The 125974-nt window shown below is 61.8% G+C and overlaps 9 protein-coding genes across 25 annotated transcripts in view; 5 read left to right on the top strand and 4 right to left on the bottom strand.

The window, feature by feature from the left end:
- The first annotated feature begins 6249 nt into the window (after positions 1-6249).
- ANO9 (anoctamin 9) lies at positions 6250-25308 on the top strand. Of its 4 annotated transcripts, none has more exons than XM_080816710.1 (24): positions 6250-6415; positions 14970-15050; positions 15140-15265; positions 15470-15615; positions 16793-16839; positions 16963-17021; positions 17102-17175; positions 17353-17487; positions 17713-17809; positions 17961-18021; positions 18131-18213; positions 18297-18401; positions 18484-18579; positions 18731-18767; positions 18981-19092; positions 21938-21995; positions 22107-22204; positions 22339-22478; positions 22616-22768; positions 23520-23667; positions 24221-24322; positions 24396-24489; positions 24634-24746; positions 24846-25308. In XM_080816710.1, exons 1-24 carry the CDS (start codon positions 6332-6334, stop codon positions 24871-24873), a joined length of 2277 nt encoding a protein of 758 aa, XP_080672836.1. In that variant the 5' UTR covers positions 6250-6331; the 3' UTR covers positions 24874-25308. The 4 variants fall into 4 exon arrangements, with proteins under 4 accessions (XP_080672836.1, XP_080672835.1, XP_080672837.1 ...); XM_080816709.1 differs by having other exon boundaries at positions 18484-18645; XM_080816711.1 differs by lacking the exon at positions 15140-15265 and having other exon boundaries at positions 18484-18645.
- A 426-nt stretch (positions 25309-25734) lies between these two features.
- Positions 25735-34681, top strand: SIGIRR (single Ig and TIR domain containing). 6 transcript variants are annotated; one of them, XM_080817531.1, is made up of 10 exons: positions 25735-25846; positions 30169-30335; positions 31238-31436; positions 31843-31976; positions 32096-32236; positions 32625-32768; positions 33343-33445; positions 33511-33661; positions 33858-34047; positions 34357-34681. In XM_080817531.1, exons 2-10 carry the CDS (start codon positions 30329-30331, stop codon positions 34518-34520), a joined length of 1233 nt encoding a protein of 410 aa, XP_080673657.1. In that variant the 5' UTR covers positions 25735-25846; positions 30169-30328; the 3' UTR covers positions 34521-34681. The 6 variants fall into 6 exon arrangements, with proteins under 6 accessions (XP_080673657.1, XP_080673659.1, XP_080673656.1 ...); XM_080817533.1 differs by having other exon boundaries at positions 25821-25846; positions 30172-30335; XM_080817530.1 differs by lacking the exon at positions 25735-25846 and adding an exon at positions 28192-28372.
- Positions 34682-35473: 792 nt separating this feature from the next.
- On the bottom strand, positions 35474-44136 carry PKP3 (plakophilin 3; the record flags this gene model as incomplete). Of its 3 annotated transcripts, XM_080817096.1 has the most annotated exons (14): positions 35476-35827; positions 36102-36189; positions 36266-36458; positions 36672-36825; positions 37299-37484; positions 37560-37730; positions 37800-37917; positions 38334-38508; positions 38783-38987; positions 39238-39361; positions 39461-40086; positions 40219-40298; positions 42385-42580; positions 44056-44136. In XM_080817096.1, the coding sequence occupies 14 exons, from the start codon at positions 44134-44136 to the stop codon at positions 35792-35794; spliced, it is 2433 nt and encodes an 810-aa protein (XP_080673222.1). In that variant the 3' UTR covers positions 35476-35791. The 3 variants fall into 3 exon arrangements, with proteins under 3 accessions (XP_080673221.1, XP_080673222.1, XP_080673220.1); XM_080817095.1 differs by lacking the exon at positions 44056-44136 and having other exon boundaries at positions 35474-35827; positions 36266-36415; positions 42385-42718; XM_080817094.1 differs by lacking the exon at positions 44056-44136 and having other exon boundaries at positions 42385-42718.
- Positions 44137-52225: 8089 nt separating this feature from the next.
- On the bottom strand, positions 52226-64800 carry B4GALNT4 (beta-1,4-N-acetyl-galactosaminyltransferase 4). The gene is made up of 20 exons (XM_080816865.1): positions 64635-64800; positions 61536-61639; positions 61070-61165; positions 60887-60982; positions 60714-60804; positions 60532-60632; positions 60286-60353; positions 60020-60098; positions 58770-58836; positions 58492-58626; positions 58310-58419; positions 58131-58231; positions 57938-58038; positions 56951-57869; positions 54403-54692; positions 54102-54255; positions 53929-54001; positions 53671-53824; positions 53203-53329; positions 52226-52682 (listed from the first exon to the last, which is right to left on the bottom strand). Exons 1-20 carry the CDS (start codon positions 64783-64785, stop codon positions 52559-52561), a joined length of 3141 nt encoding a protein of 1046 aa, XP_080672991.1. The 5' UTR covers positions 64786-64800; the 3' UTR covers positions 52226-52558.
- Positions 64801-97167: 32367 nt separating this feature from the next.
- On the top strand, positions 97168-99543 carry LOC308350487 (interferon-induced transmembrane protein 3-like). The gene is made up of 3 exons (XM_080815810.1): positions 97168-97895; positions 98053-98622; positions 99205-99543. Exons 2-3 carry the CDS (start codon positions 98467-98469, stop codon positions 99343-99345), a joined length of 297 nt encoding a protein of 98 aa, XP_080671936.1. The 5' UTR covers positions 97168-97895; positions 98053-98466; the 3' UTR covers positions 99346-99543.
- A 5215-nt stretch (positions 99544-104758) lies between these two features.
- Positions 104759-106848, top strand: LOC308351908 (interferon-induced transmembrane protein 3-like; the record flags this gene model as incomplete). Its single annotated transcript, XM_080817858.1, is given in 4 exon segments — positions 104759-104930; positions 104933-105006; positions 105632-105807; positions 106581-106848. Coding segments are annotated over 4 exon segments (690 nt in total).
- A 2201-nt stretch (positions 106849-109049) lies between these two features.
- Positions 109050-110914, top strand: IFITM5 (interferon induced transmembrane protein 5). The gene is made up of 2 exons (XM_080817581.1): positions 109050-109350; positions 110416-110914. The coding sequence occupies exons 1-2, from the start codon at positions 109159-109161 to the stop codon at positions 110626-110628; spliced, it is 405 nt and encodes a 134-aa protein (XP_080673707.1). The 5' UTR covers positions 109050-109158; the 3' UTR covers positions 110629-110914.
- A 2168-nt stretch (positions 110915-113082) lies between these two features.
- On the bottom strand, positions 113083-119491 carry PGGHG (protein-glucosylgalactosylhydroxylysine glucosidase). Of its 7 annotated transcripts, none has more exons than XR_013967567.1 (15): positions 119197-119491; positions 118608-118891; positions 118074-118284; positions 117563-117998; positions 116568-116687; positions 116248-116379; positions 115920-116031; positions 115607-115679; positions 115381-115517; positions 115110-115243; positions 114891-114986; positions 114581-114678; positions 114289-114456; positions 114137-114179; positions 113083-113831 (listed from the first exon to the last, which is right to left on the bottom strand). XR_013967567.1 is itself a non-coding variant. In XM_080816706.1 (15 exons), the coding sequence occupies exons 2-15, from the start codon at positions 118864-118866 to the stop codon at positions 113765-113767; spliced, it is 2130 nt and encodes a 709-aa protein (XP_080672832.1). In that variant the 5' UTR covers positions 118867-118891; positions 119197-119491; the 3' UTR covers positions 113083-113764. The 7 variants fall into 7 exon arrangements, 3 of the variants coding, with proteins under 3 accessions (XP_080672832.1, XP_080672833.1, XP_080672834.1); XR_013967569.1 differs by having other exon boundaries at positions 113083-113827; positions 114289-114418; XM_080816706.1 differs by having other exon boundaries at positions 114289-114500.
- A 2609-nt stretch (positions 119492-122100) lies between these two features.
- NLRP6 (NLR family pyrin domain containing 6) overlaps positions 122101-125974 on the bottom strand; it is a gene marked incomplete at both ends in the record, with an annotated part of 19667 nt that continues 15793 nt past the window's right edge. Inside the window, 5 exons of the mRNA XM_080817857.1 lie at positions 122101-122239; positions 122694-122861; positions 122963-123133; positions 124272-124364; positions 125180-125974. The exon at positions 125180-125974 is cut by the window's right edge and continues 964 nt beyond it. Of these exons, the coding sequence (XP_080673983.1) occupies positions 122101-122239; positions 122694-122861; positions 122963-123133; positions 124272-124364; positions 125180-125974 (1366 nt within the window). The remainder of the gene's footprint in view (positions 122240-122693; positions 122862-122962; positions 123134-124271; positions 124365-125179) is intronic.

The raw sequence follows: 125974 nt of genomic DNA, 5'->3' as shown, positions 1-125974 counted from the left end.
TTCTCTGAGCAAGCCTGAGTCTGTTCCAGTCAGCAGGCTCAGAAAAGGGTCCTGTAATTGCTTGATGTTGCTTGCAGCCCTCTCGGGAGCTCCCGGGTGCGACCCAAAATCTGCCCCCATTGGCGGAGGGCAGGGATAGACTGAGGAGGCGGCCACTCCAGGTTCGTGGGTGTCCGTTCTAATCATCAAGGGAACGGACATACAAGGCTTGTCCTGGGCAGCAGTGGGACGGCTGGATCCCCACATCCGACTCCAAATCTTAAAAAATGTATGAAGAGGCTGTAACTGGGCTCAGCCCTGTCTACTCTGCACGTGTTCTCAACACCACACCACATCACCTTCTCAAGGCCGTGTCCTTGGAGCAGCCTCTGCTGTTCCACACAAAGGGAACCCACGATCCGAGGATGCAAGAATGGAGTGAGGAGCTTCCAAGTGCTGGGGTCCAGGTCACAGGTCAACTGGGGGTCACATCTCTTTGATGACCTTCCCCAACATCTGGAGATTTCCAGCGAGTGTTCTGGTACTTTGCCCAAACTCAGGCATCTGTTTCTCTAAATCCCTTTCAGGATGCTCTCATTGGGCTGGTTTTATCCAGCGTTTGGCCTGACCCTCACCGACAAGCATATGGACCGATCTACATAAATCTGAGAAATCAGATCAGTAAGTCTGAACGACCGCGTTCCGTTCTTCAGCAAATTCCGGGGGTCCTCAGTCACTTTAGGACACTTGCAGTATGGCTTGAAATTCAGCCTTGGTCGAGGCAACACGAGCAGCCTGGTGTTCACCTGGGCCCCAGCAGAGTGAGCTTCAGAAGTGGCAGGTATGAACAGGTTCAGGAGACGGAGGAGGCGGGTGGGAGAGGTCTGGAGGTAAAGGGAGGCTCAGCGGAGGGTTAGAACGAGCGGTGGGTAGAAGGGAGGTGGGGACTGTGCGGAGGGAAGAGGAAAACGGCTCCAGAGGCGGGGCCTGAGCGCAAGGCCCGTGGGAGACAAAGGAGGTGGGGAGGGCCGGACTCAGAGGCTGCGTGGACTTCTTTCAGTGGTTTGCCTCTTTGGAAAATGCTGTTTCTAAGTTAACGAACCAAAGAGGGGAGCAAACTTTGAACCTTAAAATGTTCGGAAGCCTCAAGGTACCAACTAAAGTAACACAGCTGTCCGATTCAGTTGTGAGAAGAGTGAATTTGGGGAGATGGTGCGTTCCCCATCATGGCCATCGAAGTCGTAAATTACTTTTGGTGGAGTCCGTCCATTGAGTTAAGAATACACGTGAGGAGGGAGCACAGTTTTGAAACCTAGGGCAAGCTGGGGCCCCAGAAGTGTGGGAGTGTGGGGGCAGTGGTGTCCTCGAAGCGTTCGACCCCTGGGACCCCCTTTCCGAGAGGCTTTTCCCTAGAGGGAAGAGAAAACTTTCCAAACAGTCCAGTTCCCGTAGGAGCAGCCTGGCTCTAGGAAGGAGTCAGACCCAAGGTCAAGCGAGGACTGGGAGAAAGGACAATGCCGTCTAAAGGTCTCGAATGAAGCCTGGAGAGCTCAAAACACAGCCCAGGAGAGAGCTCGCCCCGACCCCAGGCTCGGTGAGAAAGCTGAGAGCCCGACTGGGTCTGTGGGGCGCCTGTTCGCTCGCAGTCTCGCAGCCTCTGGGGCAGCGCCTGCATCCCACTTCTGACACCAAGTCATGTTTTCCTTAAAAGCAAAACTGCCTTCAGCAAAATGGACTTATTCGGGAACAGTAGAAAGACGCAGTTTGGGACAAGCTACGACGCAACCACAGACAGTTTCCCAGGACAGAAACGCTCTTTCCAGGAGCGACGGGTAGGGGCGCTTCTGTGAACTAGAAGTCCCAGGGAGGGACCCGGGAGCCGGAAGTGGGGCTTCCCGTCGCTGGGCTCTGCCCTCACTGGCTGGGCTCTGATCATCTCATTGGCTGAGCTATGGCTAACTCCCATTGGCTGGGCTCTGCCCTCATTGGTGGCTCTGATCATCTCATTGGCTGAGCTATGGCTAACTCCCATTGGCTGGGCGGTCCGGAAGGGCGCAGCGGCTGCGGCGCGGAGGTCCGGAGGGCTGCGAGGAGGCCGAGGCGCGCGGGAGGGCGCCCCCTGCCGGCCTCCGCTGCGCGTTGCCTCTACTCCGTCTCACTGGGTGTCCACACCGAGATCTGTTTCCCTGGCTCCCCCCAGGCCCACCCGCCAAGGCCCGGCCAGGCCCGCATCGCTCTGTACCGCCTCCTGAGAGGTACGAGCCTCTCCCGGTCCCGGGAGGCCGCTCTCTGGCTCGAGGACCCGAATAAAGGACACCTCGTGTGACGTTCCTCCGAAAGTGGAGACAGAGCTGCCCGCGACCCAGCAGTCGCCCGCGGGGTGTTCACCCAAAGGTCACAAATGTGGCGAAGGGGCCCGCGCTCCCGAACGTTTCGAGCAGCGACGCCCACAAGAGCCGGACTCCGGGGAGGGCCCGGGTGTCCACCCGCAGACGGACTCCGGGGAGGGCCCGGGTGTCCACCCGCAGACGGACGGACGGAGAAGACGTGGCCCGGGCGCACAGCGCAATAGGGCACGGCCGTCGGGAGGAACGGGGTCCCGCCGTCTGCAGCGCCGCGGGTGGGCTAGAGGGCATCACGCTGAGCGAAGCAGGTCGATCGGAGAAAGACGATGATGGTCCGATCTCCCTGATATGGGAATTTGAGAACCGGACGGGATCGTCGAGGAAGGGAGGGACATGAAACAAGCCGGAGCCAGAGAGCGAGACTCTCAATCTCAGGGAACCAACTGAGGGCTGCTGGGGGCTGGGGGCAGGGACAGGGAGGCTGGGGGTGGACCCTGGGGCAGGCGTGTGCTACGGTGAGTGCTGGGACTGGTGTAAGACGGACGATCCACAGACCTGCACCCCTGAAGCAAACAATCACTCTATGTGGGTAATGATAACAAGGAGACTCGTGCAGAGCGGAGTCAGCAGGCAGAGCACTGGGGCCCGGCCCCAGCTGTCAACCGCCGAGCCGGCAGAAAGAGACACACCTTGTAGGAGGACACTACTTTACAGTCCCTGCAGGAGGAGACGAGATTGCCTCCTAAGCCAGGCAGTAGCCCTCCAAGGGGAAGCCACAGACTTCTGGCTCCCGGTTTGCTCTGGGGGACTCTCATCCACAGCCGCCCCTGACCACCCCCTTCCTCTCTAAGAGTTTTACTCTCCTTAGTTCTGGGGACTTGCCTGTGGCTTTGCTGCAGCTCGTTTGTCCCAGCTTATAATTCTCTGCTCATCCCCAAATAAACTCATTTTGCTGGTAAAAGAGCTCCCAGTCTTGGGGCGCCTGGGTGGCTCAGTGGGTTAGGCCGCTGCCTTCGGCTCAGGTCGTGATCTCGGGGTCCTGGGATTGAGTCCCGCATTGGGCTCTCTGCTCAGCGGGGAGCCTGCTTCCCTCTCTCTCTCTCTATCTGCCTCTCTGTCTGCCTCTCTGCCTACTTGTGGTCTCTCTCTGTCAAGTAAATAAATAAAATCTTAAAAAAAAAAAAAAAGAGCTCCCAGTCTTATTGTTAAGGGTTAACCAGCCTTGCAGGGCCTGGCTACTGCCGTCTACCTGGCCCTGGGCCCACTCCACACCCCAGGCCCTGACACACCAACGTGGGCCTGGGTTGCCAGCTTCACTGTGGCCACTGTCCAGTGCACGTGCAGGTGAGGACAAGTGAGGCAGGAGAGCCCAGCCAGGGTTGGACCTGGGTCTCCATTCTGAAGCCCACAGGAGGCGTGATGAGGTCAGGCTCACCAGGCTGCACTGTGGCTGAGCTAGGACTGTGGTCCGCACCGCACTGGCCGTCAATGACTGACACATTGGGACTCGCTTTGTCCAGGGAAGTGGTGCTGGACCCAAGTGCCTAGAGCAGGCCCGCTCCTGTTCACCCCTTCTGTCCAGCAAGTGCCCCTTAGGCCAGCTCCTCACCCCGCCCTGGGGGCCCAGAACCGTCCTTCAGGGCCTCTCTTCTCCACCCGAGCTGGTGGCACTCAGATTCCCAGCACCGTCCTGCCGCTGTTGCTTCCTGGCTATGGGTGTTTCTCCCAAATTTTGCCAGGAGCCACCCCCTTCCTGTGCGGAGAGGGCCACCGCCTCTCGCGGGCACAGAAGCTAAACAGGACAGGACTGGCCAGGGGCAGGGCCAGATCCCAGGAGCCTGTCCTGGGAGTGGGGGTGGTGTGTGTGTGGAGCTGGGGTCGGGCCCATTACGGGTGGGGCCAGAGTCGAACCGGGCAGGGGCTGGGCCGGATCCCACGGGTGCCCTCTGCCCTGTGCGCCGTCGGCCACATGTTAGCTAACAATAGCCACCAAGCTTTGGCCACATGCCAGTGAGAGCTCCCAGCGCTTTACAAATGTTAACTATTGTGACCTTCACAGCCCCTTGGGTCTATTTTTAATCTCTGGCTGAGAGACTAAGACACTGAGGCACCGACGGTCAGTGACATCCCCCCCTCGGCTCCTTCCCCACGGGAGCCGGGAGCGCCTCTCCCGACAACCCCCGCCCCGCCGTGCTCTGCAGGGAGTTTCCACCTGCGGCTTTGCACCTGGGGCCTGATAGCATGGTCTCGCCTCTGCCAGTCCCCGTCTCGACCACTCCCTCCAGACACACGCGCCACGGCAGGGGATGCTGCAGGGCTTGGGGACATGGTCCATCACCTGGTTCCTGGGACCTGCCCTGCCTGGGGAAGGGTGCAGAGGCTCTGACCTTCCTCAGGCGCAGAGGGGAGTGCCTGGGGTCCCGGGGCACCAGTGGCAGTAGAGGCGGCCAGTTCTGGCCTTCCTCGGGAATAACTTGTCCTGTAAGCGCACCTGAGAGCCACAGATCTGGGCTGACGCTTCCGTGGGTCTGCCCAGCCTCAGGCCCCAAGGCTTCCCTGGCCAGCCTGCAGGACTGGCACTCATGGTGGCCGACAGTGAGGATACGGACAGCCGCGCTTTCTTCAACTGTCCTTGGAGGGACGGCAGAGAACGCTGTGGCTTCCGAAGGGACAATGACCCTTGTTTCTGCTGCGGGGTCTGTCAGGGTGAGTGGAGTCCAGAGAACTCGGCCTCCGCAGTTCTTCCGGGGCCTGTGGAGGGTTAGGGGCCACGGCTCTCTGCTCCTTAAGACAGAAACCAGAAACCAGTGGGAATTTAAGGGCCAGAGGTGTTGGGGGACAGCACTCGGGAGACAGAACTGTCCCTGGGGTGAGGACATCAGGGGCTGGGGTCCCCACACTGAAGCCCTTGTATGACAGGCAAGGGCCAGCATCTGGCTGACCCCAGCGGCACGGGCTCGGCCTGGGAAAGTCTCCCCTGCAGGGTCCTGAGCCCAGGGAGCTCCCGCCCGGGACAGGGGCTGTCAGCCAGAGAGACCGGAGGGGGCGGGGGAGATCTGGGACCAGCCCAGAGAGAACGTGGGACACTGAACTGTCTGTGAGCCTCTGAGAAGCCTCAGTGAGACTTTGAGTGTCTTTGGGCCACATCTGATGTGGGAAACAAAGGCAGAAGGACATGTGGATAAAATTAAACGTCAGCCCACTGACAGGTTCCTGCGACAGGCAGAGCGTGACATTCCTCTGAGATCTCGGGTCTCCCTTAACCAGCGGCAGTCCTCCGGGAACTTCCGTGACCTTGCCTTCTCCCAGCCCCGAGGGTGTAATCACTTGTTCCTCATGACCCAGCGCAGCAGGGAGCGGCACCAGGGCCTCCTGCCCACCGGGCCTGCCCCCGAGCTTCAGTGAGACCACACTTTGCTCCGGAGACGTCTCCAGGATTGGGCTCCAGACCCCACCAGTCTCACCGACATTCCAAAACTGCATCACACCCAGGCCACTGGGCTTGGGAGGGCAGATTCCCAAGCTGAGGACAAGCGGCGGTCCTTCCTGCTTTTCCCGCTTGCAGGGTTTCACCTGGGGCACTCCCGGAGGCTCTGTCGCCCTGCGGCCGGCAGCCCCCCAGTTGGGAGTCTGAGGCCGCCTTGGACGCGGCAGGAACAGGGCCCGCTGCCTGCCGCACTTTGGCCCTGGAGGGAAGGCGACAGATGGGCGGGGTGCTCGGGAGCTCAGAGGAAGAAGGGAAAGGGAGCTGGTGCAGGGTCCACAGGGGAGAGCGGGAGGCCGGCGGAGGCCACGTGGTCTCCCCAGGACAAGGCAGGGCCGGCTCTGCCAGCAGCCGGGGAGGGGACACACTGCGGGCGAGGGGTGGACCCTTGCACTGCGGCGTTTTCAGATGATGCATCCAAGACCAGGGCCAAGAGGACGACAGAGTCTGGGGAAATTAAGTCCATAACGGTAGATTTTAGAATTATCATATAATAAGTTTAATAATTAGGTTCACAAAAGTGATGTGTGTGTGTAGAAAATTTGAAGAAAGGAAACTGAAGGAAGAAAAACGAATCTCTCCACCCACAGCTCACAGCATTAAGCAGGTATGAGCGTAAATATTAAATCCAGTCTTCAGTATTTTAATGCATTTTAACTTGGTCGAGACAACAAAGTGTCTACATGTTTGTGATCTGTGTTGCTTCACCTAACAGCATTGCATAAGCCTTTTCCCGTCTTCTCATCACTTTCATTTTTTAAAGATTTTGTTTATTTGACAGAGAGAGAGAGATCACAAGTAGGCAAAGAAAGAGGGGGGAAGCAGGCTCCTTGCTGAGCCCGACGTGGGGCTCGATCCCAGGACCCTGAGGCCATGACCTGAGCTGAAGGCAGAGGCTTCACCCACGGAGCCCCCCAGGCGCCCCCCGTCTTCTCGCCACTCTTCGAGATCATACTATCTCGCGGGTGCTCAGTCCGTGTATGGACATATCGTGTTTGCTCAGACAGCTCTCTGTTCCTGAGCATCTAAGTGGTTGAGAATTTTTGCCTCAAAGGACATATTTTTACACATTTTCATTATTTTTTTTCCTTAGGATAGTTTATAAAAGTTGAATTAATGGACCAAACCATAAACCATTTTTAGGCTTCTGATTCTTTTTGCTGAATTGCTTTCCCAAAGGGCTGTCCCTGTTTTCTCTCCAGATGGTCCTGGATGGGATCTCCTTATTCTCCTGTGGGGCCAGGCTGGGGACGCTGTCCGTGCTGGCAGGGGCAGCAAGCGTCTGGACATAACTTGACTTCCTTCAGGCCCTCGGAAGTGAGATTGAGAAGCAGTGTTTCTGCGGCAATGCAAACAGGAATGCCGAGCAGAGACGGGGAGACCCCACAGCTCTGGGGACACCTATAGTGGTACCTGGGCCAGGGGAAACCCATTAGTGGGCTGTTTTAACACGATGCCACTGTAGACGCAGACATCCTGAGCCGGTGCAGTTGGAGACCAGGAAACAGGGAGGCCAGGAGCTGGCTGGCAACCTGGACCTTGAGTTCGAATTACTCCAGCTCAAAAGCCCTGGCTGACGGTTTTCTGAACTCGAACAGGCCATCTGAGACCCTTGGGCCTGTGCAGACAGCGGGGCGACCCTAGTGTCCTTCTACCTTCTTCAATAGGAAAAGTGATCCAACTTCCCAGGCTTCCATGAGGGCAGTTGAGGCCACGGGACCACATGCCAGGTGGAGTGCCCTTCCTGCCTCTTCCTGCTGGCTTGGATGGGGGTGTGATGCCTGGAGGTTGAGCAGCCATTTTGAGCCATGTGGTGCGACCAAGTGTTTCAGGTGGCCGAGCAACAAGTCAAGTTAATACGAGTCCTGGACTGGGCCGCCCCAGACTTCATTTATGGGAAAAGCAATATATATGTTGCCAGGTCTGTATATATAGAAGTGAACTTGTTGAAGCCACTACCACCAAGGCTTGCCATGACACCAGCCTTAGTGTATGTGTCCAGATTTGCTCCATCAGAGTCACACAGGTTCTCTGCTGCTCCCTCTCTTGTCTTCGCCACCTCAGTTCAGTCCTGGGCCCTGCTGTTGTCACAGCCTGCCATGGGGTCCCCTAGGCAGCCATGGGGGTGCGGTGGGGCCACATGATCACAGAGCAAATCTGTGCCGCTGCTGGGTCTGAACCACAGGCTTGCATGGGCTGCGGGATGCTGACCCTGACCTGGGGGTGCTCCTTGCCCCCTGTGACATCAGGGGTGCCCCCTCATACTGTTCCGTGTTTCCATATGCCTTGTCCTGTGGAGCCACTGCCCTGTGTCCTCAGCCTCGGAGCAACTGCCAGAGCCTGGGTAGCCCACATTGCTGCGGGGGGCATCCAGAGCCTTCCCTAGCTGCTGCCTAGAGCACAGGGTCCCTGCGGCCCAGGGCCAGCTCCCTCCTCCCCCAGGTGGGGTCCACAAAGCAGCAGCTCAGGGTGGGAGTTTCTTCCTGGGGCCTGTCTCATCCTCAATCCTCCCTGCCCCAATTTCTCCTCTAAGGGAATCAACACTGGACTTGGGGGGGTGGGAGGCAAGGGCCAGATGCTCTGGAGGGGCCCTGGGGCAAGTGTGTCCTGCGGTCTGGAAGAATGAAGGTGAGCAGGGAGCGGGGGATGCTGGGGCGTCCTCGTGTGCCCTGCCCATGCTGCTTGCCCCCAGCAGGGAGAGGCCAGTCTACCCCCATCTTACAGGGGAACCCTTCCCGCAGGTGAGGGCGTTGCCCTCAGGTGTGGGGAGGGGTCCCCACCTGACTCAGTCCCCCGGAAGGCGTTGGAGGTCCCTGGGAGCAGGGAAGGGGTATTCCTTCCAGCCTGGGGTGTGCCTGCAGAAGGTTCACATGGGGCAGGACGAGGAGGAGGGAGGCGGGAGAGAGGAAGGAGGGAGGGGTGAGTCCCAGGCGGAAGTCAAGTAGGACTCTCCCGCCCCCTTGGCCTGGCTGCCACACTCCAGTCCAATGCCAGCCCGTAGCGAGATTCCAGGGCTAGCCAGACTCCGGGGCCAGCATGCAGGTGAGTCCAGCTGTGCGGGGGGGGCGGGGGGTCCACACCTGTGGCCGGGCCACGCCCTCCCCCTCCCCCCGCTCCACACCTGTGGAGCCCTGCCGGGATCACCTGGAAAGTACCTGTGGGGGTTCCCTGCAGCCCGCAAGGCTGTGGGGAGGGTGGCCAGAGCCCAGACAGAGTCCCTGGGCAGGCTGGGGGTTGAAGCAAGACAGAGGACAGCTTTCCTCCTGCCCAGCCAGGGATACTGGGGACCCCAGGCCAGGCCCTCCGTGCCTGTGTGAGGCGGAGATCAGGAGAGCATGAGGAGAGCGTGTGCCTCCCCAGAATTTGCAGCTCTGTCCTGCAAAGGGAAAGGGGGGCTCTCGCCTCCAGGATGGGCTGACTTAGGGTTGGGGAAGGCCCAGGGTAGCCAGCTGAGCCCTCTGATCCCTCAGTCCTCCCCCAGGCAGAGGTTGGGGGCTGACTGGGTGGTTGTTGGGTTCTGATTTGGGGGGCAGAGCAGGAGGCTGTGGACCCCCAGGGAAGGGGGCAAGAAAACATCCTACGAAGACTTCCTTTCTCCCCTCTGCCAAAGAAGAAGCCATCCGGGCTGGGGCCAGTGCCTGGGTGGCCCTGGGAGGAGGCCCGTGCTGAGGTGGAGAGTGAAACCAGCCTCCCACTCGGCTTCCCCAGGGCCCTCCCAGGTGTGGGCCAAGCAGGTGGCCTCTCGCTCTACCTTCGCCCACCGCCTCCTCAGCTTTCCAGACCCAGCCCTGGCACCCGGCTGCTCAGGTTGGCCTATGGCCAGACCTCACTCAGCCTGAGCCCTGTCAGCCCCTTCCTTCCCTGCCAGTCCCAAGCTCAGATAAAGGACAGACTTGGGGGTGCCTGGGGTGGGGGGGCAGCACCTGGTCTGGTTGAGGCAAGGAATCAAAGCTTTGAAAGGGACATGTGCAGGGGCACCTGGGTGACGCAGGAGGTAAGGCATCCGCCTTCAGCTCTGGTCATGAGCGCGTGGTCCTGGGATCGAGCCCCGCACTGGGCTCCATGCTTGGCGGGAAGCCTGCTGCCCTCTGCTCCTCCCCTGCTTGTGATCTCTTGCTCACTCTCTCCTTCCTTCTCTCAAGTAAAAAAAAAAGAAAGAGAAAGAACGGGACAGATGCCGATGTAGGAGCAGACAGCAGGGAGGACTCGGGCCTCCAGCCCCCAGCTGGATCTGAGCGCACCCTTCTCTGCTCCAGTCCCTTCCACGGCTGCCCATGACCCCCGGCGGACTAAGTGCCCCAGCTGCCCCAGCAGTCTCCATGACCGGCTCCTGCCGACCCCCAGCCTCACCTTCGGGCCGCTCTCTTGTTCCTTATGCTTCTGCTAATCTCAAATGCTGAGTGCTGAGTCTCCGGGAGTACTCACTACCGAGTCCTCGAAGGTGCTGAGTCCTGAATTTCTGGGAGGTCCTGAGTACCGGGTCCCGGACACTGACTGCGTGCTGCCCCCCAGGTCCTGTGCAAGCGTATTTTCATCTCCCAGGAATGCTGAGGGAGCACGGGTGGGCTGCTCTGTGTCCACACACTTTGGTGGGGGCGGGAGGGTCCCCCTGCTGGACGAGGAAACTGCAGGGTGCTCATGGGGCCCAGTCAGAGGTCACGATGTGACCTCAGGGTGAGATGAGCCATAGGCAGTGAGGGGAGGCCTCAATGTGCTCTTTTTGCTGCTAGGGTAATGTCACACATGTGTGTTCTGTGTAGACCCCCTGCTCGGGAGCTGGGGGACAGTCATGTCTGCACAGCAGTGTCCTCAGCCCCACTGGGGACGGGGCCACACTGGGAAGGGACGGCAGGACTCCCCCAGCTCTGCCCCTTCATGTTCTGTGCTGTAGGGGAGGGAGTGTCTCCTGGGGCCTGCAGTGTCTCCCGAAGTCCCCTCATCGGGAACTAGTGGGCGAGCCCCCTGGAACTCTGGCCTGCGTTAAGCCCTGGGCTCTGGCCCACTAGGCGTGTGGCCTGCAGGGGGGCGGACTCTGGAGGAACTAGAGGGAGAACACTAGGTCTCCCGTTCTGTGCCCTCATCTGTGCGGGACCTCGCCTGCGGCCTGCACAGGGCAGGCAGGGCTGGGATCTCCAAGGCTAAGTGTGTCGGGACAGCCCCTGCCCCTGCCCTGGGGACCCGGGAGCCTCATGGGTACACACAGCACCCTGGAGGTAGAGCCTCGGGGACAGAGACGCAGGCACCCCAGACTCCTTGCTTCAGGGAGCACTGAGCAGTTGGCTTGGCTGCAGGTGGGGACGAGCCCCCATCTGTGAAGGCGTCTCACCCTAGAGGACAGAAGGACTGAGGGACAGCTTGATCCCGGAGACTGCAGCTGTGGCCACAGTCCACAGAGGGGATCTGTGTGCAGCAGGTGACCTTGGGGGTGGTGAGCCCAGAGTACATGGGGAGCAGATTCTCAGCCCCTGGTCCTGGTCCGGCTGCCGGGAGGGGGTGGCTGGACTGGAGCTGGTTGTCGGGGGGAGGGTGGTGGCTGTGACCTCTGTTCCTGTGGCTGCCTGCCTGTTGCCGAGGGCTGACCAGTATACACAGGGGTCCCTCTGTGCGGTGGCCAAGATCCATGGTCAGTGCCCGTTGCATACCTTCAGTGGCATCACTCTCCACCGTCCGGATCACATGCCAGCCCTTAGAGGAGGTCAAGTCAGCCCTTCCCCAGAGGCTCTGGGTAACTATTCCAAAGGTGTGCGGTGTCTCTGGTGGGGAAAGGGGTGGTCTGGATCAGCAGCTCACCAGGGCCAGTGGCCTCATTTCTGTGACCCAGTTGGCGCCCGCCTCCCCACCACTGCCGGGCCTTGGAGGGGTGCTCTGGGAGAGTCCCTTCTTCCCAGGCTCCCTCCGCCTGCCCGGATCCCTGTGCCTTCCCACCCTGGGCTCCTAGCTCTCTCCCCTGCTCGTCCTGGTCTTCAGCCTCAGGCCCACGCTGATGCTCGGGTCTCTCCTTGCTGTCTCTGCTGGAGGAGCTCAATTCGGGGCTGGGCAGGGAGACAGGGAGGGCCATCTCCAGGCCCGAAGTCAAGCACATGAGGTCTTTCCTGCCCATTGGCGGCACTCACCAATCCCCCAGGATAGCACTTACCAAGCCCCACGGTAGGCAAGCCCCGGGACCGACGCTGGTGACCTGAGCGCTCTCCTTGTGTGCTGTGGGGACAGAGGCACCTCAGCCCAGGCGCCCCCCCCCCCGCCTTGGGGCACAGAGCAGCTGTCTGTATCAGGCCCGTCTTCAGGAGACCCTGGCACCGGGGGGCTTAGAGCCTGCCGTCCCGTGGCCGCATGGGATGCCATTTTCTGTCTTCTGCAATTGGGACAGAGGGAGAGTGGGCAGGCCCAGGTCCCATCCTGGGGCCGGCAGCTGCTGTGCCTATGGGTGTGGCTGGGGAGTTGGACTAGGGTTGCAGGTTTTGAAGCAAATAAAAACCAGATACCCGGGGCGCCCAGGTGGCTCAGTGGGTTAAAGTCTCTGCCTTCGGCTTGGGTCATGGTCCCAGGGTCCTGGGATCGAGCCCCACATCGGGCTCTCTGCTCCGTGGAGAGCCTGCTTTCTCTCTCTCTGCCTGTCTCTCTGCCTACTTGTGATCTCTGTCTGTCAAATAAATTAAAAAAAAATCTTCCCATCTTTGAAAAAAAACAAACAAACCAGATACCCAGTTACATTGAATTTTTACATTAAAAATCTCTTTTTTAGTACAAGTGTGTCCCATGCCGCAGTTGGGACATACTTATACAACAAAGGATTTGCTGTGTATCTGAAATTCAAGTGTGACGGGCAGCCTGCTTCTTAGCTGGCCGCCCTCCAGGCCAGACTGGCTGGAGCAGTCCAGGGAGGCTTCCTGAAGGAGGCAGGCCTTGAGCTCGGTGGAATGTGGTTGTGGAGGGAAAGGGGAGTAGCTGGGCGGTTCAGCGGGGATGAAGGCCTCTCGGGGGGAGCTTGGAGAGGAGACCCAGCCACCAGCTGCTCTGAGCTCCCAAGCCAAGAGAAGGGCTGGGCTCACCCCGGGGCAGGGGTGGTGGGCTGACAGGAGGCCATGGCAGGAGCCCGATGCCCACAGAGGGGCGGGCAGGGCCAGAACTTGCCAGCCTAGGAGGTGTGAAATGGGGTGCTCTGGTGGGCCCGCCCACCAGGGTGTCAGTCACACCCCAGCCCTGGGACTCTGTGGATCCCTGTGCCTCCCGGGAGAGCTGCTGTCTGGGAAGCGAGCCGGGGACCCTCTCATGGGTGCACACGGCGTGCCCAGCGCTGCACTGGGCCACGGGGTGCTTCCTGCAACCAGGCGGGGAGGGGCGGGGAGGCATGCCTGAGGGCACACAGTATGGGCAACCCGGGCTCTGGGCTCTGAAGCCGGTGTCTCCTCTTCAGCCTGTGACCTGACCATCTGCCCTTGTCCCCTACATCCTGCACCGCCACCCCTCAGTGGCTCAGTGCCCCCACAATGGGGCCCGGGGCACTGTGGGTCAGCCTCACAGCCTGCTGTCTGCCTACCTGCCAAGAGTGGGTGACGCCTGAGGCCCCTGACCCCACCCCCGCTTGTGTGGTCGTAGGACAAACATGAAGTGTAGGAAGATAGAGCGAGGCTTTCTTAACCCTCTGCCTCACCCCTCCTCAGGCCACAGCCCCATCCCCCGGGGCTCTGATCAGCACGGAGAGCCCCACACGGCCGCCTGGACTCGGATGGCACCAGCTTTGCCACTGGCGTCCTTGCCCTGGGCCCGGGTCTGTGCAGGATCCTGGACAGCATTTACCTTCACGTCTCCCCAGCCTCCTCCCATCTGTGACGGTCCTTCTGTCCCTCCTTGTTCGCGGCCACCTGACTCTCGAGTCTGAGGCTTTTTCAGCTGAGAAAGGGCTCTGTTTTAGGGAGGGGGCTACATACTACCAGGTCACAGCTATCGGCGGCGGGGGAGGGGGTCACAGCTAAATGATATCACGGAGACCTGGACCTTCACACCTGGGGCGGGGCCCTCGCTGGGCTTCTCTCCCCGCCCACGCGCTCTTCACTGGTGATGAAGTCCACGAGGGCAGGTCTGCAGGGAGGAGGCAAGGAGAGGCGGGACTCATGACACCCGTCAGGGCTGCGGCAGAGAGTTGGACAGTGGCACGGTGGGGAGAGGCTTGGAGGCTGTGTGCACAGCTGGTCCCTTTGCAAGGCTCTGCCCCCGATCTCAGCATCCGTCTGTGCACCTACAGCACTTACTCCTGCGGGAGTCTCCCTGGACTTCCTTTTCCTAAACTCAGACCCATGTCCCGTGGGTCCCCAGGGGCCATGGGTGGCGGCAGCCAGTCCTCCTTCCTGCTGGTCAGTTTTCCGCTGTGCGGGGCTGCACAGTGCCTTCATCCATCCACGTGCTGGTGGGAATTAGGGTTATTTGCACGATTTTTATACGAAATAAGCTACTGTGAGCACCTTTTCCTTGTGTTTGGGGCCGGATGAGCCGGGCTGGGTGGTCTAGGATGTGCAGTTCCGTTTCCCCAATTCGTGCGTGATGGGGAGTCTGTTGACTTCAACGCTGTCAGGCCACTGACATGCCTGTGACCGACAGGGCCGAAGGTGACGGCTCCGGGCCACTGACTGCAGCTCCCGCTCTCCCGCGCTCCTCTTCTGTGAGGCCCGTATCTGCTGCTTGTCTCTTCTGAAGGATTTCAGAGCTTTTGCTGGTGTTTCTTTTCTTTCTTTCTTTCTTTTTTTTTTTTTTTTTAAGATTTATTTATTTATTTATTTGACAGAGAGAGAGAGAGAGAGAGAGATCACAAGTAGGCAGAGAGGCAGGCAGGGGCAGGGGGAAGCAGACTCCTCACTGAGCAGAGAGCCCGATGCGGGGCTCGATCCCAGGACCCTGGCATCATGACCTGAGCCGCAGGCAGAGGCTTAACCCACTGAGCCACCAGGCGCCCCTTTGCTGATGTTTCAAAACAGACCATCGCGGGAGTCACCCAGGGCCTCCCCGCCCATCCCCGCCATGGTGTCCTGGCACTGAGCCCCACCTGGAACTACCTATTGTTCCCTTGTGGTCCCACCCCCCAACTTTGCGTTTCCCCTGGGGGCTGGAGCACTGGCCCAGGAGGTGCTGCTGGCCCCATCCTGTCCTCCCCTACCCTCTGCCCCCAGGGTGAGGAGAGAGTCGGGATCCTGACTGGGACTGAAGGCGACAGCTACAGCTTCCCGCTGATGGAGATCAGGCCTGGGGAGGTGAGTCTCCCCCGGGGCCCCAGCCAGACTAGGACCCACCCTTGGCCTGTGCCCTGTGCCAGCCCCAGCCCCACTCGTCCTTCCTCCAGACTGAGGCCCCTGAGCGGTGGGATTACGTCCTCGTGGCTGACCGCTGCACCCAGAGAAATGCCGGGCAGGCCCGGCGGCAGCAGCACTTCCTACAGCAGCTCGAGAGAAAGGGCTTCCATTACAAGGTGGGCTGGCGGAGGGCCTGCCTTGGTGTGGAGCAGGGGGCCAGAGCCGCTGGGGTCACAGGGGACAGGTGTGTCCTGGGGAGGGTTCTGGGGACAATGGCTGTGGCCTTGTGCCCGAAGTAGAAGGGACAGGCCAGTGGCCGTGCACCAAGGGGGGTGCTTCCAAAGTGGAGAGAAGGTCCCCAAGCTCCCTCCCACCCCCAGATGATAGAGGACCGTGAGAAGGTGTTCTTTGGGATCCGAGCAGACGGCAGGATCTTTGACCTGTACCACACTCTCCTCATGGAGCCCGAGGGTCCTGCCGCCAGAGTGCAGCCCACCAGGCCCACCCCCGTCCCAGCCACCACCAGGTGAGAGGCTGGGCAAGAACTGGGGCCAGGAGGACCGCTGCTCCCCGTGTTTCTGGTCCAGTCAGGCTTGCAGGCACGGTGTTAGGTCGGAGGTCCCAGGGACAGAGCTCTGTGCATCAGCGTCCGTGTCTGTCTGCGACACGGGATAAAGACAGTTCTTGCTTCGTGACGTTTTCTGAAGGGTGCATGTGACCATGTTCCCTGAAGGGTGGGCAGGGTTTGGACAGGCCAGGAGGATCTCCTGGCTGTCCCTCCTCGCTTTGTCCTGTCATCTCCCCAAGACCTGGAATGTGGGTCCGGACCTTCCCCCTCTAGACCAAATGTCCCTCCGCGGACATCTGTCCCCCGCCTCCCACACACCCAAGCCTCTCCTCTCCAAGCCCCTCCTTCCGCACCGCCCCACCCACCCTGCCCCCACCCCTCCTCTGTCCCCTGCCTCCCCTCTGCCCAGGCCCCTCTGAGCTAAGCTGGGGCCTGGTCAGTTGCAGACTGGCCAAGAGCGCTCCTGGAATTCGAATATGGGGGCGGAGGGCTCCTGTGAATGCAGAACTGGCTGGTCTTTGGGAGGTGTAAGCGGTTGGTGGTGTAGAGGCACCTTGGCGGGGGCTGGGAGGAGCAGGCTGGGGGAGTGCCCTGGGACATTAGAGGGACCATGTCTTACAGGAAGATGTTCTGGAGGACTGTGGCTATGCAGTCAAATGTCTGGCTGTGCCACTTCCTGGCTCTGTGGGCTCGGGCAGGTTCTCAGCCTCTCCGAGCCTCCGTCTCCCCATAGGCAAGATGGCTCACAGGCTACGAGGATTTATTCGTTCATTTAAAGGCCTAGGGTGTGTTCTGACTGTGTGGGGGCTCCAGGTGGGGGGTGTGATAGGAGGTGGGGGGGGTCCTAGACCCAGTATTTGGGAGGGGGTGGTGCAGGACCAGCACTGCGAGGGGAGGGCCGACCCCCAAGGGAGCCCCATCGTGGAGTCATGGGGCAGCCAGGCCACAGGAGGACTCAAGGGGCTCAGGGGAAGAGCTCCCTGGTGAGTCCTAGATTCTGGGCTCTGGTCCGGCAGTCAAGGCAGGCAGGCTGGGGGCTCCACTAGGACACAGAGGGGCCTGGGACCTGGCCAGATGGAAGGCGGGGTCCACCCAGGTCAGGCAGAGTCAACCTGAACCAGCTCTTGTGTTCCAGAATCCGCATTGTCAACTTTGTACTAAACAGCAAGACGGCCACTGGTGGTAAGGACAGGATGGCAGGTGGCCTGTGCAGCGGCCCCCCGGAGGGGTGTTGACATGGGGAGAGCAGGGCAGGGCTCCCCCTCACCCCTACTCCCCTCTGACCGGACTCCCTGTGACCACCAGACACGTTCGAGGATTTGGTGAAGAGTGGTGTCTTTGAGACCAGATTCGCCCTGCACAAGGTGAGGGGTGGCCCTGCCCGGAGAGGGCAGGAGGGCCGGTCGGAGACGGGAAGATCTCACTGTCTGTCTCTGGTGCTCAGGGGGAGGAAAGCCTGAGGGAGAACTGGGCCCAGTGGAGAAACATGGTCCGCTGCCAGCCCATCGATGACATCAGGTGAAAATGCCCCCAACAAATCGCCCGTGGCCCCTGCAAACAGATGTGTCTGTGCTCCTCGGCCAGACACGTGGATGCTGTGCACCCCTCGCCCCCACCCGTGGCACACCCCAGGCGGGCACTGGCCGGCGGGGCGCCGGGGTGGGGGTGGCCCTGACGGGGCAGCTGTGCCCCCAGGGACTACTTTGGCGAGAAGGTGGCCCTGTACTTCGCCTGGCTCGGCTGGTACACCTACATGCTGGTGCCCGCCGCGGCGGTGGGGCTCGTCGTCTTCCTGAGCGGCTTCTCCCTGTTCAATGCCAGCCAGATCAGGTGGGGGTGGGGGCGTGGCCGGGGCGCGGCCCGAGCGGGCGGGGGCGGACGAGGGCGTGGCCTGAGCGGCAGGGGCGTGGCCTGAGCGGCAGGGGCGTGGCCGGGGCGGACGGGGGCGCGGCCGGGGCGTGGCCGGGGCGGGCGGGGCGGGTCGGTGTCGCCGGAGGGGCCGGGGGCGGGGCGGTCAGGGGAGAGCCGCCCCCAGCCCGGTCCTTGCCGCCTCAGCAAGGAGATCTGTGAGGCCCACGACGTCCTCCTGTGCCCTCGCGGCGACCACAGCCGCAGGTACCAGCAGCTCTCGGACACCTGCACCTTTGCCAAGGTTTGCCGCCCCGGGGGCTCGGCTGCGGCCTGTCTTCCCGGAGGAGGGGGAGCTGAGGGTCTGCCCCTGCAGAGCTGGGCTCCCCCTTCCCGGCTCGCGGCGCTGCCGGCCGCGAAAGGCCGCCCCCAGCCCGGTGCGCCCCTCTCCGCAGCTCACGCACCTCTTCGACAACGAGGGCACCGTGGTCTTTGCTATCTTCATGGCTCTGTGGGGTGAGTCGGGCGCTTGGGGGCCGCCTGGGCTCCGGGGCCATCCTGCCCCCTGCGCCCGTGGCGCCAGCCGCAGCCACGCGTGGTGTCGCCTCTTGGCTCCCGTCTGCAGCCACGGTGTTCCTGGAGATCTGGAAGCGGCAGCGCGCCCGAGTGGTCCTGCACTGGGACCTGTACGGGTGGGACGAGGACCAGGTGAGGCGGCGGGGTGATCCAGGGGCTGTCTCCCGCGAGGCGCGGGCGTCCCCGCGGCTGAGGTGCGTCCATGCCCTCCGCAGGAGGAAATGGCGCTCGAGTTCATTAACTGCCCTGATTACGAGCTGCGGCCACACCAGCACTCCTACCTGAGAAGCTCGGTCATCCTCGTCCTGTCTCTGTTCATGGTACTCCCGGAGAACCCGGAGTGGGGAACCCGGGCTGGGGACAGCCGTCCTGAGGAGCCCTGTCCTGGCTGCCCCTCCACAGATCTGCCTCATGGTTGGCATGGCCCACCTCCTGGTGGTCTACCGTGTGCTGGCCGCCGCCCTCTTCAACTCCGCCTTGCTCCTCCAAGAAGAGCAGGTGACCACAGCCGTGGTGGTGACCGGGGCCCTGGCCCATTATATAGTCATCCTCATCATGACCAAGGTGGCTGGGTGGGGATGGAAGGGGCGTTGGGGAGGGCCTCCCCTGAGGCCCAAAGTAAGCCCTCTGCTTTCCGGTCGTCCTGCAGATCAACAAGTATGTGGCCCTCAAGCTTTGTGACTTTGGTGAGAGGAAGGACCTTGGCGGGGGGGGGGGGGGGAGGGGAGACAGGAGGATTTAGGGCTGGGGTCTTGGATCCCCAGACAGGGGAGGGAGCCCTTCCTGCTGCCTCTACTGCCTCTCCCACCTGGCAGACAGGTGAGGGTTGCAGGGTCCCTGAGTTGTCAGGATAGGACAGCTCGGGGATGGGCGAGGGACAGCCCCACGTCTCATTCCAGAGCAGCCCAGGACCTTCTCAGAGCGCGAGAGCAAGTTCACAACCCAGTTCTTCACGCTCCAGTTCTTTGTCCACTTCTCGTCGCTCGTCTACATCGCCTTCATCCTGGGCAGGTGCGGCGGCCTCCCTCCACGTCATCCACTGTCTAGTCCTCCCTTTAAAGTGGGGATACCCGCTCGTCTCCATTCTCAAACTCGTGCTCGGAGCAAGCGGACACCCAGTATAAACGTGTGGGGGAATCCCACAGGGATGCCAGCTCTCTATTCCCCGTCCCCAGAGGTGACCCCATAACCGTTGTGTGGGTCTTCCCAGAATTTTTCACACATTTGAGGACACACACACACCTATTGACATACAGGGTTTTGTCCTGAACATAACTTTATCCTCTCATGGTGCTGAAACGTACTACAGGCGCGGCCCACATGTGCGTGGGGGTGAGGCCTCGTTTTCTTTCCTTCTTTCTTTCTTTTCTTTTTTTTTTTGCAAGGCTGCTTTTTTTTTTTTTTGAGATTTTATTTGTTTATTTGACATAGAGAGACACACAGAGAGAGAGGAAAGAGGAGCAGGGGGAGCAGGAGAGGGAAGAAGCAGGCTTCCCGCTGAGCAGGGAGCCCAATGCAGGCCTCAACATGGGGCTCCGTCCCAGGACCCTGGGACCATGACCTGAGCCGAAGGCAGACACTTAGTGACTGAGCCACCCAGGCGTCCAAGTCCTCGTTTTTTAAAAAACCACAGCATGAGCCTTGGTTTGTGGGACGCGCTGGGATCTATCTGTTCCGTTGGCGGACGTCTGGCTGATTCCCAACACTGGGCCTTGTAAAGCTGCTCACAGAGGCTTCCTGTCTTCTGTCTTAGAAGTGAAATGAACATTTTTTTGGGTTAACACGTTGAATTTTGTTCTGAAGAAAATAATCGCTGCATTCTTTCTGTGTATTCGCTTAAATTGCAAGAGACACGTGCATATCGCCGATGAACTTTAAACTCCAGTGGAACCTTAAAAAAGCCCAAGTCCTCCAAGCATGTTCAAAGGCATGAGGCAGTCCCCAGACCCCGGCTGTCCTTGGAGACGCCCTCTAGGGGACCACCCCTCCCCTTGGGGCTGTGCGCACCTGTTCGTCCTGGCTCTCTGCCATGGGGGAGACCCCCGGATTCCCAGGCGCTTCCTGAGGAGGGGTACGGAGGGAAGCGGATGCTCTTACTGAGGGCCTGATGGAGTGCGGGCTGGAGGTAGACTTCTTCCGACTCTGATCTCAGGGAGGCCGTCCTCCGAAGGCTCTCAGCGGGGGGTGGGTCTCTTCCCCTGGGCTTGCAGGGGCAGTTGTCCTCTCCCTCTGCCTCCTCAGCACCGATCTTGATCCGGGATTATCTCCACCTCCACCAAGCATCCTGTCCCATTCCTCTCAAGGAATGTTCTCCCCACCACGCGCCCCACGGCCCGTCCTCCCTGCTCCTGCTTTCCCCCTCCCGGATCCTGCTCGCACCTTCCCGGACGCCGGCTTCTCCTCTTCTCCCCGCCTCGAAATGTCGCCGCGCCGCTATCTGTTCCCAGGACTGCAGGCGCCACCTCAAACACCACCTAGACCCACCAGTGAGGCCCACACTCCTGTCTAGAGACCTCTCCCTGGAGTCCCGACTCCCAGGTCCAGCTGCCTCTCAGCTCCCCTCAGACGCCCTTTGGGCACCCCAACCTTACCATGCCCAGAGGCTGGTCCTCAGTCTCCCTCCTCCACGTGGCAGCTCCACCGTCCAGCCCAGAGCCCGGGTCCCCCAGGCTCCCCGCGTCCCCTCCGGCCCCATGCGCGTGTTTGCTCCCTGTCTCTACCGCAGGGGGCACAGGGGCTTGATGTCGCTGGGTTAGTGCCTGTGGCAGGCCTGCCGCGTAGACTCAGTATCAGTCACGTGGAAAGAAACTCCCAGGCACTTGCCGGGCCTGGAGCCTTGGATCCTTCAGTCCCGAGTGATTCTCACACATCCAGTGTCTCCGGTCCCCTCTGCTCCCCTCTCTAGAATTCTGTTTGTTTGCAGACCGGACCTTCTGCATTGACCATCTAGTTTTCTTTGCTTTTTTCCCTCCCATTTTTGTTCCCGATTCTGGGAGTTTTCCTCGACTCTGTTTGCCAGCCCTTTGACTGTCACATGTCTACACTCTTCGTTCCAGGGCCGCTCTCACGGTTCCTCCACGGCGTCCGCTCCGTGGCACCGGGACGCCACGGCTTGTCTTCTCTGAGGATCTTGCCTCATTTTTTCCTTCTGTTCTGGTATCACTTCTGTTTCTTCCCAGCTCCTTTTATGCTCTTTTTTTTTGGGGGGGGGGGGATCATGCACTTTCTTTACTTGGTCTCTGATTTTGGTGTTAAAGGCTTTCCCCAGATGTCACTTGTCCATAATTGAGAAAGGCGTGTGCCAGTGGCTTTGCTCTGGGCCACGTCTCTCCCCTGAGGACCTCTTGCTCTGTCAGTCCTCTCGCCTGGAGGCAGGAGGACACTTGTGACTGTTGGTTGGAGCTCAGCTGGGGAAGGGACAGTGCGGGGTCTCGGGGTCCCCTGGCCCAACCCTGCAATCCGACTCTTCAGTGGTCCAAGCCCCCAGAAGTGACCCGGTCTTCCCGACCGCCGACCACAAGCCTGACTTCTGGTTTAATATAGTTTGTATTTTTTATCATGTCATGGAAAGCAGGTGATTTTAAACTAGGTGCATAGTTTCAGTGGGGGGAAACTGAGGCCACTCCTAACAGGCCTTGTCTGGAACCCGTCTGAGCGGGTGAGTGCGTGTGCAGGGGTGCGTCTGGGTGCGGGCCGAGCTTCCAGGACCCAGCCTCTGTGTCCCCGCAGCAAGGCTCCCTCCCCTCTCTCCCCTCGTCCCTCTACTCCCCACTCCCCCTTCTCTTCTTCTGCTCCACCCCCACCCAGTGGGAAGCCGGGGCCCATGCCTCTCCTCCAGCCTAACGGTCCTTCCTAGGATCAACGGTCACCCCGGGAAGTCTGTGCGCCTGGCGGGGCTGTGGAAGCTGGAGGAGGTCAGTCTGTCCTGGACACCTTGCCGTTCTGCCACTCACCTCCCTCCCCACGAGCCTCCCTGTCCCGCAGCCCTGCCTCCCACGCCTGACCCCCCACCCTGCCCCCCACAGTGCCATCTCAGCGGCTGCATGATGGACCTGTTCCTGCAGATGGCCATCATCATGGGCCTGAAGCAGACGCTCAGCAACTGTGTGGAGTACCTGAGCCCGTGAGGACCCCCCGCCCCCCCCCCCCCGCCCAGGGCTGTCCCGGTGCCGCCTCACCCCGGGGAGCCCTGGAGCGCACAGGCTGTCCACCCCCAGCACCCCGCCCTGTTCCCCACTCGTTCTCATCGCCCCTTAGGTGGCTGGCTCACAAGTGGCGCCTCATGCGCTTCAGGCTGGGCGGTGCGTCCAGGGAGCCTGAGCTCAGGGACCTGTGGCGCAACTACCTCCTGAACCCAGTCGGCACCTTCAGCCTCTTTGATGAGTTTATGGAGATGAGTACGTGGGGTGGTCGGGGGCTCCAGCGATCCGCGGCCAGTTGCGGGGCAGGTCCTGGGGGCCTGGTGGGCGGGGGCGGGCAGTCGGGCGTGGGGCGGGGCCCACAGGGCACGGTGACCATCAGCCTCACCCCCCAGTGATCCAGTACGGCTTTACCACCATCTTCGTGGCCGCCTTCCCGCTCGCCCCGCTGCTGGCGCTCTTCAGCAACCTTGTGGAGATCCGCCTGGACGCCATCAAGATGGTCAGGCTGCAGCGGCGCCTGGTGCCCCGCAAGGCCAAAGACATCGGTCAGGGACCTGACTGGGTGGCGAGGGGCACAGGCCCTCTAGCTGGGGATGGGGCGGCGAGGGATGCTGGGACCAGATCATGCCGGTTCCCTTGAGATAATCTTGCCGAGACAAGCCCCCTCACTCCCCAGACAGCCCCCAGACCTTCTCCAGGCTGGGAGTCGGCCTGAGGGGGCTGGTGCTCAGAAGAGGCAGGGCTGGCGTGCACCTTGCGGGAGCCAGCTGGAGGAACTGCGGCCCCCTTGGGGGCCCAGACTGAAGAGCTGGGCTCTGAGAGCGGGGAGCTGGAGGAGGGAGGGGTCCAGCAGCTGGGGGCAGGGACTAAGAGCAGGACGACGATGTGGCCTCTGTCACCCAGACTGTCCTCTCTGAGATGGCCAGGTGTCAGGGAAGGGCAGAGGGGGCGGGATGCTGGTTATGGGCAGAGGGAGAGATAAGTAGGAGTAGGAGGGAGGCCCCAGTCTTAGGCCCGGGTTAAGGGGTTCTGACCCCAGAGTGGAGCAAGCTTGGGGGCAGCTGAGGGCTTCAGGCAGAAGATGGGGGTTAGGGCAGACCTGAGCCCCTCCTGGTCCATGTCTGCCTCAGCAGAGGCTGCCGACGGCTGCCATGAGCAGTGGCTCAGGCAGAGGTGAGCAGGCCCCCCCGAGCACCGAGGCTCCCAGCCTGGGCAGGGGGGCTGGAGGTGAGGCGGCTGGTACCGGTGGGTCAGGGCTTGACCGGCCAGATGCCTCACCCCGCTGCTGTGGCCCAGGGACCTGGCTGCAGGTGCTGGAGACCATTGGCGTGCTGGCCGTCATTACCAATGGAATGGTCATCGCCTTCACGTCCGAGTTCATCCCCCGAGTGGTGTACAAGTACCACTACGGCCCGTGCCGAATGGGGGCCCAGCCTGCGGTCGAGTAAGGGGGCGCTGGGGGAGCCTCAGACTGTCTGGAGACCCCTGGGAAAACTGGCCCAGGGAAAACCCGTGGAAAACCACGGCTCAGCCCTAGAGGACCCCAGGGGAAGGGGTTGATGCTGCCAGGAGAGTCTGCGGTGGTCATGAGTCGGAGCGTGGGGGTGGCCCTGCCTCCTATACCAGCCTGCAGACCTCAGGGGTGGTGGGACCCCGGTGGGGGAAGGAAGGCCCCAGAACCAGCTGGTTCCTGAGCAGACCCACCAGAGTGACTCCCTCCCAAAGGCAGACCCTTGGGGCTGCTCCCCAGGAGAGGACGGAAGAGTTTCCCTACCTGGCGCCTCCAGCCCTCCAAGGGTCTGCTGTAGCTACAGACGGGTTTCCAGGCCTCTCCCCTGGACGGCTCCCTGAAACTCCCGTGGGGAAGGCCGGCAGGGGCGTCCTGAGTCCCTTCCCTTCCCGGCCCTCTTGCTTCTGTGCTATGCACCACCCTGCGAGCCTGAAGGGGCCACACCGCAGCCCTCACCGGCCCCGGGGCCTGCTCTCCCTTCCCCCAGCTGCCTCACAGGCTACGTCAACCACAGCCTGTCTGTGTTCTACACCAAGGACTTCCAGGACCCCATCCAGATGGAAGGCTCGGAGAACGTGACCCAGTGCAGGTTTGGATCCCCCCTCCCCCACGGGCATCCTCTGATCCCCTGACCCCTGACCTCCATGACTTCCGCACCCCAGGTACCGGGACTACCGCAACGCTCAGGACTACAACCTGTCCGAGCAGTTCTGGGTCCTCCTGGCCGTCCGCCTGGTCTTCCTGATCCTCTTCGAGGTGGGCCAGCCCCGGGGGTGGGGCTTCAAGCAGGGCGGCGGGGGTGGGGTGGGGGGAGGGGGGCAGCTCTCTCTAGCCACCCCCTGAAGCCCCTGCTAGGTCGGTCCTGACCTCTCCAGCCAGCCCTTGTGCCCTGCCCCCCAGCACGTGGCCTTGTGCATCAAGCTCATCGCGGCCTGGTTCGTGCCTGACGTCCCTCAGTCCGTAAAGAACAAGGTCCTGGAGGAGAAGTACCAGATGCTCCAGGAGAGGATGCGGTGCGGAAGCTGATTGGACGGAGGGAGGCAGGCTGGGGTGCGGGAGGGCTGGAGGGAGGGCCTAGGCTCCGACCCCCAACACGCCCTTCCTGCCTGCAGCTCCAGCCCCAGGAGCACAGAGGTGTAGGAGAGCCCGAGCCGGTTGGGAGACGCCAGTGCCTCCTGCTGCCGCCCCGCTCACGCCATATGTCGGGGTCCCGGGAGGCCCGTGTCCATGTGGGCAAGTCTGTGTCTCTGTGGGGTCTTGGAGGGCCAGTGTGTGAGGTGTTTGTGAGCAGCAGGCTGGGGTCTGCGAGGCCGGTTCCGTCTGGTAGGGCTCAGACTTGGGACAGCCCTGACTTGAGCTCGAACTGACCCCTGCCACCCACAGAACTGGGGTGGGGGTGCCTCTCAGCGGCCACAACACAGGGAAACCAGCCCCGTGTTCTGAGCCTCCCTCTGACTTGTGGGACCCAAGTCCTGCCCCACCACCCTCCTGGCCGGCCAGGGGGCCCTGATCCCACCTCTCTGGCTCCCCTCTGTCAACAGAATTTTCTAGAGTAAAATGAACCCTTTTTCTGTCAATTCTGGGCCACTGGTGGGTTGTGTCTGTCCTCGGGGCTAGATGGGAAACGAGTCCAGATGGGGAAAGGTCTGGAATGCGGTAGTGTCCTGGCCCTCCTCTCAACATGCCTTGGGCTCCCAAGTGAGGGGCGCTTTATTGAGGTCCTACCCTCCCTGCACTTGGGGTTTGGGGCAGGAGTCAAGGCAGGCTTCCTGGAGGAAGAGCTGGGGAGGAGGGGCAGAACCACCAAAGGTGCCCCTGGGGACAATGGAAACTGTGAGGAGTCCCTCCGGTCCAAGACTCTCGGGCTGGTCGGGCTGGTTGGCCCTGTGCCCCCAGGCTGGGTGGTTGCAGCTCCGAGGCTTCCTGGCGCCTGCGAGCAGGACAGTTTTAAGCGCCAGACTTGGGCGCAAAGCGGGACTCTTGGGTCCGCCCTCCGGCCCTGGCTGCTGGGCGGGGCTGCACCTGCCGCCGCCAGGCTCGTCGCCGCGGCGCACCTGGCCCAGGTGAGACGGCCCGCCCCCGCGGTCGCGCGAGCCCCAGGTCTTGGCAGCAGGTGAGTGGCTCAGACCCACGGGGCTGAGTGGAGGTCGCTGGCTCCCGGGAGCCGGGACTGGGCTTGGAGCTTGGGAGCCAGGGGGCCCCTTGCCCAGAAGAGCCTCTGGGCCGCGGCGGGTGCGGTCCCGCAGGAAGTGGCTCGGAGTTCGGCCCGCTGCCCCCGTCGCCCGGAAGCCCGAGTTTGTCCGCGTCCCTTGGGCCTGGCGGCGGGGCGGGGTGGGGTGGCGGCAAGGGCCGCTTTTCCCGCTCCGCCCGACGTGGGCAGTGGCTTCCTCTTGACCTTCGCCCAGCGGAGGGAGGAGGAACGCCGAGGCGCGCGGGGACCCTCGCCTCTGCCCGGAGCTCGGATCCGGGCCTCCCAGGGCCCCGGGGGTGCACCGAGGACCCGGCTGGGGCCCAGCGCGGCGCCGGTCGCAGGGCGGAGCTACCGTCATGAGCGCGCCCCTGCTCTCCGTGCGCGCTCCCGCCCTCCGTCTGCGTCCCCGACCCGCAGCGCCAGGCCTGCCCCACCCGTGCTGCCCCCATGCGCACCCCGACCTGTCAGCCACGTCCCCCTCGTGCGCGCCCCAACCCGCCCTCCGCTCTCTGTGAGCGCCTCGGCCTCCGTGCTCCCTTCTCGCCACCCGAGTCCCCGCCCTCTGCGCCCGCCCCCGACCAGCCTGCTCGCCGCACCTGCTGGGTGGGGGACTAAGTCTGGTCCTGCGCTCCGAAAGGCGGACAGCAGGAGGTGGGGTGTGTAGTGGAGGAGAACAGGGCCCTTGCGGCCCCAGGGGAGCGGGACGGAGCCCCTCGCCTGCGGGAGGCACGTCGGGGGCGCAGCGCGTCCCAGATGAGCAGGAGATGCTAGAGACTGTGGGGTGCGAAGCAGCAAAGCAGACGGCCGGAGGGTTGGGCAATGGGGAGATCGCCTCCCGCCGCGTAAGCGGGGGCGGGGGGCACAGCTCAAGCCAGAACGCACTCGGGAGCTGGAGCTTTCTAGGAACCAGGAGCTGTGGGGCAGACTGCGGTGTGGGTGGGGGAGGGGTCTTGGATTCGGAAGGGCGGTTCGGGACAGTGCCTAAGGCCACGTGGGCTTCTTGGCGCTGACCTTGGGGGGTGGGCCTGGGGGTGATTGACTGCAGAAGGGAGTCATGGCTGCAAGCTGGTGACGCAGGGGGACACACAGAGCAGAGGCCGCCTGGCAGGAACTCGAGAGGGGCTCTTTGCTTCCTGCCCGGGAACTTCCATGCAGGGCCCTGACGGCTGTGGGAGGTCACCTGGGCGCCAGGCCCCCCGGAGCACCTTGGAGGAGGGCTGGTGCCGGTGCTAGTGTACACCAGGAAGCCGAGGCCCCTGGGGCGAGTGCGCAGTCAGGTCTTCCTGTGGCTCCGTGGGGGCTCTGAGCCCAAGTCCCACCATCATTCAAGGTCTTGAGGGCCACGGGAGGGGGGTGGGGGGGTTGCAGAGCACCACCAGGACAGGGTCACACTGAGGACACAGGAAAGCTGATATTGAAGAGGGCCCACTGCTGGGCCTCTGAGCCTGGGCAGGTGAGAACAGGGCCAGGGCCTGAAGGGGACCCTTATGCGATCTCTGTGGGTGGTGATACCAGCCCCGTATTGCTGGGCCTTGAGTCCCAAGTCAGTCTGGGCGGGGCGGGGAAGTCAGTGGTGATAAAGGGAGAGGCTGGCTGCCTCCACCTGGGCTCAGAGCCCAGGAGCCTCTGTCGAGGCCTTTCTCCGCCTCCTTATCTGGAAAAGGGTTGTGTGTGGGGGTCTACCCTCCCATCCCAGCCCAAAACTAAGGTCCATCTGATAACACAGCCCCCTTTTAACTGCTCACTGTTGGGGACTCTATGGGGGAACTGGATGGGGAGGGGGCCCAAAAGCTCTGCTCAAGGCCCCATTATTGGCAGGAATTTGCGCAGCGCCCTCCATACCCCGGCAGGTCACAGGTCAGACACACTGGCGTGAGGGGGAGTGGCCCACAGGCCCCTACCAGCCCGAGGGGAGCATCACCGGCAGTGTTCGGGAAGCAGGCCACTCTGTCCTGCTGGGTCTCCTCGTGTGGGCACAACACATCCCCCTGGGCGTCTCCTTGGGAGCACCCCCACGCACATCTCCCTGGGCTTCAGCCCCTCGGCAAGGCCCTGTCCACCCCCAGGCGGGGCCTCGGGAAGTCTGATGCCTGGGTGGGCTGGGGTGGGCCCCAGAGGAAGGAGCCGCTTGACTCAGAGTTACAGGAAGAAGCAAGGCGGGCGGGGCGAGAGCCACCAACGGCCTGGGGGGTTGGTGGCTGCCTGGGTGGGGTTTGGGTCTAGGAGAGGATGTGACTGCAAAGCCAGGAAGCTACAGGGAAAGTTCTGATTCACACACACACACACACACACACAAGACAGGTCCTCTCTGTGCTCGGTGATGTGTCCTGGTGCTGTGGTGTCGCAGACCGGGCTGGGGGCCCTGTGGAACAAAGAGTTTGCCCCCAAGCACACGTCAATGACCTCCGTGACCGACACCCCCTCCCAGGAGGAGAGACCCGGAACCAGGTGACTTCGCGCACTCCCACCGCAGCCCCGCCGCCCGGCGTGAGCCTGGGCACTCATCCTCGGACACCACTCGAACCCCAGGCCGGTCCTCTGAGGCAGGCCCGGCTGAGGGGAGGCCCGCAGCGTGTGTGGGCATGGTATGTGTGTGTCCATCAGAGCAGGGGGGGCAGGAGGCTGTCCGGAGGCCACGGGCCACGGGCCACGGGCCACCGGCAGCAGGGGCCGGGCTCAGGGACGGTGTGTGCCGTGTGGGGTTCGTGCAGATGCTGGGGGCTGCGCACCTGGTGGGAGCAAGGACGTGTCTGTGTGTGTGTGTGTGTGTGTGTGTGGCCACGGTGCTGGAGGTGTGGGGAATGTGCATGGAGGCACACACTCCAAGAGAGTTTAGCCCAGTTGTGTGTGGGGAGAGGGTGTGTGTGTGTGGGGTGTGCAAGACAGATGATGTGGGGGGCGGGGTGCAGGTGGGGGTCGCCTGTCCCTGGATGTGTCGTTGGGCCTTAACTTCCAGGAGGGTTCAAGGCTGCCTTGCCAGGGGTTAGGGCTCTTCTGAGCTTGGAGAGGTGGGAGGGCCGCTGCAGGGGTTTCCTGGGAGCTGCCCAGCTGAGGACATGTCCTTCTGGGCACCGTGGGGTGGGGGATGTGGGCTGCCCAGTGTTCCACAGCCTCCCAGTGGACTGGTTCCCCTGCTTCGAGAACCTTCAAGACTGTGCTCCACCGGGGGGCTTCTGGAAGGAACCTCCTCACCACTTCCCCGGCTGATGCTCCCCAGTTCCCAAGGAGATCCCATCCCAGCCAAACCCAGGGCTTCTGGCTGTGGCAAGGCCCGGCCAGGTCGGCGGTGGTGTCACCATGCAGAAGGAATGGTGGGGAGGCTGAGACTCATCCCTGCGAAGCCCTGGGGCCTGCAGAGTGGCGAGGACGGCCTGGGGCAGGAGTGGAGTCAGTGCTCCATGAGAACCTGCTGGGACCCTTGGGGGGAACCTGGGCACCTGGGAGGGGGTGGCCGTAGGGCTCCGGGGGTCCAGGAGGGAGGCTCTCCATGAAGGCTCTGACGCCGGGGGTTTGGGCCCCTCCTTCCAGCCACGATCACTGCCGAGCTCTTCGTGTCAGGAGGCATGTGTGGCTGCGCGTAGCTGGATGGGGAGTGGTGGGGTGGGGGCCGCCCTTGGAGAGGCAGACAATGTGGACAAAAGTCTTTGGTTTTGGAAATGACAAACGGGTGAGGGGATGCCAGGAGGAGGTGGGACCCATGAGGCCTGTCGGAGCAGAGTCAGTCCAGCCAGGCCCCCACTGTCCCCTCTTGCCTCCATGGCTCGGACTGGCTCGGCCTTGGGGGCTGCTGCGTCCACACAGCCACACACATGGGACACGGCTAGGACAGAACCCTACAGTGAGAGTGTGGCTCAGAGTTCAGCAGCCCACACTTACCGTGTGGGGATGGGCAAGTTTCACAGGCCCCCAACCCCTGCCACGGCCTGGGTGAGCACGGCCCTCCCCGTGTCCCTCCTTGTATGTGGTACCACCATCCCAGGGGAGAGTGGGAACACAGCCACCTCCCACCCTCGTGAGGGCTGCCAGGGTGTGCCTCCGCGGTCCCTCCCTGGGCCGTCATGGTGGCCCTGGGACAGGTGCAGTGCCATCCAAGGGCCCCTCCCTGCTGTGCCCGCTCCAGCCCTGGGCGACGTGTGCCAGGTGATGCTGTCTGTGCGGGCGTCCCCAGCATCGGGAGGCCGCCGGTGCAAAGTTACATGTTAACTCATCCTGTTCTTGTTTAACTTCCTCCTCCGGGATGGCAGCAGCCTCTGACCCGTCCTGGTGCCCTGACTGACCGCCCACAAAGACAGAGAGTGAGTCTCGCCCGGCCCCCGGGGGACCCGTCTGCTCATCCAAGGAGCCCCGTGGAACCGGGGGGTGGCACCAGTGCCCAGCCTGCCTCGAGGAGGCCCCGGCCAGACCATGGCAGGTAGACGGGTCAAAGAGGGACAGGCACGGGCCCCACTTCCCCCTCCTGTCCCTCAGGCTGGCTCCACGCTGTGACGTTGCTGGGGCCCTTGGCTTGGCCTCCAGCCACGGGTACAAAGGCTTACACTTGCCCCTCCTACACAGCCTGAGGTCCTGACCCCATGGTTAGGACAGGCCCAGAGCTCTCTCTGGCCCAAAGCATCGACACCACAGTCGTGGGGGTCAGCAGAGCTCAGGGACACTGGGAATGGGAGCTGGTGGCGGGGCCCGGGGGCAGGATGGGTACATGTGGGCTGCCGAGAGACCACCCCATCAAGATGACGGGGGTCTCCTCTCATGTCCCACTAGGACTCTTCACCCTGATTTGAAAATCGGAACATTTAGGTCTCAGGGAGCAGGGCAAGCTTGCCCATGACCAGGAGGAGAGGGTCCTGGAGTCCTGTGCCCCCATTCCAGGTGGAAAGTGCTGGCCTGCTCAACGTTCACACTTGGGGCAGCTCCCCCAGCAGAAGTGGCAGGGTAAGGGGGGCAGCCAGCACCCGGCTGCTCACCCAGGGTGGGCCTTGCAGCAGTCGGCCACAGAGTTACACAGCACATGTGGGAGCTGGGTTCCTGTCCTGGCTGGGTGAGCAGCAGCCAGGTGGGCCCCCATGGGGCTGGGGGGGGTGTCAGATCTGCTGTGACTCTGGCCCCCGCCTTCCAGAGTCCTCTCTGAGGACAGAGCAGCCACATCAAGAGCAGGCAGAACACCCAAGAGCCAGCTGCTCCTGGGGGAAGACAAGCCCTGTCCCCTGTGGGACCTGTGCACAGATATCTTGTTTTTTTCCTGGCCCACAGACCATCTGTGGCTGGGGGGAGCCCAGCATTCCAGACACGGCTAACCCCTGGGTCCTCTCTCTGTAGGCATCTGCGACAGGGCCCCTGAGTTCCTATCCCCAACTGGAAACCAGGCCCTGGAGTCTGCCCTGGGCAGTGTCGTGGCTCTGAACTGCACGGCCTGGGTAGTCTCTGGGCCCCACTGTTCTCCGCCCTCAGTCCAGTGGCTGAAAGACAGGCTGCCGCTGGGCAACGGGAGCCACTATGACCTCCACGAAGACTCCTGGTAAGAGACGGAAGTGCAGGGTCAGGTGACTACCCCGGTCACACCCACGGCCCCCTGCACCCTGGTCCATAACCCCCGGACATGGGCAGAGTGCCACTCTTGACACAGACTAAGGGTTAGTGACAGCAGGGACAGGGGGCCCCAGCCCAGGACCATGTGTACCAGCACAATCCTGCAGCCTGAATCAGGCATTGACTCCCAAAATCCAGACCCAGGATCTGGGTGACTATCCCCAAACAGAGCCACACCCCCACCATGTTCTGGCCACTTCTCTTAGCTAGCGGGGCAAGGACTGCCCGGGAAGCCCATGTCTGCAGCCTCTGTGGTTAAGTCTGACAGGTGGGGCCCAGGGCATCCAGTGATGCTCTCAGGCCCCAGGTGAGAGGGCTGGGTCTGATCTCCCCAGGGTCAAGGACAACTTTTCAGAGGTGCTTGTGTCCAGCGTTCTGGGGGTCAACCTGACCCGTGCTGAGGACTATGGGGCCTTTACCTGCTCCATCCGGAACGTCAGCTCCTCCTCCTTCACCCTTTGGAGAGCTGGTGAGTGGGGTACACTGGGTGGAAGGTAGAAGGGAAGCCTAGGGGGCCTGGGGAGCCTTGAGGCTGGGAGGACGCTGGGTGGGGGTGGCACTGGTTCAGGCTTGTGGCTCTGTCCCCAGGCCCAGCAGGCCACGTGGCCGCGGTGCTGGCCTCACTCCTGGTCCTGCTGGTCTTGCTCCTGGCGGCCCTGCTCTACGTGAAGTGTCGACTCAGTGTGCTGCTCTGGTACCAGGACACCTACGGGGAGGTGGAGATGAACGGTGCGCGGGCCGAAGGGCAAGGAGGGAGCATGAGCTCAGATCTGGGTGGGCGGGCTGCCCGCGGCAAGTGAGGGGTGGGTGCAGGTCTGCGGGTCTGCAGGTCTGCAGCGGGGAGGCGGCGGCCCTCGGCAGGCTCTGCCGAGCACACAGCCCGGGAGAGGGGCGAGGTGGGCAGAAGCGGGCCGAGCGGCCCAAGTCCAGCGGTGGAGAGACCGTCTAGGCGCGGCCTGGGGGCGGGCTGCGGGCGCGTGTGCCGGATCTGCGGGGTCCGGCTGCGGCGGGAGGGCCCGGTCCCCGCACGCGCGTGGGGAGAGTTAGAAGACGCGGGAGGGTGGGGGCGGCGGGCCCGGGCCTCGAAAGCCGAGCGCTGACCCGCCGCCGTCCGCAGACGGGAAGCTCTACGACGCCTTCGTCTCCTACAGCGACAGCCCCGAGGACCGGAAATTCGTGAACTTCATCCTGAAGCCGCAGCTCGAGCGCCGGCGGGGCTACAAGCTCTTCCTGGACGACCGCGACCTCCTGCCGCGCGCGGGTACCGCGGGCCCCGCCCCCAGCGCCCCGCCGCGCCCCTTTCTGGGGACCGAGCCCGCCCCCCCGTCCAGGCCCCGCCCCGCCTCGAGCCCGGGCCCCTCCCTCCCAGGGCCCCGCCCCCAGCGCCCCGCCGCGCCCCTTTCTGGGACCGAGCCCGCCCCCCGCCCCGTCCAGGCCCCGCCCCGCCTCGAGCCCGGGCCCCTCCCTTCCCCGGGGCCCCGCCCCCAGCGCCCCGCCGCGCCCCTTTCTGGGGACCGAGCCCGCCCCCCGCCCCGTCCAGGCCCCGCCCCGTCTCGAGCCCGGGCCCCTCCCTCCCAGGGCCCCGCCCCCAGCGCCCCGCCGCGCCCCTTTCTGGGACCGAGCCCGCCCCCCGCCCCGTCCAGGCCCCGCCCCGCCTCGAGCCCGGGCCCCTCCCTCCCAGGGCCCCGCCCCCAGCGCCCCGCCGCGCCCCTTTCTGGGACCGAGCCCGCCCCCCGCCCCGTCCAGGCCCCGCCCCGCCTCGAGCCCGGGCCCCTCCCTTCCCCGGGGCCCCGCCCCCAGCCCGCCCCGGCCCCGCCGACGCCCGGTTCCCGCAGAGCCCTCCGCCGACCTCCTGGTGAACCTGAGCCGCTGCCGGCGCCTCATCGTGGTGCTGTCGGACGCCTTCCTGGGCCGGGCCTGGTGCAGCCACAGCTTCCGGTGGGTCCCGCGCCGGGCTGGGTGGGCCCCCGGCCGCGGCCCCCCTGACGGCCCCGCCCCCGCAGGGAGGGCCTGTGCCGGCTGCTGGAGCTCACGCGCAGACCCGTCTTCATCACCTTCGAGGGCCAGAGGCGCGACCCCGCGCACCCCGCGCTGCGCCTGCTGCGCCAGCACCGCCACCTGGTGACGCTGCTGCTCTGGAGGCCCGGCTCCGTGGTGAGGAGAGGGCGCGGGCGGGGGCCCGCGTAGGGCCGGGCGGCCCGCTGCGTGGTCTGGGGTTTGGGACCGGGACCGCGTCGGGGAGGGCCCTGCGGCCTGCTGCCCAGAAGGGGGGCCTCCTTCGAGACGGGAGCGCTCCTTGCAGGGGTGCTCTCTGGGGTGGCCAGGCTGACGGCCCCGTCCTGGCCCCCAGGCGCCGTCGTCAGACTTTTGGAAAGAGCTGCAGCTGGCGCTGCCGCGGAAGGTGCGCTACAGAGCGGCGGCGGGAGACCCCCAGACGCGGCTGCAGGACGACAAAGACCCCATGCTCATCGCACAGGGCCGCGTCCGGGAGCGCGGGACCCTGAGCCCGGAGCAGGACCCCGACCCCGAGGGGGACCTGGGTAGGCTCCCCTGGCCCCACCCCTGAGCCGGAGAAGCTTGGCCTGGGCTGGGGGGACGGGGCGGTGGTCCACAGGGCTGAGGAGCCCAGAAAGGGGTGCGGGTGGAGAGACTCCTCCCTGCAGGCCGTAGGTGGGCTTGAGCCCCCAGCACACTCCCACTGCCTCTTTTCTGGGGGCACTTGGGCCTGGGGCCTGCCTGGGAACCTCCAGGACCTCAAATGCCACCGTGGCAGGAGGGTGGGGGGGGGCCCATGCGTGGGCCAGGCTGTGGGCAGCGCGGCCTGAGGCCTGTTGGTACCCTCATCCCAGGTGTCCGGGGGGCCATCTTTGGGGAGCCATTAGCTCCACCACATGCCAGTGGGGTCTCGCTCGGAGAGGGCCGGGGCAGCGAAGTGGATGTCTCAGACCTCGGCTCCCGCAACTACAGTGCCCGCACGGACTTCTACTGCCTGGTGTCCGAGGATGACGTGTAGCCCCCCGGCGGCCCAAACAGCAAGTGCTCCAAGGACCGCTGGGTGCGGGGTGGACTGGGCCTTTCTCCTCTTAGCAGGACTACCAGCCCTGAGACCCTCAGGCAAGGGAGCTGCTCCAGTGTGCCTCCTTGTGCCAGAAAATAAAGTCCTTTTAGATCCTGCCTGGGCCTCAGCCTCTCCTCTCCTCTCCTGGGGCCGGAAGGGGGTCTGCAGCCCCTGGGCGGGGCACCCCTCGCTTCCATCTCCGGAGTCAGTGGCCCTCGGCTCCTCCCCTTTCTCGTGGGCACCCAATTCCGTCACAGATCTGGCTGTCCCTGCCATCCTGACGTCCATCCTCCATCCTGAGCCAGCTCAGAAACGTCTCCTGTAGTAGTAGCCTCTTTGGTCTGTCTGTTTGGGGACATGACTGTCCACTACCCTATTCTGATCCAGCCAGGTCCTGGGGGAGGGAGCAGGCCCCGTACTCTTCGGGTTCTGAGCTTTAAGGAAGAAGTCTTTTGTTATAAAAATGTGAGTGGGCCTCGTTTGGTGATGTGGGATCCTAGGACTCTGTCGGACAGTGCGAGTCCCCGGCCAGGAGCCCCCAGGCCGAGCGAGGCAGGGTGTTGTTGGGTGCATGTGCCCCAAGAGGACAGCCCAGCAGGTGGCACCGAAGCCAGGAGAGCTCGAAGCTCTCCCAGTAGTGCCATTCCTCTGCACAAGGTCCCCAGCTCTGCTGTGTCTGGGCCTCAGCCGCATCAGGGCTGACTCTGCCGTCTACCCTGCTCCCTCCACTCTCGCCAGCTCTCCCTAAGGGTTACTCTCTCTTCCTTGTCCTGGGCCTCCTGACCTGGAGAAGCCTCTGGGTGTGCTCAGGTCGGGAGTCAGGGGCAGGCATGGTTGTGCTCGGGGACGCTGGGTTGTATCCCCTGGGTGGGGCCCCCAGGTTGGGCCGGCCGAAGAAAATTGCAGGGCTGTGTTCATGACCACCTTTATTCCCAGCACTGGCCGTTTCCACCTTTGCCCATGTGACCTGGTCACCACCCCCACCCCACGCACCAGAGCAGCCTCAAGCCCTGTCCTCCCCCCTGCCCTGTAGAAGCCAAGTCCCTGCAACCAGCACCCGTCCCCTCCCTGGTACCCCAGGCCCTTTAAGGGCTCACACAGGGCTCCAGCGAGAGGCCCCAGGCCATCAGCCTTCTCCAGTGGCCTGGCCAGTGAGCAGCGCAGAGCCGAGCCTGTCCCTTGGAGGCTGGTCCATGTCGCATCCTCCTTCTCCAGGAAGCCCTCACCTATGGGCCCAGGAAGTCCTCCTTTCGATAACCCTTCTGCAGTGGAGAGGGGGCCCAGGGTTAGGGTGCCTGCCTTCCGGGCCCTGCTCTCCCCAGGCCCCACCCTTCCTGGTCTGGGCCTGGACCCCTTCTGGGTCTCTGGTCTCCGATCTCACGTTTCCCACCTCCTGAGTCTCCTGCTCCACCGGAGTTGCTGGATCTGTCCCCCCTCCCACTGTCCCCGCACCCCTCCTCCCACCCTGCCGCCTCGATGTCCTACACCCAGGTCAAACACCCGTAGCCCTGCCTGCCCCAGGTGGCCAGAACATACCGCCCGGAAGTCTCGGTGGAGCTTGTGGTGCTGCCAGAGGTTGGCCAAGAGACTGGAGGCTGCCCGAGAGGACTTCTCACTGTCCGGGCTGGGGGGGGGGGCGAGAGTCAGCAGGGAGACTCGCCAGGCCATGGGGAAGGGTGCGGGGACGGGGCGGGGCTCACCCGTCCCGCTTCTTCTTGATGAAGACCAGCTTTCGGAGCCCGTCAAAGTAGAGCAAGTCTCGGGCGGCGATGGGACTGGCCACCACCAGGTTGTTGAGCACAGCGATGATGTTGACCAGCACGTCGGCTGGGGGACACTTCTCGCCCACGCTGCCAGGAAGCTTCTCAATCAGGTGACTCACCACCTTGGTGGCTGCCGGGAGGCCGGGAGGTCGGGGGGGTGGGAAGCCAGCCTCCGCCTCCACTCCCAGCCACCTGAGCACCTCCGGTCCCCCCAGCCCCATCCATCCCCCCAGCACCAGCTGCCAGAGGCCAGCCCAAATGGAGAGCAGAAGAGAAAATCCGGGCGTGAGCCCAGCGAGGCGGGGTGAGGACAGAACCCAGGCTTCGGGACGGCCCGACTCACACATCTCATCCTTGTTTCTGGCGTTCCGAGACAGGTTCCGAATGAGGCCAGTCAGTGAGCGCAGCTGGTGGTGGTCAGCGGTCCGAACCCGGTCCAGCAGCGGGTTCAGGATACGCTCCTGCTCCAGGGCCAGGCGGCTCAGCACGCCCGCCCACTGCAGGGTGGGGGCGGGGGAGGAGAGGAGCCGGTGAGAGCGGGCGAAGCCCCAGCCCCGTGACCTGCACCCCGGGTTGGTTCTTCTCTGTGTCCCTCTCTGTCCCCAGCCGATCTGGGAGGCTCAGGCGGGCCCGGCCCCGCACTCTCTCCTGAGAGGCCTTCCTGCTTCTGCCTTCACGCCCCAGCCCGAGCCTCACCAACTGTGCCTCAGGTCGGCCCTCCTCGGCTCAGACCTCTCCTTGAGTCCTCAGGGGCCTCTGGAGCCTGCCTGGCCGGGGATGCTGGCCTCACACCCCTCGCTCCCCCTCAGGGGTCCCCCCGCGGCACGGCCGGCCGGTCCCTCCGACGTCGGCTCCTCCGCGGGTTTGCGTCCCTCTGCCGACCCGCCCCGACAGAATCCACGCTGGAGCCCTCCCGTGTGCCCCTGTTCTCCCTCGCGACCCCCGTGACAGGCTGGACCCGGGGCTTCACCCTGCGGTCGCCTGCCGTGATGTTCTGCAAGGCCCCGGCGGCCGCCTCGGTCGTGTGCGGGTTGAGCTCACAGCGCTGCAGCAGCCGGTTGTACAACCCCACGATCTGGGGGCTCCACAGCCACTCAAGACCCTTGGGGTCCTTGGATACCTCGGCGAAGGTGAGCGCGTCGGCCGTGAGGGGCAGCTGGAAGAGAGGCGGGGAGGGTCAGCCGGGCTCAGGCCGGGACCCCCCGCCCTGGCTGCCCAGGCCCGCGCCCACCTCTCGGAGCCGACGGCTCTGGGGCGTGAAGCAGCCCACCACCTCACCGGGTGGCGCCCCAGCCATGTCCCTGCGGCCCCGGCCCTCGAGCCGCTGCAGGGCGGACGGCGGCATCTCGTCATACAGGCGGTAGGACAGGTTCCTCAGCACGCACACGGCGTTCTCCACGCTCTGCAGGTGGCAGGCCGGTCAGAATGGGCTAGAAACCCCCAGGGCCCCGAGGTGATGACCGCCTCTCACCTTGTCCTCGCACTTGCCCACATCCAGGGCGTGGTTGGTGTAGGTGACCAGGGCATCCACCAGCCCGTGGCACTCACGCATCTTCTGGCGAGTGGCCTGGGACGCTGAGCTGAGGTTCCTGTGGGCGGAGGCAGATCAGAGATCCCCGGTGGGAACCAAACCCCAAGGGGAGCCCCTGAGCCCCAGCCCCCTCCTGCCCCCGAGCTGGGCCCCGCTGCTTAGCATCCATTCCGCCTTCCAAGCGTCCGGATGGGGGTGTTGAGTGTCTGATGAAGTCCCGGATTCGATGAGATCTGAGCCCGCCACCCCCAGGGCCTGGGAGGTCGGACATCTCAGCCACACCCGGCTTCTGGTCTCACTTCTGCATGGGCGCCAGTGCCGCGCCCGCCAGCCCCCCTCCCCTCCGCCTTGCCACTGGCCCTCAGAGTCAAAGGCTCCTTCTCCAGGCCTCCCCTGCCCCCTTACAGGCACGCAGCTCTCTCCCCATGGCCACCCTCTTGGCCTCTCCCAGCTGACTGCCCCCTTCCCGCACACCTGAGGAACCCCGTGGCGTTATAGAAGATTTCAGCCTCGGAGGCGTTCTGTTGGATGAGGGGTGGTCCCCCGGCCCCTGACAGGGGGCTCAGCACCAGGTCTGTGAGCTGCTCCAGCGTGTCTCGGGCCAGCCGGTCCTTCAGATGGTCGCTGGAGGACAGGTTCCACAGGATCCCTGGGGCAGGTGGGGCCGTGGCTGTGGTCAGCGACAGCCTGCGGGTTCTCTCCTGCCCGCCAGGGAGGCATCTGGGGCCTCACCCAAGAGCTGCGCTAGAGGGCCTGCGTGTGAGGTGCAGGTCTTGGGGTGGGACACAGCAGACAGGACGGTGCTCGGGAGCCAGGGGTCTGGAGGCTAGCCGCAGAGGTGTGCACCAGGACAGCCGCGGGGCCGGGGGGGCGGGTGGAGAGGACAGGCAGAGGGACAGCAGGGGGAGGTGGTGCGGGGACACCTGTGACATTCTTGCGCAGCTCGTCGTCTTGCTCCCGCAGCGTGCGCAGCAGCTCGAAGATGCCGTTCTCCTCCACCAGCGCCAGCTTGTTGTCGGCGTTGTCGTAGATGAGGTTGCGCATGGCGCCGGTGGCGTGGCGCTGCACCTCCTGGTTGGCGTGGTTGAACAGCTTCACCAGCCTGGGCACCGCCTGAAGGCTGCGGGCCTGCGCACGGGCAGGCGGGTGTCAGCACACGAGTGCGCGTGGCTTGGTGTGCATGGACGCGTGCGGCTGTGCGGGAGGCGCGCGGGTGTGCACAGACGCGTGACAGCCACGCAGGGCCGGGCGGACGTGTGCAGATCGCGAGCGCCTCCCCCTTCGCTGCGGGGGCGGCTCTGCGGGCCGGGGTCGCCGTGGGCACGGGGGCAGCGAGAAGGGGCACCGGCGGGGGCGCTCGCGGACCACGACCGCTCACCTGCTTCTTGGCCGTGGCGTCGCTGTAGCACTTGTGCTGGATGTAGGCGGCTCCCAGCACCTGCAGGTTGGGGTCCGAGGCCATGAGGTACTTGACGGCGGAGGGCAGGTCGATGTCGTCAAAGCTGCAAGGACAGGGGTCGGGTCAGCGTGACCCCGGGGACAGGCCAGGGCCGCCGCAGGAGCCCCCTCCCCGGCCAGACCCCACCTCGTCTCCCGCTCACCCGCTGCTGAGCCTCTGCAGCGTGCGGCGGCCGCCGTAGCCGTCCAGCCCACGCACGTCCGGCAGGTGGCTGGCGTCGGCCAGGCTCAGGCTGAGGCTGCGCACGGAGGGCGCTCGGGCCATGGGCTCCAAGCCGCCCCCCGGTGCCGGCCCCGCCCCAAGGCGGCCGCGGTGGCTGCTCTGGAACCGCTGCAGGGTCCGCATGGCCGGAGCTCGGATGGTCCGGCCGGGCGGCCCCTCGGAGGCCTCTGGCCAGTCCAGGCCTCCCGCCCGGCCAGAGCTGGCCTGGCGCTCGTAGGCGAAGGCCCTGTAGGCGGAGGCCGCCGGGGGCTCCAGCTGCTCGGACACGACGCTGTAGCGGTCATCCAGGCCCGCAGCCCCTAGCCTCAGCGAGCGCAGGGACAAGGTGTCGTAGTCCACACGGCCCCCCACCGCAGCCCGCTCGTGGAAGGACAGGGGCCGGGCAGGCACGGGTGCGGCGGGCTGGGCTCCCCCATACCCTGCAAGCCCGAAGGTGCTGCCCCCATTGTGGGCAGAGCTCAGCCTCCGACTGGAGCTCAGGTCCACGGCTGAGCGAGAAGACCAGGAGGCTGGGCTGTAGGAGGGCTTGGCAATGGGCCGGAAGGTCTGCAGGGCAGGGAGGAGAGCAGTGAGGGGGTGTCGGGGGCTCCCGGGTCCCTCTCCCTAACCCTGGAGCTTCCGACTTCCCCCCAGCCTCCCCCACGAGCCTCTCCAGGGGGTGGAGAGAGTGTCACTCACAGAGGTGCTGTCCCCACTGAGGCCCTGGGAGCGGGAACTGAAGCCGGCCTGCAGGGCGTGGTGGTGACCGCGTGGGGTGCCTGGGGACAGGGACAGTGGTCGCCTGGCTGGGTCAGCTGGCTCATGGGTCTCCGGTTGGACCTCTCCCACCGCCTCCTGCCCCTCCAGCTGTGCTGCGGACAGGCACACTCACCCCCCTGACCTCCTGGTCACCTGGGAAGTGTGCCAGGGACTCCATCAGTTTTCCAGTCCCTGCTGGGGCACACGCCCGGTCCCCTCCTCCAGGAAGCAACACTGACCTCCTGGGAGCCTGTCCTGTGCTGTGGTCACACAGGAGTGCTGCTCGCTTGCCAAGGACACAGTCCCCTGTCCCACCTGGAAGAGCCGCGCCCGCCCCGTCCAGCCACACAGAAAAGGGAGGTGCCGACGCCGGCCTGACTCGGTGGTGAGTGGACAGACGGGTGGGTGGGTGGAGGGTGGAGAGAAGGGGGAGGAGGAGGGAGGGCGGGTGGAAGGATTGGGAGGATGGACAGATGGACGGCTGCTTGGATGGACAGCAGTTGGGGGAAGTCAGGTGGAGACAAAGCAGGGGAACGGATGGTGGGTGGGCTCCGCGTTCTCTGCATGGGGATCAGCCTCTGCTAAGGTCCCTGCTGGGGTCACGGCTTGGGGGAGAAGAGTCATATGTCCCCAGAGGGCCTTGGCAGGTGACCGACTGAAAGGACTCATCGTGTGGGAGAAGGGAGGAGGCCTGCTTTCCCCCAGCCTCTGCGAGCTGGACAGTCTGGGGGCTCCCCTCCCAGCACACTCCCCAGACCCGCCCTGGTTAATGAGGCTTCTGGGCAGGGGCTATTAACCCTTTGACGCTGGTGAGGCCCAGCCTGGGGGACACACCTCCAGCCTGGGGACCTTACTCCCACCCCCAAATTATACTCCTTCCCCTAATAGGCAGGGTAGCCAGGGTGGTAATTAACCCCTCCCTGCTCCCTCCTCCACCCTGTGACCCCTGGGCACCCAACGACTCAGCCACCAGCAAGGCTGAGGCCCAGGCAGGGGAGGACTCAGGAACCCAGGCTGCTCTGGCTGACCCTCTCCACAGCACCCCCCACGCAGTGGCCAGCATCCCAAGACCCGTCCCGGGAAAGGGTCCTCTAAAGGTTGAGTGAGCCCCTGTGGGGACTGGCGTGTCCTGACACCCTGGGACATTCCGCTGACTCTCTGACCCTGATCCCTGCCGCTGCGGTCTGGCGAGGGAGAAGATGGCGTTTCCGGAACAAGTGCCCTGACTCAGCGTGTGAGAGACCCTTTAACGCATACGCACGCACAGGCACACGCACGTCCACGCGTGCACACACAGGTGCGCACACGTACATCCACATGCACACACTCACAGGCACACACGTCCACGCGTGCACACACAGGCACCCGCATGTCCGCACCCGCATGCACGCACAGGCACACACACCCACACCCGCATGCACGCACACGCTGGGGTCTGCCCAGCACCGAGGGCAGGCTCCCCTGCTCGTTCTTCTCAGGAAGCGTAAGTGGGTCAGGCCCGCGGGGCCGTTGCAATTCCGCGGGGAGACCCTGGTCCAGACAGGCCGCTGGCTCTGGTCCGGGTTTCCCAGACCCGCCCCCTCACGCTTCTGTCTGCTCTTTCCCTTGGGGCCCTGGGGGTGGGGTGGGGAGGGACGCTGGAGCCTGGATGTCTGTGTCTCAGTGTGTTTGTGTCCCTGTGGGGCTGACGTGTGTGTCTGTGCACCTGAGACCGGGTGTGAGCCTGTGTTACGTGGGACCAGGCGCGGGCATGTTCCGGGTGTACTGACAGAGATCGGCCCTGCCCAGCCCGCCATGTGCCAATTCCGCCGTGTGCCCAAGGCGCTCCGGGCCGCGGGGGCAGGTGCGGCCGAGCCCAAGCCAGGCTTGGCCCAGAGGACCCCGGGGTCCCCACTGGGTGGTGGGAGGCCGCACCCATGGCTTCTCCCACACCTGGTGGGGCGGGGCAGGTGACTCAGTGCGAGGCCTCGGTGAGTCAGGGTGCTGAACCCCAGCGCCAGCCCTACCACGGCCTCTGGCCCTCGAACCACCACACCCACCGAGGCCACCTCTATCCACAGCCACCCTTCCCACTGCCCGGCGCCCACCCTGCAGGCGTCCGCTTACCTCGGGCTGCCTCTGCGGCCCCCTCGGGCTCAGCTGCCCCGTTGTGCCGAGCCTGCCGGCCTAGCTGCAGGAGGCGGGCGCGGACCTGCTCCTGGACACGGGCTGCCCGCAGCCGCTCCGCATCCGGCCCCTCTGCGCCCCGGCGGTCCAGCTGCAGGTCAGAGGGCAGTGCCAGGGAGCACACGCCGGCCTCAGGCTGCAGGGCCGACAACAGGAAGTTACCGTCCTGCATGGCGGCAGATGCCCCGGCTGGATCTGTGCCTGGCCTGGGCCTCTGGGGCCTCTCCGGCCTGAACTGTCTTCACCGTCCTGTCCCTGAAGTCCCCTCCCCACTGGCCTCGCCCAGAGCCGGCCTGGAGACAGACGCTGGCCCAGCCCTGAGCTCCGCTGGGGGCGGGGACATCTGGGCCAGGTAAGAGGGAGGGGCCACCACCCGCTTAAGGTGGAATTTGGGCGGAAGAGCAGGCCTGCCTGGCCTGTTTATTCCTTACTCACACCCCAGGACAGAGCAGCAGGGATCTGGGTCCCTCTTAATTCCCAGCTTTTGTTCCCAAGTGGCAGTGGGCCCTCCTGTCCTGAGTGTTGTCTGGGAAGGGCCAGGGTAGCCCGCTGGGGAGCCTGTGGCCGGCCACATCCGGGGGTCTGCAGGGGAGGGGTTTCCTCTCCCTGGGTGACTGGGGGCTCCAGGTAGCCCCTCGACCCAGGCAGCCAACCCTGAACTAGGCAGGGGTCAGCGCAAGAGTGAGGGGTGGGGATAAAGGGCTTGGTGGAGTTTTAGGGTAGAAGAGGGCCCTATGGACCTTGATCCTTGGTGCCCAAGAGACTGCAGAAGCAAATGGAGAGACTGGCCCACCCCCTAGGCCCACAACTGTACTGATCTCTGTCCTATAGACCCCAGAAGTTGCCCCATCCCCGCAACTTCTGCAGAGGCCTCCAAAGGGCTGGGCCTCTCTGGCCCCCCCAGGCCATGGGGTAGAAGGCTGTGCCCTCCACGTGAGTCAGAACTCAGCTCAGCAGAGCTCTGACAAGGCCGAGTAGGCAGGACTGCTGCAGGGCACTGAGTCAGGGGCCCTCCTGCCCAGGCTGGGGTGTAGGAGCTGGGGTGTGTGTTGGGAGAGCAAGAACCCAGGAGTCTGACAGAACAGTGATGAGGAGGGGTCGGCGGGAGGGGTGGGGAGCGGGGCCCAGGCTCAGTTGGGCTCGCCCCCAGAAGGGTTCCCTGGGGTGCTCCCATCCAGTGGGACCAGCATGCTGCAAGGCCTCCTGAGTGGGCCTGGAGCGAATCCAGGAGAGGCCCCTGGTGGACGGAGCAGGGCTGGAGGGGTGGGGGCTGAGGGGCCTCAGGTACGTACTGGGCGCCCCCCTGAGAAGCCACCACGGGGTCCATGCGAGCAGCCTCCTCTCTCCCACGGGAGGCCCTTACCCCGTCCCCTGAAGACGTTTGCCTTAATCTGTGACCAGTCATTTCAGGGGATGTGGCCCCAGGTGGGGATGGTGGTGGGGGGGGGCCCGGGGTGAGGAGGGGGTTCTGGGTCAGGAGGCAGGTCTGGGAGTGAGGTCAGTGCTGAAGAGGAAGGCGTGGGGTGGGGGAAGTTTCAAGGGGAGGTGAGCGTCCCTGAAAAGGTCGAGGTGAAGCCTGGGCCAGGGTGGGTGCTCAGGGCGGGGACCTACCGTGCTGCTGGTCGGGACGCGTCCGGCCCCGGGGCTCATCCCAGAGGCCAGTGCCGCCGGCCGAGGGGTCCCGGGCTCCATCCCAGGCCCCGCGCGTCCGTCAGGGGCGGCCTCTCGCGGCAGTGCGGCGCTGTGGGGGCGCGGGGAGGGCGGGGTGGGAACGCCCGCGTGCAGCCCATCAGACCGGCTGCTTCCCTGGGAGGCGTGTTTTGTGTGGAAAAACCCTGGGAGACAAGTTTGTGCGGCGCTGAGGGCACCTGGAGGCACACGCCTGGCGCGGGGCTCGGGCCTGCCCTCCCTCTGGGGTCTGCCTGGGCCTACCCGGGGCCCCGCGGAGCCCGGCCTGGCAGCCTGCCCGGGGCAGCCAGACTCCAGGCTGCAGGTGGGGGTTCGGAGGGATTGTGGGGAGGCTCCAAGGGGTCAGGCCGGAGCTGCCAAGGGATGGAGGGGATTTGGCTGGTGGCCAGGAGAGCTTTCCGTTCCCAGAGCTGCGCTGAGCCCCTCTGAGGACATGGGGACCCCTCCCCCAGCATGACCTCTCCGCTCTGCCGCTCTGTGGTCCTGGAAAGCCTGGGATCTTGGGTGCACCTTTTCTAACCACCGCAGGGCCGGGGGACCGGTCACGGCCCAGACCTGTTACCACCACCCTCAACCCCAGACTAGGAGCCACGTCTGACCCCTGTGGTCACCCTTGTCTTCTGTGCTCGGGGAGGGGGCACAAGAGAGATTCACGCTTGGGCTTGAATGGTGGGTTTCCTAGAGGAAGCGAATGGAAGATACACCCAGGGGACTCGGAAGACAGGTGGGAGAGCCACCCGGGCGGCTTGGGAACCTGCGCAGAGCCCCCCAGGGGTGTTGGTGCCGCATCAGGTTTGAGATCTTGGGACTTGGGGACTCCAAGGGTGAGTAAGTGAGGCTCTTTCTCAGGAGGTGGGCAGCTCCTGGGGGAGCCTGGACCCCGCGCTGGGGCGTCTGAAGTGAAGGCTGCGACAGCTTGGGGAGGGGTGGGTAACCATTTATACTCCCCCATCCGACTGGGCACATAGGATGTGCTGAGCGGTCAGCTGGAGGTGGGGACGGCCTGGGCGCTGTTAGAAAAGTCTGTGAAGGAGGAGGTGGGGACAAAGACCAGGGGATGGGGGATGGGGGACGGGGGATGGGGGGCTTCCAGGGCCAAGGGGCCAAGTTGGTGGGGAGGGGTGGAAGGAGGACTACCCAGTGCTTCAGTGACCTGGAGCTGGGGGAGGGGCAGAGAGGGGATGGGGTGTGGGGGGTGGTTAAGGAGCAGAAGGCGGGGGGGGGAGCTTGAAGACATTACAGCAAAATAATATTGAAAACAAAACTTGGGAACACGCGCTGGCACAGAGAAGTTAAGCAGTTGGCCTGGGGCCACACAGCCTGCCAGGGTCGGGGTAGAGTCGCGAAGCCCTCGGCGAGGTGACAGACCAGATGTGAGCGCAGCTCGCTGGCTGGAGGCCCCCGGGCGCCGCTTTCTCTCAGCGGAGCCCCGCGTGGCGTCCCGGGCGCTTCCTGTCCCCGAGCCTGCGCCCGGCCTCCCGTGGCCTGGACCCCTGCCGGATCCAGCCCGGCCACGTCCTCCACGGAGCCTACCTGGATTACCTCCCTCGTTGGGCGCCCCCCCACCCCGGCCCTGGGGTAGCGTGGCCCCCCTCACCTAATCCCCGAGGATCCTGGGTGGGACATTTGGGACCTGGCGTCCCCTGTGACCCCAGCTCTTGCCTTGCGCCTTTGGTGCGGAAGGGAGCTGAGGGATTCGCGCCCCTGGCAGCCCAGGGAGTGGGCGGCACTTTCCATCCACACCACCCCCGTACCTGTTCCCCGCCACCTGCGCCCCCCACCCCTCTGTCGGTCCCTCCGGCCCTCGGCCCTCGTCGCTTTGGTCAGGCGTGTCCCGAACTCTTCTGCGCTCCACGCGCTCTTCTGGGGACGCGGGTGTGGCCCAGACGCACGCAGCGTTCCCGGGGCGCCGTCCGGAGCGCGGACCCGATCCCAAGCTGCCGGAGCCGGTAACTCCAGTGCCCGCTGCTGCCCGGGTCGGGGTCTTACCCTCCAACGCCCACGGCCTTGTGTGTGCCTGCGGTGGCTTCTGGCGTCAGGCGTCAGATTCTGGCCTGTATTTTTCCAGAAAAGTTTTCTCCTGCTCTGTCACGTAGGTATTTTTCTTCTCTGGTCCTGGGGCTTGCCCGTGTGCCCTTATGGCTTGTCTTCCCAGGAATCAACTTCAGCTCAACTCTTTCCCATTTCGTTTTGCGCACTTTCCCCAAATTTGTCTTCTGTGTCCTGGCTGGGTTTTCAATGACGGCTATTCTGAGGTTTTGAGATTCCTAAGGGGGCTTTTGCTTCTGTTAAGGTTTTCTTTCTCTCTTCCATCCCCTGTGTCCCAAGTGTTGGCGGATTTTAATTTTCTTTGTTTTTATCATTGATTTTTAAAGAAGACTTGATTTTTATTATTTTTTAGAAAGATTTTTATTTATTTATTTCACGGAGAGAGACAGCGAGAGCGGGAACACAAGCAGGGGGGTGGGAGAGGGAGAAGCAGGCTTCCCGCCGAGCAGGGAGCCCGATGCGGGACTCCGTCCCAGGACCCCGGGATCGTGACCTGAGCTGAAAGCGATCGCTGAATGACTGAGCCACCCAGGCGCCCCTCAAGAAGACCTAATTTTTAGAGCAGTTTGAGTTTCACAGCCAAATTACGAGGAAGGTACAGAGATTTCCCTGCCCCCGCACCCCGGCGGGCGTAGACTTCCCGCTTACCAAGATCTGCCATCGGGACACTGGTTTTGGTGGATGAGCCCACACGGGCACGGACACACCTGTATCACCGCAAGTCCACAGTCCGCATCAGGGCTCTGGCATGGTCGTGCGCTCCGTGGGCTCGGGCAAATATGTGCCGGCAGGTACACACCCACTCCCGTATCACACAGAGCAGCTTCATTGCCCTGAAACCCTCTGCCTAGTCCTCCCTCCCCTGCCCCGCAAGCCCTGGTAATCACGGGTCTTTGTACTGGGCTTGTCCTTTTGCCTTTTCAAGAACGTCACGTACCTGGAACTGTACAGCACGCAACCTTTCCAGACCGGCCTCTTTCACTCGGAAATAAGATGTAACGTTCCTCCAGGTCTTTTCGTGGCCTGATAGTTTTTGTGTTTTGCTGTGTGTGTGCGCGCACGCGCGTGTGGAATGCCGGATGATACTCTGTGGTCTGGGCATCACCGCGGCTCACCCTTGCCGGTCGTTCCAGTCTTGGGCAATTGTGAGTAAAACTGCTCCAAGCACCCAGATGCAGATTGTGTGTGAACAAGTTTTCAGCTCATTTGGGTAAATATATAGTAGGAGTGTGATTGCTAGATCGTATGGTAAGAAGTTTCATTTAATAAGAAACTGGCAAATGTCTTCCAAGTGGCCGCGCCACTCTGCGTGTCCACCGGCACCGAGCGCCTGTCCCCGTGGCTCATCCTTGCCGGTGCTGGATGTCACGGTCCCGGATTTCAGCTCTTCTGGTAGGTGTGTAGCGAGATGTCCTTGTGGTAACTGGTATTTCCCTGACGACATCGAATGTGGAACACCCTTTCATGCGCTTGTGTGTCGTCGGTGTATCTTCTCCAGTAGAGGTGCCTGTTGACAGCTTTGGGCCATTTTTTATTGTTTGTTTAAAATTGTTTTGTTCTGGGGCCCCTGGGTGGCTCCGTCGGTTAAGCGTCTACCTTCAGTTCAGGTCATGATTCCAGGGTCCTGGGATCGAATCCTGCGTCCGGCTCCATGCTCCGTGGGGAACCTGCTTCTCCCTCTGCCCTTCACCCAACCTGTGCACTCTCTCTCTCAGAAAAATACGTCAACAACATATATATGTTTTTTATCAGAGAGAGACCACAAGCAGGGGGAGCAGCAGAGGGAGAAGATTCCCCACTGAGCAAGGAGCCCGACGTAGGACTCGATCCCAGGACCCCGGGATCATGACCTGAGCCAAAGGCAGCGGCTTAACCCACTGAACCACACAGGTGTCCCATAAATGAAATCTTTAAAAAAAAAAAGTTGTGTTCTGTTGAATATTATTATTCAGTCTTAAGCGCTCTTTCTGTATTTTGGGTTGAACAGTCCTTTGGTGGATGCGTCTTTTGAAAGGATCTTCTCCCTGTGTCTTGCCTTCTTACTCCGATACGGTCTTTCACAGAAGTTTTAATACGAAGGCCTTACCAATTATTGCTTTCATGGATTGCGCCTTTGGTGTTGTGTCTAAAAGGTCATCGTCACACCCAAGGTCATCCAGATTTTCTACGTTATCTTCTAAGGGTTTGGTAGTTTGTGTTTTACATTTAGGTCTGGGATCCATTTGAGTCAACCTTCGTGAAGGTGTGGGGTCTGTGTGTGGATTCGCTGTTTGGCACATGGACATCTAGTCGTTCCAGCCATTTGTTGAAGACATGACGTTTGCTCCATCATTGTGCCTTTGCTCCTTTGTCAAAGATCAGCTGACCATACTTATGTGGGTCTTTCTTTCTTTAAGATTTTATTTATTTGTCAGAGAAAGAGAGAGAGCACAAGCAGAGGGAGCGGCAAAGGGGGAGGGAGAAGCAGGCTTCCCGCCGAGCAGAGCCCGATGCGGGGCTCGATCCCAGAACCCTGGGGTCATGACGCGAGCTGAAGACAGACGCTTAACGACTGAGCCACCCGGGCGCCCCTGTGGGTCTGTTTCTGTGTCCACTGACCTGTTTGTCAATTTTTCATGTGTACCCCAGTCCCGATCACTGTATCTCTTCAGTCAGCCTTGAAGCCGGGTCGTGCCCTCCAAGTCTGTTCTTCTCCTTCAATTTTGTGTTGGCATTTCTGGGTCTTTCGCGTCTTTGTCCGAACCTTAGAGTCTTTTGTCCATATCCACAGGACGGCTCGCCGCGGTTCTGACTGGGACCGCACGGGCTCTGTAGACCCAGCTGGGGAGAGCACACATCACGGTGATACTGAGTCTTCCTACTCGTGAGCACAGGGCATTTCTCCATTTATTTACTTTTTCTCTGAGTTTGGGTGGTTTTCCCCAGATAGAGCTTGTGAGGTTAGATTTCGGGGTTACTGTAATGGTATTGTGTCTTAAATTTCAAGTTCTAATTGTTCACTGCTGATACGTGGGAAAGCAAGTGGCTTTTGTGTATTAACTTTATATAACTTTATATCCTGCCACCTTGCTACAATTGCTTGTCAGTTCCAGGATGGTTCGTTGTTGTTTTGCTGGTTCTTTGGGGGTCTTCACACCGGTGATCATCTGCAAACTAAGCTATTGACGCGTGCGTGCCTTTAATTTCCCGTATATACACATTTTATCTCCTTTCTTATCTTATTGCATTGGCTAGTACAGTTGGCCCTTGAACAGCAGGTGTTTGAACCGAGCGGGTCCACTTCTCTGAGGACTCTTTTCGGATACCATGCAGTACCATAAGTGTGTTTTCCCTTCCTTATGATTTTCTTAATAACATTTTCTTTTTTCTAGTTTACCTTAAAAACGCAGAATATAATACATACAGCACACAAAATACGTGTCCACGGACTGTTTGTTATTGGGAAGGTTTCCCGACACTAGCAGGCTATTAGTAGTTAAGTTTTGGGGGAGTCAAAAATTATATGTGGGTTTTCGACCGTGCGAGGATTGTTGCCTCCAACCCCCGTGTTGCTCAAGGGTCAGCCGTACTCCCAGTATGAGGTTGGAAAGGAGTGGGGAAAGGCGTTCATTGCCAATTAGAAAAGGAATTTCCTCGGGTGTCCCCTCTGACCTCTTTCACCCCGGCGGCCTCTCTGGCCGCCTTACAGCCTTCAGACCTCTCCTGCGATGTCCCCTTCCCGGACCCGCTGCTCCTGACCGCTGTCTCCAAGCAAGGCTCGCTCAGACTTACTATTCTTCCTCCTGGCTTGACTCTTTTTCCTACGGCAGTTGCCGTCCGCGAACGCAGTAGACGTTTTCTTTATTGTGTCTGTGGTCTGCTCCCCCCACCCTTCCCCAGAACCTAAGTTCTCTGTGTGGGCAGATTCTGGTCTCTTTTGTTCACCGCTTTTCCCTCGGTGTCTAACACGCAGTAGGTGCTCAATAAAGTTGTTAAAATGGGTTAATAAATTATGGGTTTTTTTTTAAAGATTTTATTTATTTGACAGAGAGATCACAAGTAGGCAGAGAGGCAGACAGAGAGAGAGGGGGAAGCAGGTTCCCCGCTGAGCAGAGAGCCTGATGTGGGGCTCGATCCCAGGACCCTGGGATCATGACCTGAGCCGAAGGCAGAGGCTTTAACCCGCTGAGCCACCCAGGCGCCCCAATAAATTGTGGTTTATGTATAGTTCGGATCCCATGGGATTTCGCTTGGAACTTCTGCATCTTGAGCTCCACCGGCCTGCCGTTTGCGTTTCTCTTCTCTCCCTCTCTCTTTCGGAGAGCGCATTCCCCAACCCAGCACCAGTTCTTTTTTTGCTATGAAGCATCTGAGAGTGGAGAAAATCCCATGTGAATACATACTTGGGGAGGAGAGGGCAGTATGAGCTAAGGGCATCCGGAAGCTTCTGAGCAGGTATATGGCAGGAAGAAGTGTCCTCTGCCTCGTAGGCCCTTGTGCTCTGAGGACCAGCAGGACTTGGGCAGCCCACGTGTGACAGGTGACTTGGTGTCTACAACTATCGGGTGGCTATGCTGGCCAGCAGTGGCAGGACTGAATGTCCCTTCCAGCACGGTCATTTCTAGAATCTTCTCAGGGCCAGATGGTGGTGTTCATCTGGTCTTTCACTGGGGTCCTTCCTGCTGGCCTGTGTTCACGGTGAGCTATGACCTAAAGGTACAACTTGGGCCAGTCTCATGACTATTGTCTGGGCTGCCGGGTGGGTGTGCTGTCTTCCCACCGAATGTGAGTAAGCAAGGACAGAGAATCACGGCCCCAAATCCAGGCCCTGATCCCCGGAACCTGTGACTGTCACCTTACATGGCAAAAAGGACTTTGCAGATGTGATTGCATAAAGAATATTGACTGAGGGGCCCCTGGGGGGCTCAGTTGGCTAAGGGGCTGCTTTGGGCTCAGGTCATAATCCCAGGGTCCTCGGATCAAGCCCCCATCAGGCTCCCTGCTCGATAGGGAACCTGCTTCTCCCTCTCCATTGCTCTCTCAAATAAATAAAATCTTAAAAAAAAAAAAGAATATTGAAATGGGGAGATTATCCTGGTTAATGGAGGACGACAGTGCTCACAGGTGTCCTTTCAAGAGGGAGGCAAGGAGGGTCAGAGAGAGATGTGATAGTGGATGCAGAGGTGACAGACACAGGGAGGGAGGACTATGAAAGTGGCAAGCTGCTGGCATTGAAGGCGGAGGAAGGGGCCCTGAGCCAAGGAATCCAAGCAGGCTCTAGAGGTGGGAGAGGATGAGGCACTCAATTCTAAAGCCTCCAGGAGCCGGGCCTGCAGAAACCTTGGTTTTAGGACTTCTGACCCCAGAACGGTAAGATGGTACGTTGCCCCCGGTCCGTGGAGATCTGTTACCGCAGCCACCCAGCTCTCCTGCAGGGGGAGCGCCAGCCTCCCTCCCGGGGTGGGGACTCATCTTCAGACAGCCGGGCCCCAGGGAGGAGCCGGGCCTGCACGGCACCATCCGGCCTCTGGTCCATGCTCTCCCGGCAAGCCCCCGACCCCAACTTCCACACACAGGAACAGAAGTCACATAAGCCTCCCTCCTCCCCGTCATGGTGTCAGCCAGCCGGGGCTGGGTTTTCTGCTTCTGGCGACTCAGCGGAGTCCTGCCCCGCGACGTGGTCATGGGACACTGCCCTCCCCGGGGCGCCGAGCTCTCCTTCACCTCCTGGGAAGATGAGGCGGGACTAACACCCAAGCTCTGTTTGCAAAAGGGAGGGCAGCCAAATGGCCGAATGTTCTTTTCTCAAAGGTGCGAAGGCCCTGCCCGGTGTCTGGTATGTCCACGGGACTCCACGGGCGGCCCTCCCCTCCCCCTCCGGGTGCCGCCTCTGAAGCTCAGCGGGGAGGGAAGGAAGTGTGGAAGAGTGTGGAAGGGGGTTCCGTGAGGCCGCTGCAGCGGTGAGTCAGGAAGGGGCCAAGGGAGCAGAGACAGTGGCCTGGGCTCTTGAGCCGTCCCTGAGAATTGTCTCCGCCCGCCCAAGAGAACCAGGCAGAAGACAAGTCAGAACTAAAAAAAATATTTCATTTCATTCTGAATAAAAAACGGAACAGACAGAACTCTCGGGGATCCTGAAAACAATGTCGTCGCTACGGCAAAATTTCACAGAAATCATCGCACAGAGTGTGGAGACCGAGCCCAGGCCCCAACCAGCGGTGAAAGCCGCCTATCTGGGGAGGGGCACGGGGTGGGGGGGGTGGCCCCTGTGGGCCAGGCACAGGTGGTGGCTGTGCCCCTGGGATGAGCCCTGCCGGGTCCCCAGGGACCAGGCTCAGGGCCTGGCCTCCAGCTCCCACCACAGGGCTGCAGCCAGGGGCTGGGAGGGGTCGCCCTGTCCTCAAGGGCCCTCCGTGCGGGCGCCCTTCCGGCTGCGCGTGGCCCACATTCCCCGCTTGGAGTGGTAGTGGTGGTAGAAGTTCCTCAGTCGGAGCCGCTCCACCTCCAGCCCTGCCTGCAGGACCCTGGGGAGACGGGGGGTGTCAGGACCCTGGGGAGACGGGGGGTGTCAGGACCCTGGGGCGCCCTGGCAAAGCTGCCCCAAGCCTATAGGGTGTGTGTACTGGGGGGTGCTGGTGTCAGGACCTGGGCGGTAGGAGGTCACTGTGGCTGCTCTGATTCTTCTGGAACCTGGGGTGGGCAGGAAGGGCGTGGGCAGGGCCCTGGCCCAGGGGCTGGGTGTGTGAGGGACACCACTACTGTAGGGTTCTGGTGGGGGTGGGGACTCAGGGCCACAACAGAACTACAGAATCTGGGGACACGGTCTGTTCCAAGGCGGCCCCTGAGTCTGCAGACCCTGGAGGTAGGAAGGGGTTTTCGGGGCTGGGGGGATCGAAGAGTTTCTCCCCAGGCCCCCAGATCCTGGGAGACGAAGCAGGAGCCCAGAGACCCTGCCCACATGAAGGCCCCTCGGGCTTCCCCTTTCCACTCAGAGGAAGCTGTGGCCGTGTCCTCAGTCTAGCTGCGGGGTGGGGAGGCGGTCACCTGTCCAGGAGCTCCCAGTCCTCGCCCCCCCACTGGTCGCGGAACTCCTCGGTGTTCATGCCTCCGACGCGGTCGAAGTCTGACTTGTAGATCCCGAAGAGGCCGAAGCCATTCACCTCCCAGTAACCTGGGCAGGGAGACCCCAGGTCCTGGAAGCCTCCCTCCCCAACCTCAGGAGTGGGTCTGGTACAGGGTCCCATCCCCATACCCCAGAGGCCCACATCCCCTCTGTGGACGGGGTCATAATCCGGAGCCCTGCACAGGAGTGGGGTGCTGGAGGAGGTCCCGAGGGGAGGACACGATCCTGGAGGTGCTGGGGGGAGGACCTGAGGTTCTGGACACTACGAGGGTCACTGATGGGTCCCCGGGCCTACCTCAGGAGTTGGGAGAGGCCCCCAGGGGCCGAGATTCTACCCTGGCATTGGTGGGACTTCCAGTGTCACTGGGGTGGGGGCAGCAGGGCCTTACCGTGAGGGTCCCCCGGCGAGCTCCCGCAGCCCAGGCGCATGACCACAGGTGCGAAGGCCAGCTTGCCCTCCACGCAGTGTTTGCGGATGCCGTCCAGGATGTTGGGGGGGAAATGGATGTGCAGATCGCAGAGGAAAACGATGCTGCTGGCATCCTGGAGGTGGAGGTCACAGGGACATCTGAGTCCCCTCCCCTCCTCCCCTGGCTGAGCGCCTCCCTTGGCTCCGCCCACTCGGCTCTGCCCACCAGCCCGCGCACCTCCACGGCGTCCACGCCAGCTTGCAAGCCCGCGGAGCGCTCAAAGTTTCCAGTTCGCCTCAGGTACTGGTACCTGGGGGGTGAGGGAGAGCAGGGGCAGGGGTAGCAAAACCCACCTCCTGGAGGAGGCAAGATGCGCTCGGTCCTCCCCAGCAGGGGTGGAGGGCGGTTACCGGGGCAGCCGAGCTGCTCTCAAGGCCCGTTCCACATCCATGTCCTCGCTCTCAAAGTCCACCAGGATGACGCTGAAGTGGGAGTCCCCCGTGCGGGCGTGCAGCGCGGCCATGTCGGCCAGGAACTGTGCCACCCAGCGCGCCTGGTTCTTCACTGCGGGAAGATGGTGCCACCGAGTCCAGCCCAAGCTGACTTTACGGTCCCCCTCCGCGGCCGGTGGTGCTCCCTCACCTCGCCAGGAGGGCTCCTGGAACCCCACCCCGCGTCCCGGGTGCCTGGGCCCGCGGCACTCGCGCGCACCTGGCACGACGAAGTGTACCATCACGTCCTGGCGCCAGGCCAGGCGCAGCGGCCGGCAGAGCTCCGGGCGGCCGTCTGGGCGTGCGGAAGCGGCCGGCGCAGGCTCGGGACTCGCTCCGTCCCCGTCTGTGTCTCCCGCGCGGGCTCCCGGCAGCCGCAGGAAGACGTACTCGGACAGACGCCGCCGGCCGCCTCCGCGCTCTTGGAGCTCGAGCTCCAGGAGGAAGCGGCTTCCGCGCGCGGAGTCTCGGCGCTTCTCCACGTTCACGATGCGCAGAAGCGCGTAGCGCCTGGGAAGCGGGGTTGGGTCAGCACCCTCGGGCTCCGACCTTGCGTTCCTCCTCCTTCCCTGCCCCAGACCCAGAAACCGGGGAGCCGCGCAGCTGGGGCTGGGGTAGCTGCTGGGAATCCTCTTCCCTCCCAGGCTGCCACAGCCCCCTCACACCTCAGGGCCTGCTGGGGAGCTCCCAGAAGACGGGCCCACATCGTGTGCCTCTCCCTCCCTACAGTAGCACACATCGGGAGGCATCCCCAAGCGCAGGCCCGTCCTTGCCTCTTCTGTGGTCTTCCTGCCACCACTCACATCCAGTGATCTTTAGGACGTGCTCAGAAAACCTCGGGGCCACCCACCGTCCACAGAACGAGGCTCGGAGGTCTTAGAGCGGCACTCTAGGACCATAGGCAGATTCCATGGGGCCTTCAGTACCCCATTGCTGGGTAAACTGACTTCCTCTTCCTCCAGGGTCTTTGTTCTGGGGTATCCGGTCTGGCACGCTTGCCGCAACCCTCCCCAGCTCTAAGGCCCTGAGGGAAGGTACCCACCCCCCGCGCCCCTTCCCCCTGGTCTGGCCCTGCTGAGTATCTTTCCTCCTCCACTCTGCCTTCAAGCAGAGGCTTCTCCCCCTGGGAAAACAAGGTCCTACCCTTGCTAAGGTGGCTTCTTCCCTTCTGCCGCTTGTCCGCCCTTCGCAGGCAGCGCCCCTCCCCATGGGACCCCACCTGGGTGACCTCCAAGGGGTACATTCCCCTCCTGTCAACCCCTGCCATCCCCACTATGCTCCCCCAGTGTCAAGGACTTTCTGTCCCCAGTGCTCTGGGTCCACCTACACTCTCCGTCCTTGGGCCGTTCCTACCCTGCTCTCAGGAAGCTCAGAACCAAGGGCTCATGCTCGGCCACCTAGAATCAAACCCCTGCCCCCCCACGTGGCCCATCATGGCCCTGGACCTAGCCTGTCACTCACGGCCCCTGTGAGCTTCCCGTCCTGTCTGCTCCTCTCCAAGGCAGCGACAGGCCCGTCTTCAACCCAGACAGGTCAAACCCCCATCCTGCTCAAAACCGTATATCGAACGTAAGAAAAACGAGGGGGGGCAAGTTGCTCAAGGCCCACAACGGCTCCCTCTCCACCCTCTGCACAGCAGGCGCCTGGCTGCCTGTCCCAGTGCCTTTGCTACCACCGCTGTCTTTGCGGATTTTGCCCGTCCTTCAAGGCTCACACAACTCAGAACTCGCCAGTGCCTCCAATGGGGCCAAGCTGAGGCCTCCCACTTGCCACACCGCTACCTACGTGGGGGTGGAGACAGGCCTAGATTCCTGGGGCGTGGGGACGCCCAGAGTCAGCCATGGGGCAGGAGCCCTGTGCCCGCCTCTGGAGTCAGAGGAGGATCCCCTGGAAGACCCAGTAGCATCGTGCCGTGGGAGGAGGAGGGGTCCAGGGACCCTCGGCTTGACTTCTGGACGTGTCTCTATCTGGAGGAGAGACCTGGCTGGCTCAGATTCACTCTTGGGCTCAGGCCCACGGTGACAGGGTGGGGCCTGGAGGTGCAGGACACAGCCGCCAGCGCCCCACTGCCCTGCTGGCTGTGTGTGTGTGTGTGTGTGTGTGTGTGTGTGTTGGGGGCATCTGAGGCTTCTAACCCTGGACAGGGAACCTGGACAATGAGAAGCCCCGGAAGGCAGAGAGAGACAAGCAGAGAAGACTCTTCCCTAGGGGGTGTGTGTGCACTCCCAGGTCAGTACCCTGCGCCCTGGGGAAAGTCCGAAGGTCCCACAGAGGCCAGGGCCTCCCCCCCCCCACGGCGGCCCTCCCCCCGCACCGCCAGGGCCTCCCCCCCCACGGCGGCCCTCCCCCCCCAACGGCGGCCCTCCCCCCGCACCGCCAGGGCCTCCCCCCCCACGGCGGCCCTCCCCCCCCCACGGCGGCCCTCCCCCCGGGACGGCGGCCCTCCCCCCCCATGGCGGCCCTCCCCCCGCACCGCCAGGGCCTCCCCCCCCATGGCGGCCCTCCCCCCCCACGGCGGCCCTCCCCCCGCACCGCCAGGGCCTCCCCCACCACGGCGGCCCTCCCCCCCCCACGGCGGCCCTCCCCCCGCACCGCCAGGGCCTCCCCCCCACGGCGGCCCTCCCCCCGCACCGCCAGGACCTCCCCCCCACGGCGGCCCTCCCCCCGCACCGCCAGGGCCTCCCCCCCCATGGCGGCCCTCCCCCCCCACGGCGGCCCTCCCCCCGCACCGCCAGGGCCTCCCCCCCCACGGCGGCCCTCCCCCATACCCGCCGTGGCGCGCGTTGAGCCGCTCCATATACTGAGCCACCACGTCCACGGCCTCAGCCTCGGGCAGCTGCAGGTTCCCCGACACGTTGCAGCGCAGGTCGTTCCAGTCGGAGCGCAGCAGCTCGAAGTCCATCGCGCCCACGCTGAACGTGCGCTGCCAGTCGATGGCGTCCTCGCGCCAGCGGCCGCGGGGGGCCCCACCTGCCTCCTCGCTGTCCTCCTCGCCCTGGGCCCCATCTTCGTCTGCTTCCCCCTCCTCCCCCTCCTCCTCGTCCTGCCCAGGCACCTGTGGCCTGGACACCTGGGACAAGCTCAGGAAGGAGGTCACGGGCTGCGCTTCTGACGACAAGTTCGAGTCCGCGGTGGGTCCCGGGAGGCCCAGCATGCGCAGCTGGCCCTCCCGGCTCCCCTGGGTGGCCTGCGCCCGGGCAGGGGGCCTCAGCTCTGTGGCCGGGGAGCCACCGGTCCTGCGGCCTCGAGACCGGGGCGGGCGCGGAGGGGCCCGCAGCTGCACCCGCGGAAGTGGTCTGGGACGGAGGAAGACTCCGGGGAAAGGCGGCCAGGGCGGGCCGCGGGGGCTGAGAGGTGCCGGGGCCCGCGGGGGGGCCCGCAGTCTCGGCCGCACCCGTGTCACATACACCTTTGGGGGCGGCTGCTCGGCGGCTGCTCGCGGGCGCAGGGCGCGGCCCAAGAAGAGGGGCAGGGGGCGCGCGGCCCGGGCGGCCCAGCTCAGCGCCCGGGAGCGCCTGGGGGTTGGCGGGTCCCGGGTGCTGGGAGGCGCGGGCGCGGTAGGCTTGGGTCCCGGCGGTGCGGTGGGGGCCGCGGGGGAAGGGGATCGGCGGCCGCGCTGCAGGAGGGACGCCTCCGTAGGCTCCAGACTGTCCAGCAGCTCCCCCTCGTCCTCATCGTCCAGGAGGTCTGCGGGAAGCTCGGCTAAGCCGGCCACGCCCAGGTGGGCACGCGCCGGGGGCGTGGGGGGCACTCACCGTCCGGGCTGAGGAAGAGGAAGGCTCGGCGCTGCCTGTCCTCCTCTTCGTCCTCCTCCCCCTCCTCCCTGTCCATCTTCATGTACTTATAGAACCCAAACCTGGGATGGGGGTGGGGCGTCAGAGAGGACACCCCGCCCCCCGAAGAGGCCCCGCCCTCATCCCGGCCGGGGCGCCGCGAACCACCCCCCACCTCTCCAGGTACAGCGGCGACTCCCGGTAGAAGCATTTGTTTTCCGTCTCCATGTGAGTGAGGCGCGTGTGATCGTTGGGGTAGACGAAGGACAGGTACACCTGCGGGCGGGGCAGAGGGCTCAGGGGACCCTGGGAGGGAGGTCAGGCCTCAGGAGGGTCTTGGGGAGGGGCACTTACAAACTGCAGTCCCTGGTATCTGGCGATGGGGAAGTCCTTGACGACATACGTGGGGGCGTAGGCGCACGGCTCCAGCACATTCTCCAGACTCGAAGGCTCCACGCGAGGAGCTGTGGGAGGGGCGGTCACAGAGTGGCGGGCTGGGTGTCCCCGCCCCACCCCCCTCCGGGGTCCCCTCTCACTGAGGAAGAAGGTGTCTCGGGGGTCCGGGCGCAGCATGTCAGCTCTGGGCTCCTCCTGAGGCAGGCGCCCCCCCACATGGCTAGCCGGAGACTGGGGGACGTGGGCCACGTAGTCCATCTTCAGGGATGACTCATCTGTGGGCAGAGGGATGTGTGGGGTCCCCAGGAATACCCAGACACCGCTCCTCAACCCTCCCCACCCACATCCAAGCCCATCTCAAAGAGACCCCCCCATCAGGAGCCTACCCCTCGCCCCAGGGAGGTACTGGGCTCCGCACCTGTGTACAAGGAGATGTGAGCAGAGCCTATAACCTCAAACTTCAGGCCCGGCAAGAAGGCTCGCCACTGGGGGAGGAAGAGAGTGGTCAGGACCAAAGGGTGGGGTTGCGAGTGGACACAGCTGGAAGGGAAGGGTCTTCTCTGATGTGGGCGTGGGGAACTAGTGGGCAGCCCCTTCAAGGATACAGGGGACTTCTTGGTGGCAGGTAAGGACCCCCCCCCAGTGCTCCCTCCAGGCCTTGCCTGACACCCTAAGCACTCCCTTGCCTGCTGGTTAGGGCTTTCCTGCGGCCTGCGTCCCCGTCCTACAGCCACTGCCATCCTGGAGGTCACAGCCGACCTTCCAGGGGCCAGCACCCCTCGTCTCACCGGATCTCACCCTCCCTGTTTCCCCACTCCTGTGGCTGCTCCTTCACAGTCTCCTTTGCAGTCTCTGTCTCTCCTTCCCTCCTCTCAAGCTGGGGTGCCCAGGAGCTGTTCTAGGCCCTCTCCCCTTCCTAGCTCATTCTGGCACACCCTTGTCTTCCACAAGATCACCCTAAACCTGCATCTCCAGCCCGGACCCCCTGCCCACTGAGCTGGGAGGTGCCCGTCACATACACCAGACACCTGGGACATCCCACAGAACTGGGGCTGAGAACCCCCACCCCAACCTAATCTTCACGCCACACACCGCCAAGGCTCAGGCCCTCTGTCTTGGGCACCTGCCCCCTGCACCTGCCACTTCTTCCTTTCCCACCTCCCTGGTTCAGGGACCGCACATAAAAGACCCCTCCCCGCCAGGCTCTCTGCAACAGTGGCCACAGGGGTTTTCCTGAAATGCAAACTCCACTGCTTCTTTCCCGGGACAAAGCCAGAGCTGTCCAGTATTGGCACTGCAGGCCCTCGCTGGCCACTGGGCCCCTTGAAGTTCTAGAAGAACACTGGGTGTTCCCATTCCTCTGCTTTTCTTGGGATCTGGAATTCACCCAATGCGCCCGCATCCCAGAGTCTCTCCTCTAGGGCTTGTCCTCGGAATGCCTCATCTCTCCAGACTCTACTCGAGCGCGGTTGGTCCGGGAAGCCCCTCTGAGCAGACAAAGCTGGCCTTGGGCCCTGTCCCTGAGGGTCTGCTTTCCCACCTGGACAGGACCTCCCAGGGAGGGGGGGCAGGGTCCACACCATTGCCCTGAAGGGAGTGCTGGGAGCAGAGGGGCAGGGGAGGGAAGGTGGACCCTCTAGAAGCCCGCGGATGGCAGGCCGCACTCACGCCCACTTCCACGTGGTCTGAGCCTCGGTCGTCCTGCTTGTGCAGCAGCTCGAAGTAGTACCTCCGGGAGGCCATGAGCCTGGGGAAGCAAGGAATCAGGGGGACATGCCCCTGCCGCGGCCCTAGGGGCTCCAAACAGGGCATGCGGAGAAGATGGGGTGCTCAGGGGTCCCCCAGGCTGGTTTGACAGGTCGGCCCAAGTGCAGTGGCTCATGTGTGTGCAAATTTGTGCACACTCATGCAAACACACACTCCCAGTCACTCACCGCTTGGGCTTGGACACCTGGGAGCTGAACTTGGTGAATTCTCCAGGTGCTGTCCACTCTGAGCCGGTCTGGGAAGCAATACAGGAGGGAAGGAGGGGCCCCCTCCTCGGAGGCTTCAGCCTCATCCAGCCCCCGTCCCTTAAAAGCCGGAGGAGACAGGTTCCGGAGGCAGCAGGAGGCCCAGTGGAGACAGACGGGGGTGTGGGCGGAGGGGCCAGGGCAGGAGGGCTGTGGGGTTCAGGGTACCTTGCCCACAAAGGCCACCAGCTGGGCACTCGCCGGGCTCTCGTTTGGGCTCAGCCAGAACTCAGAGTTGTCGTCTGAAGCCACAGAGAACTGGACGTCTCCTAAGGCCACAGGACGGGGACTCAGGGCCGGTGTGGGGCCCCTTGGGATCTCCCCACCCCAGCACGACCCCAGCCTCGCACCGTCTCTTGCCGGGTGGATGAAGCCGAAAATCCGCAGCCCGTAGTTCTTCCACTTGGGGGACACGGCCAACTTCTTCACGGTGGTGCGCGTCTGGGGGGTGGCAGGCTGTGCCGTCAGAGCCTGGGGGCTGCCCCTTCCCGCCCTGGTGGCCGCCCTGCCCCTTAGAACTCACGTGAGGGAACAGCGGGAAGTGCAGGTTCCTCCTCAGGTGGCCCACGGCGCCGCCGCACCAGTCCTCAAACACGTGCAGGTTCACCTGCCCCTTGTACTGGGGGGCGGGAGGGGGCTTACCTTCCGCGAAGCCCACCCCAGCGCCCCCCCGAAGCCCACGGCAGGGAGGCCGAGCGGAGCTCACCTCGTCCCACCACGGAGGCGCCTGATGAGTGAGGTTCAGAGTGGGGGGCTTTCCAGCCCCCGCGGGAAACAGCGTGTTTGGGTCCCGGCCATCGGGCTACGGGACAGAAAAGGCACCGGGGTCAAAGCTGAGAAATGGGAGAGCAGGGAGGGGTCACACGACCACAGCCAGTGGGACACAAACTTCCCAAGGACTCCCCCGCACACATCCAGCCGTAACACCCCAAGTCACGGTGCCCCGGCCACACACAGCCACACGACCCTCCTCACACCTGCTGGGCAGACCTGGGCCAGCCCACACGGGTGCCACTTGCGACGCCACCCACCCCCAGCTGGAGCTCCGGGGGGGCTGCCTGTGTCTGGGCCGTGCCTAACCTGCGTCCTCCACGCACACAGCCACGGTGTCCCAGGCCCCGGCATGCGAGTGTGTGCTGCGCGCGCGTGTCCCTTCCCACAGCCCTGCTCACCACCTGTGCCTCCTCCCGGCTCTCACTGGAGTCCTCCGCCCTCTGCGTGGACAGTGTGGCGCGGACGCCCCTGCCCTCGGTGACGCCGCTCAGCTTCTCCCCGTCTGTGGGGGGCACGTGGGGCATGAGTGGGACCTGGGCTCACTCCACGGCACAGCCCCTGCTGCGGGGCGTCAGCTGGGGGCAGCGGGGTCTCCTGCTCCCTCGTGGTACCCGACACCCCACTTACAGCGCGGAGGCCAGGCCCTTCTCCCACATCCCACCTAGGGGGCAGGCAGCCCCTCTCCAGGCCTCTGCCTGGCTTCTCCGAGGTCCCTGACCAGGGAGCAGAGTTGTGTGAGACCCGGGGCAGGGGCTCTGCCGGCAGGAAGGCCCCGGGAAGTGCCCTCAGCACTTGTACTGCGTGTTCTGTGTCTCCCTCCCTTATCAAACCCTGCTAGGGGCTGGTGCTAGAACTTGTTACTGGAAAAGCTGGGGCTTTGTCTTAACCCTACACCAGCCCCAGCCCATGGCACATGTGCCACCTGCTGCCCTTGGGGTGCGGGTCCAGGACCGGAGAAACCCCAGCACCAGCCTGTACGCATGAGGGACAGACACGCTGGTTGGGCTGCTGGAGGACCTGGGGCCAACGTGGCTCTGGAGAGAGGCTGTACCCCTGAGGAACTGTTCCTGGATCTGTCTCGGGTCCTCTCTAGAGCTTAGCACCCCTATACGCATCCCCTAGCCTGGGGCACTGCCCGGCCCCTGACTCCCTGAAATTCCCAGACTTCTTGCCCAAACTGTGGACCTGAACGTCCCCCTGTTCCCTGGAGGTGGGGGGGGCAGTGGGCACCCCCCGGGACCTGAGGCTCTGGGAGGCTTTATTGCAACCCACTTCGGCTCCTCCTGGTACTTCCACTCAGGGGTCCCCAATCCAGGAGCCCTGCCTCTGCTCTAGAGCAAGCCTGGGTTTTGACATCCATGCTTATCCTTCAATCCAGACCCGAGGAGCCAGATTCCTGTGTGGACACAACTGGCCTGAGCCCCTTCTGCTGGACAGGGGAGCTGTCCTTGGTCTCCTGCCTGTAGGACTCCTGTGGTACCTGCCCATCTGCTCCTTCTTCGGGCTTCCTCCCTCAGTGCCCTCTGTCCAGCTGGGAGATGAGCCCCTAAGAGGCTCCCAGTCAAATCCCCATAGCCTGGCCCCGATACTCCCTGCCCACCAAACTAAGGCCATGGGGACAAGGAGCTTTCTGTGCTGGGGTCCCAGGCCAGGCTGCCACCACTGTCCTGCAGGGGCTGAGCCCCAGCACAGTGAGGTCCACAGAGGCCTCCTGCCACACGGGTATCCTGCAGGATCCCAGGAAAGTAGCCCCCCGCTCCACTCGAATGCTGCCTCCCCAGTTGTAAGGGAAGACAGCCCTGACCCAACACTCAGAAAGGCCTCAGGCATGTCCAGATGGCCAGCTTCTCACAAGCCCTACCACGGGGGGGGGGGGGGCAGGTGGCTGGACCAAAGGTGGGGCTGGGTCTCGAGCCAAGACCCGTGAGCTGGGGCTGTCCCTGGAAGGTGCCTCCTGAGAGTCAGACCTTCCAGGACCCTGAACAGCTCCCGCTCACCCGGGAGTAGGAGAGCGGTCTGGCTAGTGACCCAGCTTCTCTGCTGGTAAGACTGAGAGCAGAGAGGGACTCAGAAATGGGGTTCCCACACCTCCACCCCCTCCCAGTTGCTGAGCTAGACTTCCTGGCTGCTCAGGAGGGAGGACTGTGGTTGCCTGGGAAGCCACAGAGGCGGCTCGGGAAGGGGGTCTGGTTTTGTTCTGTGTCACTGGGTCACGCACTGGGTCCTGCCTTGTTTGCTGCTAGTGGGGGGAGGAGGGCTTCTTTTAGGGACTGAGTAGTGCTGGGGGCCTCGCCGGAGTGTGGTGGCTGTGAAGTGTGTAGACTCTGGCGGGGGAGGAGGGGTTGGGACAAGCTCCAGACCCCTGGCCTGGGACATCTGTGGAATCCGGTGTCCAGGCACACAGAGGGGAGGCAGAGGGCTCTGGCAACCGGGAGACGGGAGTGGGAATGAACAGGGAGGCGTGGACCCCTCAGTTAGTGGCCCTGGGTGTTGTGAGCCAAAATCATTGTTCTGAATCTTAAGGGAGCAAGAGTCTCTTCCCACCTCCCACCCTAAGGACCCCAGCTCCCTGCTTCCTTAAGAAGGGTCAGGGGGCACAGGGGCTTCTGCTCCCGCCTTAGCTAGGATGGGTGTGGGGGGGTTACTCCCGCCCTGAGGTGTTGCCCTCTCTCCCATGCCCACGCCCCTTCCCCAGGTTCCAGGCTTTCTGCTTTTCCCCTTCCCACCAGGTTCTCATAGTTTTGTTTCTCCTGCCCGGAGCGCTCTTCCTCTAGACGGGTTCAGCAGCCACCACCTTCAAGAGCCTGTCCAGATCCCCTTAGCTGAATGGGCAGGGCCTCCTCCCCTGGCTCCTTCCCACAACAGTCAGCAAGACTGATTTGCTTTGGGGGTTCGCTGTCCTCACTGGAGTGTGAGCTGGAAGAAGCGGGGGGTTCACTCCAGGCGGTTCAGGGGTCCCCAGGCTGGATCCCCATCACCCCCCAACCCAACGGCCCCTCAGACTGTCGTTACGGGTTTACCCAGGGCACCTGCTCCAGGAGGCGCCAGCCGGCTCCCTCCAAACCCTTCCCCCAACACCCCCCCGCCCCCGGTCGGGACGCTGGATCTGCGTCTCCCCTCGCCCCCCGCGGACGGGTGATCAGGCTCTGGGGAGGAGCCAGGTGTGGAGGTGCAGGGCCTTCCGGGGAGTCCCGGCGCGCAGGGCCTGGGGGCCGCGCCTCCAAGACCCACCGTAAACCCCGTCACTACCGCCTCCAGGTCGGATCCCGGAGTCCGCCCGGGCTTGGGGACGCTCCCCGGGAGGGTCGCGCACGTCACTGCTGACGTCACTGGGCTCCGGGCCGGGCCGAACCGCGCCCCCCGCCCCAATATCGCCGAGCCGGGTAGGGCGACCGGGGGCCCCGGGCGCGGCGAGAAGGCCCGGACCCCGCGCGGCTCGAGGCCCTCGCCGCCCCCGCCCCCGCCCCCGCCCCCGGGACGCGCGCCCGCGCCCGTACCTCGCCCGTAGCCCAGCCGCTGGCGCAGCGCGCGGCCCTGGCGCCCCAGGCTCAGGTGCACGTAGGTGAGCCACGCGGCGCAGGTCAGCAGCAGCAGCAGCAGCAGCAGCTTGATCTGCTTGCGGACCTTCTTCACCGGGAACCGCGGCATCGCGGCCCGCCCCGCCCCGCTCGGGCCCCGCTCAGCGGCGGCGCTGCGGCCCCCGGCTCCCGCGCGCCCCGCGCCGCAGCTCCCGGCCCCGCATGGCCCTTTGTCCGCCGCCCGCGGCCGCACGGTGCGGCCGCGACCCCGGGCTGCCCTCGGCCGCGGGCCGGGGTGGGCGGAGGAGCGGCTCCCGGCGGTGCCCCCCGCCCGGCCCCGCCCGGCCGCTCCGGCTCCTCGCTCCTGGGGGCCGCGGCGGGACCGAGCAGCATCCACGCTGCGGTGCTACCCACCGTGAAACGGGCCCGGCGGCCGCGCGGCGCGAGCCAACCGGGGCCCGGCCAGCCCGCGGGGAGCCAATCGGCGGCGCGGGAGGCGGGGCCGGCGGGGTAGGGTGTGCCCGCCCGTCTCCACGCCACGCGCGCGCATCCACCTGGGCGCGCCGGCCGCGCGGCTCGCGGGCGCGGGGACCGGGAGGCGCCGAGCGCTGGGCACCCGGGCCGAGGGCTTCGCGGAGGACGGGGAGGTGTGGGGACCGGCGAGTGAGCGCATGGGGGTGCGAAGGACGCGGGGACGCGGGACAGAGTTCGGGGGTGCCCCAGGGACAGTGCGGTGCGAAGGACGGAGATGCGGGAGCTTGGAGGTGGGGAGGTGCGGAGGACTGGGGAGGGGGGCGGGGCAGAGGGGTTGGGGGGCGCGGAGCGAGCTGGCGCGGACCGGGGCAGGGGACGTGGTGGGCGGGGAGGGAGCGGGCATGAAGACCTGGGAGATGCCGAGGACTGGGGCACTCCGGTTGCTTGGAGGACAGGCTGCAGAGTTAGCGGGGCACGGGAGAAGTGGGGGTGCAAAGGCCTGGGTTATGTGGACCGGGGACACCCGGGGTGGCGATCGGGGTGTGTAGGGTTGGAGGCAATGGAAGGCACAGGCTGTGAGCTGGGGGACGTTGGGGACACAGGGAGCAGAGGACTCAGGGACAGGAAATCGGGGCCTCCAGGGGCCTAGGAAATGTGGGAGGGAAGCTGGACGGTCTTGGAGTTGGAGCCTCTAGAAAATAGTGCAACCCCAACGAGTGGGGCTCAAAGTGGAGGAAAGGGAAAGGAAATTTGGGGGAGATGCACAGGTGGTAGGTGATGATGATGGGTGAGGGGGGCAGGAGTGTGGGGCGTCTTGCCGTGGAGGTGAGACTGAGGAGACTCAAAAGCGCAGGGCTTTCCCCGGGTCGCCTAGGGCAGGAGGGGACGCAGCAGCTCTCCCACTTCACTTTGGCTTGGAGCGCTGGGGTGGGGGGGGGGGCAGGCCTTGCTGAGCGGGAGGGGGAGGGGAGTGTGGGTGGGTGATGGACTTTGCCCCACTTGGTTTCCATTCTTTCCTGGGCCACTCCAACCCCTCCCTCTGCCCTGCGGCCAGACTGGCCCTTCTCCCCTTCTGCTTTCCTCCGCCTGTCCCACTTCTGTGTTACTGAGGCACAGTCCACCCCAGCATGAGTGGCGCGGAACGGCCACCAAGGTTCATGGATTCTGCGGGTGAGGAGTTTAGAGCCCAACGGGACAGCTTTTCTCTGCTCTATGATGCAACGCGCCTCAAGTGGGGAGAATGAATGGCTGGGGTGACCCTAATGGCTGGGCCAGCATCGGCTGCACCCGGTGTTGGTGCCCAGCTGGCGTGGTTAAGCAGGGCACCCAGATGGGGGCACTCCCGGGAGGCAGCCTCGGGACTCTAGCGAAGGGGGCAGAGCGCCTGTTGGGTCACCACATGCCAGTTCTGCCACATGCTGTCACAGGCCACCCAGGTTGGAGAGGAGGGGACGGGGACCCCACTGTGTCCTGGACACATTGCACAGGAAGTTGCAGTCTTGGTGTCCTTTCTTTTTAACCGTGGGGCCTGGAATCAAGCAGGCCGCATTCTGCCCTTACGGCGTTCTGTCACCCTCCGTGCGGACAGTGCCCATCGTCAAACCCCCTCCCCCGCCCCGCCCGCTCCTGCCCTTCTCCTCCAGCCCACCGTCCACATTTGCACGATCTGCACCTTCACTGAAACACGCCAGACCGCGATTTGAACATGCGAGCTGCGGTGTGCTGCTGTCGCTCGTGTCTTCTGCCACAGCTATCTCTGCCCACTCGCAGGTGGGCCGGTTATCTTCGGAATGCGACAGCGCCGCGGTTGGTCTGCGTGGAGAGGCGCTGCGGGCCAGCCAGAGTCGGTAGGCGGGTGGGATGCCCTGAGCCCTTTGGGGGTGGGGGAAACGGGACGGAGAGTTTGCGAGGCAGCCTGGGGCCTACATGCACAACCTCCTTTGGTGCCCGGTCAGTCAGGTAAGGGACCCGAATGAGGCACGAGTGTCTCCTGAACAGCAAGACGCACGTCACCGCGTCGGTTTCTTCGTGGAAGGGACTGCACGCAGCCACTTGCTTTCCACTTAGGAAGGGAAGTCTGGACACAGACCGGGCTGCGGGGCCCCTGGACGGGTCAGACGCGGGAAGCCTGGACTCGCTGTGCAGTTCACTCACTGTCAGGCACACGTGTGTCATCGGAATGGCCGCTTTCTGCTCACCGCTTCCGTCGACCTGATGTCACCCGTGCAATGGACTGATGTGAGGTCCCATGGGGACAAGGTCCTGTGGAGACGAGGGCGATCTGGGTCCCCATGGACCTGCTTAGGTGGTGAAAGCCCATCAGGGACAGCAGCTGCCGTCGGAGCCGCCACCCAGCCCAGCGCAGGCGGTCGCCATTGTCCAGGACTCCTGTCTTCGGAGGGACAAACGGGGACGTGCTGGCAAGTGCCACGCCCGCACCTTCAGGTCCTCGTTGGGGCTCTTGTTCCTGCAGTCCCTCCAGAGATGCCCTACTGCCCTCGCCTCACTGTTTCCCCGGGTAGGAGCCGTTCTGGGGTCCCCCTGGCCTTTCCCACCTTAACAGCCCCCACTCCAGGGACCAGGAAAGCAAGGTGGGGTCCTGCTACCCGCCAGTCCTGCCTTCTGCCACGGTAGTGACCACAGACAAGTTCAGGGACCCTCTGGAGCCACGGAAAGATGGACACGACCAAGACAGCATTGATCACCTGCCCTCCCTAAGCCCCTCCCTTGACTGGGGGTCACAGTGGTATTTTGAGTCTCCAGGAATCAACCTCAGTTCAGAGCCAATGTCCCCGAAAAGCCTAGGATTTCTTCTTTCCCATTATAGTCACATGGTAAGTGCCCCCTTGGGGGCCTCAAGGGCACTGGCCTGGCCCTCGTCCGGGGGGCTCTGGGTCTGTGGTCTGCGGACTGGCCTAACCCTGGAGATCGGGTAGGGCTGCGTGACTTTCTATCCCCGTGATTCAGGTACAACTTTCTGCTGTGGACTGGATGTTTGCGTTCCCCGAATTCATACGTTGAAGCCCTACTCTGCGGTGTGATGGCGTTTGGAGCTGGGGTTTGGGGGAGGTAGGTAGGGTTCGATGAGGCCCTGAGGGCGGGGCCCTGGTCTCACGGGATTAGTGAGCTTAGGAGAGGAGATGTCGGGGAGCACGCGCCCAGGGAGAGGCCACGTGCGCACACTGAGGGGGGGCCGGGGGCCCCACCGCCCTGGCTCCCTGGTCTGAGACTTCCAGTCTGCAGAGCCGTGAGGAAACGTCTGTGGTTCAAGCCCCCCACCCGGATCCCCTGGTCCATGGCATTTTGGGCACTGGTATTCACTGGGCCTAAAGCTGTTCTGGGAACACAAATCCAGTGGGACTCCGGCAGGCTGCTCGTGATTTTAGTCCCAGGGGACAGTGATTTCTGCAGATCAAAATATCCTGGTGATGCTTTGGCCGCACAGCCGCTCGCCCACTCTGGCGTTTGGGTGCTGCCCTTTGCCCTGCCGCTGGGCGTCCTCAGAACCCGGTATCGGGGCAGCAGTTCCCAAGGTCCTTCCTGGTCCACAGAGCTCCCCGGGGATGGGCTCCCCTCTTCCTGGACCGGTCAAGGAGGAAGGTCCTCTGGATCACCCCAGGGACACAGTCAGGGAGGGAGAGAACAAATACAAAATGCCATTCATGCAGCATTAACAAATATTCTTAAAAAACAGTTTTAGAGGGTGCCTGGGTGGCTCCGTGGGTTGAAGCCTCTGCCTTCTGCTCAGGTCGTGATCTCAGGACCCTGGGATCGAGCCCCGTGCCGGGCTCTCTGCTCAGTGGGGAGCCTGCTTCCCCCCCACCCCCCGCCTCTCTGCCTACTTGTGATCTCTCTCTGTTACATAAAGAAATAAAAAAAAAAATCTTAAAAAAAAAAACACAGTTTTAGAGGGTGCCTGGGTGGCTCCGTGGGTTCAAGCCTCTGCCTTCGGCTCAGGTCATGATCTCAGGACCCTGGGATCGAGCCCCGCATCAGGCTCTCTGCTCAGCCCGGAGTCTGCTTCCTCCTCTCTCTCTGCCTGCCTCTCTGCCTACTTATGATCTCTGTCAAATACATAAAAAATCTTTTTTAAAAAACCAGTTTTAGATTTACAGAAATATTGAGCAGGTAGCACTGAGTTTCCGTAGTTTGCCAATCCCAGTTTCCCTCATGTTAACATTGTGCGACAGTGTGTGGTACATTTGCCGCAATTAATGAGCCAATACCGATGCATCATTATTGATTGAAGCCCACACTTTATTCAGATTTCCTCAGTTTCCTCTAATGTCCTTTTCCTACTCCAGGGCCTCACCCAGGACCCCACATGACATTCGGTCCTCATGTCTCCCGGGGCCCCTCTGGGCTGTGACAGCTTCTCAGACTTTCTGTTTGTGAAGACCTTCACAGTTTGCAGGAGGACCAGTCGGGTATACTGTAGGGTGTCACCGTCTTGGAATCTGCTGTTTTTCTCACGACTACGCTGGGGTCGTGGCTTTGAGGGGATGGGCGCAGAGGCCAAGAGCCACTGTCATCACGTCATGTCAGGCACTCGTGACCGGCGGGACTTGCCACCGTGATGCGGACCTGGACTGCCGGCTGCAGTGGGCTTGTCAGGTGTCTCTGCTGTGCCGTTGCTCAAGGTCCCCCCTTCCGTCCTGCGCTCTTTGGAAGGATGTTCCCCCCTTCCGTCCTGCGCTCTCTGGATGGAGCTCACCCCTTCTGCCCCGCGCTCTGGATGGAGGTCCCTCGCTTCCGTCCTGTGCTTTTTGGGAGGAGGTCCCCTCTCCCACCCCTCATACTTTGGGAGGACGTCCTGCACTAACGCGCTGGCGGGCAGTGACCATCCCCTTTACGGCGGAGAACGGACGTACTTCATTCAGAATTCTCTCGCCTGGCAGATTTGTCTCCCCTCTCCCACTTACTAATTTATTCAGTCATTTATTTACATCAGCATGGACTTGTGGGTGTTTATTTTATACTTCGATTTATAATGTGACGCCGCTTTAATTTTGTTGCTCAAATTGTTTCAGCTTTGGCCATTGGGGGAGCTTTCAGTCGTCTGTGCTCCTCAGGTCGGGGTGTGTGTGTGTGTGTGTGTGTGTGTGTGTGTGTGTTGAGGACCTCCTTGCTTTCCGGCCCCACAAGATGCTCCAGGCTCATTCTCTATATTTCCTTTCAGTCCTAAAATCGTCATTTTCCCAAGAACTCTGGCACCTTCCTTTTATCAGAGAATGGTCTTAGGAATCAGGATCTGGGAAATGGGCGTGTTCCTGGCCACCGGAGTGCTGTTTCCTTGGCTGCTCAGCACACGAGCCAAAGAAATACACGTGTGTGCCAACAGTATGTGTGCGAGCCTGTGAATATTTCTATGCGTGACCCTTGGTGTCGACATTAAGCCCCTGCCTCCAGCTCCCAACTGTCAACCCTTAGGCCATTCTCCCCCCCCCATTCCCTGTCACTCCCACCCCACAGGGACACCCTGAGCCATGCAGGTGCCCCTCTTTTCAAATTCTTATTCATCGGTACATCTTCTTTGGGGAGGTGTCTGTTTGGATCTTTTGCCCATTTTTAAGCTGTTTCTGTATTGTTGGTTGTTGACCGCTCCTTGTCCACTTTAGATACAGCCCTATACTGGACATATGTTTTAGAAATATTTTCTTCTAATCTGTGACTTCTTTTCACTGTCTCACCAGTATATTTAACAGAGCAGAATTTTAAAATTTTAATGAAGTCCAACTTAACACTTTCTTCATTCATGGATTGGCTTGTCTAAAACATCATTGCCAAATCCAAGTTCCCTTAGATTTTCTCCTATGTCATCTACTGGAAGTCTTACTTCGGAATTTATCTTTAGGTCTATGACCAATTTTTTGGTTAATTCTAGTCTGTGTGTAGACTCATTTCTTGCTCCTGGGCGTGCGGTTCTTCCCCCACCATCTGTGAAACTGTCTTCCTCCTTGCGTTGCCTTTGCTCCTTTGTCAAAGATCTGTATGGTACGGGTCTATTTCTGGGTCTCTGTTCTGTCCCATTGATCTATTGGTCTAGTCTTTCGTCAATATTAGGCTGCCTTGATTAGTGTAGCTGCCTAGGAAGCCATACGGTGTCAGTCCTCAGGCCTTGCCCTCTCCGGTGTGGCGGAGTCACTTCCCGGTGCTCTCTCCTGTCCTCCCTCCTCTTCTTTTTCGGATTCGTATATTTATTCTAGAGAGAGACAGAGTGCTCAAGCGGGTGGAGGGACAGAGGGAAGGAAGAGAGAGAGACTCTCGAGCAGACCCCCACCAGAATGTGGAGCCCGACACAGGGCTCAGTCCCATGACCCAGATGTCATGACCTGAGCCAAAACCAAGTCGGTGCTCAACCGACTGAACCCCCAGGCGCCCTGTTTCCTTTTCATATAAGCTTTAGCATCACTTTGTCAACATTTCAAAATAACCTGCTAGGGTTTAAATTGGAATTACACTGAATCTATAGATCAAGCTGGGAAAAACTGACATCTTAAAAATATTGAGTTCCTATCAATGAGCGTGGTCTATCTCCATTTATTTATTTATTTGAGAGAGAGAGAGAGAGAGAAAACACAAGGTGGGAGGAGGAGCAGAGGGAGAGGGAGAAGCAGACTCCCTGCTGAGCCAGGATCCCTATGTGGGGCTCGATCCCAGGACCCTGGGGCCATGACCCAGGCTGAAGCCACCCACACACCCCTACATTTATTTGGAACTTAGAAATTTCTTTCATCAACATTTTATAGTTTTCCTCATGTAGGTCCTGAACCCATTTTGTTAGATTTATACCTAAATATTTCATTTCTATGGTGCTAATGTAAATGATATTGTTTTATTTATTTTTAATTATTATTATTTTTTAGATTTTATTCATTTGATATAGAGAGAGCACAAGCAGGGGAGTGGCAGGGGGAGAAGGAGAAGCAGACTCCCAGCTGGGCAGGGAGCCTGAAGTAGGACTCAATCCCAGGACTCTGGGATCATGGCCCGAGATGAAGGCAAATGCTTGACTGACTGAGCCCCCAGGCCAGGAACCCGGTATTGTGGTTTTTTTTTTTTTTCAAGATTTTACTTATTTATTTAACAGAGAAAGATCACAAGTAGGCAGAGAGAGAGGAAGAAGCAGGCTCCCCGCCGAGCAGAGAGCCCGATGCGGGACTCGATCCCAGGACCCTGAGATCATGACCTGAGCCGAAGGCAGAGGCTTTAACCCACTGAGCCACCCAGGCGCCCGGTATTGTGTTTTAAATGTCATATTTCCACAGTTGATTGCTGGTGTATAGAGAAGCAATTGACTTTTGTGTAACCTGCAACCTCATAATAGTTGCTTATTAATTCCAGGAATTTTGTTGTTAATTCTTTGGGTTTTCTACATGAAGTTATGTTATCTGTGAATAAATTTATTTTATTTTTTCCCTCCCAATCTGTACATATTTTATTTATTTCACATCCTAGATTTCCCATACAATGTTCAGTGGCAGTGGTAAGGGGACATCTTTGCTTTGTTCCTGATCTTTTTTCTTTAAGGATTTATTTACTTATTTTAGAGAGAGAGAGAGAGAGGGAGTGAGTGTACAAGCAGGAGAAAGAGCAGAGGGAGAGGAAAAGGGAGAGAAGCAGACTCCCTGCTGAGTGTGGAGCCTGACCCGGGGCTCAGTCCCATGACCAGAAGATCAAGACTTGAGCCAACACCAAGAGTTGGATGTCCAGCCGATGCAGCCACCCAGTGCCCCACCTTGTTCCTGATCTTAATGGGGAAATACCTAGTGCCTCACAATTAAGGAATGTGTTCACTGTACATGTTTTAGTAGGCAATCCTTAATCAACTTGAAGGAATCTCCCTCTATTCCTTAGTTGAGAGCTCTAATCATGAATGAATATTGGATTTGCCAAATGCTTTTTCAACATCAGTAGATAAGGTCATATTATTTTTGGGGCACCTGGGTGGCTCAGTCACTGGGTATCTGCCTTTGGCTCAGGTCATGGTCCTGGGGTCCTGGGATCAGGTCCCCTGTCAGGGAGTCTGCTTCTCCCTCTCCCTCTGCTGCTCCCCCTGCTTGTGCTCTCTCTCTCTCTCTCTCTCTCTGTCAAATAAATAAATAAATAAATAAAATATTTAAAAAGATCAACTGATTTTTAAAATGTTGAACCAGTCTTGCACACCTAGAATAAATCCCACTTGGTTACTAGAATATACTGATTATGTGGTGTATAATTCATTGGGTCGGACTTGCTAATATTTTGTTAAGGGTTTTGCTTTTATGCTCATGAGAGATATTGATCTGCAATTTTCTTTGCTTTTTATGTCTATCTCCTTGTGGTTTTATTGGGGGTACTGCTGCCTCAGAATGAGTTAAAAGCATTTTTTGTTTCTATTTTCCAGAAAAGACTGTAGAGAATTGGTATCATTTTTTCCCTTTAAATATTTTACAACTCACCAGTGAAGCCATATGTGCCAGGTGCTTTCTTGTTTGACAGATTATTAATTATTGATTCAATTTCATTAATAAATATAGACCTATTTAGTTTACCTATTTCTCCTTATGTGAGTTTTGATAGTCTGTGTCTTTCAAGGAATTGGTCCATTTCATTTGAGCTATCAATTTGTGAGCACAGAGTTATTCATAGTAACCCTTTATTATGCCTTTAACGACCATCTGTGGTGGGATCTGTAGTGATGGCTCCCTTCCATTTCTCAGTGTAGTAATCTCTGTTTTTTCTTTTTAGTTTTGTTATCCTGGCTAGCAGTTTATTAATTTTATTGATGTCATCTCCCAAATAACCAGCTTTTCGTTCTGTTTTTCCCCCCAATGAGGCTGTTTTCAATTTCATTGATTTCTGCTCTAGTTTTTATTATTTCTTTTCTTCTGTTTTTAGGCTTGTGTTGGCTCTTATTTCTCTGGTTTCCTAAGATTGAGGTTCAGATGATTGATTTCAGGTCTTTTTCTTCTTGGGCATACATGTATTTCTACAGATTTCCCTCTAAGCACTGCTTTTGCTGCACCCCACAAAGTTTGGTGAATTGTGTTATTTTAATTTCGTTCAAGTTATTTTTAAGATTTCTCTTGGGACTTTTAAAAAAAATTCATACCCAGGGCACCTGGATGGCTCAGATCTGCGTTCGTTCATGTCATAGTCCTAGGGTCCTGGGATGGAGCCCGGCATCGGCATCGGGCTCTCTGCTCGGCGGGAAGCCTGCTTCCATCTCTCTGCCTGCCTCCCTGCCTACTCGTGATCTCTCTCTCTCTCTCTGTTAAATAAATAAACAAAATCTTAAAAAAAAAAAATTCATGCCCAGTCACGTGTTCCTTCTGCCGTCCCTGCAGGCCTGTGTCCACCTGCTCCGGGACAGCTGGAGAGCCCATAGCTGCAGGTTAAAGCGGGAACCCTCACGTTTGGGTCCAGAGCCTCCCTCCCACGACGCCCCCCCCCCCAAAGTACGTCCTAATTTGGGCTTTAGTCGGACCAGAAATGCGATGGAGAGGCATCTGGGTGGCTCCGGTCATGACCCGGGGTCCTGGGATCGAGCCCCGCGTGGGGCTCCCTGCTCAGCGGGGCCCCTGCTTCTCCCTCTGCCTCTGCCTGTGCGCCCGGTCTCGCCAATGAATGAATGAATGAATGAATGAATATCAAATCATTAAAAAAAAAAAAAAAAAGAAATGCGATGGGGACCGATCAGGATCCGAATTAGGGTTAAGCCCGTGCGGCGACCCCTGGGGTCCTTGGCTCTCTTTGCGACTGAGGGACCCGTGCTGCAAGAGGTCCCCTGGGGAGGACCCTCCTCTCCGAGCTCCCCCCTCGCCCCGTCGCCCCGCCCCCGCCCCTCCCGCGGGCGCATTTTGCCCAGGCGGCCACCAGGTGGCGTCGCAGGGTCACGCGTGGCTGGAGGGGGGCGCGGGGTTCCCCAGCTTTCGGGAGGGGTGAGGGGCTCGGTGGCGTGTGGGGAGGGGGCAGCGCGGTTCTTGGCGCACCGGGACGGGGCGCGCTGTTTCAGCACCTGTTTTGGGTGGGGGGTGCCCACCGGCTGGGGTGAGGTGGTCCCGAGGGCTCGCGCGGAGACCCGGGGGGCCGGCAGCCCAGACCCCTCCAGGCCGCCGGAGGGGGCAGGGAACCGAAAGGGGCTGGAGTGGGGTGCGGAGTGGGGTGTGTGGGGGACGGGCGGGGGCGCCCAGGGCGCGGGGTGGGGTCCTGAGCCCGTGGGGGGCGCCGGGGCGGCCCTGAGGACTGGGGTGGCGGTGGGCCTGCCGCACCCGGTCCTCTCTGATGGGGGAAGGATGTCAGGGTTCGAGGCCGCTGGGACATCTTTGGTGCAAAAAGGGGGTTTTATGAAAGTCTGGGGGCAGGACCCATGGGCAGAAAGAGCGCCCGGGGGTCGCGAGGCTCAGGTCGGGAGGGCTTAGGGTGAGGCCCAGCCTCCCAGGTGTTTTGGAAACAAGGTTTCCAGGACCCCGAGGTCCAGGAGCCCGACGGCCGGGCTGTTGTTAGGAAAGGTCACTTGCCACCGTCCGGGGAAACTCCGTCTTGAGACCCTCCGGGTGTGCGTGGGGCTCATTGCGTGCGGCAGGACGGCTAACGTGTGGCTCGGGGAGCAGAGAGAAAGGAAGGGTTTTTTGGTTTGTTTGTTTTAAGATTTTATTTACTTATTTGACGACAGAGATCCCAAGTAGGCAGAGAGGCAGGTGGAGAGAGGGGGAAGCAGGCTCCCCGCTGAGCGGGACCGTCTCGGGATCGATCCCAGGACCCTGAGATCCTGGCCTGAGCCTTAACGACTGAGCCACCCAGGCGCCCTAAAGGAAGCTTCCGAAGGAGTTTTATTTGCTCAGGTGGACTAACAGAGTCCTGGGGTGGGTTTGGGGCGTCGGACTAGGATTGCTGTTTGCCCTAAGTACTAACATCGAGGTAGCTGAGCTCCTAGAGAGAGGTCATTCTGCCTGTTTCAAGGACTTGTCACTGGGCTGTCGCTCGTAAGGAAATTTATAATTTTTCTCTGCCTGTGTTTCCCACATAGCTCCCCACTTCTCCGTTTCCTGAAGTGGCGGGCACCCCTGTGGGGGCACGTGGGATGGGTCTGGGCATGGTTAGCCCGGGAGGCCTAGAATGTGGCCCTAAGTGTGAGGGGCGCTGGCCCAGGCGTCAGGTGATCCCTGCTGTCCGAAGAGTTTTGCGTGAGAGAAACTGAAATCCAGGGGGCCTGGGTTTGTGGTTGGGACGCAGGTACAGGGACACATGTCTGCAGAGGCCTGGGACCGCTGCTGGCACAGAGAGCCTAGCTTGGGACAGCGGCCACAGGTGGGGCCCCATGTGTCCCCTCGGGTCTGAGCCCTGGGGAGACTGTCCCCCTGAATTGCTCCACACAGTCGGCTCCTGAGTTGCCTGATGGGACAGAAGCCGCTGGACCGGCCTGCAGAGACTCGAGAGGGAGACCCGAGCGTCTGAACTGGCACCAGCTGGAGGGGAAGCGCTTGGAGAAACTGTTCGTGGCTCATCCCCTGGTTCCAGACCATCCTTTTGGGGACATCTGGTTCCTGAACAGTTCTGGAGGATGGAGACAGTGTCGCTCTCTGGAGCAGAGGGAAGGTTTGTCTACTGTCTGGTAGAATGACACGAATGTCTCTTTGGGGGCAGAGGCCACACCCGGTAGGAAACATCAGGTTCTCTCCATCCAGGTGTCCTTTCTGGGAACCTTCGGTCTGCGCAGGTGCCCCTGGCTCTCTCCAGACCCTCCGTGGGTGGTGGCACCAGCTGCGGGAAGGGAGCTGACTCGGTCCCTGCCCCAGGCCTCTTCTGACGCTGGGAGGCTCATCTGCCAGCTTGGATTCTTCACGGAAGAATTCTCCAAATCTCCAGATCCTCCAAAGAAATAAACTCGGAGCCCCTCCTCCTGAAGAGCTTGCCGCAGTCAGCCCAGGACCCCCCACCCCCTGGCTAACCTTTGTTCTCCGCAACCAGTTAGAATTCACGCCAATTCCGTGGCCCACCAGGCTGCCCCGCGCCAGTCGAGGTCAGGCTTCCCTCACAAAACCAGCCCTCGGGGATCCTCTTAGGGCTGCTGGGGGAACACTTTGCTCCCTGATGTGGCCAAGAACAGTCTCTTCCTTGGACGGATGTGACCTTGTTCTGGGCCCCAGTTCCCTTTCTACCTGTTTTCCACCCCAAGTTATCCTCTACCATCTCACTGTTGATACAAAGTGAACAAACCCTTTAGCATTTAATGAGAGGGGGCGTGGGGGGCTCAGTTGGTTAAGCGTCTGCCTTTGGGCCCAGGTCATGATCCCGGTGTCCTGGACTCGAGCCCCATGTCTGGCTCCTTGCTCAGTGGGGAGCCTGCTTCTCCCTCTTCCCCTGCCCCTCCTCCAGCTTGCGCAGGTGCGCACGCACATTCTCTCTCTGTCTGAAATAAATTTATAAAATCTTTTTTTTTTTTTTCAGATTTTATTTACTCATTTATTTGACAGGCAGAGATCACAAGTAGGCAGAGAGGCAGGCGGAGAGAGGAAGGGAAGCAGGCTCCCCGCTGAGCAGAGAGCCCGATGCGGGGTCAATCCCAGGACCCTGAGACCATGACCTGAGCCGAAGGCAGAGGCTTCACCCACTGAGCCACCCAGGCGGCCCTGAAATAAATAAATAAAATCTTCTAAAAAATGGTATTAAAAAAAAAATCTCTACCAGAAAGTGTGTTCTTCCAGCTCAAGTCAGGACGACCACCTGGGAAACACGACTTCACAGGGAAGGAGGAACCTGCAGTCACCACACAGTCACACACTCTTTCACATCCTGGGAGAAGAAAGATTCTAGATTAGCATCTAGGCAGGAAATGTGGGTTACAACGTTGAAGAATGAAGGGCCCAGAGGCGTTAATAGAGATGTTAAGGTCAGGATGATTTCCCCGTAGGCCACTCATTCCTGAAGCCCGCTTGTGTGGCTGTGTGGCGGCAGGAAATCCGGCTCTGGCTTTGAACAAAGTTTAAGGTCATGCTGACTTAGACTTCTCAGGTGGCTTTTCTTGAGTGTCAGGCCTTTCGAGAGTTTCTTCTCTCATCATCCAGGGCACTGAAATAGAAGTCACACTCTTAGATCAGAGGAGAGCACAGAGAAGCTCTGATTCTGTAGTAGCAGCATTCAAAATGTGCCATTTGAGTACGAACCCTTTTGAGGCGCCTGGGGGGCTCAGATGGTTAAGCCCCAGGGTCCTGGGATGGAGCCCCACATCCCCACATGGGCTACCTGCTCAGCGGGAGGCCTGCTTCTCCCTCTCCCACTCCCCCTGCCTGTGCTCTCTCTCTCAAATAAATAAATAAAATCTTTTAAAAAAATGTTTGAGGGGCGCCTGGGTGGCTCAGTGGGTTAAGGCCTCTGCCTTCGGCTCAGGTCATGATCCCAGGGTCCTGGGATCGAGCCCCGCATCGGGCTCTCCGCTCTGTGGAGAGCCTGCTTTCTCCTCTCTCTGCCTGCCTCTCTGCCTACTTGTGATCTCTGTCTGTCGAATAAATAAATAAAATCTTTAAAAAAAAATGTTTGAATATAAACCCATTTCCAATATCCAGTATCCAAGAGAAATTATTTAGGAATTAATCCTTTCCCTCAGTAAGTTAAGCCTCAAAGAGATTGAACTGAAATCCCCAAGTTCAAGGCCAAACGGTTCAAGTACTAGGAATGAAAACCACCCCAACCCTGGGAGAAACAGAACTTGGTCACTAAAAACAAGGGATTCTGTTGCTCTGTTTTGTTGCTGTTTCTGATTAACAGCCCACGTGATCTTCCCGCTCTGCGGGCTGCTGCCGGGATGGGTTCCTGCCCCGGGAACCTGCCCAGACAGGGGAACCTTGTTTTGCTTCCTTCCCCCAGGCTTTGCCTCAACCTTCACAACCGTCCCGGGAGTGTTTTTGTTTCAATCTTTCTCTGTGGTTCTGCCCTTCCAAGGCCTGGGGAGGGGAGAGGAGAGGAGAGGAGAGGAAGGGAAGGAAGGGGGAGGGAAGGGAGGGGAGGGAGGGGAGGACATTAGAGGAAGGGAAGGGGTGGGGAGGGGGAGGGGAGGGCAGGAGAGGAAGGGAAGGGGTGGGCAGGGGGAGGAGAGGGCAGGAGAAGGGAAGCTGTGACTGCTCTGGTGGCCCGGCCTGTTCAGCTTCAACCCGCACACCCAGAGTCTCTCTGCTTTAAAGGGGCACAAGGGAGGGCCCCCCGGGGCGGCTCAGGTCATGATCTCGGGGTCCTGGGATCGAGCCCCATGTCGGCTCCGTGCCCAGCTGGGCCCCTGCTTCTCCCTCTGCCTCTGGCCCTCCCCCTGCTCGCTCACTGCTTACTGGCTCGCGCTCTCTGCCAAAGAAGTAAGTAAAATGCTAAAAAAAAAGAAAGGGCTCAAGTGATGAAGTTTTAGAGTCTAAGTGAGGTTGGGGAGCTGGAGTCCGGAGCCGACGACCAAGAAAGAATTCCTGAGACATCTTGGGTGCAAAATGGTGGTTTATTAAAGCCTGGGGACAGGACCTGTGGGCAGGTGCTGCTGCCCGGGGACGTGAGGGGTGGCAGGGTCTGTACGGTGGGGGGTGGGGGTGTCAGGAAAAGGGGAGGTTTCAACAGAACTGCGGGAGACCCGGGACCTGCGGCATTGCCCTTGTCAAGGTTGTTTTCGCCCCCTTAGCAAGGCATTAAGATAGTTGGGAGATTCCTGGAAGACTGTCACACTTGTCCCACCCAGGGGTGGGGGTGGGCGAAGGTTTCGGGGGCTCAGAGTTTGCTTTGGCCTTGGCCAACCTTCTGTCCGCTCATCACTGGGAGGAGAAGGATTTTCCCATCCGCAGCCCTGCCCCCACACAATGTAGGAAACACTCTCCACCTCCCAGAGGTCTTCCTATGGGCCCAGCTCTCATGCACGCTGCTGCCCACGGTGCCCTGTGGACGGTGTGAGCGCTGGGCTCTGGGACCCGTGGGCAGAGCCTCTGGCTGCGGCTGCCCCTTCAGAAGTGGTCACAGAGCAGTCCTGTCTCAAGAGGCTGGCAGTCGCCTGCTGCTTCTGCTGGCTATCGGTTCTGGGGGTCACCTGAACCAAGCATGGCTTTCCTTCTCTGTCCCCTTTCTCTCTGGGACGTCCCCAGTCTCTGGTCCTGGAGAGCCCGGCACTTTCTCTGCAGGAAGGCATCTGGGAGGTGGAGGGTGTTTCCTACATTGTGTGGGGGCAGGCCTGCTCATCCCTGTGCTGGGCCCACAGACCGGCTTTGCTCCTGCTGGGTGTGTGAGCGACTGGCCATGGGCTCTGCCCCATATGCGTCCCTGGAAGAAGCCAGGCTCCTCACCTGGGGAAGTGTCGCCGGGTTTGGGAACCTGGGCTGCATTGTGACTGTGTTGATCTCACTTTGGGACGGAGCGAAGTGGACTCTGTGGAGGGAGACGGCTCCCACGGGTGCCCCCCCGCGTGCTTGCACCCCTCCGTGTGGGGAGGCCGGGAAGGACGGCCTGCCCGAGTCCCTGCGCCCCCCGGGAATGGCTGCAGGTGCGGCTGTGGAGGGGACTTGGAGAGAACTGCGATGGACGGCGTCCACACCGAACGGGGAGCCTGTGGCCGGACGCCAAGGAGAGCATCGTCGGCAGAAACAGAGACGCAAACACGGCGCGGAGCCGCGGGGAGCCACAGGCGCGCACAGCGGACAAGGGAGCTCAGCCGCTTTCAGGGTGCAGGGGAAATGGCGGGGGCGTTGTGAGTCGGAGGCTGTGTGTGGCTGCTGGGCGCAGAGAGATTTCCTGCCTCTTCTTTCTTTTCCTTTTTTTTTTTTTTTGGTAAAGATTTTATTTATTTACTTGACAGAGACACCGCGAGAGAAAACACAAGCAGGCAGAGGGGGAGAGCGAGAAGCAGACTTCCCACGGAGCGGAGAACCCGCTGGACCGAGCCCCCCAGGCGCCCCTGACTCCATTTTAAATGAAGTTTCCTTCATTTATTTTCGCATTCCCCCTTTTGATCAAGATCGTCCCCGAAAGCACTGCTGATCATTTCTGCATTTACTGGGTTTGCCTCTCTGTGCCCGGAAGGACCTCTCCTGGTCGTCTTGTCTGTGTCAGAGGGAGAGTGCACGGGTTGGAAATCGAGACCACGCTGAGGAATGAGGAGGGAGAACCCCCCGCACTCCCAGCTACCATCCATGGAGATCATCTCCCAGAGCTGAGATAGCATTGATGAGGGAGCGGGAGGCTGGCTGAGGACAAAGCAAAAGCTGGCACCTTGCACCCCCTCTCCATCCGCTCCCCTCGGTGATGTGTGTGGCAGTCCTCAGGTACCCCTGACTGCCAAAACAAATAGTTAACTTGCTGAGATCACAATCCCGCAAGACAGGAGTCTCCCTTGGTTTAACAAAGAAGTTACATTATCAATAGCACAATTTCCAGAGGCAAATAACTCAGTTCCTTAAGCCTTAATGTCACCCTCCCCTCCATAAACAAAACTGAAGGAGGCTGGGGTAGAAGGACCTAAATCTCACTAACAAAGACGCTTGATAGCAGGATTGTGACATTCCACCAGGAATCTCCCAACCATCTTGATGTTAATGGCTCGCCAAAAGATAACATTGATCAAGCCTCCCTGCACCTTGGAGGCCTCCTTTAACATATGAAAACTCCGTTCAATGTTTCCCTGCCTTCCCCAACCTTGTAGACCTCTTTAGCATATGAAAGCTCCATCGAAACCTCCCTTTCCCTCACCTTCCCCCAATCGCAGGGTGCATAACCTGCCGTCCCTCACAACCCGGGGCAGCAGCTCCTCCTGCCCACGGGTCCTGTCCCCGTGCTTTAATAAACCACCATTTTGCACCAAAGATGTCTCAAGAATTCTTTCTTGGTCATCGGCTCCGGACCTCAGCCCACCGAACCTCACCCAGGTTCTAGAACTTCATCAGCATCACCCTCTCACCGGACGAAGACTGGTTCCCAGCTCCCTGAACAGACCTGCCGGCATCTGTGACGGCTGTTCCCAGACGCGGTCAAGCCTCATCTTCTTGGAGCATCTGGTCCTTCACCCCGTGAGGCCAGTGGTCTGCAGATGTCAAGGAGAGCCGGTTAGCTCTGCTAGGGACGGAGGACTTAGGTCAGCAAGAGGAGTGCGTGGGCTTGAAGCCAGTCAGGCCCTGAGACCAGGTCTGTGTGCAGAGGGTTAACAAAGTTCAAGAACAGTTACGGCAGGCAGAATTAAGTCTCACAACTCCAGCGTGTATGACGGCTCGAAGGTAGGGGCCCGGCCCGCAGGTGGGCAGCCCAGCAGACAGAGGGGCGGGGGCGGGGAGGGGTGCGGCTTGTGCAGCCCCTCCCTGATCTCGTGTACGTGCATTTCTGTTTCTCCAACAGGTGGTCTTGCCGTCACACAAACCCTCCCTGCTCAGCAAGCAGGTGATCAAGGCGACGCAGCCATCCCAAACCTGCGGCCTGCCTGTCCGTCGGCGTTGGCCGGGCTGCCCCGCCTGTGGCGGTGGAGCCCGCCAGGTCTCCTCGGGTCGGGGAGAGGCTTCTGATGGCGGATGGCTCAGCACCTCTTCCGACCTTGCAAGAACGACGCACGCTCCCTCCGGAGGCAGACCCAGAGGCAGTCATGGAGGCCCCACGGGATGGGAGTTCTGGCGTGTTACAGGTGCGAACAGGGACAGCAGGTGTCCGGTGAGTGCTGACCTCCGGCTTGCCAGCCTTCCACACATTTCTAGGCCCCGGGAAGTGCCGTCCACCGCACAAAAGCAGAGCCAGATGCAGCGTAGAGGACCCAGCGGTGATGTGGACCGAGAGAGCCCTTAGCCACAATTTCCCGGTGGGTCCTCTCCCGCCGCAGGTCGGTGAGTCTGGATGGCGTCTGGGAGGCCATCTCTTCCTAAAAGGGTCTTTGCTAAAACCCCTGAAAGGGCGCAAACTCACTGGTACTTCTCCCCTGCGGAGAGAGATCGCGTTCAGATAAGGAAAGGTCGTGGGGCCGGGAAGCCGGTAGATGGACAGAGATGGAGGGCGTTGGCTGAGCAGCGCAGGTGTGATTGGGGAAAAGGGGGGACGAGGGGTGGGACCACCTGGGCCTCGCCTCACGGTGGGTAGCGTCCAGGGGCTTACGCGGATAATCAGCATCGGCCTTGGGGACTAAAGTTGAACTAGTTGCAGGTAAGTCCGAGAGGTCTCGGACCCTGTGAACAGACCCGACGGCTGGAGAGGTTTTCCGTGTTTGCAATGGGTTGGGAAATGAGGGTAGGAGCATCGTTTCCTCCAGAAAGAGAGAGGAAATAGGACAGGGGGCCGAAGCAAGACAGGGCACGGGCCTGGCGTGGCCGTCCGGGGGAAGCGGCCCGTCAGCTGTCCTCTGCTTCAGCTCTGGGAAGTCCTGACTTTCGGGTTGTCCGGGGGCGTGGGGGCTGGTCAGGGCCCGGCGCTTTCTTCCGAGGCTGGTGGGAGCCTGAGGGTCCGTCCGCTAGGGTTCAGTTGGCAGCACAAGGGTTGGTTAACAGCACCTGGGGGGGCCTTCCTGGTGGAAGAGTCACGAAGACGCCTTGGCCAGGAGACGCGGACTCTCCGGGAGGCCACACGCGATGCCGATGAGCTTCATCTCTGCAAGAAGGCGGCCTTCTCAGCGCCGTCATTTCTTTCCCTTTTTCTTTCCTTTCCTTTTTTTTTGGGATTTTATTTATGTATTTATGTTTATTTATCCTAGAGAGTGCGCGTGTGCGTGCGTGTGAGCAGGGGAGGGACGGAGGGAGAGAGGGAGGCAGACGGTCGCAAGCAGACTCCCCACTGAGCCCAGAGCTCAACGTGGGGCTCCACCTCACGACCCTGAGATCACGACCTGAGCCGAAATCAAGAGTTGGACTCGTAACCGATGGAGCCGCCCGGGCGCCCCAAGCCTGTTATTTTTTTTTTTAAAGATTTTACTTATTTATTTGACAGACAGAGGTCACAAGTAGGCAGAGAGGCAGGCAGAGAGAGAGGAGGAAGCAGGCTCTCCATGGAGCAGAGAGCCCGATGCGGGGCTCGATCCCAGGACCCTGGGATCATGACCTGAGCCGAAGGAAGAGGCTTTAACCCACTGAGCCCCCCAGGCACCCCCCAAGCCTGGTTACTTCTAATAGAAGCAGTGAGGGCCGTGCGATATTAAAGTGTCTCTCCCTTTCTTAGCGGTGGGTCGGAAGAAGTAGGAACCAGGCGCACTGCATATCCTGTGGTCCCTCGAGGGGTGAGTCTTGGAGCTCTGAAAGGACAAACCTGAGAATCCAGACCAGCAACAGGCCCCCCGTCGGGTGTTCCCAGGCTGTCTTTGGACTTTGCCGAGAGTCTCACTGGAGCCATCCGCATGTTCGGTCGGCTCCGAGGGCTGAGGGTGCTTCGAGAGGTTCCCAGACTGGGGGGCAGGTAGGAACGACCCTGTCCCAGAGGACCTCAGCCCCAGAGCAGCGGCCCACCTACAAGGACGACCGACGGCTGTCGTACGGATACAGCGAGTGCCTTGCCCCGAGAAAGTACTCAAGAGTCTGAATTCTGCAGGGATCAGGTAGGGAGAAAAGGTAATGGTTTTAGGCTTGCAAAGTTATAGCTGGAGAGAAAGTGTCCTTACGTGCAGTCCAACGGTGTGGTTCGGGAGTCCCCGGAGAGCAGTACGCCCGAGCCTGTTCCCGAATTTCTCTCAGACGAGGCAATGGGCAGCTGCATCACGGTGAAACGGCGGTGGTCTGCAGGTGACCGAAGGCTTGGCTGCCGTCACCACGTGTCCGATGGGAGCTCGCTGTGACCGAGCTGACAAGAGCGTCTGCTTACTGCCGTGACATGCATTTAAAATTACGACGGATGGCGTTATATCAGGACAGGTGAGATGGCCGGAAATTTCACGTCACTTCCGGAACATGTATAACATATACCCATACAGACAAGGTAAAGAAGGCTTCCGTGTAATTTAACATCTCAGATAAGCCGAATTCGTTTACAATCTCCTTTATATAAGGAGAGAGAACAAATCTTAAGATATTTCAGGGACCCTCTGTAAAACTCAAAGTTAATTCAAGTTCAAAAGGCTTTACCTGGAATCTGAATTTTGGAAAGTTTGTCCAAAAGATCAAAAGATTTTCAGGCACTTAGTCAAACAGGATCATAGGTCGCTGTGAACCAGTATGTGGTTCTCCCTTTACCCAAAGTGACGAAGGCTTCAGAGGCAAGCACAGAAGGTTACGAACGTCTTAGCGAAACCTGATATGGAGAGGACGAGGTTTCCTTTGGCGGGCGAAGGCCTGACAGACGTGGGAAATGATTTTGGCAAAATGTAGAATGCTGGTTTTCTGGGCAGATAATTTGGATAAATAGAGGAAATGCTGTCACAGTCTCTTACCAGGAGCAGACCGGCGTCCTTCCAGCAGAAGAGAGGAAATTAGGTCCCAGTTTTATGCACAGACATGACTGATGTTGAAGCTTGTTTTTAGACCCGGAACACAGCACACAGAATTCCTCCCACAACACTCCTTCTCCACAGACCTTCTACAACTTTTTATTTTAGGGTGTTCCCTGTTCTCGTTCCCTTTCTGAAGTAACCGGCTTTACTGTAGGACAAAATACTTTCATTTCCCTCCACAAAGTGTATTTCCACTCCTAATGCCTTCTTTTACCAAAAATACACATCCCCTCCCGTTCTCCTGGCATATGGACATAGTTCCTTATTTCTACCCGTTTTAATTAGATGTTAATTAGAGTGTTGAATCCTTAGAAACCCTAATTTCTAGTGCAAACTGGGAAAGCGATTGAGCCCCTGGGATTCTGTGGCTTGGTGACATTCTGGATGCACGTCACAGCCGCTGGCCCTCTCCCTGCCGTTTCCAGCGTGGCTGGCGCACGCTCACGGCCCCAGTCCAAAGTGGGTCAGCCTGTGTTCAGTCAGTCATGTTTCAGGATTTTATTTTATTTGGAAATGATTTAGATACTCAGTGACTGTCCATCATTTAACTCAGCAAAACTTTGAGGTTTTAGGTTACCAAACAGATTTGGGAAAATTACTTAAAAATTCACCTAAAACCTTTTATTCCACTTACATCCATTTAATTCATTGGTTCTCCTCAACAGTTGTGTCTAGATTACCTATGAAAATTCCATCACGCCAGGTTACTTGTTGACAGATGCAGCAGAGGTAATGTGTGTTTATTTGACCAATAAGCCAGGCAGAGTGGACGTTGTGCGTCTGCCTCACGTTCAGGTTGGTTGTTCAGAACGCGCGTCTGGGACAGGGAGACGGCCCCCGTGAACCACTTCTTCCGCTTCTTTTCCCACTTCTGTTACTCCTGCCCAACACCTGCCTCCTTGCGCAGGTAGCACAGGTCCTCCTTGTACAGGTCAAGGGGTCAGTGATTTCTTTGGAGATTTCCAGCACAACAGGTAGCATCTAAGGAGTGACCAGGTGAGGTCCTCGTGAATGTTCTCCAAGACCACCGGCTCCAGACACCTTGACGCCAAGACCCCCGATCAAGGGCATAGGTCAGGACACCTGAACCCTTGTCCTTGTTCTGACCAGTTCCCCAGAGGCCTGAGAGGACATGTGTCCCAGACCACCATCCTCAATAAAAACAGACCCCAAGCAAGGATGAGACTCGTTCTGCTTTCATTTCAGAGCCTCCCGGACGCTCTGTCCTATCCACATCCTCCGTCTCCAACAAACTCTGCTCGCTCTTCTTCTCAGCGTGCGCTCGGTTTCCATCCTACACGAAGCCACAGACCCTCACGTCTGGTCCCGTGAGGGCCCCCACCGGTGTCCTCGGACCCATCCAGACTGCATCAAAAGCCGAGTTTCCAGAAGGAGAAAGTTCCGTAGAGAGAAAGAACAGATGACCTACGAGAGAACAAGAGCCACTGGTATCAGATTTCTCAGCAAATCGTGTAAGGAGACTATAAGGTGTTAATTTATTTTATTTTTTTATTTGACCGAGCGAGCGAGAGCAAGTGAGCACGAACAGGGGGTGTGGCAGAGGGAGAGGGAGAAGCAGACTCCACGCCGAGCCTCCCAGGACCCCAAGATCATGACCTGAGCCGAAGGCAGAGGCTTAACCGACGGAGCCCCCCAGGCGCCCCATATAAGGTGTTATTTTGAAGAATTGAAAGAAACAAATATAGAATTTAGCAGCCAGCCAAACTGTCATTCCACTGAAACAGCATAATAAAGGTACTTCCAGAAACCCACAGAACATTACATTGAAAACCTGCTTGGACGAGGAACTCGCAGGACAAGCTGCGAGCTGTCACAAAAGTAATAGAACCTTCCCTTGCAAAGTCTGGCTTGGGGACAAACCACCCCCCAGAAACTTGAGAGCGAGGGCTGCAGCAAAGGAGATTCGACCAGATAAACCCCAAATGAAATCCTGAGCCGTACCGCTGGAGAGGAGTGTGCGTGAAGCTGGGACCTCCGCGTGCCCTCAGCGCAGGCGGGGAGCGGTGCTGAGCCGGCCTGGAGAGCCCTCGCCCCAGACGCGGCCGCACGTGCTGGGCGTCCGCCGCGCACAGCAATTCTGGGCGCACGGTAGGTGCTCAGTAAGCACGTGCTGAATCAAGACACAAATGCAAGTTTTTATAAAACTTACCAAGTAAAAAATGATTCATCCCATGAAAATCAACAAAAAAGGGAAAAGAACCCAAAAACGTAAATAGGAAACAGGAAAACCATGACAAATAAGTCCCAGTAGAAGAAAGATCACAGTGAATATGAACTGAAAGGCGGATCCACCAGGGGGTGCACTTTAAGAAATGACGCAGGGACGGCTGGGGGCTCCGGTGCTCAGTGTCCGACTTGATCTGGGCTCAGGTCATGACCTCGGTGTTGTGAGATCGGGCCCTGTGCAGGCTCCGCACTCCGTGGGGTGTCTGCTTGAGATTTTCTCTCTCTGTCCTTCCTCCTATCCACTCTCTCTAAATAAATAAATAAAAATCTTTATTTAAAAAATCCAGAAATATGGAGAAGTTACAATGTCTGAAAAGGAGTTTAGGTAATTTCAGGTGTTTTCAGGGTCCCAGGACCCTCCCTGGGGAAGTGTCATCCGAGGCCTGAAATCAGCCATGCGGAGCCCCCGAAGAGACGAGAAAACATGGCGAGGGTCGGCAGGAAAGAGCCAACAGAAACTCTGGGCACTGGACTCCCCAGGTGACCGACCAGCCGCGCTCCCTGAGCTCCCGGAGAAAACGCCCATTAGCATGGATGGAAAGCCGGAGAAAGGGACACGGGAACTTGAATTTCTAGAACTGCAAAACGCAGGAAAATCGCAGTTAAGGACTCGGTGGGTGGGTTTGCAGTGCTTGCTGGTTGGGTGAACACTGCCAGCTCCAAGGTCTTGCCTCATGGAGACAGAAATGGGGGGGGAGCGCGACGGGCGGGGAGGCGATTCTGAGAGCCGCCCATGTGTGCTCCTCGGAGTTCCGGGAGGAGAAGGATGGAAAATGGGGGGACATCCGTGTTTGAACACTTAAAGGGTAAGAACGTTACAAAACAGCTGCAAGACATTCCGCCCCAGGTCTGAGAAACCCAGAATCTCTACTCAGATAAATAGAAACAAACCACTCTTCAACCCGTCGTGAACCAGGAGAGCGGAGTCCGGGAGCGCATCTCGTGGACAGCCGAGCGCGAGCAGACCGATGGAGTTCTACTAAATGAGGATACAGGGAAGGCTCTCAGGGGCGCCTGGGTGGCTCAGTCGTTGGGCGTCTGCCTTTGGCTCAGGTCACGATCCCGGGGTCCTGGGACCGAGCCCCACGTGGGCCTCCCTGCTCAGCGGGGAGCCTGCTTCTGCCTCTGCCTCTGGCTGCCGCGCCCCTGTGTTCTCTCCGACAAATAAATAAATAAAATCTTTGAAAAGGAAATAAACAATAATTTAAAAAAGCAAAAGCTCTCGGCACTGAGAGTGGTGTAATTTTGAAGGTGAGGTTCGGTGGGGCGAGGCAAGAATTCTTGAAATATCTTTGGTGCAAAAACGGTGCTTTTACTGAAGCCCGGGGACAGCCCGTGGGCAAAAGAGCCGCTGTGTCGGGGTTGTGAGAGGCGGCTGAGTCTGCATATGGGGTTGGGGGAAGCAGGGAAAAGGGGGATTTTCATTTGTTAAAGAAGCTCACGGGATACTGGAGGCCTTGCCGTCGTCAAGTTAATAATGTGGTTTTCCCCTCTAACAAGGCGTTAACAGTGAGATCGTGGGGTGTGTGCCCGAGGACTGTCACACAGACCCCACCCGGGGGTGGGGAGCAGGGTGTCGGCTTCTGCCCTGTCCTCAGCCAGCCTTGGGCAACCTCGTCATCAGCCACTAAAATGACACGGATGGAGTGTTCAAGCCTTCAGACAAAGACATGAAACGGTAAATTCCAGACAGAGCCCTGTGAGAGCCCGAGAGGGTGTCTGGGGAGCTTTCTGGGTCAAAGCGCATGGACAGAGCTTGCCTGTGTATCTGTCCCCTGGGGCGCACACAGGGGCCGTGTTTCCTCCGTGGGGGGATCGTGGACCAGCCCCAGGTCTCCATCCCCCGCCCCCGACAAGGGGCTGAGCCCCGGGCCATTGCTGCGGCCGGCCTCCCACGCACGCTGCGGTTACTGGGACACGGCCGGTTCCGAGACCTCGGTGTCTGTGAGGATGCCGTCGCGTCTGGGGGGCTCGCGCGGTGCAGCACGGGACCCGGAGGCCACGGAAACTAGTGAAAATCCTGCAGGAGAGGAGCTGTGCCCGCCGCCTGCAGCGGACCGCCGCGGTGGGCTAAGGCCAAGTGAGGCCCGTCGGGTCAGCTGCGCTCGCAGAGGCCTCCCAGGTCCCTGTGCGGGGACAGAAGCCCGCTGGAGTGTGCCACTGAGGCTGTGACCTGCTTGTGACCTCACGTAACCCACCATCAGGGACACAGCAGGTAAAGCCACCGGGAGAGAGCGCTTTCAATCCCGCTGGAGGACCAGCGAGGCTGTGGGGCCGGCGACCCCCAGGGGCTGCTGTGGGGTGCACGCGCCGCGGCCACTGTGGGGACAGCCTGGGCTGCCCACTGAAGTCGGAGAACTGGTTCCCTTGGCTGAGGGAGGGGACGGCAAGTCGAGGACAGAGCAGAGGCTGACATCCTCCAGGGGGTCCGCGGGCCGCCCCTCAGGCAGCCCGGCCGCCCTGGAATGCCGGGAAGGAACCACAAATGGTTCTTTGACAGAGATCACAGTCCTGGCGTGCAGGGTCTCCCTCAGCTCTCACGTCTTCGTGCTTTATAGGGAAGAAGCTCCCTGTCCATCTCCTAACTCCCAGAGCCCCGTAGACCCCGTTCCCGGGGGCCCTAATGTCCCCTCACTTCCGCAGGGTTGAGGGAAACGGCCGGAGGGAGCGTGGGTGGCACCCCACTTCTCTGGCACCTGCGGCACACTGCCCCATGGCGCCCTCAGGAACCCCACTGTCTTCATGCCCGGGCCTTGCTACACGGAAACACCTTTAGCCTAACGACGGCCTCCAGGGTCCCGAAGGTCCTCCTCGGCTCACCACAGTCCTTTTGGACAACCTGCCTTTGTCCTCGCCTCCCCCAGCTCCCGGGTAGACAGTAGGAGCCCCCGCAAGCCCCAGTGCAGCTCGTCCCACCTGCAGGGCAATCCCCGGGCTTTGATAAAATCAACTTTCTGCACCACAGACGTCTCAGGAATTCTCTCTTGGCCGTGGGCGCCGGACCCGAGCGACAGCCGTCCGAGCCGCGGCCGGGAGAGCAGGCAAGGTGGGGTCAGGCCAAGGGGCGCACCGCACGGGAGCGAGTCTGTGGACTGCGGCCGCCCGCAAGCCGGGCTCACGACGGCAGCACCGTGCGAAGGGACGTGGGCGCCGGAGAACAGACCGCGAGGCTTCCTTGCGAAAGGTCAAACCCGCAGACGTAAACCGCGGCTTCGCCAGCACTCGCTTGGGTTCGGTGCAACCCATACTCGGGGCTGAGAGTTGGCTCCACGCGGGGGTCCAGACAGCGGCGGCCTTGCACGGTGGGGGCCTCCCGAGGCCGCCACAGCGCCGGGTTTCCCGGTGTCCGGTCGTCCCCTGGGCTGTGTGCATTCTGGCGGCCCGTTAACACCTCCGCGAGTGGAGCTGGGACCTGCCGAATGTCCCCATCAGAAAAGGTAAACCCGGCAGCCCAGACTCTTGAGTTCCTCCGGCACGGCCGCTAGAAGCGCTGGGAAGGGCTCGCGTTCCTGACTCCCCCAGATTCCGGCCAGAAAAGATGTGAGACACGTGAGACCGTGGCTGAAAGCTCCGAAGAGCCACAGAAAAGCTGGGGCCTGGGACGCCCGTGGGCGTCGGCCACACCGCAAGGCTCCCACGCCGCCGTCTGCCCTTGCCTCGCTCTCGCAGAGGCCGCGGAGGGGGCCCTGCTCCCCGCAGTCACGCAGGACCCCGCGAGTCCCGGTGCGTGTGCCTGCTTCCCACGGGAGGGGGCCCGGGAGAGCTGGAGACCCCGTGCACAGGACGAAGGACTGCCTGGCTCCAACAGCCTCTCCTTCCCCTGAGAAAAACACAGCCCCTCCCCAGGGGCACCGTCCCGCGTCTCCAGGCAGAGAAGATCAAGAGGGACGCCGAGTCCCCTTTTCCGGCCCAGACGTGTCTCCTCCCAGTGGGAGAACTCGGATCGGGGCCCCACATCGGAGGAGCAGAGACAGGCGCTGGGGTCAGCCCTGGCTTGGGGGGGCCCAGGAAAGACCTCAGCCCTCCTGTCTCCCGAGCCAAGCTGGGACACCCTGGGGGCCCTCAGCGGCTCCCTGGTCGGGCTTCCATGCTCCTCGTCCTCACTCTTGCAGAAGCGTCCCCTGCCCGTCTCACCCACGAGAACGGGGGTCACGGTTTCTCAGGGCAGTGCAAGTCCTTCACGTGCTTCGTCAACTTCGAAACGTCTGACTGAATTTCAGGCAGATCCACGAGCCAACGGCCCCACCCTCGCTCCCTTTCCCCCGCGCTCAGCTCTGCTCTCTCCGGCGTTCTCGTGCTCAGCCCCTGAAGCCGACTGAGAGGCGGGTGCCGGGCAGGTTCCGGTGCCTGGTACACTGCAGACGTCTGCCCACGTCTTGTCCCAGGCTGCACATTCATTCGGTTTGTGGCCCCTGGACCCAGGGCCAGTGCGGGGCCCCGTGCGCAGCGCCCGGCGGCTCTTGGACGCCTGCTGGGTTCCGACACCGTCCACGCAGAGGTAGTGTCACAGCCCCGGCGGAGGGCTCGGCCCCATCCGACTGTCCCCACCTCACATGCCATCACAGGCCTGGCTGTCGCCGGGGATTTGAACGGACCATTACAGACTGGAGGCTCCAAGCCCCTCCACAGGTCCCTTGGGCTTACTAGAGCCACTTACAGAACTCAGGGAAACACATCCGTGGGGTTACCAGGCATTAAAGGCTGTGACAAAGGACACGAATCGGCAGGTGAGGAGCCGTGCAGGGCTCACACAAAGGAGCCTCGGCCCTCACGGAGCTCGGGGCACACGGGAGTGCTTGGGTCTCTCTCGTATGGACGGTCTCTGAAGAGGAAAAGGACCAGAAAACTGTCCTCTTGGGTCTTATGGAGGCGTCATCATACCGTCATGAGCGACCAAGTCACTGGCCTTTGGCTGACCCAACCTCTGGAGATGGTTGGAGGTTCCAGCCCTCCAGTCCCACAGCTGGTCCTCGGGACACCCTTGGGCGGGCCCGGGAGTCACCTTCACTATAGTGAGACCCTGGTTCACCTCTGAGAGCTCGCAGGAGCCTTGCATGAAGAAGGTCTGAGAAATGTATTTTTCTTGTAAATCGTTGTCTCTCAGGCCTTCCTCCAGACATCACAGGGTTGGGGTCTCACCTCGGTTTCCTCACTGCTTGTACGAGTCTGGGTTCCCGGAGAAACAGAACCCACGGACACACACAGCGAGACACTGAGGACAAGGGGTAGCTCACGTGGTGGTGGAGGCTCAGGGCTGCCCGCCCGCCGGAGTCTGAGTCTGAGCCCTAAGGCAGGAGGAGACCGACATCCCCGCTCGAAGGCAGGTCGGCAGAGTGAATGCTCCCTTCCTCCACCTTCGTGCTCTAGTCAGGACCCCGACAGATTGGGCGAGGCCGCTGACACTGGGGAGGCCGCCTGGCTTCACTCGGTCCCCTGACGGACATGTCAGTAGCACCCGGAAACCCCTCACGACACGTCCAGGACGATGCTGGGCTTCTGGGCCCTGTGGTCCAGTCCAGTCGCCCGGACAATCTACCATCACACGTGCTCACCTGTGTCACTCTCTCAAGCCCCCACGAATCCTTCTTTGTGGCCGGCCACCGAGCTGGAGGCTGATGCCACACGTTCAAAGTCCTAAATGATGGCGGTCCCTCCCTGGATCCTTCAGGGTGAGCGAGGCTGAGCTGCGGGGACCTCAAAGAAAGCCTTGTTTGCTGCTCGTGCCACCACTCCACCGTGGGTCTGCAGGGGCGGCGCGGTCCAGGTGCTGTCCTTGGGGACCAGGGCGGGGCTCCCCAGCACGTGCTTCCGTGCGCACCTCAGGGAACGTGGTGAATCCCACCTTCGCGCTTGCCCGGCGAGACGCCCTTCCCTCGCACCCCCATGGAGCAGCTGTGAGTCTGAGTCGTGACCAGCTTCAGGGACATGCGCACCAGCGCCCCGCGGGAAGGCCGTCGCCTTGGCAACAGCAGGAGGAGCACTGCAGAGTGGAGTCCGTGGTTCTAGGGATCTGGCAGGTTACGGAGGAGAGAAGGGTGGATGGGGGACGGGAGTCCAGCCCTCCAGGCTCCAGGGCAGGAGGACAGAGGCTCCCTCTGCGACTCACGCAGAACGGCTTCCCCCTCTGCCCTGGGCCCCAGGTCTTCTCTCACGTCTGTTCCAAGTCTCCGGGGTCACCCGGGCCTCCTCTCCAAGCTCTGGCTCCCCGGCCGTGCCTGCGGCCTGCTGTCCAGCTGCGGCTCCCAAAGGCACTTGTTGACATCAGACGGCCAGCCCACACAGGCACGAAAGCTCCCGTCCCTCGGCATCAGGGACACCCCACCAGGGTGGCTACAGTTAACAAGTCAGCAAACGGTGGGTGTTGGCGAGGACATGGGAGGGGGAGGGGAATCCTGGAGGCGCCCAGTGACGCTGGGCTCAGGTCATGATCTCAGGGAGCTCCCTGCTCAGCGGGGAGTCTGCTTCTGCCCCTCCCCGGCTCGTGCTTGCTCTGTGTGTGTGTGTGTGTGTGTCTTAAATAAATAAAATCTTGAAAAAAAAAGAAAAGAAAAGAAAGGGGAACCCTGCTACAGTGCTGGACGGGACGCGAGATGGGGCAGCCACGCGGGAGCACAGCGGGGAGTGTCCTTGGGGAGTGGAAAATAGAGCTGCCCGAGACCCAGCAGTCGCACGGGTCACAAATGTGGCGAAGGGGCCCGCGCTCCCGAACATTTCGAGCAGCGACGCCCACAAGAGCCGGACTCCAGGGAGGGCCCGGGTGTCCACCCGCAGACGGACGGACGGAGAAGACGTGGCCCGGGCGCACAGCGCAATAGGGCGCGGCCGTCGGGAGGAACGGGGTCCCGCCGTCTGCAGCGCCGCGGGTGGGCTAGAGGGCATCACGCTGAGCGAAGCAGGTCGATCGGAGAAAGACGATGATGGTCCGATCTCCCTGATATGGGAATTTGAGAACCGGACGGGATCGTCGAGGAAGGGAGGGACATGAAACAAGCCGGAGCCAGAGAGCGAGACTCTCAATCTCAGGGAACCAACTGTGGGCTGCTGGGGGGAGGGAGGAGGAGGGAGGGAGCGGTGGGGACGCGATGTCATGAGCCCCGGGTGTCCGTGAGACTGAGGGACACAGGCCTGTACCTCAGACGCCAGTGATACATTGTATGTGAATTAATTGAACTTCAATGAAAAAATATTTTTTAAAAAGGCACTTCTTGTGCAGCGGGTGCTGGGAAGGAAGGGTTGGTGGCCGGGGTCCGTACCCGACTGAGCAGACCGCGCGCCCCCAGGGACAGAGGGACCTACTTAGGGAGATGATTTCCGATTGCTCTCGTGAATGCTTTCTGCTCCTCGTTTCTGTGTGAAGCAAAACTGTTTCCTGCTTGTTTGGCCGCTAATGACCTTTCTCCTTAAACTGCGAACTCATCAAGTTCCAGACCGTGAGCTTCCTGGGAGGAGGAGACATCTTCTGTCCCAGACTTTGGAAACATCTGGTTTGATAGAGTGTTCGCGGAGACACCAGTTTTATTGTCCTGTGCGATTAGAAAGTTAGGTAAGTGGGTGCCTGGGTGGCTCAGTGGGTTAAATCCCAGGGTCCTGGGATCGAGCCCCGAATCGGGCTCTCTGCTCAGCGGGAGCCTGCTTCCCCCTCTCTCTGCCTGCCTCTCTGCCTACTTGTGATCTCTCTCTCTCTGTCGAATAAATAAGTAAAATCTTTTAAAAAAATATTAAAAAAAAGAAAAGAAAAGAAAGTTAGGTAAGTTTTCCTGTCACCGAGTTGTTCGCTCCCCTGATTATCTGTCCTCAGGAATTTGCTAGAAAAGTCTTGCAGGGGCATCTGGGGGGCTCGGTCGGTGGTGAAGCGTCTGCTTTTGGCTCAGGTCATGACCCCGGGGTCCTGGGGGAAGCCTCCTTCTCCCTCTCCAGCTCCCTCGGCGTTGTTCCCTCTCTTGCTCTCTCTGTGTCAAATAAATAAATGAAATCTTAAAAAAAAAAAAAAAAGATAAAGATAAAAGAAAAAGTCTTGCAAAACTCCTAAGACTTTAAATAGAACGAGCATGACTTGTCGTAAACCGTCCAGGGCCATCTGACAAAGAGCGGCTGGGTCTGGGGGACAGAGGGGGAGGCTGTGTGACCCGCGCTGCCCGTGGGCAGAGACCCAGCGGGGCCCGCGGCAGACTCAGCGGGAGAGCCCGGCCCGCTCGTGAGCAGCCGAGACGCACGGGGCCGGGGAAGGTGGGTCTCCCCGAGTCGCGCCCCTCTTCACACCTGACTCGATGCCGCCTTCCAGGTTTCCGACGCTGCCCCTGGCTGTGACTTCAGCAGAGTGTAGGCCACGAACCCAACTCTATTCTATTATTTCTTGTTTAGTTTCCGTTTGAATTCCCATGAGTTCGCACGCAGTGTGCTGTTGGCTTCAGGTGTGCAACGCAGCGACTCAACACTTGCGTCCGGCTCCCAGGGCGCGTCCCTGATGCCCTCCCCAGGTCCCCCCATCCCCCTGCCCCGCCGCCCTCTGGTGACCCGCAGTGTGCTCTCTAGGGTTAAGTGAGAGTCTGTTTCTTGGTTCGTCTCTCTCTCTCTTTTTTCCCTTTGCTTATTTGTTGTTTCTGAAATTCCGCATCTGAGAGGAATCACGTCACTTTGTCTGACTTATCTTGCTCAGGGTTACCCTCTCGGGCTCCACGCACGTCACCGCGAACGGCGAGCGGTCGTTCTTTCCGATGGCCAGGGATGCCCCGGGGACATGCGGACACACCCCGTCTGTACCCACTCGTCCGCGGAGACGGACGTGGACCGTCTCCCTCGTCCGGCTGCTGTCGACCGCGCTGCTGGGAACGCTGGGGCACGCGAGCCCCTCACGGCTTCTCTCTGTATCCTGTGGGGGAGTCCCCAGCGCGTGACCGCTGGGGCGGGGGCGGCTCCGTGTCCCCTCCCCGAGGACCCTCCCCGCCGCGTCCCCGCGTGCGGCTGCCCCAGCTCGCGTCCCGCCCGCGGGGACAAGGGCTCCCCTTCGTCTGCGTCCTCGCCGACACCTGGCGTTTCCCGACCCGCTCCGGCCGTTCTGACAGGCGTCACGTGGCGTCTCGTCGCGGTTTCGATGCGTTTTCCGACCCTGAGTGAGGTTGAGCATCTTCTCCGTCTCTGGGCCGTCTGGGTGTCTTGGAAAAGTGTCTGTTCGTGTCTCCTGCCCATTTCTTAACTGCATTGTCTGTCGTTTGAGGGTTGAGTTTGGTGAGTTCTTCACAGATTTTAGACACTGACCCTTTATCAGGTGCGTCATTTTCAGACACCGTCTCCCACTCCGTAGACCGCCTGTGGTCCTGTCCACTCCCTCCTCTGCTGCGCAGAAGCTTTTCATCCTGACGTTCCCAGTAGTTCGTTTTTGCTTCTGTTTCCCTGGCCTCCGGGGACTCGTCCAGCAAGAAGCTGCTCGCGACGAAGAGGTCACAGAGGGAGGGTGCTGTGGTGTTCCCGCTAGGATTGTGATGGTTTCCTGTCCACGTTTACGTCTTTCATCCATTTTGAATTTATTTTACACAAACCCAATTTTAAATATTCCGGTAACCACATTTTAAAAGAGCAAAAGGAAAGAAGTAAGATATATTTTAATGATCTATTTTATTTAAGCCAATACATCCAAGATATCTCAACATATAATCAGTAAAAAATGTTATCAACGAAACACATTATATCTTATCAAAAATGTTTTTCTCACCAAGTCTTCAAAATGATGACTTTTTATACTTACTGCCCTTTTCCACTGGAACTCAGCCGGCCTGGAAGCCCTCACCGCAGTGGGAGTCGAGCGGGAGGAGTCCCGGAGGGGCAGTGCAGAGAGCAGGGCCACCAGCGTGACCACAGGACACAGGGCAGAGGCACTGGGGGCCTTGGAAGCTCCAGCGCGGACGGGGACGGATGCTGACCGGGGGCCGCAGGGGCAGAGCAGGAGCGTCTGGAGGGACATTGAACGAGGGCTGGGGAAGGAGCCAGGCCTCTGCCGGCATTCCTTCTGGGGTGCCAGGGGTGTCGACCGTCCCTTCAGCCCCAACACAGGGCCTGCTTTACCTTAGGTGAAACACTTCTCTTGCTCTGATGAACTCATCTTTCCGTGGTGGTGGATTGCGGGCGGAAGAGGTGTGAGTGTAAGTTAGGGAAGGGCCCGCGGTGAGGCAAGCCCCTTCCGAGAGCGAGAGCGGGCTCTCCACCCTTCCCCCCAAGATCCTCCCCTGCGGGTGACCTGGTGGGGGCAGGGGCGAGGGAGGAGAGCTCCCAGCGGCTGAGCCTCCCATCTTCCAGCAGCACGGGCTCCTCACCTCCTGGAGCACCCGGTGATCTCGCTCCTCGGGACCCTGGGGAGAGGCTGGAGGATCCTTCTGGGAGAGGCAACACGGGCTGCTGGGCCTGACCCGCACACACGGAGCACTCAGAACCCGACCCTCGGGGCTGGTCCACGTCTTGCAGCAGCCAAGTCACCCAGTTACAAAACGGCAGGAAGGAGACACTTTGGAGAAAGCAGAAGGAAGCCGACCTGGGGAGAGGGGACCCTGATTTGGGGCTGAGCCCTACCTGGGGCCCCCGCCCGCAGCCGGGCCTCACCCTGCAAGTGGTCAGGACTCCGGCGACCTAACTGCAGTCCCCGGCCTGCCTTCCCCGGCGAGGACGCGACGTCCGCTAAACTTAAACACGGTCCAGCAAGACCATCAGGCTGGCGTCATGGAGAACCCCCAGAGCTCGGCTCCCAAGACCACCACCGTGATCGACATCCAGACGGAGACGCCCGTGCGGGACCACATCGTCTGGTCCCTGTTCAACACCATCTTCTTGAACTGGTGCTGCCTGGGCTTTGCGGCCTTCGCCTACTCTGTGAAGGTGCGTGTGTGGGGGCGGGGGCCTCTCCCGGGAGATGCAGGTGCCGTGAGCCCTTGGGGGTCCACCTGGCCAGAGGGCGTGCGGGGTGTGGGAAGCCCGAGGGTGTGCGTGTGTGTACGAGTGTGAGTGTGTGCATGTGTGCGAGGGACCACTCCCAGGGAGAGCACAGGCTGAGGCTGCGGGGAGGACATGGGGATGGCAGGGTCGGCTCATGTCCCCACGGTCCCCAAGAAGTTCTCCCTCCCGGCCTAAGTGGGGACACTCCAACCTCACACTGTGGATTCAGACCTCAAGTCTGGTGCAAAAGAAGCAAAAGGTACTTAAAGTCTGCTCCCCCGTGATGGGGCGTGAGGCCAGGGAAGGGGCCAAAGCAGAGGGAGGACAAGCCCTGGGGTCCCCTGCTAGGCTGCGAGGCTGAGGAGGGAGAGGGAGGCCCCAGGAGGGAGGGGCCCACGGCAGAGGTGGGGGTCCTGCTCAGGCTCCAGGGAATGGGAGGGTGAAGGGCAGGGACCACCCCGGGGTGGGGAGGAGGAGGCACCTGAGGACCCTGTCCTGACCCCACCCCCCATCTCTCCCTCCCAGTCCAGAGACCGGAAGATGGTGGGTGACATGACTGGAGCCCAGAATTTTGCCTCCACCGCCAAGTGCCTGAACACCTGTGCCCTGGTCCTGGGCCTCCTGCTGACCATCACTTCTATCGTTGTCGTTTTCACCCGCTTATAGTTCGCACTGTCGTTCAGAATTTAAGGCAACAGATAGGATACTATGAGCTGCCTATGGCCAAGGACCCGATCGTCCACCACGCGCTGCTGGCCCTGCCCCGGGGCCTCTGGCCCTGCCCCTTAGCACCCAGCCCTTTGCACTGTGTTTGCAGACCCGCCTGGCTACAGCTGAGTTCAATAAAGTACACTTGCGCGTGTGACGGCGCTGTGATGTCTCCTGGGGGTGGGGAGCACTGCCGGAGTCCCTAGCCTGCCCCTGAGACTCAGCCCACTTCCCCACAGCCTGCCCAGCTGAGGGGCTCTGAGGGGCCAGCGCCTGTCCTCAGGTTGTGCTGGTTTCCGGCCCCCTGCTGGGAACGAGAGCGGGGCCAGGGCCCTAGGATGGGGGTCCCCGACCCAAGGATGTCCCGTGTCCAGAACACCCTTGGTCCCAAGGGTGGGGCTCCCTGACGCTCAAGGGTGCGGACACACTGGTGCTGGGGGGAGTGGGCAGCTCAGGGCCTGGGGGAGGACGCGGGCTCCTGTCTCTGTGGGTGTGGCTGGTGGAGACCCGCACCTCCCAGCCCCTCCGGCCGATCCAGACATGGCTGCCTCGTGCTGCTGCCTCCGCCAGCCCACCAGCTCTGTCCTTGCTCCCCTGGGGGTAGGGACAGCCTGCGAGTGGCCTGGGGGATAGAGCTCTGGGCTGTGGACTGACTGCAGAAGCCAGTTGTCAGACCCGGCAGCTAAGCCCCAGGGACAGGAAGCCTGAGCGGAAGGCCTCACTCCCTCCGCCCGACCTGGCCGGGCCCTGCAGGGTGGAGAAGCTGCCTAGGGCCCCGGGGAGGGCCTCCCTGACACCAGGGACCCTTGGGCATTGGGTGGGAGCTTTTGTCAGAGGCTGGGCTGCCCGTGGGGGGGTGGGGGCCATCCTCTGCCCCGTGCAGGAGGATCTGGCCCCAGGCGGGTGTTCCTGTCTGAGGCCCCACAGGGGGTGGGTGGGGGACCCACTCCCACAGCCACCCTGGAGAGGCTGGAGAAGCCCGGGCGGCCACGGGCGGGTGTCAGTGTGGAAACCCCTTCTCCACGGGCGCCTTGCCCTCTGGGGCAGCCAGCAGTGGGACCGGGCCAGTCCCGGGGCTCCCCTTGAAGTCAGCAGTGGTCACGCTGGGTTCCGTGTTTGGTCCCAGAAGCCCTGAGGGACGGACGGCACCATGAGCACAGCCCCCGTGTCCACGTGTGCAGCACCGGGCCCCTGGGCTGGCCGCTGCCTGGAGATCCCCCGGCTGGCCTGCAAAGGGCACGGGCGCCCGATCCCCGGGGTCCAGCACCGTGAGCAGCAGCAGGACTGCCCCAGGGCAGGGGGGCCGTACGGGCGAGGCTGGAAGGACCTGCTTCTGGCTGCTGGGGGGCCGGCTGGGGTCGGGGAGGGTGCCACCACCAGCCCCAGCGCCCTGCCTGCGGTGGCTCCCACCTCCCCGGACCCGGGGCGACGAGTAGGGCCCCTGGGATCTGGCAGAGTGTCCCACCGTCAGTCTCCCCTCCAGCTCACCGTTCCCAGTTTCTACCTCATCTAATGGGGACTCTACACCACGTTCCTGGAGCCCCCTCGGAGGGATGGCCCCATCTCCCACTGTCCTGCCCAGGGTCCATCCTGAACTCCAGGACGGAGCACGGGAAGCTCGAAAACCCCGCACGCGGCTATGCCAGGCAGATGGACGGTGAGGGCCAGCCATGGGACTCGGTGGAGAGCAAGGTGACCTCCTCCGCCCCAGGATGGACGGTGCGACGGGAGCGCCGTTAACGGGGCGCGAAGGCCGGGCAGGCTGCCAAGGGCTGGAACGGCCACAGGACCCGGCAGCAGGACCCTGGAGCCCTTTACAGCCTGTTCCAAGAGGCCAGACAGAAGCCCAGGCATATGATGCAGCGTCTTCCAGCCAAGGAAGCGAGGAGGGGAACCAGGGCCCTGAGACGGCGTCTCCGCAGGAACACGGGCCTGAGCTCTGCTGTGAGCTGGTCTCAGACAAAATCCAACCACTGAGGGAGGCTGGAGCCCGCGGTTGGAAGGGTCCGGCCACCAAGAGCTTTGTGCAAAATCCCACCCCTCCCCATGTCCCCACGGCAGCCAGGGCAGGTGCTTTCTACTGGGCCCGGGAGGACGTGGGACGGGTGCACCAGAGAAAGTGCCGGGCTCAGAGCCCAGGTGAATATCCCAGCAGGCAAAGCACTATCCTGGCCCCTCTTTCAGGCGGAACACATACGTTTCAAGGAATCATGGGGCTCCAGGCCCACGTCAGTCTCTCCGTGGGACTCTTACTCCTTCCCAGGAGGCTTTCCCACTCCTCAGATCAGTAACGGCACCACAAGTAAATGGCGGCTGGCTGGTGGGCTGACCAGGTGGGGGACGTCCGCTCCCTACTCCCCACCTCCAGCTGGGAGAGAGATAAAAAACATCAGAAATCAGGGCCACACTCCAGCCTGATGGGTACAGGGGCCCTGGTCCCACTGAACCTCCGCTTCATCCCCAGTCTGACCCTCAGACCCAGACGGAGCCTGGCAGACACAGCGGACTGCCTCACAGTGACCCAGTGGGGGCCCCGCGTGTGACTGCTGCACCTGACACCAGCTGTCCTTAGGGCTGGGGACTGTCACCGGCCGTAGCCATTCCTGTCTTCTCTCTGAAAACGGACGTGGGCCACCAGGTGTCCCTGGGGCCGACCTACCCACCATGAGCAGGGCTGTACTGGACCCACCAAGTCAGAGCTTTGAGTGGGCCCGCACCTGCCCCTGCCGGGGCCCACGAGAGGCCTGGAGCAGAACATTCCAGATCAGTGAGGACGTTTGCTCTACCCGCGTCATCCAACTGCTGTCCCACACCTGTCCCTCGACTCCTGCCCGGCCTGCAGGGACAACCCCTTGGAACCTGAGGATGGGAAGGAAGAATTCTTGGCCTGGTTCTCCGTGGGCAGCTCAGTGTGAAGCAGAAAGCCAGACAGAGATGCGACTGCAACACAGGCCCATGCCAGGGTGTCCTGAAGCCCAGTATGAAGGGAATGGTCAGTGGGCAGAGAGGCAGGCAGACACTGGCCTTCCTCGGGGGGGGGGGTGTGGGGACTCCTAGACGGGCGTGGAGAAGGCCTCCGGGCACTGCAGGGGCGGCGGGACCCAGGCGGCGGAGCTGGGGATCCGGGGCTGGAGGGAGGCCGCACACAGACCGAGGGTGCACGTCCCGTCCAGGCCGAGACCGTCCCCTCCCGTCGCAGAGGCGCGCGGCGGCCCCGATTCTGCGACCCGCGCTGAGCTCGGCCGGGATGGAGAGAAGCCCGGAGAAGCCCGGACCCCGTCCACCACAGGAGCCCGAAGTCCCCCGTGCTCAGGACACAGCCCGCGGCCAGTCCCGGCGCACGGGAGGGGCGCCCACCTCCCCAGGAGCCCGCGGGAGAGCCGCCCCCTCCGCGAGCAGGGACCGCGCCGTGGTGGCAGGGGATGAGCCGCGGTGGGAGGGGCACCCCCAGACCCTGCGGAGGGCAGCCCGTCAGGACTTGGGCCGGGCAGCGCTGGGGCGGTCATCCCTGCCCCGCACGGGCTGGGGGACGGCTTCCCTCCGGGTGTGCACTCGGGCGGGGTTGGTGGGGACCGCTCCTGGGGCACAGTGGGTCCACAGGACATCGGCACCACACACAGACAGGATTTAACAGAAGACTGGGTTCCAGGGACACCTGACTGGGGGGAACCCCGGTGGTCACTCGGGGAACTCCGAGGCGGGAAGCAGATGACACCTGTGAGGGGGAACCCAGGCAGGGGGCTGAAATGGTGGAAACCTGGAAAATGGGCGACCGGGGCCAGAGACCCAGACCTGATGCTGGTCTGGGGGCCGCGAGCCAGCTGGGCCTCCGGGGTGAGGGCAAGAGCTCCTAACAGGCCAGGCCAGGCCTGGGCCGTCGGCTCCCCACCCCCGCTCCATGCAGGCCAGGACCACAGGCAGCAAGAGGTCGGCTGAGCCTTCACTCTTAGGAAGAGTGAAGTCCTGGCTGCTGACCTGAGGTGACGCTCTCCTGAGAAGCCGGCCCGGGCCCGACAGCCAGGGAGGCCGGACGTCCTCCTGGAACCACAGAGCAACGCCTAGTGACCCGGTGGGGGCAGGGGTGAGGAGGACAGCTGGGCGTGCTCAGTGTGCCGGCCACGTGCTCCCAGTGGCTGCCGCCTGGCCCGGAGTCTCCTGTCTCCCACCACGGTGGGCTCCTCAGGTCCCAGAGCGCCCAGTGATCTCACTCCCAGTGACCCTGGAGGTGCCTTCCAGGACAGGAAACACAACAGGCTGCTGGGCCTGACCTGCGCGCATAAAACACACCCCCCCCCGGCCCCCCGGCCCCCCGGCCCCCAGCAGGGACTTCAGAACCAGGTCAGGTCAACAGACAGGAGGCCTGTGACCCCTGAGGGGTGGGCTTTGAGGCTTGGGGGCTCTCTCTGGGGGCTGGAGTCTGGATGGAGCCTGAGGGGCCTGCAGCAGGTGTGGGCCTGGGTTGGGGGTGTTATGCCCCAATAATGGGTCCGTGATTAAAGAGCGAGACTGATACAAAGCGAAGGTCAAGCAAAGCTTTATGTCACGCCAAGCATCAAGAATCAGACTGAACGTACGGGGACGCACCTCTTGCAAGAGAGGGCGACCCTTCTCTGTTTCACAGTCTAGCTTTTAAGGGCAAAGGCCATGCGGTCGGGCCTGGCCACGCACAAGTGGCCAATGAGATTGTAACACACATAGGAAACTCCACAGTGATGCTAGGTGACCCACTGAATTACAATTTTCCCTAGTAGACATTTGAATCAACCTATTACACCTTGACTAGGATTGGCGCCAAAAGGGTTCCCAAAGGGCGGGGCCCATACTGCTTGGCAGCTAGGGAGACAGTATGCAACCCCCCCCACTGATCCACGTCTCCACCTGGCCTGACCCACCCTTGTATCTGGGCTTTGTTACCTGGAGCTGGTTTCCGGGACTTGTTTTTAAGTGAATCCCCTGGGGGAAGGGGAGCAGGGGCAGTGTAAGGGTTAAACAACAAGGGTTTTGTTTAACCTCAATGAAAGCCTCTTGCTGAAATATAAAATAGGTCCTTACAAGGGGGCGAGGGTGGGGAGACGCACAAGCTGGGGAAGGCCCGGAGGACCCGCTCTCCACCCTGAGTGAGGCGTGGGGGAGCAGACACACGAGGCCCTGGGACCACCAGCCCCCTGGGACCTCCGCCCTCCTGCCGGGCCGCACTGGTGTAACCCGACACTGAACAGTTGGGCCTGCCTCCCGGGACCCAGCCCATTCCCAATTTCCCCAACACCAGAAAAGGAATCTTTGGAGAAATCGAAACTACTGGAGAAGGGAGGGTCTGGAGCACGGCCGGTCGGGTGCTCGCGTCCACACCACAGGGTCTCCGTGTCCCACCATGAGCCGCAACGCCCAGCTCTTCTTCTCTGCCACCCACGCCGGCGTCACCCCGACCTACGAGATGCTCAAGGAGGAGCACGAGGTGCCTGTGCTCGGGCTCCCCCAGAGCTCGGCGCCCGTGACCACCACCGTGATCAACATCCGTGGTGAGACAGCTGTGCCAGACCACATCTCTGGTCCCTGTTCAACACCATCTTCTTGAACTGGTGCTGCCTGGGCTTTGCGGCCTTCGCCTACTCTGTGAAGGTGCGTGTGCGTGTGCGGGGGCTCTCCCGGGAGGTGCAGGTGCCCTCGGGGTTGTGCCTAGCCAGAGGGTGCGCACGTGTGTGCGCGCTGGTGCGTGCGTGTACAGGACTGTGTGTATGTGTGCGTGTGAGTGACTGTGTACGATGTGAGCGAGTGTGTGCGCGCGTGTGTTTGCAGTGAGGCTGCAGGAGGGGGCCTGGGGATGGCCATGAGCAGCCTTTGTCCCCAGGATTCCAAGGACTTCCCCTACTGACCACTGCTGGAAGTCACACCCCTCGGATGCACTTGAGGCTCTAAGGCTCTCCCAGAAAGCACAAAGAAACTCACAGGAAACGGCCCCCACCCATGGCCGTAGGGTGTGAGGCCAGTGAAGGGGCCGGAAGCAGAGGGAGGACAAGCCCTGGGGTCCCCTGAGAGGCTGCAAGGCTGAGGAAGGAGAGGGAGGCCCCAGGAGGGAGGGGCCCACGCAGGGGGGTGGGGGGGTCGTTCCTGCTCAGGCTCCAGGCAACGGGCAGGGTGAAGGGCAGGTTGACCCTGCTGCTCTGGGCAGGGACCACCCCGGGGTGGGGAGGAGGAGGCACCTGAGGACCCTGTCTTGACCCCACACTTCATCTCTCCCCTGCAGTCCAGGGACCGGAAGATGGTGGGTGACATGATTGGGGCCCGGACTTATGCCTCCACCGCCAAGTGCCTGAACATCTGGGCCCTGGTCCTGGGCCTCCCGCTGACCATCACGTTCATCACCCTTTTTGTCACTGGATCGCTGATGATTTCGCAGACGATTTCCGAGATGGTCAGACAGTATGGAGGCTACTAGGAGCTGCCCGTGGCCTGAGGCTGTCCCCCGGGCCTCAGCCTTTCTGTCCGCGTCAGTCTACCGTTGCAGTCAATAAAACGCTTGTGTGTGGGGTGCCCTGCTTTCACAGTCCCCCACCCTGCCTCTGAGAGCATGTGCCCCACTGCCCCCCTGTACTCCGCTCTGTGTTACGGGTGGGGCGGGTGGGCTTGGGCTGAGGCCCGGCCTGTATCTGGCCTCCGGCTGCGGCAACACATGAACGTTGGTTTTAGGCCAAGCTCCCTCTTCCCAGAGGTCTGTGCTGTGGACCCACTGTGCCCCAGGAGCGGTCCCCACCAACCCTGCCGATGCACACACCCGGAGGGAAGCCGCCCGGGGCTGTGCGGGGCGGGGATGGCCCCCTGTGGCCCCAGCGCTGCCCGGCCCAAGTCCTGACGGGCTGCCCTCCGCAGGGTCTGGGGGTGCCCCTCCCACCGCGGCTCATCCCCTGCCACCACGGCGCGGTCCCTGCTCGCGGAGGGGGCGGCTCTCCCGCGGGCTCCTGGGGAGGTGGGCGCCCCTCCCGTGCGCCGGGACTGGCCGCGGGCTGTGTCCTGAGCACGGGGGACTTCGGGCTCCTGTGGTGGACGGGGTCCGGGCTTCTCCGGGCTTCTCTCCATCCCCGCCGAGCTCAGCGCGGGTCACAGAATCGGGGCCGCCGCGCGCCTCTGCGACGGGAGGGGACGGTCTCGGCCTGGACGGGACGTGCACCCTCGGTCTGTGTGCGGCCTCCCTCCAGCCCCGGATCCCCAGCTCCGCCGCCCCTGCAGCGCCCGGAGGCCATCTCCGGGCCTGGAAACCCAGGGATCCGAGGGGACTGGTGGACCCCGGGCCCAGCCCAGGATGTAACGCGGGTTCCTGCCCCTGCGGTTCCAACTGGCGCGCAGCGGACGCCGGTCTCCCGCCGCCACCGCCTGCGCGCAGCCTCCGCCTTCGCGGTGGGACGAGGTGGCCGCGTCCGACCGGACCGCCCGGCCAACGAGAGCCGATCACAGCCCGGCCAGTGAGGGCCGAGCCCGGCCAGTGAGCGAGGGCCGAGCCCAGCCCATGGGAGAACAACTCAGCCCACGAGAGCCCGTCACAGCTCAGGCCATGGGAGCCAAGCCCAGCCAAGAAGCGCTGATCACGTTCAACCTAAGAGAAGCCACTAGGCTATGACTTCCAGTTCTCTCCAACGGACTTCTGGTTTGAGCCTCCCAACTCCACCCCCTCTACCTATAGAAGAACTTTGCTCTTTTCTGGGGACTTATCTATGGTTTTGCCATAGCTTGCTTTTCCAGAATTGCAATTTTCTGCTATTCCCAGATAAACCCTTTTGCTGGTAAAATAACTGGCAGTTTTATTTTTAAGTTTAACAACCCAATTCCAATGCGTGGGGGACTGCCCAGAGAGTACTAAGCAAATGCTGGACACCAGCAGTGCGGTCACTATCTACCCATGGGTAATGTCAGATCCCACAGGTTAGGGTTCAGTTTTAGGAGACTGTCCTCCTTCCCCCACTTCTGGGCCAGGCACAAGTCAGGGTTGTCACCTGGGCTTCTGACCAAGTGGCTATAAATCCGAGGTTCCTGCGACTTCTTGGTTCTAGTCATTCGCCACGGCAGCTCACAGAACTCAGGGAAACATGTCACTTACGAGATCCCCAGCCGATTACAAAAGGATCCAAGTCAGGAACAGCCCGACAGACATGCCCAGGGTGAGGTCTGGGGAAAGGTTCACGGTCCTGCGGGTCCTGCCGGGCACACCCCTCCCCGGGTCTCCACGTGTGCCCCATCCCGAAGTTCTCAAAACCTTGTCCTTGGGGTTTTATGGAGGCTTCGTTACTTAGCCACGGGCTGGCTAGCTCATTGGCCTTTGGCGAGGGAACCCACCCCAGAAGTCACAGGGTGGGCCGGCACCAGCTCTCTGATCCCTTGGTTGGCTCTCCGGGCAGCCAGCCTTCCTCCTTACGCGAGAGTCCCCCGCCCCCAACCAAGCCACCTCATTAACAAGAGACACCTTTATCCCTTCAGAAATGCCAAGGGTTTTAGGGGTTGTGCGCCAGAAACCGGGATGGAGAAATACGTGTTTCTTAATGTAAATCACAATACCTCAACAGGCAAAACATCCTGGCCCCTCTTTCTGGTGGGACACAATGGGTCCTAGGAATTATGGCAGGTCCAAGTCAAACTCTCTGTGGGGGCCCTGGTTTTTGTCCTCCAAAATTTGTATCTTGGAATCTTAATGCCCAGTGTTGGTAGCAGGAAGTGGGGGCTTTGGGAGGTAATTGGGTCATGCGGGAAGAGCCCTCATGTTGTTATCAGAGACCCACAGAGCTCCCTAGCCCCTGAGCACACACTGAGAAGTTAGCGGAAGGCAACCAGGAAGAGGGTCTCACCAGAACCTGACTTCCTGCTTCCAGACCTGTGGGAAGTAAATTTCTATTGTTTGTGAGGCACCCAGTCTGTGTACTTTTTATAACAACCCCAGCTGAGGAAGACGGGAGGTTGGGGGATGGGAACCGAGGTCTCTCGTGAGGCGGGCGAGCCTTTCTGTCGGTATGTGAGCCGGGGACGCGCAGTGGGGTCTGGCCCCTTGTTGTAAACGTCAGTGGCGCAGGGTGGCATGGACAGCCGAGGGCTTGCTGGGCCCTCCAGAGGGAGCCCAGAACAGAGCCCTGAGCTCACCCTTCCAAACCTCGGAGGACGGGGAGCGCAGCACGAACCAGCCACGGAGGCTGAGAAGCAGCTGTCTGGCCGCGGCGAGGGAGGTCGGGCGCACAGCAGAGCTCAGACCTCGGGGCAGCACCCGACAGCGGCGGCACCGCTGGTGCTGGGGTGCCCCCTCCTCCCCGGCCAACCCCCCCCATGCCGCAGCCCTGCTTCCCTCCAGCTGGGGCCGGTGTCCTCCCACCAGCACAGGGGCAGGGACCTCTGGGATGCCAAGGCGGGACGCGGGTGAGCCGAGGAGATCCCGGGATGGCCAAGCCCGAACTCTGGGTTCTGGGGACAGAGCCCAACCCTGGGGGGTCTGCCGCCCTCCTCCGCAGCTGAGGCGACACATCCCCACCCGCAGCCCCGAGATGGCCCCTCCGACTCCTCTTGGCCGCGGGGCAGGGGCTCGGCGGGGGCTCCAGGGCGGGGAGGGGTTCGCGCGGCGGGGGACGGGGGGCGGCGGGGCGGGCCCGCGCTCTCGGCGGCGCCGGGCTGTAATTTGTCGTTATATTTAGCGGGCGGCGCCAGGCCGGGCTTCGGGAGGGGGCAGCAGGGCTATAAGCCGCCCGGGGCGCCCACCCTCGAAGCGGGAGCCGGAGCGAGGAGGAGACGGCGCTGGAACCCATGGACACGTCGTACCCCCGCGAGGACCCCCGGGCCCCGACGGCCCACAAGGCAGACGGCGCTGCCCACACGGCCCTCACCCTGGGGGCGCCCAGACCCCCACCTCGAGACCACTTGATCTGGTCGGTGTTCAGCACGCTCTACCTGAACCTGTGCTGCCTCGGCTTCCTGGCGCTGGCCTACTCCATCAAGGTGGGTCGGTGGGGGGTCTGGGGGGGTGGCCTCTCCATCCAGGTGGGCCGGTGGGGGGTCTCTGGGGCGGTGGCCTCTCCATCCAGGTGGGCCGGTGGGGGGTCTGGGGGGGTGGCCTGTCCATCCAGGTGGGCTGGTGGGGGGTCTGGCCTCTCCATCCAGGTGGGCCGGTGGGGGGTCTGGGGGGTGGCCACTCCATCAAGGTGGGACGGTGGGGGGTCTGGGGGGGTGGCCTACTCCATCAAGGTGGGTCGGTGGGGGGTCTGGGGGGGTGGCCTCTCCATCCAGGTGGGCCGGTGGGGGGTTTGGGGGGGTGGCCTGTCCATCCAGGTGGGCCGGTGGGGGGTCTGGGGGGGTGGCCTCTCCATCCAGGTGGGACGGTGGGGGGTCTGGGGGGGTGGCCTGTCCATCCAGGTGGGCCGGTGGGGGGTCTGGGGGGGTGGCCTCTCCCTCCAGGTGGGCCGGTGGGGGGCTCTGGGGGGGTGGCCTGTCCATCCAGGTGGGCTGGTGGGGGGTCTGGCCTCTCCATCCAGGTGGGCCGGTGGGGGGTCTGGGGGGGTGGCCTCTCCCTCCAGGTGGGCCGGTGGGGGGCTCTGGGGGGGTGGCCTCTCCATCAAGGTGGGCCGGTGGGGGGTCTCTGGGGGAGTTGCTTTTCCGTCGGCCCCCAGAGGCTCGTGGGGGGAGGGGCTTCCCAGGGGGTGACGCCTGTGAGAAGGCCACTCCCTTAGCCAAGCAGTGGACAAGCTCTTTGCCTCGTGAGGGCTTCTCCGTTGAGGCAGGGCTATGGTCCTGAGGGGGGTCTAGTCCATCCAGAAGAGCACAGAGGTGGTGGGGGGCTACCCAAGGGGGTCTCTTTCATCAAATGGCTTTTCACACGCTGGGGGCTCCTACGACCAAAAGCCCTCCGGCTGCTGCTCCTCAGGGCCCTCTGCACCCCAGGACTCTCCCCCACAGAGGGTCCTTGGAGGCTGAGGCTGGCCCAGGATGGCTCCGCGTCTGCAGGAGGAGTGGGAGGAGGCAGGGCCCCGGGGCACGTAGAGACCCGGCCCTGCCCCTGGTCCACAGGCCCGGGACCAGAAGGTGGCCGGAGACCTGGAGGCAGCCCGGCGTCTGGGGTCCAAAGCCAAGTGCTACAACATCCTGGCCATGATGTGGGCGCTGGTGCCACCGCTGCTGCTCCTGGCGCTGGTGGTGACAGGCGCGCTACACCTGTCCCGGCTGGCCAAGGACTCCGCTGCCTTCTTCAGCACCAAGTTCGATGACTCGGACTATGACTGATAGGCTGGGGCTTGTCCACGTCCTGACTACGGACCCTGACCCCAGGACCAAATCCCAGGGCCCTGCTCCGGGACTCCACCCTGACCCCCTGGAACCCTATCTCCACCATCCCACCCTGGGCACCTAATGCTGACCCCAAAGATCCCTTGTTTGGACCCCAGTGGCCTCAACTCCAGCCCTGATGGTCCCCACTCCCCTACCTCCTTGTGCCCAGGCTGGACCCCCCCCCCCCTCATCACCAGACTCATTCAGGCTTGGTTTCATAATTAAAAGCACCTGGTTCCAGAAAGTGCATCTTGGGCTTTTTGCTGGGGTGGGAGAGGGTTTCTTCCTGAGAGGAACCACCCTGGGGACCACGCAAACTAAATCCCCTGGATGACGCAGCCTGGCGCTAGGACGACTGGTTCTGTCTGCTGGGCCCTGCCCCGGCTGCTGCCCTCGCTTGGCACTGGGAGGCTTGTGGCTTCTGGGGTGGGGACGCCTGCGTATTTTAGAATGAAGTCCGGGAACTCGGGCTTTTGATCTCTGCTGCCCTGCTGGGCACTGTGGTTTAGTGGCCTCTCTTCCAGAACATGTGTGCCCTTCCCTATCTGGGAGTGCACTTGTGTTAAGCCTGATCCCTGAAGGGGACATCGCTTGTCCTCACCCTGCATATTTTTTGCTGGTGGGTCAGGCGAGGGCCAGCCTTCTTCTCTGGGTCATTCTGTCTCATAGGTCATGTCTGTCCCTATGATGCCTGCATTCCTTTAGTTTTCAGTCCCCACCGTGGGTTCCCTCCCTCCTGGCACAGGGAGGCTGGACACAAAGACACACAAGCCCACAATCATGTCCCTCGCACACATACCTCACACACACACAGAGTTGGGCAGGGAGTGAACACGGCGGGGGGCACCTTCTGAGCATTCTTGGGGCCGGGCACACGTCCTTGTACCCCCCACCTCCTTGTGCACCTTCTCCCCCTTCCTGGAAGCCGGCAGAGCCTGGCAAAGATGGGGTTTGCTTGAACACATGCACACACCCTGTGTGGCTGGGACCAAGTCCCTTAGGTCTCTCTGTGGCTGGCCCAATGACAGGGCAGGCTAATTGCAGGGGCCTTAACAGCAGGGCGGTCGGGGTTTTGAGTACCCCACCCAGGGAGCCCCCTTTGCCGGCCCATCTGCCTGGGCTGGGTGTGGGGGTCTGTCCAGCTGCTACCCTTGGAGCCTCAGAGCACCCCCTCTTCTGTGACAGCCAACAGCCGGCCTAGCTGCGTGCATGGTGTGCGAGCGGAGGTGGCATCCTGGCCACACAGCAAGCAGCGTCCCAGCCCTGTGCCGGAGTGAGCGCTGCTCCAAGCCAGCCCGTGCAGGCAGGGGTGCCTGCTGCCCAGGGCCTGGGGCCAGAGGTGGTGCACTGGCCCACGCTGGGTGCTGCTCCCACACCGGACCAGGGGTGAGGGCAGTGTGCCAGTGCTGGGACAGGATGGACACAGCACCGATCCTGTGCTCCAGGTTTGGCTCATGAAGGGGACAACTGGGGCTGGACGCACGGGCTGGGAGTGGGGATCAGCTTGTGTGTGACCAGGTACATGGTCCTAAGCATGGGCTGGTCTGCCGGTCCCCGTATCTGCTGTGGGGAACAGAGACAGTCTGGCCTGTGCCCAGTGCCAAGGACACAGAGCGTGTCGGTGGTCCGCCCTCTCCCAGGCCGTCTCCTGGGCAGGCTGAGGGGCCCTGATCAAGCTGAGGCAGTTGGCTGCCACAGACCCCTGACCGTCCATGCCAGCACTCGTGCCCCACCACCTTGCCATGGTCCCCCAGAGGGTCAGCTCTCTCTGTGCCCACGCGCAGGCGCACATACATGCTGTGTGCAAAAGCGTCAGGCTGCGTGCACCTCGTGAGGGCGGGGTTCCCCACCAGCCCACCTGTGAGGTCTGTGCCCACGCCTGCTCCAGGGCTACGGGAACAAGCATCTGCTCTACGGGGATGGTCCCCGGCTGCCACCCCCGCTCTCGCAGGTCGGCCTCAGCCTCTGCCCCACAGCCGACCGTTGAGGGAGAGCCCCGGGCACCCGGACGAGCCCTGCCAAGGAGCTGGCTTCAGGCTCTGAGGCCACCTGCTCTCGGGGACCAGCACTGACATCCACGAGGATCTGCAGCCGGGCCGTCGGAGCTCCCTTGGAGGCCGCCCTTCCTCCCGCGCGCTGCTCCCCATGGTGAACCAGACACGAGCCTCGGGGTCCCTGACGCCTCCACCCCGCTCCTTCCCCACTCCCACATGGCTCTGTCCATTACAGCTGGCATGCCCAGTGTCTGCTTCCTGGAGAACTTGGACCAACTCTCCACCAAGAACGGAGGGAGAATAGGGGAGGAGGGCGGGAGGCCCAGCATATGAGGGTCTGGCTGCTCTTCCCGACCCGCCCTGGCCATCAGGCAGCCCTCCTGCTCAGAGGGAAGGAGACCAGCAGCTCCTGATGGCAGATGCACGTGTCCCAGCTGGGATTTTAATTCCTCAGGAGACGTGGCGCAGGGGGGCGGCCCTCACCCAAATCTTGGCAGCAGGTACCATCTCACCTCGTTCTCGAGAAACCCCCAAGGACCCCAGCAGGATGTGCCAACCAAGGGGCTGAGGCCCCAGGTGGAGAGGCAGTCCGTCGGACAGATGGGCCCAGGCTGGTGGCCTTGAACCCCGCACCCTTGGCCCCAGTCCTTCTGGCTGGTCAGAGGGGAGATGCAGGGTCCTGTTCTGCACCCCGCCCCCTCTCTTCTGGGCTGAGGAAAGGCTTGTGGCGGGGACTGTCCAGCCTTACTGAAGTTGCCCCAGGGCTGGAGGAGCCGTGGACTGAGAAGCTGAGCGCATCTGGATTCAGCCATGCCTGACCTCGTCTGTATGACACATGAAGTTCCTTTCTGGTCTGTAACTGAGAGTCCCAAGGAATTCCACGGGGGACCATGCCTCATGCTCCTCACCCTGGCCACCCTCCACATGGCGGCTTGCCCCCATTTCTGCCTTCTCCGGAGAGCTGCCCGCCACACTCTGACCCCACCCTGGGCTGTCCTGGGGAAGGGTACAGGTGCAGGTGTCAGCCCAGACAGGCAGGTGCAGATGTGGCTGAGTGGGAGGCCTCGAGGAAGCTGCAGGCTGGGGAGGGGCTCAGGCTAGAGGCAGACCATCCTCAACTTCGGGCCAACGAATTCAGACTTTCCGTGGAGCCTGTGAGCCTGGCTGCCAGGTGGAGAGTGGGTGGGAGGAAGGGGAGCAGCAGGCCATGAGGGCGGGGCTGGCTGCAGCCAGCTGGGGGCACCCACAGAGGGAGGCCAGATCCGAGGACCCAGGAGACAGCCCCGCAGCCCAGGTTGTTCAGGTGCTGTGCCCACGACCCACGACAGCGCCAGGGTGAGGGCCCTGGTGGGGATGGAGGACCCAGCCGTGTCCCACGGGGTTCCTGTGGGCTCGGGGCCGGTGCCTAGCATCTTCAAAAATTCTCCTAGGAAACTCTTGGAGCAGAACTTGCTGCCTCTGGGACTGACCTTTGTATCCGTCCAGCTGAGCAGGGAAAGGAGACTTTGTGCCCTGCGGGGAGAGAAGGGCACCTGGAGTGGGGGCACATGCCTGGGGGGTTACCCTTACCCTGGTGGTTCACCCGCTCTGGACCCCTGGGGGAGTCTGGGCAGCCGCCTACCTGGGAGCAGGGGGAGTCGAGTGTGTGTTGGCCACAGCTCAGCCTCCAGGGGTGGGGCCCAGGGTCCCGCCCGGGCTTTGACCTCAACTGTCACACAGCCCTTGGAGAAGGAGAAGTCCAGTTTGTTCCCCTGGTAAGAGAGGCCACAGATGCACACTCCAGACACCCCTGCCAGACATATGGGGTCGAAGGTCACGCCAGCCCTGGTGATCCTGGGGGGAGGGGAGACTTTCGTGAGAGCAGGCAGTGGGGAGGGGGGAATGGGACTGCTCTCGGCCAGACATGCACTCACCTGAACCCTGTGAATCCAAACAGTGCCGCTTGCAGGAAGCCCCCCATGCCTGTCAGGAAGTTCACAGCGCCCGACCCGTCTGCATTCTCCGTCCACACCTGCATGTGCCAAGGCAGTTAGTGGCCGGACTCCCAGGATACGGGCCCCCGGGGAGGCTGCTGCCCCTGCTTCCAAGGGTCAGGCCCGAGTCCCCAGGGACCTGCCCCTGCTGTGACTCCCTTGAGGCTGTGCTCCCACTCCTACCCGCCCAGGGCCACAGGGGGAGGTGGGTGTGTACCCAGCATGTGAGTTGACATGGAGACCCAGCTACCTTGAAGGGCTCAGCTATGTGGGCAAAGCATCTCTCCAGGAGGTCCCGCGCCCGCCAGGGGTCCTTCAGCTCCATCCAGCCCACGGCAAACATGCTCTGGGGTCAGAGGTCAGAGGACATGCTGGGGCAAAGCCCACCACATGGGGAGGGGAGAGGCTAGTGGGGGAGGGCCGGGGTTGCTGTGAGGACCGCCACCCCACACCCCTGCTGTTTCCTTACCCAGGTCATGGCAGGGCCCCTTGGAGATGTCACAGCCTCATAAATCTCCAGGTTTTTCCTGCGAATGTGAGGGCTCAGGTGGAAAGGGACGGGGTAACCCAGGAGCACGACATCAGCCTGCTTCACCTCCTCTCCTGGGGAGGGACGGGTGCTGCTGACGCGGGTGGGAGCAGGAAGGGGGGGCTGCTCCATCAGGTCGGGGACGGCCAGGGCGGACACAGGTCCCGTGGGAGGCGTGAAGGGGCCCTGAAGTAGCTCCCAGTGCACTCACCAGGCTGGTACCCATCAAACTCAGGGTGGAAGTTCTGCCTCGGGTCAAAGGGCACCTTGATCTTATCAGCCACTGCCAGCCATTCGCTGGGGACAGGCTGACCCAGGTCCTGGGCCAGGGCAGCAGCAAAGCGCAGGCTGGGGCAGAGGCAGGGAGAGGGTATGGCCTGAGTCCTCCCAGCTGGGCCTCTGCGTGGTGGAGGTTTGGCCAAGGGTCTTGGTCTGACCTGTTCTGGACCAGCACGTTGGTGTACACAGAGTTGTTGACCCCTGAATGGTATTCGTCGGGGGGCATGACTCCTGGGCACACAAGTGCAGGATGGTGCTTAAGTGAACGGTCCTAGGGACCTGCCCCTGATGCCAGTAGCCAGTGTGGGCCTGGCCACATCAGGTGCCGGAGATCCCATGCTGAACTGAGGACCACACCTGCCCCAACTACTCTCCCTGCCACAGCTGTCCATGCCTCTCCCTTCTACCACTGGACCTCCCCTGGGACCAAGCCCCTTCCCCACGACTATCCCGCCCTCCTCGCGCCCTCACCCTTCAGGTGGTACGTTCCCTCCTCAGGGCTCCACTCCACACGGCTGCACCAAAACTCAGCCACAGCCCTGACCACATCCCAGCCACCAGCCTCTTGGAAGAGCTGCACGTCCTGGGGGAACAGGAGAAGCTGGGACAAGGACCTGGGACAAGGACCACACCACCAGTGACCAGTTCTCATTGGTTACTGCACTTCTTGCCGGTGCCCACCCTTCTGAGTGCCCAGAAGTGAAAGTCTGGCCCCCGATAACAAGTCATGGTGGGGGGTAGCGGAGCACGGCCCCGCTGGATGGGCGGGTCCTGCCCGGTGGGCATGGCATCCCCTCACCTGGGTGGCATGGTAGTATAGCTGGAAGGCCAATGCCACAGCTCCATTGATGTGAATCTCCTGTGTCCCATAAATGTCCTCAGGGCAGACCTCCAGACCAGAAGCCGCACTCTCCCAGGCAAACTTGGCTCCCTGAGAGGTTGGGGGCATGGCGCAGACCTGACTCTTCTAGGGCCTTGGGGCACGGGGATGGCCCACCCACTTCCCAGTGCTCTCCCCACCCAGAGAGGAGCCTGAGGCGATGGGTACAGGCCTAGGAGGGATGTGGGGACATCAGGTCCTTCAGGGGCTCCACAGGGTGGGTGCCTGGGCCCACTCACCTGGTAACCCAGCTTCCGGGCATTCTCTAGGGCCCCGCCCAGGGTCCTGACACGGTACTCCAGGAGGGCCCTGGCGGCCTCTGGGTGGAACATCAGAATGTTTGGGAACATCCAGAGGTCCTGGCAGCGAGTGAGGAAGGGCCCCCGTTCAGAGCTCTCACATCCTTCTGTCCCTCCCCTCGCACACACGCTGCCTTGGCCGGAGCCGGCGCTGCTCACGTTGCCTCCCTGAGAGCTCCCGTCTCCTTCCAGCTTCTTCCTGTGCTGCCCACCCTGGGTCCACCCTGGGTCCACCCTGGGCCCTCCACACCTGCCCACCCCACGTCCCAGCCTCCAGACTAGGTGCTCCTCCGGTCCGGTCCTCTGCAGGCATCTGGGTGCCCCCAGGAGCTCAGGTCAGAAGCTGCGTGGGTGGCCCCACGGCCCACTAGCTGCCCGACCTGGAGGGAGTGACTCAGCCTCACCAGGGTGGGCCACAGCACCGGCTTCTTGAGGCGTCTGATGAGCAGGGGTAGCAGCTCGGACCCCTCCCACGCTCAGCGGACACCAAGCTCCAGGCTCTCCTGGCTCCCACTCCTGTCCGAGTCCTCACCCTCCTCTGCCCATGCTCCCCTCAGCAGCCACGAGGGCCCTCCCGGAGTACACCTCTGGCAGCATCGCTCCCCAGTTCACGCCTCACGGCTCTCCCAGCCCCCACAACGGTTCTTCCTCCTTCTGCCCCTGCGGATGCCCCACACCCTCTCAGCTCTGCTGTTTGTACCCGCTGACCGCCTGAATCACTCTTTTCCACCAAACGCCCATATCTTTGGTTGACATTCCACCTCCTCCAGGAAGCCTTCCCTTCTGCCATGGCCTCTGTGCTTCCTCAGTTCACAGCCCCATCCCAGGGAGGGCAGAGAGAACAGCTGTGCCTGTGCCCTTAGCCACGGCACCGTCTGTGCCCACGTCCCGCCCCGTCTGTGGCTGCTGTGTGCCCGGGGGGGACTGGTGCATACCTGGTCCCAGAAGACGTGGCCCCAGTAGCATTCCTCTCGGCTCCCGTTGGACAGGCCCCCGGGGCTGAGGCCGTGGCAGGTGTATCCTGGGGCCCCGGGCTGGGGCAGCGCACTGAGCAGGTAATAGAGGGCACCACGCAAGGCCTGGCGCAGGGGTAGGGGCCCTAGCACATCCAGGCCACAGCCAGCCCAGAGCTGGGCCCAGGCCTGGGCATGGGTGGGGTACAGAGCGCCCCCTGCCTGCAGCCGCAGGGCCTCGGTAAGGCAGGCTCGGGCCTCAGCCTGGCTGCCACCCACCACAGTCAGGAACTCCCAGGTCCGGTCTTGCTCTCTCTCCCCGAGCACCAGGGCTGGGGGCACCGGTGTCCACAGCATGTGTACCTCCTGCTGGGACCCCCCAGGCTGCTCCGGGGTTAGCGTGCGGCCATAAAGATACCTGCAAGAGTGTGGCCATGTCTAAGGGACCGGCTCCCTCCTCGGTCTACCTGGCCAGGCCTGACCCCCTCCTCACCGGGCTCCTTGGAAGTCAGGACCCAGATGCAGATCCAGGTCCGGGCTTTCTGGGGAGAAGGCGGACCGCAGCAGCACCGTGACGGGGCAGTCCCCCACGGCCACACGGGAGACGGACACGCTGAAGGCCATGACGTGAGGCAGCGTGCGGTGGGCGTAGATGCGCTGGGAGGCCCGGAAGCTGGGGCCCTCTAGGGTGTGCAGAAAGGAGCCTGGGAATGGGCGGCGGGGGGCGGGGGGCGGGTGTCAGGGCAACCTGCGTGCCCCACTGAGGGCCAGTGAGGACGGTTACAAAGCTACTCGCCCCTCAGGGAGGTGGAGCCGCCCTCTGAGCGCCAGCCGCCCTGTCTGGAGAGCTCCAGCAGCACAGACAACAGAGGACGCCACGCTTGCCCGGGTTCAGGAGGCCTGCAGGGCTGAAGCCCTCCTGTTCTTTGTGAGTCGGGCATCCTGAGTTGGAAGGTGGCAGGACGGGGCTGCCATCCCGTCACCTGGAGCAATGGCTCAGGTGGGGGAGCAGGGCGGTGCTGGTTACCTGTGTTAGTGTCCAGGACAAAGGTCTCTGTCAGCTGATCTCCTGTGTCTCCAGGGACCTCCAGCTGGACATTGAGGGGACTTGGCAGAACGGCCCGGTGTGTGTCCCCGCTAGCCCCATTGTACACACCACTCACATGCAGTGTGTCATGATACACACGTGTGCCCAGGTATGTGTTGGTCATGGTGGCCAAGAGCCGGGGGTCACCGGGCAGAGAATGGGCAGTGAATACGGTGGGGTCCTCACTGGCATCCTCCATGGAAAGCCTTGCTCAGCAGAGTGGCCTGTTAAAGGGGGAGTCAGTGGCCCCCACAATTGGCTGGGCCTCCCTCTTTTGACTGTCTGTAAAGTCCCAAGCCCCCCCCCCTCCCACCCCACAGCCTGGCTGATGCCTGGGACAGCTGGTGGGGAGGGTGTGGGCCCCCTCGGCAGCTCGCATTTTGCAGAGACTCCACTTTTGAGCCCCCCAGGAAACACTTTCCGCCCTAAGAGATGCTCAAACTCCTGACACTGATCTCCAGACACCCAGCTGGGTCCCCAAACTCCCACCTTCCAGCTCTTTCCAAGCCACACCCCCACGAGCCCCGACCTGTCAGTGGGGAGTGAGGAGGCCTCGGTCTTCCGCACGGTGGTCCTCAGGAAGGCCGGCTTGGGCGGGGGGAGGAGGGGTGCATGTGCCGCAGCGCGGTCCCGGGGCGGTCGGGGCGGTGGGGGCGGAGGCCAGCGGCCTTGGGCCGGGCCGCGGCAGGAGCCGGGGCTCCGGGAGGCAGGCTGGGGAGGGTCTCTGGGGCTCACCGCGGCCCTGTGTGTCCCCAGGCTCCAGCCCGCTCCGCGCGGCCCCTCCACGGCGAAGGACGCTCAGCTCGCAGCCGCCCCGTCGCCGGAAGGCCTTGCGGTCCCGCCCTCAGGGCCGCGCAGGGCGGGACAGCCGGGCCCCCACCCCCGGGGCGGGGCAGCTGGCGGGCGACGGGCCGCGCTGGTCCGTGCGCAGACCCGGTGCTGCCGCTGCGCTGGGGGCGCTCGCGGGAAAGTGCGCGGGCGGCACAGTTTGAACTCGCACCCCAAGGAGGTGTCCAGGGACGGGTACGAGAGGGGCAGGGCCTTTGGTCGGCGCTTGCCCCGCTCCGGCGTCGGCTTCCTCCGTCTCTCCACGAGCTTCCGTGTCCCCCCTTCGGAGAGGTGGCGGCGCGGTCCTCCGGGAGCCGTCCCTCCCTTGCCCTGGCCCCACCCTCTGACTCTCCGGGGCCGCTGCTCTCAGACTTGGTTCCCCACCTGCCCATGCGGTCACTCCAGCGCTGGGCCCTGGGCCCCTCTCCTTGCCTCTCTGCCCTGCCTGACCCACCTGTCTGTGCTCTGACCACTGGGCTCACCCAGAGACACTCGGAGTCAACATACCCCTCGGAACCAGCAGTCTACTTGCCACCTCCCCCAGTAAGGGTGTTGGAAACTGCGGGTGGCCAGCTGCTCAGGCCCCTCCTGGCCCCACACCCGCTTCCACCCAGTGAGTCCCGTGGTTCTGTACTGGCCAGGGCTGGCCAGCTCTCCCCATCCCCACTGCAACCTCCGAGACCAAGTCGTCCTCTTGGATGAACACGGCCCTCACCCTTGTGCTTCTCCTCTGCCCTCTATGGTCCTTGGTTAACACCGAGCCACAGCCACCCCGAGACTGACTGGGTGAGACTGTGCCTTCTGCTCGGAAGCCTGCAGTGGTGCCCACCTCACGGGGAGGACGGGCCAGCCAGCATCCCTGAACTTGCCCTGACCCCCTGCCCTAGTGTCCGGCGCCCCACTAGCTTCCTTGCTGCTTCTGCAACAGTCCAGGCATGGACTGAATGTGTGCCCCCAAATCCATCAGTGGAAATCGAGTCCCCAATGTGACCGTATTTGGAAGTGGGGCCTTTGGGAGGTAATTAGGTCAAGAGCTGTCAAGACTGGGATCAGTGACTTCACAGAAAAGGCCCAAGAGCTAGCCGGCTCCCTTTCCACCATGTGAAGAGACAGCAAGGGGACAGCCCTCTGCCACCAGGAAGGGGGCCCTCATCAGGTGCCAGACTGACTGGCCTTGACCTTGGGCGTCCCAGCCTCCAGCACGGTGAGAAATAAATGTCTGTGTTTGATACGCCCCCTTCCCCAGTCCCCAGTGTATGGTGTTTTGTCATGATAGAGGAGGGGGCTAAGACACTCCTCTTCGTGACCTTTGTACTTGGCTGTTGCCTTCCCTGGAGCGAGTTCCTTCAAGATACTCTCAGGGCTTGGTGCCTCACATCCTTCTGTTTTCAAATGCCCTGTCCTCAGTTAGACTTCCCCAGACCCCTGACCTTGTAACCCGAAAGCCTCGACTCCACTGTCTGCCCGCCTTTTGCCCTACTTCACGGTCCCCCAAAGCACTGGTCGGTCCGTCTGTACATGTTTATTGTCTTCCTGTCAGGCTCGGGGGTTTTTGTCTGCTTTGTGGAATGAACGGCTTGACTTGAGAGGTGATCACGGAAGGGACGTCCTCCAAGAAGGGAAGGCGTTGACTCCGTGGTTCTCATCCGCCCGGACCGAGGTCTGAGGAGCTGGTCGGGCCCGCAGTGTGGAGCAGAGACCCGAGGCCCCGGGGGCTGAGTGCTGCGGTCCAGCTCCAGCATCACTCGGCTTCCTTACCCGGGGGATGGGGAATAGAGCCCCACCCCATACAGGTGGGTTGGTGACCAGAGAAAAGAGCGTGAGCCCTTGTGAGGGTGCTTGACTACGTGCAACAGAAGCCAACAGAAGCAAATCCAAAGGGGAACGTGTCACCCGTGTGTGGGGTGGGCGTAGGCGGCCTACCAACCCCGCACCACCACGGCCCCCCACCCCCCCCCCCGCCCCGTCCCGGCGGCTGCTGCTCCCCTGGGCTCCATCCCCGAAGACCTAGCCGTGAACAGACACCTCTGCACTGGGACCACACAGCCTCAGCGACGGCTTTGCCCCGGGTACCAAGACCCGAATCCCTGGGGAGGAATGGCGACCTGCCCACGTTTGGTCAGGATCAGCCCCTGCGTGACCCCCTGGGAGCAGGGCCAGAGTTGCACCGTGGGGCCCGCAGCGCAGATGGGGTTGGGATCAGTGGTCTGTGCTGGACGCACCAGGTAAAGGCACCATGGCAGGCGCTCCATGACTGGGGCGCTCCCTGTCATTGTTGTTGCTGGAGGCGTCTGTGGGGGGACGGCTCGAGGGCCCCAGGAGAGGCAGGTGGGGGGAGCAGCAGTGGGGGGTTGGGGCAGGAGGGGCCCCTGGTGTGGAGGACAGAGAGGTAACATGTGCCCAGGGTGTGCGGGGAGGCGCATGTCCCAGGACCTGTCCCCGGCCAGGTAAGGGACCACGTGCGTCCTCACCTCCCATCTGCCTGCCCCCAGCAACTCAGGCTCAAAAGAGCTGCCCAGAGCTGACAGCAATGTCCTCTTGCCCTCGGGATGAGGAAGTCCACTCCGTGGGGCTGACCTGAGGCCTCCGCCTGGCCTTCAGGAACTCAGAGGGCACTGCTGCGTCCTGCGGGAGGCCTGGGGTGACCGTCCAGGGCTGGGTGGGTGATGACCAGGCCTGGCTTTGCTGTCTGCACCGTCTGCAGCTCCTTCAAGGACTGCTCACTCAGCTCCACGGAGGTCAGACTGTGGCCGCGTGCACAGAACACAAGGGTGGGGGGGAGCTGAGGCTAGGACTGGGGGGACAGTAACAGGCCGGTGGGGGGGGCAGTGATGGGGCTGTTGGCCCAGGCAGTGCTAAAGGCACACAGTGACAGGAGGTGGTTACTCAGGGGCGTCAGAGGCTGGGGGAAGGGGCTTGGGCTCAGAGCCTTTCGGGGAGCAAAGGGTGTTGGGATCACTGGCCCAGAGTTGCCATGGGTCCCCGATGACACACGGACATTTCAGTCTGGTAGAGCGGCTGAGGCCAAGGGCTGGGCAGAGCTTTGGAGCACGGGTGTCCAGGGGCTGGGTTTGAGAGTGGTTGCTGGGGGGGTTGGGAGGCTTTCCCCTTCAGCATCCGGGAGAAGTCCCCAGGCACCCAGCCCAACTCATGGTTGAGAGGCTGAGTCCCCAGCACCTTTCCCGCCCCCACCTCTACCTGAGGGTCTGTAGGCGGCATCCCGGGTACTGGAGGACCGCACACAGGTAGGTCACTATGGACTCTGATAGCTGGCAGTCGCCGAGTTCCAGGGTGGTCAATGCTGGGCTCTGCCTGAGCACGCCGGTGAGGTACTGAAAGGCTTCCTGAAGGCTGGGCTGCCACACCCTTGGGGGAGGAGGAGCCTCAGGACGGCGGCGGACACCCTCCCTCCCCGGCCCTGGCCCACAACCTGTCCCTCCCGTGGTCTCTCCCAGGCCAGGTCTCACCGGAGCTTCTGCACCCGGCACTGCGGCCAGGCCAGGCCCTCACTCAGCACCCGCAGGCCTGCCTCGCTGAGCCGGTTGTGGAGGAGGCCCAGCTCCCTCAGGGCGGGGGCCTCCCTCAGGGCCTCGGAGAGGTCTTGGCAGACGGAGTCCGGCAGTCTGCAGCGGCACAGCCTGTGGGCAAGAGGCACGTGGGTCTGTCTTCAGGCCCCTTGGCTGCTTGGCCACAGCCCACTGGGCAAACTGGCCACTCCTGTGTGTGAGTGTGTGGGAGGGGGAGGTTCAGTCCGGGGACAGGCCGGCTCTGCAGGGAACAGAGATCTCTCTGTCCTTTGTCCCCACGTGTGTGCCTGGGGCGCCAGGGCCCTCGGAGCGAGGGCAGGCCTGCAGGCTTTTCCCTTACGGTCCAATTCTCTCCCAGCGTCTGAAGAGCCTGTTTAGATCCTACTTACTGCCACGTGTTTAATTGCGTCGCCGCCCGTTGAGTTTAGGGGGCTGTAGTTTGTGCAGTTAGTCAGTCCCCAGCGGTCAAGCGGCTGCCTTGTTTCTACTTTGCTGCCTCTAGAAACAGTGCTGTGAGGAACCTCTTCAGGCACTGAGTTCAGGGCCGAGTGGCTGGGCCGACCTTGCCGATCACTGCGCTCTGTTTCTTCCCCGGTTGCTGGAGTACCCTCCCACCAGGCCAAGTGACCGTGTCACCACGCCCCACTCCTAGTTCCTACAGCTGCTCTTACTTTCTGCTGACTTGGTGACAAGTCCTGTACTCGGCGTGGCCACGTTAATTCTCACGCCAGCCTGCCGAGGCAAGGCCTACTGGCTCAGTTTCACAGGAGAGGAAACGAGCTCAGACAGACTGACTTGCCCAAGGGCTCAGCGGCAGGCAGCCGGGACTCAAAGCCTGTGGCCCAGGTACTTCCCTCCACTTCCCTCCTCCTGGGAGAGTGCAGGGGGCTGCCCAGTACCCCTCTTTCCAGTAGCGCCTCGCAGCCTTCCTTTGTTTGTTTGTTTCCTTTCTTTGGAAGGAAAATATATTCTGGTCTTCCTTATCCCTCCCCCAGAATGCACAGCCGCACCATGCTTTCCACTCAACCTGGGGCCAAACCCTCCTTCCTAACTAACACCGAAGCTGGTGAGGGAGCCCCGATCCCCATCCCCTCCTCCCTCCCCGTCCTGAGTGGGCACAGCCTGTTGACCCCAGCCCGGGACACCAGAGTCCCCTCGGCCATTTCCAGCCAGGGCTACATCTCTGTCCCTGCCCAGACTATTCTGCTTTGCATCCCTTCCAGGGGAGGGTGGGGGCTCGGTCACTCACGTCAGGCTGTGCAGACCACAGTGCTGGTCAATCATGGCCTCGAAGAGTGTACGCAGTGGAGAGGCCTGGGGTTTTCTCATGGTGGCTTGTGAACTGGTAGGAGAGAGAGCACGGTGAAGCCCACCTGTCCCCTTCCAGTCCCTCCCTCCTTCCTGTGGTCCTGAGGTGCCAGAGCTGCCTCTGTCCTCAACCCCAGACTGAGCCGGGACCCCTCCACGCTCTTCACTCCAAACCCAGAGGGAAACCACTCATGCACCTCCCCGCTGAAGCAGTCTATGTGAGTCCAGCCTGTGTGTGTGGGGGTGTCACCCTCATTCCGAGACAGGTCTGTCCTTGCACCTGCAGTGGGCGTCCCCGGCCCCAGCCCCTGCCAACACCCTGACAGTCATCATGTCAACAGATGCTGAGCTCTGGGTTGAGTGCTGGGTTGGAGCTAAGACGATTTGCCCTGAAGGAGCTGAGGGTCTGGTGAGGGGGACAGACATGGGCAGAGGTCATGGCATACAGTGGTCTATGGGGCACTTCTGGGGACAAAGGGGTCCCAGGCCAGCGGGGGGAGCCTGCCAGAGTACTGACGACAGGCAGCAAACAGTGTTCTGGGTGGAGAGAACGGCAGGTACAAAGCTCAGGGCACAGCAGGCATAGTGCATTCCAGAACTTACTAGAAAGCTGGGCCACAGCCACATGGCCGTGCTAAGAGGTTTGTCTCAGAGGGGACCAGCTGGGAGTTGGCATGGCAAAGGCCCCTCCGGAGGGAGATGGACAGATGGACAGATGGACATCGGGAGGCTTCCTTGAGAGGGCGCGGGCTCCTCCTTGGGGGGAACAGGCCTCCGGGCGTGGTCGGCCTCCCCCTGCCCAGATGGATGCAGGGCGCACATCCCCCCACCCGGGGCCTGTGGACTCACGAGCTGCCGCCAAGGCTGCCATGCAGTCGCTTTATCAGGCGCTTCTTCTTCTTCTTCTCCTGCGGGGGGACCAGCGCACAGCTAACCAGCCGCAGGGCCTGCCCGGCCGGGCAGCTCCTCACGCAGTAGCTCAGGACGACCAGGTCCATGCGGCTGAAGCGCACTCGCTCCAGCTGGAGCTCCGGCCAGCCTCGCAGTGCCTGGTGCACAAAGGCGCTCTCCTGCGTCTCGTACAGGCAGTACAGGAGCTCTAGCGGGTAGCTGAGCTCACCCTCCTCCTCCTCTGGCTCCTCGGAGCCTTCCAGAGTTTCGGTCTCTTCAGTCCCCTCCGGGGCCGCCCTTGGGCGGCCCCGGCCCTGTTCCTGCACCCAGCGCAGGACATCCTGCTTCACGCGCTCGGAAACCACGCCGCCGAAGTGGCGCTTGATGTCACACATCCGCTCCGCGTTCAGCAGCCCGAAGAGGAAGCGCGTGGTGAGCGTGAGGTGGCCGCGCAGCTCGGTGTCCCCCCGCAGAAGCGCCCCCACGCCGCCAGCCGGTGCCTTGAGAGCCCCCTCGTCCTCCAGCAGGTAGGACAGCGCGGCGAAGAATTCCTGGAAGCTCTGGTCCATGAACTGGTAGGTGACCTCTGTCTCCAGCACGCCTGGCAGCTCTTTCTTGCTGAGAAACAGCGTCTGCACTTTAGAGCCACGAAGTTCCAGTCGTTCCAGATCCTTCTCGGAGAACTGCGCCCTGTGCCGGAGGGTACCTTCGCGGGCCAGGCGGCCCAGTTTCCGCAGCTCTCCCTGCATCTGG

This window comes from Martes martes (genome assembly GCF_963455335.1).
Source record: "Martes martes genome assembly, chromosome: 10".
NCBI classification, from domain to species: domain Eukaryota; kingdom Metazoa; phylum Chordata; class Mammalia; order Carnivora; family Mustelidae; genus Martes; species Martes martes.
Note: the sequence above shows the minus strand (reverse complement) of the source record. Positions and strands in the feature narration are given on the sequence as shown.

Coding starts and splice junctions, on each gene's coding strand:
- ANO9 (XM_080816709.1), top strand. CDS start 6,332: ATGTGTGTGTGTAGAAAATTTGAAGAAAGGAAACTGAAGGAAGAAAAA. Junction 15,616..16,792: donor CCCGTCCCAGCCACCACCAG/GTGAGAGGCTGG, acceptor CTTGTGTTCCAG/AATCCGCATTGTCAACTTTG. Junction 22,205..22,338: donor TGTGTGGAGTACCTGAGCCC/GTGAGGACCCCC, acceptor ATCGCCCCTTAG/GTGGCTGGCTCACAAGTGGC.
- SIGIRR (XM_080817531.1), top strand. Junction 32,769..33,342: donor CGACCTCCTGCCGCGCGCGG/GTACCGCGGGCC, acceptor CGGTTCCCGCAG/AGCCCTCCGCCGACCTCCTG. Junction 33,662..33,857: donor TCTGGAGGCCCGGCTCCGTG/GTGAGGAGAGGG, acceptor CCTGGCCCCCAG/GCGCCGTCGTCAGACTTTTG.
- B4GALNT4 (XM_080816865.1), bottom strand. CDS start 64,785: ATGCCGCGGTTCCCGGTGAAGAAGGTCCGCAAGCAGATCAAGCTGCTG. Junction 60,099..60,285: donor CAGGTGTCCAAGCCCAAGCG/GTGAGTGACTGG, acceptor TTGCTTCCCCAG/GCTCATGGCCTCCCGGAGGT. Junction 53,330..53,670: donor CTCGCCGGGGGACCCTCACG/GTAAGGCCCTGC, acceptor CTCCCTGCCCAG/GTTACTGGGAGGTGAATGGC.
- LOC308350487 (XM_080815810.1), top strand. CDS start 98,467: ATGGAGAACCCCCAGAGCTCGGCTCCCAAGACCACCACCGTGATCGAC. Junction 98,623..99,204: donor CCTTCGCCTACTCTGTGAAG/GTGCGTGTGTGG, acceptor TCTCCCTCCCAG/TCCAGAGACCGGAAGATGGT.
- IFITM5 (XM_080817581.1), top strand. CDS start 109,159: ATGGACACGTCGTACCCCCGCGAGGACCCCCGGGCCCCGACGGCCCAC. Junction 109,351..110,415: donor CGCTGGCCTACTCCATCAAG/GTGGGTCGGTGG, acceptor CCTGGTCCACAG/GCCCGGGACCAGAAGGTGGC.
- PGGHG (XM_080816706.1), bottom strand. CDS start 118,866: ATGGAGGATGCCAGTGAGGACCCCACCGTATTCACTGCCCATTCTCTG. Junction 115,680..115,919: donor GGGAACGTACCACCTGAAGG/GTGAGGGCGCGA, acceptor TTGTGTGCCCAG/GAGTCATGCCCCCCGACGAA. Junction 115,518..115,606: donor AACGTGCTGGTCCAGAACAG/GTCAGACCAAGA, acceptor CCTCTGCCCCAG/CCTGCGCTTTGCTGCTGCCC.